The sequence below is a fragment of the Marmota monax genome, unplaced genomic scaffold, assembly GCF_021218885.2.
Source record: "Marmota monax isolate L192 unplaced genomic scaffold, Marmota_monax_Labrador192_F-V1.1 WCK01_AAM20220418_F8-fsc00006, whole genome shotgun sequence".
Taxonomy (NCBI): domain Eukaryota; kingdom Metazoa; phylum Chordata; class Mammalia; order Rodentia; family Sciuridae; genus Marmota; species Marmota monax.
In genome coordinates, this window is record NW_026693712.1 from 12,688,010 (window position 1) to 12,832,188 (window position 144,179).

Below are 144,179 nucleotides of genomic sequence, written 5' to 3' on the forward strand. Positions count from 1 at the left end.
AAAGCCCACCATCAGCCTTAGCCAAGGGCAAGCTCACCCTCCCAGATGGGTATCCCTTCCAGCTCACCAAGAGTGACCACCCACAGGATCTAGTTCTTAGAATTCTGGGATCACACAGCTTTTGTGTTGTATCAGCAAGGTACTGTGTTTACTCTCCTGCCCTCTGCTGGCCAAATCCATGCACTGCAGAAAAGTACCAAGTAGTTCTGGCCTGTTGATCAAATAGGTCAAAGCAAAGTTCTCAGAAACAAAATTCTCTTTATTCTCATATTCCTGATCTTCCCCCAGAACCAGATAATATACATTCAAGAAACAAATGGAATTTGATTTTAACATTTAAACAGTGAACAGGAATGCCAAATATTCGTTTCATTCATTATATTATACATGGGTTTATTTGTAAACAAAATACAAAATTGCTCGACTTACCTAAAGCTCTAATCTTCCCCAAAAATATTCAGTGCATTAAATAATTCCCTACCATATTAATATGATTAAAGCATATTAGTTTGATCCTTAAGTTTCCATGAGCTGCATTATAGTCAACCATCCCAAATATTGTGATGTTAAACTCCTGTCACAACATAGTGCTCACTATAGCCACTGCAGGAGCCAAAACAAAACAGGAGATTTGGGGCTGGGGTTGTGACCCAGTGGTAGAGTGCCTGCCTAGCATGTGAGATCCTCAGCACTACATAAAAATAAAAAAGACAAAGGTATTGTGTCCATCTACAACTCCTTTTTTAAAAAGAGGCTCTTTGCCATCAAGTTACTACAAAATACGCCCTCCCAGCATGGAGAAATCACAAATTCACAAGGCATTCCTAGCCCACTCCAACTTAATACACTTTGACAGCTGTATTTGGAGAGACATATATTCAATTAGAGAGACTTCTGCTCCATTTTGTCCCACCATTCTTCTCTCAAGTAGATAAAATATGACACAAAAGTCAAGCAATGCTTTGATCACATCCTGCAATTTAATCACCACATTCCCAAGTAGCAAGAGCAGCCAAAGAGTGCAAAATGCCAAATTCCCTGAAGCTAAACTGAAACTCTATTGACAATTGCCAAGTACACTTAATCAAAGACTCCTGTGGAAGTAAGGTAAAACCCACATGTAAGACCAGTCCCAATCAATAAAAAGTGAGAATTCTTACAGAAATCTTACTTCCTAATTTCAAATCAACTTGGAATCCTAGTTGAGTTCTGTCCCATTAAGCAATTAATTAATGTAGAAATGTAAATGCTTTGGGTTTAATTACATGCATTTGCTTACAATGAATGTACTTTAATTTTTTAAACTCTCGTTTTTCTGGAACTCCCTTAGACCCTTTCAGGGGCCCACAAGATCATAACCATTTCCTAATACTAAAATATTACTTGGCTTTTCGCTTCCACTCTCAGAGTGTATGGTGGAGTTTTCTAGAGGTTATGTGACTGTGACCTGCAACAGATGGAGTGCCCCAGGAGAATCCAGCCCCATCCTATTAAGCCAGACTTTAAAGAGGTTTACAAAAACATAAAATTCTTCAATGTTTTAGAAAGTATACTTACTTATTATGAAAATATTACTTATATTTGGCCATAGTGGCACATGCCTATAATCCCGGTGGTTCAGGAGGCTGAGGCAGGAACATTGCATGTTCAAAGCCAGCCTCAGCAACTTAGTGAGGCCCTGAGCAACTTACCAAGACTCTGTCTCAAAGTAAAAACAGGGTGGGGATGTGGCTTAGTGGTAAAGTGACTTTGGGCTCAGTCCCTAGTACCAAAAAGAAAAAAATATATATTATTTATTTATTTTTATATGTACACACACACACACACACACACACACACACCCCTATATTGGGTTGACTTATTTTTAAATGAATTAATACTCTCAGTATTCTAATAATACTGATATAATTTATGTGAACATAAGTTATTGAAGACGTCAAAGAACTTAAGAGTGTAAAGTAAAGGGGTCCTCAGATCAAACATTTTGAGAGCGCTTTTTTTGGGGGTGGGGGGTAACTAGGGATTGAACTCAGGGGCACTCAACCACTAGCCACATCCCCAGACCTATTTTTTTGTATGTATTTAGAGACAGGGTCTCACCGAGTTGCTTAGCACCTCACTTTTGGTGAGGCTTTGAACTCACGATCCTCCTGCCTCAGCCTTCTGAGCAGCTGGGATTACAAGCATGAGCCACCACACCCGGCTGAGAAGCCCTACTTTAAAGTTTCCTTGTTGCTTATTAGGTTGAGCAAACTCTCTAAAGATTGATTTCACTTGGAAGCATTCTTTCTGCATTAATAACGCCAAAAGTAAGTGAGGGGTTCAAAATTCAGCTCAGAGCAATTGCTCCCAGCAGGCCTCAAAATCCCGTCTGCACTTCTAAAGCTACAGTCTTCACTTCTTCGGGCAGGCATTCCTTTCTCTTCCCATCTACTTGCTCAAAGACCATGCTTTGGTTATGACTTTGATAATCATCATTTTTCAAAATTGGGTGAGCATTTACCAAGCATTGTCTCACTAATGAAATAAGAAGTGCTTTACCCATTGCCTAGAATGTGGTGGTGATGGTTGTCCTATAATAATCCCAGTTCCTCATGTAAATGAGGAAACTAAGCCAAGGCAACTGAGGTACTTATCCAAGATCACACAGCTAGTAAGTGGCAGTGCCCGATTCTAACTCAATTCTACATCTAGTCCATGCACCAAACACATCTGCCCTGCTGCACCCCTGAGCCTCTCCCACTTTCCCATGCAGATGATCATCTGAGGTTCTTATTAAATGCAGGTTCTGATTCAGGCGTGGAGCTATAGATTCTGCATTTCTGGTAAGCCCTCAAGCAGTGCTAATGGTCCTCAAACCACAATTTAGTAGAAGACTGTTCACCTCCCCTCTCACAGGGATCCATTTTTTAGTGTATGTGTTCATGTTCCTGCCTAAATATTCTTATCCTAATTAAATATTCTTCAGAAGCTCCATTGACATCTTATACCACAACAGTCCCTGAGCTTTGTTCCACCTCTATTTTTACACGTGACTCACCGACACCTCAAACTGCCTACAGTACACCACAGCCTCTTCTCCATAGCCGAACATCCAGTATTTTGAGTTATCACAAGGGGGCACTGCCCACTAATCAACAGTTCAGAGACTTCCACAGAGTCAACTGTCCTTGTAAAACTGGGCTACTATGTGAACTGTGGAATTGTGTGAATAGGAGCTTGAGAAAATAAACAGGATACAAACTGTATGAATTGTGTGAATTCTGACAAGGACCTCGAGCCCAATGGACCATTCCTTTTACTCATGACACACCATGCCCCACCCCACCCCCCATTTTCTTGCAAATGCAGGAAAAACAAAGGAGTCATGACTTAATTATACATTTGTCTGACACTTGACAGTTTGCAGACATTTTTAACTTTGCTCATGATTCATTATTGCCCTCTTGTTCCCTGTGGAGATTTGTGAGTGAAGGGCACACCTCAGATTTCCCTCACCTTCACTAAGCTAATAGGAAAACCAAAATCCTCGAGTTACCTTATTCAACATTTTTCCACCTCACCTTTGAGAGAGGGGACATCCTGAAATACAATGAAACAGGGTAAATTGTGCTCCCTCCCTCCATCCATAGTTGAAGTCCTAACCCCCAGTATCTCAGAATGTGACAATTTGGAGAGCCTTGAGAGACGTGATCAAGTTAAAATGAGAATACTGGTGGATCCTAAGCCAATGACTGGTATCCTTATAAAAAGGGGGAAATCTGGAGAGAGACATGTACATGGGGAGAACACCATGCAGAAGCTGCAGTAATGCACCTGCATGCCAAGGATGCCAAAGATTTTAGCCACCTCCAGAAGCCAGGAGAGGCCAGAGCAGATTCTCCCTCAGCCCTGAGAAGGAGCCAACCTAATTTGTGGTGCTTTACTACAGTAACTGAAGTAAAATACACATTAGTTACAGGTACAAACTGACATCAAGGCACATTAGACCAACACCATTCCCTTCATGGCCCACAAGATAATGGTTAACATCAGTGGTTCGTCAGTTAATTGAGGAAAGTGAACTAGAACATTTTGAAGAGACTATTTTTTACATCAAGAATCAAAAAAAGCATCTCAGAAAATTATCCACATTGCCTTCACTCTTCATGGTCTAATTAAATTACTATTTTTGACAGTGATAGTTATGCTATAAACAGTTGAAGAAGCAAATGTGAAATTTTAAAAACAATCTTGAAAAAACAAATGTTTGCACCGAATAGATTTAAAAGTTTTTTCAAGCCAAGCTCAGTGCACATCTCTAATCCTAGTGACTCCAGGAACTGAGGCAGGAGGATCACAAGTTCAAAATCAGCCTCAACAAATTAGCAAGGTCCTAAGCAACTAAGTGAGCCCCATCTCCAAAAATAAAAAGGGCTGGGGATGTGGCTCAGTGGTTAACAGCTCCTCTGGATTAAACAGATCCCCAGTACCCACCCCATACCACCAAAGAATGCTTATTCAAATACCCCCATGGTCTCTTTAATGGAAAGGGAGGGATGAACTTAACTAGAGACACAGGGCTGATTGTAAAAGCAAATTTACAGTGGAAATTTGCTACTCAACATTATATACCTATATATAATTTATTTACAAATATGCATGAAGAGATATATGGCAGCGTATCCAAATTATTAGGTTATTTTTACAGAAAGTAGGACTTCTGTTGAGAGGTCACTAGTTGAGATATCTGGGTTCTAGTCAACAATTCAAGTGAAATAAATACTCTAACAAGAAAGAGCCACCACATTTTGGTTACACATTTCTGCCATTCCCCAGTGGCTGATCTCACACCTCATTTTGGTAACTTGATCCCTAATGTTACAGTTTTCAGAAAGAAGGCTTTGTTTGGAGACAGGCCTTGTAGTTCAAATGCCAAAGCCAGACTGCCAGGTACAAAATTCCAGGCCCATCACTTACTCTCTCTGATTTGGAATCAATTACTTCTCTTCATATGGAAGATGGATACAATGAAAACACCTACATCTTAGGGTTTGTGTGAAAGATGGATTTAAGATCCCTAGTACTTAGTAACCCCCTTCATAAGTGTTGACTGTTATAATTTCTAGTTGAACCATAGACATTGTCTCATAATAATTTTCATAATGGCAACTGAATAATAATTTTTTAAAATATTTGTTTTCAACTTTCTGGAGTTGTAATTAACAAATGGTATATATTCAAAGTGTATAGATTTAGTCACATCACAATGTATACATTTTGAAACATGATTTATACAACTGTACAGTCTGTTAAAAATAATTTTAAGCCAGGAGCAGTGATACAGGCCTGTAATCCCAGAGGTTTGTGAGGCTGAGGCAGGAGGATCCAAGCCAGCTTCAGCTAAGTGAGGCATTAAGCAACTCAGTGAGACCCTGTCTCTAAATAAAATACAAAATAGGACTGGGGATGTGACTAGTGGTTGAGTGCACCTGGGTTCAATCTCCAGCACCCAAAATAATAATAATTTTTAAATTGTACAATATCATATTTATGAAATGATTACCACTGTCAACCTAATATGCTCATTGCCTCACAATATCACTTTTTAGTATTCCTACCACAAAGATTAAAAAAAAAAGTAGTAATTTCCAGAGACTGCTGAAGATCTGCTGACAGTGGCTAGCTCAACAGCAGAGACTGACATTATTCCTTTGCTTAAGATTGGGTAGAAAAAGATCTTAAAACAGATGTGAAAAATTCAGTATGAATCAGTTATCCATGTAATACCCACCTAACACAGAAAACGCTTAAGCCAAATCAATGTTGGCCTTTTCAACGATCATCTTATGCCAAATCCAGGGGAGACTTAGATTCATCAATCTCATTTTCTACCCCAAAGACTGGAGTAAAACTTAAACATTTTAAAAAATAAATTATATTAGAACTTATAAATCTTGTTGAAAGTTTCCTTTTAATCATAGTTTAGCAAAGAGTAAAGAAAAAATGTTACTTCACTATTGCCTTCTCTCTCTTTTAGAAATAGAATTATTAAAATTGTCAGTAATCAGCTGGGCATGGTGGCACATACCTATAATCCCAGAAGCTCAAGTTCAAATCTAGCCTCAGTAACCTAGAAAGACCCTGTTTCAAAATAAAAAAAAATAAAATAAAAAGGCTGGGGATGTGACTCAGTGGTTAAGTAGCCCTAGGTTCGATCCCCAGTAACAACAACAAAAAAAAAATGTTCGTGACCATTAAAGAAAGAAAAGCTATAGCAAGTTTTAAAGCCAATTCAGTGATATACAATTCCATTGGATGTCCATGGGCAAGGATGGCCCTTTTGAAAAAAAATTGCTGGTTCTGAGTAAAGAACACACTCCAGGTTGATGAGAATGACTTGGCTTAGATCAGTGACAGGAGATCCTAAAGGATACCCCTTTCTCCCTGTTCTACACGATCCCTCACAAACATGAAAAAGAATACTTAGCCATTTTAAAAATGTAGATCAATATTGATACCACAGAAAGTTACTTATGACATAATATGAAGAGAAAAAGCAAATTTGCAATGATAAGTAGGATTCTTTCAAAATTATGTATGGATATAAAATGTATTTGAAAATATGCAAATAGAGATATCTGGGTTCAATCCCAAGTAACAGAAACCTTTCCTATGCAGCCTTCCCTGACAAATCCAGGAACTCTCCTGGCCTCTAAGTTTTTAAAATATTTAGAGTCTATCTGTGATTTATATCCCCTATTAAAGTTTCAAAGAATTATCTGAAGGGCCACAACAGTAACTGGGTGTTGAAGGGGGCTTCAGAAAATAGTACCATGATTCCACCAACACTTGCTTAATTCATATAGCTCCCTTTTTTCTGTATATTTTCTATATATTTTATCTGAAAAAAAGTTTGCCATGGCCAAAGTAAGTTTGAACACCATTAGCCCACAATATGAACTTGGCCATTGTGCTACAATATTTCCAATGGTATGGTCTCATGGAAGATTACAGGCAGTAATTTCACTGAAGCACACCCTGTCTCCTTGGAGTGACTTCAAAGAATTGGCAAGACCTTCGTTCCACTTCCTTATTTTTTTCCACAACCTCAGAATGGCTTTTTTGTTGAATGACTACTCCCATTGACTACTCAGATGACACCAGAAATCATGCTTTACTATTACCTAACATCACAAAAAGCACATCCTTTCCAGAAGCATTTCAAGAGATTTCAACATTCATCAAATGACTTTTGCTACCAGTTGCCAAATACAGTACTATGCATGAAAGTAAAGTAGCTACTTAGGCTTAGGCTAGACTTGAACTTTAAAGGTGGAAGAACAGAGATATACCGTCCAATTAAAAGTATAAAAAATTTAAAATTCACTCCTTCAGTCATCCTGCTCATATTTGAAGAATTTGACAGGCACATATGGCTAATGAGTACCATATTGGATAGTGGCAATATAGAACATTTACATCACAAAAAAAAATCTCAAATAACAGTGACATAGAGGCCAGTGAGTATGTTTCATAATGTATGTTCTAAAAAAAGTTGTTTGACAAGACGCTGTGATCCCAGCTAAATTAATCTGAAAATTCAGGATCCTAAATCCTGTGCTTTACATATTAAAACATTAATGCTGTGAATCTCTACAGAGATTCTAGTATCCGACAGATCCAAATTTGTTATTAGAGACAGGGTCTCCCGGAGTTACCCAGGCTGGCTTGGAACTCACAATCCTTCTGCCTCAACCCTTCAAGTAGGTGGGATTACAGTTGTGTACTATCATGCCCAGCTGGATACATCCAGTCTGCATTCCAGCTGTTGGTTAATAGCAGTGTGATCTTGAGTTACTTTACTTTGAACCAGTTTTTTTTTTCATTTAATGGAAATAGAACTCTTTAGCAATGTCATTAAGAATGAAATGAGATAATGCATGAAAAATTTAAGTGCTTCGAAAATAGAAGTCTCAACAAAATCTCTGCTAATTTTTCTTTCTCAAAATTCAGAGAAATCCTACTTAATTTTGTTTAGTCCAGCATCTCCCAAATTCATTAACAATTTTGTTAGAATATGTGAAAGAATAAGATCTCCCCCAAAGAGGTCTACACCCTAAACACAGGAACCTGTGTTTGTTATGTTACTTGACCAAAATCTTAAAGATTTTGAGATGGGGAAATTATCCTGAGTTACCCAAGCAAGCGCAGTAAAAATCACAGGGATTGTTTATAAAGACGGAGGCAGGTGGGGTGGTTAGAGAAGGGAGAGGCGATGATAGAAGCAGAAACCAAAGGCAGAGAGATTTGAAGATGCTGTGCAGCTGGCTTTAGATGGAAAAAGAGGATATCAGCCAAGAAATATGACAGCCCCAAAAAACTAAGAGAGGTGGACAGATTCTCCCCAGAGCCTCCAGAAGGAGCACACCTCTGCTGATACACTGATTTTAGGACTTCTGACCTTTAGACCTATAAGATTGGTGTATTGATTTATGCTACTAAATTCGTAGTAAGCTATAGACAGCTGCAATAGGAAATGCCTGAACATATAACACAGAATGCCTGAAAATATCCCAAGAGATACTTATGTTTCACCGAGGCTGGCCTGATAGGAAGAACTGAAACCAGAATCACAATACAGGATCTATCTCAGTTTAGCAAATCAGCTTTGTGATGAAGAGCAAGTCACAACCTCTGGGACACCTCGGTTTCTTTTAACCACAATATCATCACCACTTCGACTTAATTTTTTAAAAACTTATGAAGGTAAAAATTAGATACTTTGACTTCTCAATTACAAGGGGATAGTTATGCATAAAGTAGAAAAGTTTTAGAAGAAAATTAGAACTTTCTGTAATTTTAACAAGAAAATGTATGAGAAAGGAAAAGTATTTTTTAAAAAGCTTTTTTAATGCATTTATCAGAAATTGACAAACATTTTGCACCCAGGTTGAAACATTTAGAATCAGATTCTGTAGCTTCCCTTCTCCATCAAAACAGTTTTTTTTGTTGTTGTTGTTGTTGGTTTGTTTATAAGATTTGAGTGCAATTTATTATTGTTCGTGTTAAAAATGTTACCAGGATGGGGATATGGCTTAGTGATAAGGACTCACTCCTGTGTGGCAAGCACTCCAAGGTCAACTCCCAGAACCATCACCCCGCCACACCAAAAGTTACCACACCAGGCTTATTTTGCTCACCGTGCAATATGCCAATCACTGAAAAGACAAGTTTTGCAAATTAGAAAGCATATTCAGGAAGCAGCTTGTGAGGAGACAGGAGAGCAATCTGCCTCCCCAGGATTGGGTTTGGGGATATCTATTTGCTGAAGCATGGAAAAGTGAATGAATCACATTCCTCTGTCCTTACCATGATAATGCACACATCAGGGGTGTTATCGACAGTCAACCAAAAGTGAGTAACCTAAAAGCAGGTTAAGCAGGTTAAGTCTAGAAAAGCAAGTAAGAGCAGATGAAGTCTAAAGGATTTATTTCAGTTTCCCCTGGTTTCAATAATAAATTTTTTTCTCTCCCAAACGTGAACAAAAAGGGCAAAATCTAGACGGCAAGAGATGCCTTGCTCATTTTTTAAAAAGTGAAGTCTGGGATTCAAGGAAAGCAACATTCTTTGCTTTTTTTTATGTGCCACCAAGAAATCAAATTCATGTTGGATCTCTGAACACTGCCTTCCTTGCCCAACTCATCTGGTCCTGGGATGTTGGACACCTGCGTGAAGATGTTTTACCCCCTGCCAAGTTTGGTAGTCATGGAAACAGATCTAGTCACGCTAAGGAGACCACCACAAGCATGTTGCTGATCGGGGTGGGAACAGGAAGAGAATAATATCCACCAAATGTTGAATTGTACACTTTAATGGATGAATTGTATGACATGAATGAAACTTTTTTTTTAATGAAAAAATTCTTGTACAAGGTGGTTGGTTGTGGCAACTAGATTTTTTCCCCTAATTAATGGAACATGTCTTTCAGTAGAAAACCACAGCAAATAATACTCTAAAAAATAAGACATCTATAGCCAGGGATGGGCTGGTTATATCTAAGCAGGACTATCCTGGGCCTGTTAAGGTATTTAAATGCTTTACTTGCTAAAAAAGACATGCTGGTACAATATAGTACCCCATATATTCTTCACTGTGGATAAATCAACCTCTGACACCTCTCTCTAGGGAATTTTTGGTTGACTGGAGCCCCTCATTACATTATAACAAAAATTGTGGCTGCAATTACAATTTGCATCATAATAATATAAAAGCAAACTCTTGGGAAGGAAAAAAGGAGTAAATATATGCCTCAGAATATCAGCCACAGTCATGTTTGGATAGGACTAAGTTCTATATAAGCTGGCACAATGCAGATACACCCTCATGTTTTTACCCTCCTTTTTCTTTCCCAAGGAGCCATCACATTTATGTCCAAATTTTATCCTCCCCAGAGTCAAAATGGGCAGTTATTAACAAAGAACCCTGCCAGAGAATAGGATAGGGTGAAAGAAAAACCACATCCGTCCACCTGGCATCCAAGACTCCAGCTTGTGTCAAGCCATCTTCCAAAGGACAAATAACTGTCTCCAAACTGGAAAATGAGGTTTTGACTCTAATCCAAAATGACCTTTTTTGACTTAATAGTCTCATTTTTCAAAGATATGGTTGAGGTCTTCTAACTTTTAGTCCCTGGCTCTCCCCAACAACAAAAGCAAGATGAGGTCTCAGACCCAGTCATACCCACTCACTTACCTCAGAGATGAACTGTTGCTCTGCTCACACCTCTAGCCTGGACTGACACTCTGGAATACCAGACATTAGATAATGGGAATGTCACTAAGGAAGGCCCCGCAGCAAAAGATACTCCACAAAAGCAACTGTGGTCCAAAAAGAGAAGCACAATCAGGAGATGACAAAACAGGAGACCCAACAAAGCACAATAGTCAGCAAAGGAAAAAACAGTAACCATACTCACGGGTTTTCATTAATATTGTGGGTGGTAGTGAAAAAACTGCGTGCCAAATTGTGAGTACCCACAGAGACGGAACTGAGCATGCTTTAAAAGCTCTCCAGCAGGCTAACAAACTGCAGCTGGTCCGTGAAGCCCAGCCTGATTCAATGTGTTCCACGAGGAGTTCAAAGCCTGAACACCTGTGGGTTGTTGGAGAGGTTCACCCTCAGAGATGGAAGAACACTGTGCAGCACTGAACAACCTCTCTGAGAAGCAGCAGCTGTTTTCTGGTGTGCTAAACAGAGTTACTGAATACATAGCAATGATAAGCTCCAAAAAGGTACTGGCAGAAGTGAGTGAGAAGGTGCATGGCTAAGTTCTCTGCTCCAATATCACTTCTTCCAAGAAGACTTTCCAGGCTCTCCCCCAACCTCCCAACCCCAACCCCTCCAACCCCTGGTGTGGGTCAGATGCTCTCCTCCAGGCATCCATAGCAGCCAGGACTCTTCAATGACAATTTTCATTGTCCCTGAGATTTGTCTCTGCCCCCTAGATTGTAGCTCCTTAAAAAAGAGGACTCTTCTTCCACTCTGGGTTCTCAGGGTTAGTATCACACCTAGCACAAGAATGGCCCGATACATATTCACTGAAAGAAAAGCGTGAGCTTTTCTCGCCCATGACAGAAGGCTCAATTTTTATTGGTTGAATTCTGCTAATTTGAGGATCATGTTACTTAAAGAACAATATCCCACAATTTCTTTGTTTGGGCGGGATAGCAAACAGCTTATAAACAGCTCTGAAACCCAACTCTGGACTCTTGGGGTTCCCACTCAACTCAGTCATCTACTAGCTGTGTAGTACTGACCCACAGGCAAGCTATTATATATCTCAGTGTCATCATCTGTGCAAATAGAGAATACAATCATACCCTCTTCGGGAGCTGTCATGAGGAGCTAAATGCCTGAAACACATGGCACAGAGACTGATTCTTAGGATGCACTCAAAAAAGATTGTCATGATTGTTAGCCCTTCTCTGGAACTAAGCTATAGGGCAAACTTTGCCCAGTGTTGGTAACACCACGTTCACATTTAGCTCTGCTTTTACCAGAAACCAGTTATAAGACTGACCACAAATTGCTCTATCTAGGTTCTTTTGAGATTAAGCTGACTGATGTCCCTTGCTACTTAAATATAAATTCTTTCAGTATAAAGTAGAATTTTAAAAAAATGTCTATGGCCCAAATTTTTAGTTGTTTTATTACTGCTTCACAATTTCCAAGGGTTGTCTCTTGGCAACATCATGGCAGGTAGTATCCCCTATTAGGAAAAGCAGCATGAGACCCAGCTTAGGCTTCGGTGGCATGGAGCTGCAGAGTTGCTAGGATCATATAGCACGAGTGTGGAAGCAGACCAGGCTTTCATGCAGTTTTTTGAAAAAAGCTTTATTGAGGTATAGTTTACATATCACAAATTAATATATTTGGGTATACAATTTAAGGTTTCAGTAAATTTAGAGTTATACATTTCCATCATCCCAAAAAAGATCCTTTATGCCTATTTGTAATGACTACCTCTCCACCACACCCCATCCCTCTAAGTCCACAAGAGCCAGAGCTATAGTTCTACCTCCCAGAGAAAAAGGGAAAGGAAACAAATCGAACAAACCCAGCACCACCGAAGCTTCTCCAGTAGGTAGCTTTATTGGTCAGACTTATCACTGAGATCAGGGTTTAGAGGATTTTAAAATGTCATTCCTTTCCTTTCCTTTCCTGAGAAGAACTGGTGAGAGCAAAATAACCAGAATTCAGAGTCTGACGACTAGTCCAGTACCATCTCCATTGGATCACACTAAAAGCACTTCTGATTCAGTCACGCTTAGGGTGGAAGGTGTCTTCATTTCAACTCTGCCCCTTCCTTTGAACCATGTTAGCTCATCTAGTCCTCCCCAGAGTGTCCACTGCCTTGCAACACTTTCCAATTTCAGACTGGTTCCAGAATTATTTAATCTGAAAAATTTTCTTTTCCCAACTTTAAATGTCATTTTCTTTTAAATCTCTTAAAAAGCCTTCAACATAGAAATTATTGATTTTTCTTTTATTTCTCGTCTTGGTTAATCTTTTAGGAATTCTCTCTGAAAAGCAGCTTAATTCATCATGTGGTTGTCTTTATCACCATCACTTTTTGAAAAGCCTCATTAGTAAGCAAACCTCTAATTCCAAGCTCCGCGATTATCTCTAAAAAACCCACAATAGACTAAACTTGAGTCAACCATAATTAGATTTAATAGGACTTTTTCCCATTTTTTTTTCACTACCCAGCTGTGCTTGATATCAGCAAGCTGTTGACAGGACCAAAGGGGTGTTGAGGGTAGGGTAACAAGGAAGCAGATCTCTGCAAAAAGGGAAGGAGCAGCAGCATTGGTTCTGTTTAAAACTGGCTCTCCAAGTGTGTCTCCCAACCAGAAGCAAGGAAGCATTTGAAATTGTTAGAAATGTCAATTTGGGGGTCCTAGTACAGACCTACTGGATCAGGCTATCCAGGGGATTCTGAGGCATGCTTGAATATAAAGGACTTGGTTCAGATGTAGTGTTTACTGAATTGTAGATCTCAAAATTTTAGAAACAAGCTCGTTGAAAATAAGTGCCTTGAATGCGGCTGGGGTTATGGCTCAGTGGTAGAGCGCCTGCCTGGCATGTGTGAGGCACTGGGTTTGATCCTCAGCATCACATAAAAATAAATAAAAATAAAGGTACTGTGTCCATCTACAACTAAAAAACAAAAAACAATTAAAAAATAATAATTGCCTTGACTGGCTTTAGTGATCTTTCCCCACTTCTCCCCCAACTCCCTGCCCCGAGGAACAAATCCCACTTACGTGTATGTTCTTCTCATTTATCTTTTATAAGCATTATATTTTTATTACTCTACAGGGCTGCTATTTGGTATTAGACTTGCTAATGAGCAGCAACTGTGTGTGCTGCTGCTGCTGCTGCTGCCTGTCATTTGGTGCAGGCACAGGTATAAGGCATGCAGCAGAGAAGAGCTTAGCAACCAGGCTTCTTCCACATTCTGTTCTTGGGAAACAAGCCAGGAGGAGGGTCCAAAGGTGTCATTTGACACTGACGACAGAATTTATTTCCTATGCAGAAGAGCGGAGACAGAAGACAAACCTAAATGAGCTAACTTCCTAAGGAGGAACTGGATGGAGAAGGTGATGTTGGCAGCTGCCTTTGCCAACTCCAACTCCAGCATCATGAATATGTCCTTTGCTTACCTCCATTTTGCTGGAGGGTACCTGCCCTCTGACTCCAAGGACTGGAGGACCATCATCCCAGCTCTCTTGGTGGCTGTCTGCCTGGTGGGCTTCGTAGGGAACCTGTGTGTGATTGGCATCCTCCTTCATAGTGCTTGGAAGGGAAAGCCATCCATGATTCATTCCCTGATTCTGAACCTCAGCCTGGCTGATCTTTCTCTCCTGCTGTTTTCAGCACCTGTTAGAGCTACAGCATACTCCAAAGGTGTTTGGGATCTAGGCTGGTTTGTCTGTAAGTCATCTGACTGGTTCATCCACATGTGCATGGCAGCCAAGAGCCTGACAATTGTTGCAGTGGCCAAAGTATGCTACATGTATGCAAGTGACCCAGCCAAACAAGTAAGTGTCCACAGCTGCACCATCTGCTCAGTGCTGGTAGCCATCTGGGCTGTGGCTAGCCTGCTACCCCTGCCAGAATGGTTCTTCAGCAATACCAGGCACCACGCAGGTGTGGAAATGTGCCTCATGGATATACCAGCTGTGGCCGAAGAGTTCATGTCAATGTTTGGTAAGCTCTACCCTCTCCTGGTATTTTGCCTTCCATTACTTCTGGCCAGCTTTTATTTCTGGAGAGCTTACAGTCAATGTAAAAACCGAGGAACTAAGACTCAAAATTTTAGAAACCAGATGCGTTCAAAGCAACTCACAGTGATGCTGTCCAGCATTGCTATCACCTCTGCTCTTCTGTGGCTCCCTGAATGGATAGCATGGCTATGGGTATGGCATCTGAAGGCTGGAGGCTCAAGCCCACCACAGGGTTTCATAGCCCTGTCTCAAGTCCTAATGTTTTCCATTTCTTCAGCAAATCCTCTCATTTTTCTAGTGATGTTGGAAGAATTCAGGGAAGGTTTGAAAGGCTTATGGAAATGGATGGTAACCCAAAATCCCCCAAGAGCCTCTGAGACTCAGGAAACACCAGTTGGTAACTTGGAGGTTCTTCCTGACAAGATTCCATCCCCAGAGACCTCAGCATCCATTCCAAAGAAAGAGAAACCTGCCTCTCCCAACTCTAGTAAAGAGAAAATGGAGAAGGCAGAGATTCCAGTCCTCCCTGATGTAGAGCAGTTTTGGATTGAGAGGGACACTGTCCCTTCTGTACAAGACAACGATCCTATCCCCTGGGAACATGAAGATCAAGAGACAGAGGGTTGTGATAAATAAAGTTCCAAAGAAAAATGAATTATGGTTATTGTATTTACTTGTACTGCTGCTTATTAATACTGCTGACTTTACCATACAAAATTATTAGCCATTAAGAATTACAAAAATGCTTCTGCATTTTCAAAATGTGCAATCTGGTAAGTAAAACACTATGTAATATTTATGCTTCAGAATTATAACCTGGAAGTCCAAAAAATTCATGTAAAGTGTTTAGTATAAAGAAGCTGCTGCCAAAGTGATGAGATAGTTAAGCTATTTAGTCACTTGTTCACAGTGAATGTTTCTATTATGTGCATCTTAGAACCAGCTCTGTACTGTGCTGGCTGAAATTGAGCTTCTGTCTGTTAAAGGTTGAGCCTGTATATATATTCATATTCAGTTTCTTCCTAAACCTGCTGGCCCTAATGTCATCAATTTTTATTTCACATAACCAAAGCTCAAGATCCACTTCCACTTAAGAGCTTTCTCTAACACAATGAGTAAATTTTACTTAATGAGCTACTTGTTTGATAAATGTTAGTTTACTTAATGAAAATCCATGTTAATTTTCCCAATCAAAGTTAACAAATAAGGAAACAACCTTATCCCAATTCTGGGTTAATTTCAAACCATAGCTATTTTTGGCAAAGTTTAAGTAAGTTTAAACTTTTCTGTATACTATAAAGTCTTCTTCAATGATTTTTTTAAAGCCACTTAAATGGGTCTTTAGCTATAAAGTCTGAGAATTTTAGGAGCCTAACATGACATCCTATATTGTGATATGGAAAAAATATATTTTTTAAAAAAACAACCTTCCTTCTCTTCCAAACTGCTTGAAAGTTATTTTTCTTAAAACAGAAATCTGTTCTTCCCAGTATCTCCCTATCCCATGATAAACAGTGACATAGCTATTAACCATTAATTAAAGGCAAGCCTCAAATATAAAGGATGGAGGTAGTAAACTTTCTTGTTAAAAGGTATTAATTTTACCCCTAAACACTTATCCAGAAACCTACTCAACTTTTAAAATATTGTAGGGCTTCTAAGTTATAAAAATAATCAAGTAATAAGTGTGAAAAAAGTATGAAAAGACAAATTGGCTGATAATAGAAAATAAAAATCACAAGTATAATAAATAATGAAAAGCAATAAAAATCAAATCTGTATTCCTAGACATAACAGCAAAATTTAAATAGGCAGTAACTGTTCATTTTATAGTAAAACATCATATTCAGTAAAACATAATAATTATGACACACTTCTTCCCCTTTTAAATACAAAAAGGACATTTATCTATCATTACTTTCATATGGAATTCTTTGGTATTTTTATTGAGGGGGGAAAATAAAGCGAGCAATGGAAAATCAGAAATATCAAGAATATGCTGTGCAATAAATAAAAACAAAGATACTGTGTCCATCTACAACAAAAAATACTTTAAAAAAGAATATGCTATGCAAAGAAATACTGTTGTTTTTTAATGTTCAATCTGTGGGTTTGGGGATTTTTTTTCCCCTAATAAATGATCATAGTTTGCTTTTTAACACAAAAGGTAGAACTGTTTTTATTTGCTTCAATCCAAATTTTACTTGAAAGTTTCATGTTAAAGAATAATTTAACCCAAGAACCCAAAATATTGTTTTGTGATACTAAGTTATACAAAAAAGTCACCATTAAAATTGTTTGTGATGAACCATTTGAATAAAGGTTTTTATGTTCACTATATATTTAGAAAATATAGGATGTAAACTTTCAGTGTTTGACATTTTAACTTGTAAAGAAATAAAAACAATTATGTTTGACTTCAGGTAGTTTTTGGAAACTTAAACTGTGTCTTGAATCATCTTTTCAAAATCACCACTTGGAATGATGGGGCTTTTTATAGTAAGGAAGTCCGACCTTAACAGTAGCTCAGGGTAAAATGATTTTTCAGAGTCTGTAGACAAGCACCATATCTGCGGGGCACAGCAACTCATACCTGCAATCCCAGCACCTGGGGAGGCTGAGGCAGGAGGATTGCAAGTTTAAGGTCAGCTTTAGCAACTTAGCAAGGCCTTGTTTTAAAATAAAAAGGGCTAGTGGTGAAGTTCAGTGGTAAAGCACCTCTGGATTCAATTCTCGGGGGGGGGGGGGGAAGCACCACCACCACCACCACCATATGAAGATACTGATACTGAAAACAAAGCATACTTTTAATGAACCTTTCATTAAGGATGTGACATGGTGAATCCTGATTTGATCCCTTAAAAAAATCTGTACAGAAAATTTTGATTTGTGCAATCAAACTCAAAATATTTTAAAAGTAGGATACATGAGATATCACCAAGCCATTGTCTTCACACTGCTGATTTACTGTGAGAAAACAGAAATGTGGTGAGTAGGCAAACAATTCTGTGTGGAATTTAGAATAACAAAAGAAGACGTGAAAACATCTGAAGAGTAATAATATTTCTATAATAGTTGTGCTCCTTTTGGCAAGCACTTTACTTTGTGAATTTATAAAAATAAAATTTCAAAACGAGAGAAAAAATACAAATCCCATTTTTTCAGATTAAGACCTTAGTTTGATCCACTGGTGCCAGGTTTCTACAGAGTTCACACAATTTCTACAGCACTTAATAGATCCAAGCTATTTAGCAAGTAATATGGATGTGCATGTGTCTCTAATTATATACATATAACTTACAAATACAGATCTGTTTGAATTCCCTCTTTCTAGCTTTTGTTGTAATCAGTAGGTATGAAATTAACAGGAAAGAAAAATCATGCGGCACTCAGAAACTGGCAAACTATGAAAGGATAACATAGTTCTACTTTGTTTTTGATTGGGGAGGTAAAGTTAGAAAAAGCAATTGAGAATCAAAGTTTCATGGTGTGATACGCATGACATTGATAGAACGTCAAAAAGGCACAAACCATCAATGTTTCTATAAATGGCAAAACAAACAAACAGAAAAGAAGCAAAGCAAAGAAAAACAAAACAAAAATCAGCATCTTCTTTCTAGTAAGCAATAAATATTACTAAGGGACTTCAGCATCCAAAAAAAATGGTTCTGTACAAATTTCTTCTCTTTATACTGGGAAATACTGCATTCATATTCAAGATTTTAAAAACTATGTAATAGTCAAGATTCAAAGATTACTTTCTTTGTGCCAAATTGCACCTGCTGTTTCTTTTAAAACAGGTATAAAATTAGTTCTTATAAATTATGTAACAATAATCATATATAATCCACATATATAAAAAGGATTGGTTTATTGTAGTTCAAATACATAAACTGAACATTCAAACATCTTAAACTTTAGAAACAAAAGTTTAACATTCAAACAGGAGTATAGTTTACAGGGAACACCCAGAAAGGTAATTTTGTTGTCTAATCCAGAATATTGATAAAGATCACTTAATGGAGAATAAAATATATTTAACCAGGAGTTCTATTCTGGTCAACATGTTAGTTATGAATGTGGTTCCATACCTGAGAAGAAATTACTAAATAAATCTTCTCTTAGGCTAAACAACAAGACTTGGCCTGTAATTCAGAGGGAATAATCAAAGCACATAAGTGAACAAATAAAACTAAACTGTTCTTTAGAAACAAAGGTAAAAGTATATCCATTATAATATTCTTAGCCTCTGGAAGAATTCAATTTTCAGTGTTTTCTCTTTTACCCGCATTAAAAAAAAAAAATCAAAACAAACCCCAACTTAAATTTTCTTGGGAGTCTGTGGTATTTGAATCTTGCAAGTTCAAACCACAAATGCTCTTTTGTCTTGCATGAATAACACTGCTAGAAAGAACGTCACCAAGTCACTGACTTCCACACCTCATAAAAAGATGATTTTTAGCTTCAGTATTTTAGATTTACTAGAGATAGCCTATATTTGAGTATGTATGTCAGTCATGCCACACAAAGAAAAGCATATTTCCAAAATATTCTGTTCAGAAACTGTTCGCAAATGCTTCTCCTGTTGTCAGATGATTTTCCAATAGGTTGACTAATGCACATATATGTAAAAACCTGAAAATTGGCTCATGCAAGCGTTTTGAATTAATAGATACCCCTGTGGAAGAGTATTTGGATTTATTTTGTTGATCGTCTAGTGGGTTCTGATGCTGTGGGAGGTGGTGGTGGACCCCGGCGATCCAGGTCATCAACATATGCCACAATCAGTTTACGCCTCTCCTCTGGCACACAGTCCAGTACTAGATACCGTTTGTCATTCTGCAAAATTTTTTCTACATCTTTCAGGTGCTGATCAGATTCTTGGATTAGCTTTTTGGATCTGAAATAAGAAAAAGAAGACCAAGAATTACTGACTGCTGTTCACTGGTCTTTCAAAAATGAGCTGGAAATGTCCATCTAGTTCCTAATTGTGTTTCCATTTTTTTTTTCATTTTTTTTTTTTAAGAAAAATTTCACTGCAGTAGTCACCTTTGTAAATCACCTCAGCAAAGACTCCAAGGAGTGAAAGGGCCTCAGAAGCTGAATTACCCTCCCACCCCTACTGGTGGTCCCTCCAGATCAGGGCTGAGGGTGGGTGGGTAAATCTTGCCCGTGCTGTACCTGTTCTGTGGATGAACAGAGGACTTCAGTCTGCGGGGCTGCCAATCCCAGCATCTTTCACAAGCTTTCACTTTCACATCTTTCACTAAATTAACTATAAAAATGTAGAAAGAAGTCTTACTTCACATCTAATTTAAAAGCCCAAGCTGATGCAAAACATTAAGGATCCTGACCAAAAAATCCAAATGACAAAATACCTAAAAACCACACCCTCAGCACTATCTATCCTCCCGTGCACATACCCTTCATTAAAATGTTTCAATTTTTCTTTTAAAGGACGAAATGCTGGAGCATGAAACAAAAAATGGTTTCCTGCATACTGATTGATAAGCAATGCAAAATTGTTTCCCTAATGGTAAATGACTGGAGTTGGGTAACTACTGGGTATGCTACACAGAAATCTTGTTTTAAAAACTCTTGATTTTATAACTTTTTAAAAATTACGTAAATGTATCCAGCAAACTGCTTTCCTCTGAGGGGAAAAAAATGTTTTTGCTAAGCTTAAGCAGAGGATTTCAGGTGTTAGAATGATCTAACGACATGGAATAGTTTTTAGAGGAGGCAAAGATAACTGATAGTGAAGTCTCTTCATGAAACACCATTCTTATAAAGTTGAGGATACTCTAAAAAAAAAGAAAAAGAAATAAAGAAAAAAAAAAAGCAGTGAAGTAAAAACAAAAGTATGTTTTAAAAACCGGATGGGTGGGTAACACAAAAAAAGAATTGACATCTGGGCCCTTTCTTCAAAAAAAAAAGGGGGGGGGGGAGGAAAAAAGTACAGTATATATGGACTCTATTTGGCTTTGGATAAAAGTTGGCATCTTCTTATTCCTAAAAATTAATAATGTCAACATGTGTGTGAATGCAAAGTATGCTTTGGCTGTTAGAGTAAAGACTAGTAAAGACAATGACTGTCGATATGAAACATTTCAATACACGCACCTATATGTTATAAATTTGGTCTCTTTCAAAAGTGTCCTAAAGTCAGCTTTAGCTGTGATGTACTTGTCTCTGATGTATTCTTCAAACTCTCTTTGTTTTTTCTGGAAAAAAAAAAAAAAAACACAAAGAAAATGAGATCATTTGGGGGTAGGGGGACTACTTCCAAAATGAACATTAATTATTCATTAAACCAGTTAATTACATGTTAACACATGTAATAAAATTAAAAAGTCAAAAAGACTATCAAATACATTCCAGGTCCTATAAAATTCACTGAAGTGTACAATTTGCAATGCATATTAAGGCAAAAAATTTTAAAAAGCAAGAATAAGAAACCATGAAGCACTACACTGCCAAGCATTTTACAAACATCTCCTTTAATATTCATAACAACCTCAAGAGTTTTGTAAAAATCTTTTTAAAAATAAAGACATGAAGGCTTAAGTGTTCATTTCCTACTGACATATCTTAAAGCACAAAGACACTAATAGGATATAATTTGATATAATTTATGTATACATCAAGTATAAGGAAACACTCAGAACTTACAAATGACTTACACTGAGCATTTAACTTTCTAGTAAAAAAGGGCCTTACTACCAATTCTAAACAGGTAAGTTAGAAACTGGGAGTGGGTTTCTAATTTAATCAGTCTACAACTCTTTCCCAGTCATGTATATTTTGTGGTCCAGCTAATGAAAATCCAACTTACTAGAGTATGAAGGGAAGAATATTAGATCTATGGGTTTTTAGATACCAGACCTAAAGAAACCAACCAGGCAAGGGAATGATGGGAAGAAAGAACACATAAAGGGTCAAGGGATAAAAATAGTGAGGAATACTTTTCTTAACATCATACACTATTTTAAACTTTAGGTGAATTTGTTTTCTATACTAGAGCCAGAGCGCATGACAAAAGGGCTCAGTTTTTATAAACTTCTGAGAGTTTTCTGTACTGCAAAGTCTCTGGAACATACAAGAACTCAGGATCTCATTGTAATGTTCTGTTAGCGTGGCTTAAAAAGTCAGGTGTTTTGATATCTTGATATCAACTGCCATGAATAGGTCTATCTAGTGGGACTTGACTGTAAAATAAAACCATAGCTTCATTAAATCTTTATGATTGCAAAACACAAGTTTACCTCTAAGAAATATAATTTAACTTTAGATAATGCCTTCTTAATATGAAAAAAAATGAATTTAAAATTCAGATTCATTTTTCATACAATTGAAACTGACTTAAAACCATCAACTTCATTTTGGTCAAGATATTAATATACTGGGGCAGATTGGAACTCCCCTCCCTGAAACTTGGCAATAAAATTATGAGTCTCTTAAAAAATAAAAAATAAACTAGTGCTGCTGATTAAGTACCCAATCAATATGTATAAACTGACAGTAAATCCCAGACAAAATCTTCTTACCCTGTCACTAGAAGAAAACTTAATACACCGAGGATCTTCTTTAATGATTTTTTTAACTTCTTTCCACGTGGATGTTAAGGTAATCTTTGAAAAGACAAGTGAATAAATAACATAAATACAATTCACTTTTATTTAGGGGGTCAAACTGCAGCACATATGGTACATAATATTACACACTGACCTGCGATCTCTTGTAATGCCCAAGCGTAACTGGACTAGTTAGGGACAGGGAAGCAGCTTTAATGCAATTTCTTTTTGTTGGCTTGCCACAAGAGTTATTTTCATGGCCATACTTTCAAGGTGGCCTAAGACAATCACCTGCAAACCCTGTATTTACATGGGCAAACATCATAACTTCTGAAGAAACCATCACCAAAAAGAGAGCAGATAAACAGGAACAAAACCTGGATAACAAAGGGTACAAACTGCCAAACAAGGGGCCATAGTACCAAATTGAAAATGGAGCAAAGAAGGAATTTACTAAATCTATAATCAGGAGGGATCACTGATCACACACAACTAAGGACAATTTGAATTAGTACAGGAGCAGTTATGAATTTGAAAACTGCAAAAAGAAGTAATTTCTAAATAGTAAGAATGCTATAACATATTCAAATGAGAAAAAAAATCAGAAGAGAGTGTCATAAAAACTATGGATTCCAGTAATAGGTCTAAAGACCATGACACTAAAGATCATATCAATGTTTTACTTTTGAAATATGGAAGATTCATCCAGATGAAAGATAGGAAAAATAGAGACTCTCACCGCAGAGGTTTCATCCAGAAGTTGCCTAAAGTGCTCCCTTTTCTTTTTGGTGAGTGCTTCAATGTGTTCATTAAAAAGCTTCTCTTTCTCCTCTCTTTCCAATAAGGATCCAGATTCCCAGCGGTGATCTTTTCGGAGGGTCCTCCGAGTATCAGACCATGACACATCTGAAGAACGTACCTAAAAACAGAGAATATATATATATATATATATATATATATATATATATATATATATATATATATATATATATATATATACACCAAATGGACTTTTCATATTTCAACAATAAGAGGCCAATTATTTAGTTGAGGAATGATAATCCATTTTAAAAAGGTAAAATCACATTCAGAAACTAAGAGGTAACAATTTCTGAAAAATATATTCCTTTAATAGATTAAAAGTGAATCTTGTGTTAAAAGGCCATTTAAATAGAACTTTTAGCAAGTTAATTAGTTCAAGACACTTGAGTACCACAAATTTAATTAACAAATAAGCAATGTGTATTGCCAATGATAAAGAAAAAAAAGCTTAGGATAACTCCTAGTTAATAAATCACTAAAAGCATACTTTAAGCCAGAATTCTTACCTCCCCACTGCTCACCTAAGCTATCAAATACATATTTAGGAATCGGGAAGGTGGGGAAAAATGATGAGACATTATCTCCCATCAAACATAATCTGTACGAACTTTAAACAGTAGTTAGGTACTAATACCTTACAAATATGTGGCATTAATTTGTATTCTTAGAATACCAAAGATCTCAAAAAAAAGCAACACAATAAATCTTGAGCTCAAATTTAGATTTATCAACTACCTACTAGAACTCTTCCAAGCATACGCAAGACATAATGGAGTCAAAAAGACAAGATAACAAAATCAATTAACTATAAAATACCATATTAACAAAATGATATGATCATCAATAGATAACAGAAAAAGCAGTGGACAAAATAACTGTCACAATAAAAACTCAACAAATTAGTTATAGAAGAAATATCTCTCAAAACAATGAAGACCTTATAAGACAAACCAAGAGCTAACATCATACCCAACCATATAAAGTTGAAAACTTTTCCTCTAAGATTAGGAACAAGACAATGTGCCCACTCTTCACCATTCCTTTTCAACTACTACATTCAGTAGAATGTCCTAGCCACAGCAATTAGGCAAGAGAAATAAAAGATATCCCAACAAGACAGGAAGAAGTAAAATTGTCTGTCTGTTGATAGTATGATCTAGATGAAGACTCCACCTAAAAACTATTAAACTGATAAAACAAATTTGGTAAAGTTGTAGGATACAAATCTACATTAAAAGTTAGTAGCATTTTCACAGACTAACAACAAACTAACAAAAAAGAAAATACTTAGGTATAAATTTAACTGAGGAAGAAGAACCTAAATACTGAAAACTATAAATGCTGATGAAAAAAATGAAGAAAACACAATAAGTTGAACAAAATCCTGTGTGCACAGATTGGAAGAATTAATATCGTCAAATGTACACACTACCCAAAGTGATCTACAGATTCAGGGCAATCCTCATCAAAATTCCAATGTTATTTTTTGCAAAAACAGTATTATTTTCAATACTTCAAATACATGAGACCACAAAAGACTCATAAGAGCTAACCAATCTTGAACAAAAAGAACAAAGCTGGAGTCATCATACTCCCTGATTTCAAGATATATTATAGAGCAACTATAACCCAAGCAACATGGTACTGGCATAATAACAGGCACATCAACCAAAGGAACAGGGCAAAAAGTCCCAGAAATAGACCCATGCATTTATAGTTAAAAGTATCAAGAACAGACAACAGGGAAAGGACAATTATTTCCAATAATTGGTACTAGTTAAAACTGAATATTCACACATGCAGAGAAATAAAAATGGATGCCAGTCTCACATCATTTATTAAAAAAAAAAACCTCAAAATTCAGAACACCTGAAACTGTTACAACTCAGAGAAGAAAACGTAGGGGAAAAGCTCTACAGCGCTGGTCCAAACAATTATTTTTTGGATATAACCCTGAAAGCACTAACAACAAAAACAAAAATAGACAAACCAATGGGATTGAATCAAACTAAAAACTTCACAGCAAAAGAAACAACAAATTAAAAAACAATGTGCAAAATGTGAAAAAATAAATGCAAACCACAGTTGGATAAATAATCCAAATATTAAGGTATTCAAGGAACTCAACAAGGAAAAAAAAAATAACCAGATTAAAAAATGGGCAAAGGACATGAACACACGTTTCTCAAAAGACATACAAATGGCCATTAGGGAACATGAAAAAATGCTCAGCATCACTAATCATTTTAAGAAATGAAAATTTAAACCACAGTGAGATATTACCTCATACCTAAGTATGACTTTTTGTGTGTGTCTACGTGTGCTAGTGATTGAACCCAGAGGTACTTTACAACTGAGCCATATACCCAGCCCTTTTTTATTTTTTATTTTGAGACAGGGTCTCCTCACTAAGTTGCTTAAGGCCTCACTTAGTTGCTTTGGCTGGCCTTGAACTTGTGATCCTCCTGCCTCAGCCTCCTAGGCTAGGATTACAGATGTGTATTACCACAAAGGCCTAAGTATGTCTTTTATCAAAAAGATGAAAGAAGTCTTTTAGTGAGAATGGGAACTTTCATACACTGTCGGTGACAATGTAAATTAGCATAGGCAGTTCCTCAGGTAACTAAAACCAAAACTACCATGAGATTCACTAATCCCCTTTCTGGGTATATATACAAAGTAACTAAAATCATCATGTTGAAGGGAGAACAACTCTCCCAAGTATTCACTGCAGCATTATAACTAAGTGTTCTTCAGTGAAGAATAAGAAATATAATATCTATGTAAATAAATATAACAGATACATGCAAATATATAAAACGCATAATGGTAATTCTGCCTTTAAAAGAAATGAAATCCTGTCATTTGTAAACCTAGAACACTGTTAAGTGAAATAAGCCAGGCAGAGAAAAGACAAAAACCATATGATCTTATTTAAACGTGGAATCTAAAAAAGTTGAACTCACAGGAGACAACAGAAAGGAGTGGTAAAGAGTGGGGAAGATAATGGGGACTTAGTGGGCAAAGGGTATAAAGTTTTAGACAGTGCAAGAATGAGTTTTGAAATCTGCACAGCAGGGTGACTTGTTAATAATACTGTATTACATATTGAAAACAACTATAAATTTGAAATGTCTCAACATAAGAAATGATTATGCAAAGTGATGGTTATGTTATTTAGCTTGATTTAACTATTCTACATTATATAAACACAGTAAGATTACAGTGTGCTCCATAAGTGTATACAAGTATGATCTGACAAATAAAAATAATATCCAATATGGGAGAGTGAAAAGATAAAAAGATAGGAAAGAAATATTTACAAATGCATATTCAGCCACTGTTTATCAAAAATCTAAATATGTGCCAGATAAATACTGTGTTTAGCACTGGAACTACAAAATGAGATGTTACTGAGTACACTTTTTTTTTTTCAAGGACAAGCACGTAAACAAATAATTACATGTAGTAAATGCTACAATGTGTATGCTAATCACAAGGATGATAAAAAGAACAATGAGATTAAATCTACCTGCCAGACAGAGAGTAGCCTCACAGAAGAGATTTGTGTGCACTCTTAAAGAATGAGAAAGTGTGTCACTGTAGGAGGAACAGTTTGAAAGCATTCTTGATGAAAGGATTGCTATAAAACAATGGTATGATGGTATGGGTCATTAGAGGACAGTTTAGCAATGTTGGAACTCAAGGAACAACTGAGGAAAGCAAAGATGATAAAGTGGGGAAAATCAAGGAAAGAACTGCATTTCATATTATGCTAAAGAGCTGCATTTGACTTGCTGTAAATACAGAGAACCTTCACCTCCTGCAAGTAATTAGGAGAAAATCAGATCTGCTTTTCGTGTGTGTGTGTGTGTGTGTGTGTGTTCTGGAGCGAAATCAGGGCCTTGTGCATGCTAGGCAAGTGTTCCATGCACAAAGATTTCTAGGATAGCAATAAAGTAGATAAACTTGAAGAAATGTTAAAGGAAGAGAGAGAAATTTCAAAACTACTGGAATTGTCCAGAACATGGAAAAAAGAAAAGTTAGAAGCAGCAAAAGAATAATAGAAAGAGTCCCATTTAAAGACAGAAAAGAAGTGCATGAATCAGGTGACAAGGAGAAGGCAAAATATAACAGAGTATATTTATACAGAACAGCAGTCTGGGGGGGACATCAATGTAGGGACAAAAAACCCTACATACCTCAACAACCCTAAGAGGTAAGGCAGAAGATTTCAAGAAAGTTTCAGGGTATCTCCTGGGGTCAGTACACCTTCAGTCCTACATCTCATACCATCTACATGTACAATAATTGATCATCACAATGATGACCCTAAATCATCAAGAAAAAAGGCCAATTATTACTATGGCAGGTAAGTGAGTAATTAAGATGGCTTTCATCAACAATTAAAAAATAGAGTTTTGAGACCAAACAATTATGAATTTTCATATATGCAAAACATCTAATTCCCAAATTTGTTAAATAACTAATTTCCCTATTCTACAGTGCTAATACCAAGTATTTGATTTTTAAAGCTTTGTAAACAACAAATTATCTCTTGTAGTCAAAGAATGTTAAATGTTCAAAATTAGGCAATATAACAGATTTCTCATATCCAGTACTTTAGAAGGGGGCGGGGGTTAACAAATACCATGTCAGACAGAAGAGCCTTGAAATTCTGGATAGCTTCTTCTCTTTTGTGTTGCTCTCGCTCTCGATCTATTTCTTTTGTTTGTTCCGAACGAGCTTTTTGAACCTCCCTTTCCCTTTCCCGAAGGCTTGCCTCAATGCGGGCTTGCCTTTCAAGTTCCTTTTCTTTTTCTGAGTCTAAATTCTGTAAAAGTAAAATTATATTATTTTTCTCACCAACTCCATCAAAATATGGTTTCATAGAATAATTAGCTTGCCAAAAAAAAAAAAAAAAACACTTGAATCTAGTTTTTAACCAGTATCATTCCCAAATCAACTACCAGATTTTTATGTTAAGAATACCAACATTTCCAACTTCCCCCACAAAACATACCGTTTAAATAGTTAAGAATTATTATTCAGTTATAATGGTACAAGTAACACAATGACACTCCACTGTCATGTATAACTTAAAAAAAAAAAAAAACAAGTAAACACAATGGTTACCTTGGCTATTTTTTCAATGTACTGTTTGAAAAGGTCTTCTCTCATTGATGAACTATCCACTGCTTTGTAGCGTGGATCGCTTTCTACTTTGTCTTTTACTTTGCTCCACCGAGACTGACTGTCCAAGTGATGATTTGATAATAGTTCAAAGAAATCTGATTTAATCTATATTTTAAAACAAGTAGTGGGATGGGAAAGAATAATACATCATGATAAAATTATCATAGCTAAATATTTACAAGTAGAAAAAATAACATTTACTTACCTTAAATATGAGAATAACAACTTTAAAAATGCATTTAGAATAGAATAAATCTTAGTAAAAGAGGATAACAGAATTGCTCCTTTATTTAAAAAATAAAAATCAATAAGCATACAGACTCTCACTTAAAAATCTGTCAAATTCAAAATAAGTTGTATTTTATAAAGAAAAAACAACGTAGAAATAAAACTTTTTTGGTTTGCTTAACTTTTGACCTCAGAATTGCCACTGTTTTCATGGAGAATATCAACAGGCTTATGAATTGACAGCAAAATAACATCAAGTTGGCAAGAACAACATCTTAAAAACTGATGAATAAATTTTTCAATTATTAAAATAGGAGAACTCACTAAGCACAAATATTAAGTCATTACAATAATGTTAAATGCCTAAAATCAAAATAGGGTAAAAATTTGTATTCTGGTAAAAAGAGCAATGTTTGTCCCTTGACATATAAGAAAATAATTTCTACATTGATCAGAATTAATCATTATCAAAAGAACTACTTTTAAATTTTCTGTACTTTTTAAGTGTTTGTCAAATACCATACTTAACTACTAAGTACCAAAGAATTAAATAATATTAATTCTTAAGACCCTACTCCAAAAATATATTTATTTTTTAAACAGGAAGAAAAAGTAAAAGCATTTATTTTTACAAACTTTTGAGGACCTAAATGTTTTAAAAATTCAATCTTATTTTAATTACTTCGTATTCCTACCACAGATATGTTCCCAGTGTAGCCAAAATCATTTCAACAAAGGATTCTGACTACGTCAAGACCCTCCCCACCATAGGGATTAAATATTTCTGCCTAAGGGAATAAGAAATTAGAAATGCAATCAGAATTTAAGATGTGTGTACAAAAAGAAATGAATCATTCCTTCTGCCTATTCCTACCCTATCAATCCCCCTTACAACCTCATTTCTCTTATTAAAGGAGGTTAAGATCCTTTCTGGAAAACATTTGTAAAGTTATAAGAAATACATCATCTACATCAGAAATATTTTTTAGAAGAGAAGAACTAATTAATTGTGGATCTCTCCACCGCTAAATTTGGCTCTTAATTCCATTTACATTAGTGAGTAATGTTCATAAACCCAATATTTCAAGACAGTTATTAAGAAAACACTCATTTGGGCTCTATCACAGTGCTTCACAAATTGTCTATGGTGAAGGACATTTTTTAAAGCAACAAATATTTTAAAGCAACAAATTTTCAGAATATACAAAAAAAAGTGTCATAAAAAAGAAAGTACTTGATAGTAGTGATATAATTTCTATTCATCTTGTCTACTTTGTATGATGAAAACAAATTCCTAGATTTGTTTAAAAACTAAGTGCAAAATTTACAACACCTATGTTAAAACACACAATTTCTAACAAACAGGAATTTTTCTAAACCAAAGAAATTCATATTAACTTAGATAACCCTATAAAGTAAGGGTTATCATATAGTTTTTAAAAATTTATCATATATGAACAAACCATAAGTAAAATTAAATTTTAACTTCCTTTCATTGGGAGAGATTATCATGGCAGGCTATAAGTGGCTTAACTGTGCAAGTTATTTGAGAGCTGTATCAATGTTATAAATTGTCATTTACCATTACTTCAAGTCAAGATCCAGATATTCTCCCTGTTTTCTTCCCTATTACAAAATTATTTAACTTATTTAGCAGGAAATTTAAAAAAGAGAAAAATACCAACTTCATTAAAAGAAGATTAATTCCATTACATGTAACATCAAACGTGATATTCTAAAATGTATTTGAACCACAACCTTACAAAACTTGCTTATAAGAAAAAAGTAAACAAATAAACTTATAATCCCAGCAGCTCAGGAGGCTGAAACAGGAGGACTGAGAGTTCAAAGCAGCCTCAGCAATTTAGCAAGGCTCTAAGCAACTCAGAGAGATAGTCTCTATTAAAAAAAAAAAAAAAACAAACAAACAAACAAAAAACACACAAAAACTTGCTACTTAAGAAAAAAGAAAAACAGATTTCACCAGAAGTCAGTTAATTTTAAGCCTTTATAGACAATATACTTCATAAGAATATAAATAATACAGTGGAAGTCATGAAAGAAAAGTCATAAAATTTCATGTATCAAATATTCTCAGAATGTGAATATAAATATACTACACTTAAACCCTTAACAATTTCTCCTTGATAGATTAGTTAGAATTGATTTTGCATTTGTTAAACTGGCTCAGATGTTTCCCTTTAGCAATTTCCTGATTTATTATTACTTTGCAATTAAAAAAAATAGATAATTTACTTATATATCATGTCTACTTAATTTCATTTTTTAAATTAACACATTCTGGGCAAAATTCTCACCATTTCACAAAGAAAAGTACTAAAAAAAAAAAAGTTAAGTACAGGAACTGAGAAGGGCTAATGTTATCATATAGAGATACCAATTCTTTCCTCACTAGGGAATCCCATAATAGTTTGCAGGTTAGATGACAACTGTCAGACTACACTGATTAGCAGGCCGCACAGCACAAAACTGTAAAGTCTACCCACTCATTATAAAACAGAATATACAAAATAGTTACAAAAAAGCATTCAGAGAAAGAAAATTAGGTTAAAAATGCAAAGAAACACATTCAACTTGCATAAAAACTATCATACACTATTAAACATTTAATTACTTGATTTTCTTTCAGGTTATTCTAGAAGTTAAATGAAACAAACTATTCATTAACATTTCTTAATATAAGCTGTAATGTTTTAACTTCCCAGAATAAGCAGTGATTTTAAATGTCAAGAATGATTAGGTTCCAGAGGTTATTTCCCCCGATTCATAAAGCACACCAGGACGCTAAGGAGAATGGCTGCATGTTTTGATGGTTCACACACCACTGGTGCTCTCTCCCCACCAATCTGCCTCCTCAGTGGTGAGTGCCTCTCTACTCCTGACATTGCTATCAAATGACATTTGGAATTTATTAATCTTTTATAACTGACCTTTACTTTTGATAAGCAATAATTTATATGTAAGATAGGTTCACTGAAAGATTAGAAAGTCACTAAAATGCTATTTTTTTAGGGGGTAAAAAAAAAAAACGATAAAGAAGTTCTTTGAAATTCAAATGTTAGAACCTATGAAGAGTTTTGAAATCTTAGCAGGCATTTAGCAGGTCCCACTGAGCAGGCAGTCCTAAAAGCCAATTCTGCACTTACCAGGCATTTTAGTGTTAATAAAATGTAAAGCAATCCTATATAGTTTAGTGCAACTACTAAAATAAGTATCATGGAAGTAAGCTGATAGCACATATACATATAAACAATTGTAAAAGATAACTTAAAAAAACAAAAAGCAAACATAGGTCCAATTATTTATGCCCATAGATGAGGTTAGAAACAGCACCAGATTAGTTCTTTCCCGTTCACATTCTCATGAACTGCACAGTGGAACTGAAACCATCTTACCTTCTCACCTCTGGTCTTCGAATCCTCTTTCTCTTTCTTCCTTGCAGCTGCCACAAATTCATTAAACAATGCTTCTCTATCTTTCATCTTTTCAATTGCTTTGAATCTTGAATCTTTAGCATGTTTGGCTGCAAATTCACTAAAAGTAACTCTGTAACAAAATGATAAGTGTGCTAACTTTGGTTGAGCTACTTCTGCGTGTAGAGAAGATATCATTTTCCCAGTAAAAATATATACCAGACACACAAAATCCCCAAATCTACCTAAACAATGAATAATAAGACACAAAAAGAACAAGTAAAATGGGCTAAAGAGTGAAAATGAGATTAGTAACCTTTATGCCATCAACATGGAATTACAAATAGATATATACATATGCATACACACACAAACTATTTTAAAAAGAAAAAAAAAAAGAGGCAGGAGATCAGAGATCAAAGAATATCTATACTTCAACAGATTTAGGAGTTCATCTACTTTTACCCTAAAATGAAACCTGTTTCTAATTGTATGAAATAACTCTTACTGCATTAGCTTTCTTTCCTTAAATAACTATAACCCTGTACAAAGTGTATGAGGCAACTAATTTCTAGAGATCATCAGAAAACAAGAGAAGAGAAATTCGCAAAACAAGTCCTAGTGCCATTGACCCTCAGGCAGTTTTCCTTCCATTTCCCAGAAAGCCAGACTGCAAGTGGAGCACAGTGGTCCCAAAGCTACAAGAGGAAAATATCTGAGCTTGGGTGCTAAACGAGTAGAGGAAGAAACTATAAAGATTCCCAATGAAGCTGGGCATGGTGGTGCATGCCTGTAATCCCAAGAGCTAGGGAGGCTGAGATAAGAGGATTGAAGTTTGAGGCCAGTATCGGCAACTTAGCGGGGCTCTAAATAACTCTGAAAGACCCTATCTGTAAATAAAACATTAAAAAGGGTTGGCAATGTGGTTCAGTACTTAACAGCCTTTGGGCTCAATCCCTGGGACCCCCTCCCCCAAATCCTAATGACTCCAGAGGCTAAAGCAGGAGGATCACAAGTTCAATGCCAGTATCAGAAACTTAGCAAGATCCTAGATCCTACATCAAGATTAAAAAATAAAAAGGGCTAGAGATGTTTCTAGCTCAATGATACAACATCTCTGAATTCAATTCCCAGTACAACTGGGGTTGTGGGGTGGGGAAGAAGAAGAAGAGAAGGAAAAGTTATAGAGAGAGTAACCCAGAAAAATCCCACTTAGGGTGACTTCTGAAGAGTCCACAGATAAAGCCAAACTGCCCAAGAGTTTGGACAACCAGAAAATGCTTTCCTACCATGGTGTCACAGGGTTAAGAGCAAAAAAGAGATAATAGAGATTCATCAGTGCTGGAGGAAAAACAGTTATCAAGCTAACAAAATACACAAAATATCCACAAGGGAGAGAGCTAGGAGGTTGAGAAAAACACATCTACCCTAACAAATTAAAGCCTAAAATTAAGGGGATACCTGATAATTAAAATGTCTGTTGAAACAAAAATTCCCACTCTTCACCTGAAGACAACAGACTGAGTCTCTACATATCATCCACAATGTCAATATTTTCAATAAATTAAAAAAAAATCACAACAGAAAGAGACTTGTAAGTGATACGAAAAAAAAAAAATTTATGTTAGTAAAAACTGAACACAAAATGTCCAGATGCTATTCTAAGAAGACAAGTACTTAAAACGGCTATTTTAATAGCATTGGAAGAATTAAAGATTTTAAAATAGGTTCCAACAATTGAAAATATGGTCTTAATAAATGAAGAGAGAGGAAGTTTCAACAGAGATATGAAAAATAGAAAACAAGAATTTAAGCTGCAAGGAAAACTGAACCTGATACGTCTCATGTGAGAATAGATACAGTAAAATAAAGAGTAATTTACTTTAGGTTTAGATCAATAACTATCATCTAATCAAAAGAGATCAAACAAACAAAAAAGATTAGAGGGTCCTGTAAGATAATATCAAACACTTTAACATATGTGTAAATAGAACCCCCCCAAAAGAGCAAACAGTGAATGAGGGCAGAAAAAATACTAGCCAAAATCTTCCTAAATTCGATGAAAACATCAATTTACAGACCCCCAAAGTTCAGCAAACTCTAAGCAGGTTAAGTTATAATGTTAGGTGTTTTTTTAAAAAAAATATGAATACTAGGCATTATAAACTTTCAAATATATTTGGTAGATATTTAAATATTTGAAGTATTCAACTTAAAATAGTAATAATTTTCTAATAAAATACCCCATATGTTTAGCATATTTTAGAAGGAAAAAGCTTATCTTCCCCTCAAAAAACTATTCCAATGCAAAAAGAAAAATACACCCTTATATGTGTTAAAACAAAAATTGTTACAACTTATTTTTTAAAAATTATTTAAAAAATTAACTGATTAGAATTTCAAAGTTAAGACATTAACTAAAAATTTAAAAATAGCACTCATAGGTAACTTATTTTTATACTCTGGGTAAACAAAGCCAGATTATAATTATCTTTTGTATGAAATCAAATTAGTCACAATGTCAAATTGCATTAACTCAATATTTTGAACAATAGATTATACTGCAAACCTGGTTTAAAAAATAAATATGCAGCCCTAATAAAATTTTAAAGTAAAACAAAAATCTGTATCCCAGAAAAAGGATAATAAAGTCCATTACATCTGTGTTCATATAAATTAAACACCTTGTTTTATAATTTTAAGATTAAAATAACATATTACTATGCTTAAAGAATGAATCTTTTAAAACGCAAAACCAAAGTGTAGAAGTGAAATTGAATCATTTTATACATTACTTATAAAATAAAATATTATCTTTTATTATAATGGGCTAAAATGAAATCATATCATTAGATTTGTGTGCATATTTTTTTTAACACGACTAATACTTAATCCTGAAAAACACTACTTTAAAACACATGTTAAAACGAAACACTTTTGGGGGAAATGAGTGAGTTGGTGGTAGGGGTCCAGGCAAGATGGAAGTATAGTTGACCATAGCATACCTGAAATTTCCATTTAAAGAAAAAGACAGAGAAGGAATAGGCACAGTTAAGTAATGCTCAGTCATTTTTTCCCTTGGAACAATCCCCAGCATTCTATATTTACTAGACGCTACTAAGACTTTTGTGAGAGTGGTTTTCCAAATCAAAGCAAAAAATTAATTCCATGGACAGTATTCTCACTTTTAAGTTCCTCCTTGTTTGCTTCTACTAACTAGAAATGGGCCTAATCCATATGTTAGAATTAAATGTACCAAAGTAGAAATATACCACACTGTGTTTTTTTTTTTAATTTTCTGAAGTAACCTGCATTGTAGAGTTACTTTAATAATTCTATCTGCCCAAAAATAACACCAGCAGGATACTGTGATTTAATAAGACTTAGATCTACAAAAGGAAAACCTCTTTGGAGTTTTGATTATTCCCAGACCCATAAAGAGTTTTAATAACTAGATCTTATTAAATCACTTGGAAATAAGCTACAGACGTCATATACCTTCATCTATAACTATTTCAGCATGCAACTCCTGAGAGTAAAGCTGTTTTCTACCATAACCACAATAACTCAGGAAAATTAAGAATTTTCAAATATAATTTACTATCAAACATATATTCCAATTTCCTCAACTGCCCCAAAAATGTCTTTTATAGCACAGTCAACTATGACCCATTAATTTATCCTTCTAACTAAGAAAAAAATCAAGACCACTTGAAGAGTCTGAAACTCTACAACCCCCTGAAGAATATTACATTCTTCATGGTCACAAATACTCTATTCCTTTTATTTTCTGAAATTTGTTTTAATACCATAGGTTTCATTTCACATTTCAAAAATAAAACTATACCAAATATATTATCTACAACACCATCACTCTTCCCTACCTCCACTAACAAGATGAACTTTTATACACAGAGACTCCAGGATTCTACTCTATAGTTTTAGAAATTTTCCATGAGGATAGGGACGTAAAGCTCACTAGTACAGTACTTGCCTAGTGAAGTACTGGATTTGATCCCCAGCATTGCCAAAACAAATACATAGTTTCATAGCTAGGTGTGATGTCACACACCAGTAGTCCTAGCATTTGGGAGGCTGAGATAGGAAGATTGCTTGAACCCAGAGTTCAAGGCCAGCCTGGGCAACATAACGAAACCTTGCTCCAAAAACAAAAGAAAGGAAAAGAAAAATTTCTCCATGTACCAAGGTATTCACAGCAACCTAATACATTGTTGTTCCAACTAATCCATAAATTAAGAATAATTCTCCCTACTGGTACTCTTCTGCACAATACTGGGTTCAAGTTAAAATCCCAACTTCACTACTTAATTTGATTTTCTTACCTTATCTGTAAAACAGATATGCCATAAGTATCTAAATATTGACTATTCTGAATATTCAATAAGATAAAAGATGTATATATGAAAATGTATTCTTTTAAGTTCACCTAAGCACATAGAATATTCAATAATTGCTTTAATTACTGTTATAATGCTAGACATGAGTTTAAAATGTCTCATTTTCTTGATCCTTTTCATATATAACACACATTAACAAGCAATTTAAAATGTTACACAAGATAACGTAGAAAAAAAAACTTAAAGATGAAAAGTCCTTTACCATTTTAACTGAATCAAAATAATTTTTCTTCTCTGCAATTTATTATACTTAAAACTTTATGAAGATAAGAACAAATTTTATATCATTTACCAGTCCCTGGAGAACAATTTATTCCCAAAGGGAAACATTTAAATCAAAGGTAACCTCCTTAGGGCGGGGTCCTCTAAAGGATACATTTTTTTCTTTCTTTCTAGCCACATCCCAGCCTTTTTATTTTTGAGACATGGCCTCGCTAAGTTCTCAAAACTGGCTTTGAACTTGCAATCCTCCACCCTCAGCCTCTTGAGCCACTAGGCTTACACACAAGTGCCACCATACCTGGTTAAAGGAACACTTTAAGAATAAAGATTAAAATGGTAGAAACCAAAGTCAAACACAGCTTTTCATATCCAAATATCCAAAAGGTAGAGATATATTTTTAACTGATTTTAAGAGGAAATACATCGTTTGTTATTTGTCAGTAATGAATCACATACCTTGGATTAAACTTTGCTTCTTCCATCATTTTTTTGAAATCTTCCTTGGCTTGCATTATTTTGTTTTTCTTTTCCCTGCGTTCCTCCTCTGCCCTGGTCTTTACATACTGATCAAACACCTATCATAAAAATATACCAGTTTGACATGTCAGTCTTTCATACAGGTAATTTAACTATCAAAAATGTCTTTGTCCAAGCTGTAATAGGAAAAAAACCTTTAAATATAGGTAACTAAAATCAGATTATCTATGTAGCAAATTGTGATCGTTTTAAAGATTCAATGAAATACTTAGCATACCACACTCTGCTTAGGTATCCAGAAAGGGGAAAAAATGCTATTTAATTTTGGAATATTCCCCAGTTACTTATTGTAATTTCAAATAATTTTAGAAGTATTAAGAGAAATCATAGTCCTTCTAATGTCTTCTAGAAAAACAAAAACCAATAACATGGAACCTATAGTTTAATTTTATTTCAATGCTTCTCTTTAAGACTATTTTCACCAAAATGAGTAATTAATATACTCTCCACTACTTAATAACATATCTTTGGTTACTTGTGAGGCTAGGGTGTGAGGATGATGAATCAATACAAGGAGAGCCTGGGCAATACAGGCAGACCCCACACCAAAATAAATAAAGTGCAATCAAGATAATAACTATACGTCTAATTTCCACCTTCTTCAAATCCTAATAAAATTATTTATTTATAAGTCATAAACCATAAAAGGCAGGGAAATGAGAAAGAGAAAGCCACTTGAGAAGTTGCAAAGCAAATGAGCAAGTGGTAAAGGATATAAGACCTGAGAGAGAGAAATTATCCAGCAGTCAGCGGGGGGAAAGCCATTTATTTATTTATTTGTTTAGTTATTTATTACAGAGAATCCTCAAACAGCTCAGAAACTGATAGCACCAGACACTTACATAAGTGTGGGTGTGGTACAGCTACAATAAGGAGTATCTGATGAAAGCCTGTTTAAGAAGCTATTCAATTGCTAGATCTCTTAACCAGCTTTAAGTTTCTAGACACTGCAGTTCTTAAACTCCAGTAAAAGACAAATACTATTCTACAGAACAAAGGAGTAGAGAATCCTAGATAGCAGATTGTTTTTGTACAGTTCAAAAATAGTTTTTACATTTCACAAGGGTTAAAAAAAAGAATTTCATGACACATGAGGAGTAAATCCATATTTCAGAGTCCATAAATAAAGCCTTTATTGCAAAAGTCATGCTCATTCCTTTACATGTATTTATGGGTGCTCTCACACTAAAATAGCAGATACAGAGTTGTGACAGAAGCGGTATGGTTCACAAAGCCTAAAATATTGATTATCTGATTCTTTTCATTAAAAATTTGCTGGGGTCTGGGGATGTAGCTCAGTTGGTAGAGTGCTTGCCTCGCATGCACAAGGCCCTGGATTCAATCCCCGGCACAGCAAAAATAATAAAATAAAAACTTGCTGAGCCAGTTCTACAAGTAAACAAAATCTCTCTGAATTGGGGAATCTTGTATTTGTAATGAGGATACCAGACCCAGAATGTGGGGATTCTCTAAATACATACCAAATATTAATAAAGTTCTCTCAGAACCAAAGCAACAAGACTTGTACCCTTTTACTGGGATACTACTTACCAAGAAATGAACTAGATAAAGCTGCTCCAGGGGACTCTCAACAAACCATCCTAAATCACCCCACAGTAGACTTTTCAACCTTGGCACTATTAACATTTTGGGGTGAATATTCAGCAGTATTTCTGGCCTCTAACCACTGGATGCCAGCAATACTCCTTCAGTTATGACAATCAAAAATGGCTACTAGAGACAAAACTGCCCTGAAGTCAAAATCCCTAATCATGAGGGCTCATTCAGATGCTAAGAGCACCCAAAGATTCCGTGGTCCTAATCTTGAGGTAAAGGCTATAGATATAAGGAAACATTAAAAACAGAGCTTTATTATCAAAAACAACACCATAAAATGATTTAAGTTAAAAGGAAAAAAAAATCCTAAAAACCTCATACAATTAAGACAATTGCAGCCATAAAACAAGATAATAAACACACAAACCCAAAACAAAACAAAAAAAACTCTAAGAAACTAAAAGGGATGAAATGAAAATCTAACTGAGAGTTGGGTGACAAATATAAGTTAAAAAAAAAAAAAAAAGACAAGGAAAAAAGATTTAGGAACTTTGTGGCACAATTTGGGAACAACAAAACAGAAAACCAGAAGGGGAAAAAAAGGAATGCAGGAGAACTTCCCAGAAATAGAAGATGTTTCCATACTGAAAGAGCCCAGCACAATGGACTCTTAAATCAGGGCATATAACATAAAGAGATGTTAGAAAAGTAAGGAATAAGGAAGAACCTACTTGCTTACAGAGAGTAGGAAAAATGAGCAAAGGAACTGATAACGGGATGGCTTTAAAAACAACACTGAAAACTAAAAGCAGAGCAATATCTTCAAAATCCTGAAAGAAAAAAAAGATTACCAACTCCAAATTCATATAAACAAAGGCTTTATTAAATATGTAAGAATTGAAAAATTTTATTTCCTTTGAATGCTCTCTTTCAGATAAATTAAAATGAATAAAACAAAAAAGAAAAGGCTTATAATGTAGAGAACAAGTGACCAAAAAAACAAAGAGAGATGAAGGCAATCCTCAGGATATCTATATGGAGTCGTCATGCTGAAAGACAGCAGCTACACAGCAAGTGTACAGGTAACCAGTTTATAACAAAGCTAGTCAGAAAGACAAGAGAAATGCTTCAGGTAGATAAAAGCCCTCTAATGTTTTTCCTAACACAAAGTATAGAACTATCTGGCACTTTAAATATGGAGACAAACATCTTTGCATGAAGTTTAAAAAAAAAAAAAAAGTTTCCTTTAATATACCATAGGCACCTTTCCAGGTTAGTCTCAAAATAGTGTATAATCACCAATCTTTAAAAGCTGTACAGAAATACCTACAATTACCTAACCACCCCCTATTAGACATATCGGTAACTTTCAATACCCTCTAAATAAACCACTGCTATAAATCATGTGAACGTATTTGTATGCTGAAGGGAGGGAGAAAGTTATTTCAAACTCCTTTCTCACCTATTCTTACTTATAAAGTTTATAAGAGAATGTTTATTAACTTTCTTTTGAGGTGCTAGAAAGAATTCATATTGCCTCCTCTGGAATATCCCAGGCCAATGTTAGGAATCACTCTCTCTGAGATACATCTTAAAGAAAATCAGAAGTTTTTCTTGTTTGTTTTTCAATTTAAAAAGTTTTTTTGTTGTTGTTTTTTTGGGTTTTTTAGGTGTAGATGGATACAACACCTTTATATTTTTATGAGGTGCTGAGGATTGAACTCAGTGGCTCATACATGCTAGGCAAAAGCTTACCACTGAGCTATAGCCCCAGCCTCAGAAGTTCTTTTAAGCTTCCAAGTTTCTCCAAATTATTTTTTACATACTTTCCAATATACTTGGCTGTATGTTCTCTATTTTAAGCAATTATTTTCTTAGAACTGTAACTCATGAGCAAAATGTTATAACACAGGGCATGATAGTGCATATCTAAAATCCCAGTGACTAGGGAAGATGGGACAGGAAGATTTCAAATTCAAGGCCAGCCTCATCAACTTAGTGAGGCCCTAAGCAACTTAGTGAGACTATGTATCAAAATAAAAAACAAAAAGGGCTGCATATGTATAGCTCAGTGGTAAAGCACCCCTGGGTTAAATCAGAACCCCCCCCACCACCACAAAAACTATAATACACACTGGGAGAGTCAATAGATTTATGGGCCTCAACAAAAATACATTAAATTCTATAGCACCTAGCCCTTAAAGGTACATTCTGGGGTGCTGGTAAAACTCTTTATTACTTGATCTAGGTGATTACATGGCAGATCTAGGTGATTATATGACAAGCTCATTTAGTGAAATTTCATTTAAGATCTTTAGACTTTTCTGTGTGTAGTTTTCTTAAGTATTTGTCTCCATTATTTCTCATATCCATTTCATTTATACTTTCACATTGATTTAGTGAACAATCCTAGATGGACCATCCTGAGTAATCACACAGGTAATGTTACCATACCATAATACTATCAACATTAAAAAGCTTGACTAGTACAGTATATTTAACTGTTTATTTTGATATAAGAAACTACTCATTTTAAAGTGTTAGCATAACTATTATCCACATCAGAACCTAAAATTCTGAACGGAAACAATCTCATTCTTTTAAAAATGTTATTCATTTAAAAGTTAAACCTAACAGACAAAAATATTTCTACCCTCTCTTAAGTGACCTTTTATCCAAAACAAGACTAAAGAAGTGAAACTGTATGTTAAAATAATTTTAATATAAAATATCTTTTATACTAATGCAAACTACATGTAAATCTACAAATAACTAGGAAAAGACAAATCAAAGACATGCCATTTTAGATTATGAAGCTTTCCAATGAAATTATTTGTTTTTCAAATCAATGCACAAATTACAGATATGAAATTACAAAGTACAAATGGTTAACTTAGCACCTTTGTTTTTTCCTTGATTTTATATTTCTATGCAAATATATATATATATATATATATACACACACACACACACACACACACATTTATATACACATACACATTAATGCCAGATATTAACTTCTCCTCTCCTTCCTTCCTTTCTTAAAAATAATACTGTTTTTTAAGAAAAAAAATGCTACCAGGCAAAAAAACTTTAGGTAGGGTTTTTGTTTAAAATAGAATTACAGGGCTGGGTTGTAGCTCACTGGGAGAGCACTTGCCTAGCATGTGTATGGCACTGGGTTTGATCCTCAGCAGCACACAAAAATAAATAAAGGCATTGTGTGCATTTATAACAAAAAATATTTTTAAAAAAAACAGAATATACTTCTCAAGTATAATTCTATTATGGAGATAATCACCATCAGCTTGAAGAATGCCTTCAAATGGGTCAAGAATTTTAGTTCTCATGTTACTTATGATTTCATTCAAATAGAAATAATATGCAGTACCATGAAGAATTAAGTCACAAAACATTTAAAATAAGACTTGGGATATTTAGATTAGGCAGTGATTCAGGCACTATACACTGAACAATGGACAAAGCAACATTCCAGCCTTTATAGAATTTATATTCTATAGTAGGAGATATACATTAAACAATGTAATTTTAGACAATTAGAAATGTGCCATGCAGAAAATAAAGAAGGCAGAGATAATACACAGACTGATCAAAAGGAACCTGGACAAGTACCTGAATGAAATGCTGGAGCTGACTATGCTAATACCTGGAGGAAGAACATTCCAGGCAGATTAAATAGCAAATACCAGAAAATGCTGAACTTATTCAAGGACTATCAAGGCTAATGTGACTACAATGAATGAACAGCACTGAGTACATATAAAATGTTTTACCCTACCTGAAATGGAAAACATTAAGACAGTTTTAAGCAAGGGAACATTGACTACATTTGATATCACTTAAACTTTAAAACTAGTCTGGCTGGTGTGTCGAAAAAGAACTTCACTAAGAGGAGCAAGAATGAAAGTAGGAAAACTGATTATGGGCTACACAAATGATTAAGAGCTGGTTATAGTGGCTTGGATTAGGATGTTGGTAAGGAAAATGGTGAATAAGAGGTTAGATTTAGAAAATGTTTTGAAGGTAGATTTGATGATATAAAGGAAATGGGAAAAATGAAAAATCAAGGCTGATTTATAGGTTCTGCTAGGGCCATCAATTGGGATGAAAATGAGATGATCATATACAAACAGTATTAAAAACAAAAATGGGGGAAGAGGATAGCTCAGTTGGAAGAGTGCTTGCCTTGCCTGCACAAGACCCTGAGTTCAATCCCCAGCACCAAAAAAAAAAAAAAAAAAAAGGCTATCAAGCTTGAAACACAGATGCAAATTTATAAATCTTCTCTATTCATTGAAGTTTATGATTAGGCTTACATGCAAAAAAACATACCATCTGTGTGAATTTTCTAATCATTATATTATACTAAAGATGAACACTGGGGCTATAGCTCAGTGGCAGAGCGCTTGTGTGAGGCACTAGGTTCGATCCTTAACACCACATAAAAATAAATAAAATAAAGGTATTTTGGCCATCTACAATTAAAAAAAAATTTTAAAAAGATGAATTCTACTGTTACCAAAAGAAATTTCATAGCTCAACAGCACTATAGTTAAGTGGCTCAAATATCAGCAATTCAGAGATCTGTGTCAGAACGATTCTGACAATTCAATAATTAAATAAATTCGAAGTGTACAATACTTTAAAGAAAAAAGCAATCACCATGAGATAATAAATGGAAGCTCAATAATAAGGTAACTCTAGTTCAGCAGAGAGCCTGAAGTGTCCATCATCTAAGATTAGGATGAAAACAGTTTAATAGATGCTACTTAGATCTGAACTTGTATGTGTGGTGTATTTAAGACACAAGTATATGCCTTTGAGTACTATCTATATACATACACATGTACATACTGGTAAAGAACAATATGAATAAAAATGTTCATCGGTGGTCTAACTCTTGGCTAGGGCTATATATGAGTTTTCCCCCACTTTTTACTCATCTTTATTTTGCCATTTTCCTCCAAATTTGCATTTTTTGCCCAATAAAAAGCAAATGAATAAAGCATTTGTAATAAATTTTAAAATCTCCTTACACATGTCCTCACTGTGTATGTATCATAAGAACAAAATGTTAAAAAAAAAAAAAGAATTCATCCTGTCCATAAACGAAAACTTATCCGAGTATTTCTGAGGCAGAAAAGTCTACACAAAGGCCCATAAATGACTGTGTACTCAGATGAAAGACTATTTTTGAAGTACTGTGTTAGGGGAAAAAAAAATTATGCTGTCAAATGACATTTACTTTTCTTACAATGTTATTTTCCTTTTACCTGTTTTCTTTCTTTAGGATTGAGAAGTAAATATCGAGGATCAAAAACTATCTTGTGCAACTCTTTCTCCCATGTTGAAAAAGCAGACACCTTTAAAATAAAAAATGTATTGCCTCATGATTAAGTTTGCTCTAAAAACATAAAGGTCATAATTTTTCTTGAAATCTACAGGACATCTGTTTATAAAGCAGACATAAAAACCAAACTGAAAGTTTCCATCACTAATAAATGACAAGCAGCGGGAGGCTAGCAATAGCAAATTTCCACACTAATTGGCTCTGAACATTTCTGTATTATATAGAAATAACACACACTTAATTACTCATTAAAACAACCACTACTGTGTGACATTTAAAAAAAACAGTACATCAGAAAAAGCCTTGAGGATTTGCATTTTGATTTCCCACACTATCTCCAATCATGTGAACAATGTTATGATTTAAAATTGAACAGTCATACTCATTCAAATAAATCTGTGAATATAACCCAAATGTTGAATTTCTTTCTCAATTAAGTTTCTAAAAATATCAAAAAACAGCAGTTCTCCTTACACCAAAAGCCACTCTGAAGATATTTAAGGAAGAATCATGTATACCTTACCTATCCGAAGTAGTCCGCCATTCTGTAATGTTAATACTCGTATATATTACTCACCAAAATTAAATGACCCAATAAATGTTAAATGTTATTTGTACTTAAAAGGACAGTAAAATGGGACTTAGTGAAACATGATATAATTAGCCAAGGAAAAGGCTGTTTCAAAGAAAAGGTACAAATTAAGTTGATAGGGTTCCCTTAATCCCCCCCTACAACATGAGCACTAACCTTAGATTTGACCTTTTAGCAAGACATATTTATATTACTTATACAAAACAGAAATATCTCCCCCAAAGATTGTTTTCTGACCCCTCTCTCTAGCAGCATGTCCTTGAACTGCTTCATTCGGGCCTCCAGAGGGACAATGGCCCTTTCTCGGGCAGCTTTAATTTCAGCTTCCATGGCAGCTTCTTTCTCTGAATCAATGTCTTTATTATCATCTCGCCTATGAAAAATAAAACATAAGGCATCAACTGACAAAATATTAATAACAAATTATATTAAAATCTTAAAATCAATGGAATTTTCAAGACTCACTACTGAGCAGCATATTTTTGGCAAAAACAAGTTATATTGAGGGTTTAAAATGACTTCTAAGGGATAAACAACTTTTAATCTAATAATAAAATTACAAGTTTCTAATGATGTTATAATGGATGCATTGTTAGGAAAAATATATATATATATATGTACCTTTAATGTGCTGTCTCTCCCTGATACTAGTTGATACAGAAAGTAAACTATCTTACAAAGTGGGTAAAAAAAAGTGCATAGCATTGATTATAAACTATGTGTTAGACTCAACCAGCATAGGATGTAACTGTTTTAGTTCTTGAAATGATATAGAAAAATGGTATTCTCCAAAATTTTTATATAATAAATTCATAAAATACTTTTAAAATCTAATAAAAACTGGTATTAAGTCTTAGTAATCTCAAACATTTATTTTGAAAATAAAATATCTGCAAACTTGGCCAAGTGGATATGTGAGATATATACCTTACCTACCTGACATTTTTATTACTCACTTTCTGGGTGATAAGTTGAGATTTAAGTTGAAGGACAGGTCCCAGAGAGCAACATAGGCCCAGGAGTAGTTAGGTAGTAGTAGTAGGAATTAGAACTGTTCATCAATGACTTTTTAAACTACTTCTTGTTCCTCCAAAAATGTATCTCAGGACTAAGGGCAGGCCTGTTGCTCATGTGGTACTCAAGTAAAATTTTAAACATGAAATCAAGTCACCTCTCAACACATATTACTATGAAAAAAGGCCTATTCATGTAAATAATCCAAAAAGGAATTCAATAACTCAGGTGTATTTGAAGAAATCTTTTTTAAAAAATATGATCTGCTAAGTATATAGCATTAACAAAGTTGATTATTTTTCCTATAGAAATCTACTGGTAATTCAAAAGCATGCTATATAGGAAACAATAGGTAGCCCAGGAGATTTAAATGGTACTAAGGCTAACCCATAAATTTGAGAGGTAAATAACAACTTAGGGAATGAATCAAAAGAATAGAAGACAGAGTCCATGACCTGCAGGAACTTAGCGAGATAGTCTGTGACCTAAGATATGCACAAAACAAACAGGTAAAAGCAATTTGCCAAACAATATACCCTCTTAAAATAATTTATTTAAGAAGTATTTAAATAGTTAAAGAGTTAAGACATCCAAGAAATATAATAACTAATGAAAGTAAATAACCTTTATAGAATTATATTAAATGAAAATGTCACAATACAAACTATCACTATCTATCTCAATAAAAGAAATAAAAGAAAAACTAAGCCAGGAAAAATAGGCTTTTAGCTTTGTACCTAAATAGAGAAGCTCGGGCAATCCACATAAAGGACTTCTTTGACATTCTCCTGATAAAAGCAGTTAAAAACCTTACAGAGTTGTCTATAAGAACAAACAATTAAAAACAACCTAAAAGTTTAACATCATAGAAACATCCAAAATTATGGTATAAACAGAATGAATACAGTCATTTATAATAATTAAGAATACAAATGTCTTATTCTAGAATTTTTTTTTTTAAAAAAAGAACTGATAACACATTTGGTCAAGAAATAAAAAGTCAACTGTAAAAATGAGAATAGCTGTGTCAAGGTGACAGATTAAAAGTGATTCTCCTTAATATCTTAATTTCTTTAATACTATTGCCAATAACATTTTTTTTTTTTTAAAAAAAAAAGAACCACCCTTGACAGGGATTATTATACTCATTCCTTGCCATAATTTGGCTGCATTCAATCTGTCCTTTTCCAATTAGGACTATAATTATACAGTCCCTAATAATGTATCCAAGCTTTCCTTTTTGCTGCTAAATAATGGTCCCATTCCCACAATACACACACACCCCTCTATCCAACCTTCCACCACCCTCCCACCTCCCATAATAGGTAACATTCATATTTCACCCAATTCCAGAGTACTGGCCAAGCTAATTCTTCTGTTTCTAGCAATATTTTTTCTCTCAGAGTACTTTCTAAGCTCACAGGCCTACTTCATACCAAGTAGTAATGACCAGACCCAAGGACTAGGTTAAGTCATAAGATAAGCATATAAAGAGAGAGAAGTATGTCTATTTTTATGAAATTTCCAAAATGTTATTTGCTGGGATTTGTATGGGAAAACTGATTTTAATAAAATTTAGACATAGTGAATTTTTATAAAGAATAATCAATTAATTCCTAAAATGCCACTGAGTTTCATAATACATATTGGAATAACCAATCTTCTCCAAATCTGGCAACAAAAAGGATACCATTTCTGTATTATAAAACAAAGATATTTAATATCAAGTCTAAGAGAGCAACGTGACTTCTGCATCCTAGTAACACAAATAGTACCTTGTGCCTTGCAATCACAAACTGATAATCTAATCAAAGTTAAAAGGTAAATCTATCTGGAATCACACAAACTATATATATTACTTACTTCCGCTTTTTTGCTTTGACAGGCTCATCTTCATTAATTTCTTCCATTAGTTCTTGTTCTTCTTTAACTATGAGACAAAATTTAATTAAAACTTTGAACAAAATAAGCAGGCAATCACTGAATTATATAGGCATAGATTCTGCTAATCACTACCAGAACACTTCCTTTAAGCAGTTAAAAAAAAAAAAAAAAAACTAATTTACAGGTATTTCACTCACTTGCACTCATAGAGAATTGCCACTTTTGGATGGACAGCATTGTTGGGGTTGGGTGCCCTGGCAAAAACATTTCAAATAGTGTTATAAACAGTTAAATACATACATTTTACGACCATTTCTTTAAAAACATCATTATTTGCATAAAACATCCACTTAATACTCATTTTTATAAAAAAATCATTAAAGTATAATAATGGTTCTCTTTATCCTCCCTTTACATTCATATTGAAGATTTTCTTGTACAAAGCTTAGTTTTACAAATACATAAAAATTTCCCTGATTTTGGACTTATAGTACATTTTTTGATGCATTTTAATGCATTATCAACTAAATGAATCAAATATTTTGAAAACAGACTCATAAAAGAACAAAAGTAAGTCACATACTTTCTTGGCATTATTTAATACTATGGTCATAAAATATTACTATCATGCCTATAAAACAAACATTGCTAAAGGAAACAAAATAGGTGCCTAATACCTTCAGTACTAAATAGGCAAATTGCACTTAGTGGGAAATTACTAGTAAGCAGAAAATGTCCAAACCACATATCTAATAATACATGAAAATCTCTCAATCACTAGAAAGACATATATTAAGAGTTGTTTTACTCATAGAATTAAATGATTTTTGTGCTTCTATACTACATGAGGTAGGGGGAGTCTATAAAAACACATTCATATCAATACAGGCAAATTGCCAATAAGAAATGTACAAAAAATACACAATGAAAATTTTATAATTTTTTGTACTCAATGTATTGAAATGCTATTTAAATGTTTAAAACAAGAAAATTTTAGTCAACAAAATATTAAAAAATACTTTGTGCACTTTTTGATTACTGCCAAAAATATATATATACCACTGGTCCCAAAAAGTGCCCAAAGGCTCACTCACTAAGGAGTGCTTTAGTAGTAGTAATAAGCATAAAGCAAATAACATCATCTCCAGCATATCTACCTTGAACTAACTGAAAATAATGATAAAGGACAATAAGCTAAAAAAATTTTTTACAAAACACAATATTATCCAAATTCTTTGTATTTTTACCTTCATCACACCAAACCAGCATAGCAATCTACTTTTAAAAATTAAATATTCCTAAAATATCTTCACTTTCTATAAAAACATTAAAAAAATATTAAAATTAGAGGAGAAATTCCTAATTTAAAACTCACTTAATTTCTTCATGTCTTCCAATCCTTTTTTATGAGGGGGTTCCTGAATAATTTTATCAACATCTGCCCTTCCAATCAAATCATCAGGTCGGTCCCACATAGAAAGACGAGTGGTAGGATTGTAAAAAAAGACCCGTTCATCTCCAGTCCAAACCACACACCTAAGAATTGATTAAAAATATCATTTTATTATATTAAAGAAAATATTTTATAGCTAGGTTTTTTTCATTTCAGCCCGTCAAAAGGAAGAGGGCAAGAACATGTTCCTCTTACTAACAGTTATTTACAGACAACCAAACAAGGCCATTAGAACAGAAAAGAGCTGCCTGGCTAAGGTAAACAGAGCAGTGAAATATACTGGGGGTAAAAAACAAAACAGGAAGAGCAAAGCAATTTGAGATCAGAGTTTAGAATGCTTAGGAACTTGATTTAGCACTCAATTTAAGAGTACTAAATTTTAAACCATCACAAAAAGTGAATTCATAGCAACAAATAATGCTATTAACCAGTTCTACAACTTAAAGAACAGAACATGGCACCCCACTTATCACATCATAGTTCCTAATATTTCTTATTATTGTTACTTATTATTATTTAATAATAAACCAAAATTACATATGCAACCTTCTCTGAAGAAGTAACTACCACACACTGATCCTGTGTTTTATAACTAGGGAACTTCATAACCAGGAATTAAACTCAGGGGCACTCCACCACTAAGCCACATCCCCAGTCCTATTTTGATTTTATTTTTTTAAATACTTTTTTAGTTGTTGTTGGACACATGCCTTTATTTTATTTATTTTTATGCGGTACCAAGGATGGAACCCAGCACCTCGCACATGCTAGGTGAACACTCTACCGCTGAGCCACAACCCCAGCCCCTTGTATTTTAATTAGAGACAGAGTCTGGGTTGCTTAATGCCTCACTTTTGCTAAGGCTGGCTTTGAACTTGCGATCCTCCTGCCTTTAAATTGTAGAACCGCTTAATAGCATTATTTGTTGTCAATAAACTCATTTTTTGTGATGGTTTAAAATTTAGTATTCTCAAAATGAGTGCCAAATCAAGTTCCTAACACTTCCCATTTCTCCCCTTCACAAGTTCCCCATATGACAGTGGTCCTCAGGCAAAGCAGGCAGCTAGATATCCAACAGAAATGAAGTCCTTTGACCAGACAATCAAAATTTAATCAATAGCTGTCAAGCCTAAAGTGACTAGATGTTCAAACAATAAAAGAGTCTAAAGCAATAACAACAACTAGAATTATTAACAAGAAAAAAGACATTACGCTTGAAATGAATGACAAAATAAGAGTTCTAAATGGAAAAACAGAAGTTGTAAAAAAGAATCAAATGAAAATTTTAGAAATAAAAAATAACGGAAATTAAATTTTGATGGACTGGTTCGAGGGCAGAATGGAGACAACAGAGTAAACCATGAATTAGAAGATGGATCAATAATTATCCCACCAGAAGAACAGAGAGGGGCAGGAAAGAATAAACAGAATTTCAGTAAACTATGTGATTGTAACAAACTGTTTAACAAATGTCACTGGATCCCACAAAAACAGGAGAAAAAGGGGACAAATGCAAAATCTTCTGAAGACACAATAGCTAGAAATACCTCTAAAATTTGGTAAAAGACATAAATATACACATTAAAGAAGCTCAGCAAATCCCATTTAGGATAAACCTCAAGAAAACCAGTCCTGAATTATTTCCTGTGTTCATATATGAACACACAAACCAGTTTAACTCCACACTATGTACAACCCACAAGAATGGGAAGCTGCACATGTATGTATAACATGTCAAAATACACCTTATTGATATGTATAACTAAAAAGAACAAAAAATTAAAAATAAATAAAATTAGTCCTAGACACAAGATAATCAAACTGATGAAAATAAGGGAGGAAAAACTTTGATAGCAATAAGGGGGGAAAAGAGCACAAATAATACAAACTAGGAAATTATTCCAATGATCATGGATTTCTTATTAAAAAATAGGGGCCAGAAAACACTAAAACATCTTTAAAAGTTCTGGAATGAAGAATTACCAACCAGAACTCAACATCTAGCAAAAACATCCTTTAGAGATAAGGGCAAACAAGATACTTTAGATGAAGAGATCAAGAGATTTCATCTGTAGAAGACCTGTTTGACAAAAGTTTTTCGTGTTGAAAGGAAATGACATTAAAGGAAAACCTGGATCTTTAACAAAAAAAGGAAAAACAACAAAAATGGTAAATATAAATGATTTTTTCCTACATTCTTTAAAATATTTTGTGGCTGGGTTTTCATCCATTTAACCGTCATATATATGACACCTACACCTAAGATCAGTGAGTATAGGTTAAAAAAAAGAACCTGAAACCAAGGTTTCCATTATTTTATGGGACATGGTACAATATTAACTCTAAATAGACTGTGGAGGTTAGGTATGTATAATTCCTAAAGCAACAACTAACACAAAAATGCAAAGAGGAATCACCAAAAATCCAAAACATTAATTACATGAAATGCTATACAAATTCAAATAATTCACTTGAAAATAATAAGAGGAACATAAAAACAGGTAGATAGAAAAGACAAACAGAAAATAACAGTATTCTCAAATCCAACCATATCAAAAATTATGTTAAACATTAATAGTCTCAACACTCCAATTAAAAAGCAAGAACTGGGGGCTGGGATTGTGGCTCAGCGGTAGAGCACTTGCCTAGCACGTGTGAGGCCCTGGGTTCGACCCTTAGCACCACATAAAAATAAATAAAATAAAGATTTTTTTAAAAAAAGACATTAAGTAGGTGGCACATTAAAAAAAAAAAAAAGCAAGAACTGACAATAGATAAAAACATAAGACACTACTAATAGCTGTAAGAAACACACTTTAAGTACAAAACCAGAGAAAGGCTAAAAGATACATCATGTAAACAAAGAATAAAAGGCAACAACTGCCGTTTTCCAAAAAAAGAGAAATGTTGAGACAAACTGTATAATGAAGAATAAAGAGGTTCATTTCATAATAATAAAAAGGACAATTATTCACCAGGAGGACGTAACAGTAATAAAATGTTTATGTCTATAATAGTTCAGAATAGATAAAAATGAACCAAATTCAAGGGAGAACTAAACAATTTTATAATTATAGTAGATCAACACCATTCTCTCAGCAAATGAGAGACCAAACTGACCCAAAACAAACAGCATTCAAATAGAAGATGTACTGAACAAGAATCAGAATTATACAAAGTACACTATCTGCCTGCAGAACAATTAAATCAATAATTTAAGTAAGATATCTAGAACCCAAAATATCTGGAAATGAAATAAAAGTCTTCTAAATCATGAATCAAAGACAAAATCAAAAAGCAGAATTTAAGGTATGGACTGAATGACGGCAAAATACACCATATCACAATTTGCAGGATGCAACTAAAGTAGTGCTTCAAGGAAACTTAGGGCTTTAAATACTTACATCACAAAAGAAAAGACCTTTACCAATGACTTGAGAAAACAGAAAAAGCATAAAGTAACCCTTTTAATACATTAAAAGGAAAAGCTACTGCCGGGCGCAGTGGTGCACACTTATAATCCCAGCAGCTAGGGAAACTGAGGCAGAAGGATGTGAGTTCAAAGCCAGCTCAACAAAAGCAATGTACTAAGCAACTCAGTGAGATTCTGTCTCAAAATATAAAACAGAGCTGGGGATGTGGCTCAGTGGTCGAGTGCCCCTGAGTTCAATCTCCAGTACCCATCCCCAAAAAAGGAAAAGGTACCATGACAAATAACATTTATCCCAGTAATGTAAAAAACAGTTTAACATTCAAAAGTCAATAAAATTCCCTAGATTAAAAGAATGAAGAAAAAACTTGATTAACAGACTTGGATAGCTGATTAAAAAAACACTAGCAAATGAGGAATAACAGGAAACGTCTTCAATATGTTAAAGACAACTGAAAAGTTTATAGCTACTATTTTAACTGATGATAAAAGATTAAACTGTATGTCACTGACATCAGAAACAAGTATGCTCACCTTTTCTATTTAGCATTGTACTAAAGGTTGTGGCAATAAGAAGTGGGAAAAAATAAGACATAAAAGGTCAGAAAAGAAGAAAACATTTCTATTTGTAAATGATGAATCTAAAAAACTACTATAAGGAATGAATTAGCATGGTTCTGGAATACAAAGTTGATACATAAAAATTTATTCTATTCTTACATACAATCCGTAGAAAATAAATGCTCTTTTAAAAAATTTAATTTGCAACAAATAACATGTAGGACTAAATCTAGCCAATTATTTCCATTCTACACTAAATAATGTTCAAGTATGTTAGTCAGCATTTTGTCACTAACATCAAAATATCTGAGAACAACTTAGAAGAGTAAAAGTTTGGTTTGGGTTCAGAAGTCTCAGTCTACAGTGAGCTGACTCCATTCTTCTGGGCCCTGGGGTAAAGCAGAACATCATGGTAGGAAGGTGCAGCAGAGGAAAGCTGTTCAGCTCATAGCACTGGGAAGCAGAAAGCAAGATTGAGGCACCAGGAACAAAATAAAACTCTTTCCTTCCTTCAGCCACACCTACATGTCTATAGTAGTCCTTTCAAATTATTAATCCATGAAATGGATGAATAAACTGATTAGGTTATAGCTCTCTTAATCTAGCCATTTCTCCTCTGAACATTGTGACTCTGGCTATCACACAAGCCTACTGGGGGACACATCATATCTAAATCATAATAAAAAGAGATATTAAAGACCTAAATAAATGGAAAGATAAATTATGTTCACGAATTGGAAGAGACAATATTGTTACAATGTCAATTCTAACTTTTCTAAAGATTCAGTGCAATCTCAATCAAAATTCAAGCAGGGGTTCTATATATGTGTGTGTGTGGACAGAGATGTCTTCGGGGCTGGGCTTGTGGGTCAGTGGTAGAGCACTTGCCTAGCATGTGTGAGACATTGGGTTCAATTCTCAGCACCACATATAAATAAATGAATAAAATAAAGATCCATCAACATCTGAATAAATAAATAATATTCTTATGTCAAAAAACTGCCCAAACCTAGTAATGTGCAATCTAAAGTACATAGGAATGAAATGTATGATGTCTACAATTTTCAATACATCTGTAAAACAAGATTGAGAGATGCACTAAGGGATGGATATATAAGTAATTACACAAATATGGCAAAATATTAACCTACAGAATCTAGATGGTTCATCCATGTGCACTTAGAATTATTTAAATGTCAGTATCAAATTTTTCATAATAAAATACTGTGAGAACACTATAGAAACAAACAAAAACTATAGAAGTACACAGGAAAGAAAAAATTATATGCCACTCTTGTAAACACAAAATCGACTTAAATTCAGAGATAAAATTGTTAACTTAAGCTGGGCATGGTGGTACATGCCTGTAATCCCAGCAATTTGGGAGGCTGAGGCAGTTGGATTGGAAGTTCAAGACCAGCCTCAGCAATTTACCAAGAGCCTAACCAGGGGCTGGGGATGTGGCTCAAGCGGTAGCACGCTCGCCTGGCATGCGTGTGGCCCGGGTTCGATCCTCAGCACCACATACAAACAAAGATGTGTGTCCGCCGAGAACTAAAAAATAAATATTAAAAAATTCTCTCTCTCTCTCTCTCAAAAAAAAAAAAAAAAAAAAAAAGAGCCTAACCAACTTAACAAGACCCTGTCTCAAAATAAAAATAAGAAATGGTGGGGATGTGGCTCAGTGGCAAAGCACCCATATTCAATCCACAGTATAAACAGTATTAAAAAAAAAAAAGAATTTTTTTTAAGTTAAAACCCAGATAAAGCATGGCAAATACAGGTAGTCATTATTATATGCACAGAACTACTAAAAGCTGAAACTTGCACAATCTTAATAATCAATGTAAAAAAAATTATAATTTGTGTCCTTTAAAAACATTTATCAAGAGCAAGAAACAGGAGCTTATGTCTTGAGAGAAAAGGTAATACCTTCCTTTGTCTACATGGTGCCCATAGCTATGAAAACAAGAAAACATTGATTTCATGTTCTGATTCTCCTAGTCACTGTGCTGGCTGCTTCCTCAAACAGACTTCGGCCTCCAGATTTCCCTGATTTACAGGATGGGAAATCAATGGACAAGGCCACATGGAATACAGGGATTCAGTCCTGATGCCTCCTGGTCTGGAATTTCTTAGCAATTCAGGAAGTACTTTAGCATGCAAATTACTAGTTTAGGGCAGTTTTTATTTTTTAGCAATTCAGGAAACTGGAGGATTGGCATTTCAAGGCCAGCTTCTATCCTATTGAGATAGGATAGCAAGATCCTATCTCAAAATTTAAAATAGAGATGGAGCTGGTAGGTCAGTGGTAGAGTACATGCCTAGCACACGTGAGTTCCAGGGTTCAATTCTTAATACTGAAAAAAAATTTTTTTGCTGTTGTTCAACAAATAGCTGAATACTTAGCACTGTGCCAGCACTGTGCTTCAAACTAAATTCAAAACATTTTAGTCAACAGGCAGCAGTCCTAGATTCCACGGACCTTGTGTATTAGCAAAGGAAACAACTGTTAAAAGAAAAAAGTCACAAATATATCAATATAAATTGGAATAACAGGAGCTAAAGATGTAGCTCAGTGGTAGAGTACTTGCCTAGTATGCACAAAACCCCAGATTTGATCCTGAATATTGCAAAGAGATAAGCAAAGAAATAAAAACATTTCTCAAAAAACATTAAAAATTCTAAGAACCAGAAACTGTAAAGTTTAACCAATCCCAGAAAATACAAAATTATTAATTTTCAAAAACCTGTTAAGCAAAGATCATAAAATATCAGGAAAGAAATTCCAGTAAAGGTAAGGGAACCATGAAAATTCAAGTTTTACCTTTAGTTCCTTAACTTATCTCCAAGAAACAATAATCTGAAAAGCAACATTTGAAGGTATCAAGAGACAAAAAGTTTTATTTAGCTTAAAGTTAGCACTTCATCTATTTTATGAGAAAAAGAACATTATGAAAATAAGGAATTCAAATTATACTTCCTTCATTAATAACTTGGAGAGTAATTCATTTGAACAATTATCTTTCATACATTCAGATGGACTGAAAAAGCACCAGTGACATATGCTTGTATCTTTACAGTGGTAAAGATAATTCCCTAACACAGACACCAAACCTAAAAGCTATAAATAAAGAGACCAATTTGACCTTATAAAAAGTGTGTGTGGTTCTGGGGACTGAACTTAGGGCCTTGTATATGCCAGGCAAGCACTCTACCACTGAGCTATCTCCTAGTCCCAAAATATAAAATTTATACAGGACAAGATACCAAAACAAAAAGACAACACAACGAGAGAAACTACAACACGTGTAAAAGTCAGCTTTATTCAGGTACCTCAGCAGCCAAGTAGGATGTTTTTATAGCCCTATAACAGAATCATGCCCCAGTGAGCCAAAACAGAAAAGTATCAGCCTACCTAAGGCTAAAGGGACCCAGAAGCCAGAGAGACAGAGAGAGATATCAGGTAGAATTACAAAGCACCAAATGTTAAGAGCAGTAGAAACACTCTAAGACAGACTTGTAAAGCTTCAGAAGATTTTCCAAATTATAACAATTTGGGGTTGAACTGGAGTAGATAGATGGTCACTACAAGACCTCACTCAATTGTCAGAAAAACAATGAGAAACTAACTCAAAGAAGAGTGCAAAAACCAGACTAGATCAAGAGACCTCATACATAAATTACAGCTGTTCCAGAACAGTAAAAAGAAACAGATGAAGAAAAGCAAGAATCATACATACAACCTCTAAAAAAATTTAGCTACCTGAGGATAGACCCATATCTGAAAATAAACTGAGGAAGGTTAGCGTTGATTATTGGCCTTTCATGTACATATTGGAATACAGAAATCACAATTCTGGAATATGTGCTTTGAATACAGACTATTTTCAGAACTCTGATTTGGAATCAGATACATACTTTCCATAATTATTTTTTAAACAAGCTTAATTTTGAAGTCAGTGGAGTAACTATATAGAAGACAACTAAGCCAAGTGTCTTAAAGACACAACAATTTGGCTGCATATCCCTCTAGAAATGGCCTACACATAAAAATAACTAGGAAAAAAGTTTAACCTATCTTCAGCAATTGTATTAAACAATAGTATTGGTACTGAAACTCTGTATATCATATGAGAAATGCAAATGAATAATTATGTTATTAGCGCCACTGAGAAATAGATTCCATGCTGACTTCTCACAAAAAGAAAACAGGATTCCTTGGAGAAATGGCCGACTCTAGGTCTAAGACAGGAAATAATACAATAAGCCTAGAACAGCTTATCTAAGAAAGAAAGGAAAATATAAATATAAGACAGAATTTTAACAAAAATGCTCAGGAGCCAGCTTTAAGAAAACCAAAAACAACTGATCATCAATAAGGATAACAACTTCAATGAACAGGAATGGATAGGAATGTATAATATATATTTAAACCTATGAATACTCAAATTAACTCATTACTTTGTAAACTGGCAAATCCTTTCTTTCCTGTACAGTCTTTACCTCCAAGTAATCAATATTGATGAGAAGAAATACTTTCTAAGTATTTCAGTTAATAAATGAAAAGAGAATAACAGAAATACATTGCAACTTTCAGCCCTTAATGATTTATAGGAACTAAGTCAGGATTCTTCATCCTTGCACTATTGACATTTTGGGCCAAATAATTATTTCTCATGGGGAACTTTCCTGGGCATGGTAGGATGTTTAGAAGCATCTCAGCCTCTACTTACTAGATGTTTATTAATAATCTCAAAGTTGTGACAAACAAAAATGTCCCCAGACATTCCCAAATGTCTTGGTTGAAAACCACTAATTCCCTCAAAGTGCATCTAGTTGTCATCATCAATGGTTGCTAACATCACACAAACACCCCCCCCACCCACACACACACACACGCGCCCCCCCCCCCCAAAACCTACTAGATACATTTTGAGGGAATTAATCTTGCCTAAAAGAGTGAACCTCAACCTGATCACACAGCTCTAAATCTGCTAGCTAGTTCAAATGAAATTCAGGAATGGAAGACCTTCTTGAATAATAATAGTAGAACCCAGGACATCGCAGGACATTAATTTTTAAAAATCCATACTTTGGGACACTATAGGAAAAATAAAACTAAAAAGACATAACTAACCATAAAAACTATAAGGACATAACTAAACTATAAAAATTATAAAAAGATATAACTTTACTTAGTTCTTTAAATGTAATTATAAAAGGGCTGGTGATATAGCTCAAAGTATTCAGGATTTCTCAACAGTGGCTCAAGTATATAAATTATAAACATTAATGAAGAGTACCATGAAATGAGAAAAACACTTATAGCAACTAAATTTGGGGTTTAAACACCCCAAGTGTAACAAACAAGGACCAAAATATTCACTCAATGAAAACATATTTGACATATGCTTTTTTAAAAAGTATCTTTTCTTCCTAAAGAAAAAAATTAAACAAGCACAATTTTTAAAAAACAGAATAAAACAACTCATTAATTAAGCTAAATACACACCATGGAGTACCAGGAATAGGAGTAGTAGCTACTGGTTTTGCCTTCTGGGCAGCCTTTTCTTCTTCAGTCATCTCCTCTTCTTTGGGCTCCTAAGGGAAATTATATTATTCATATTTAATTAATAACATGAAAAAATACAAAAGTCAGTTATTACTGCAAATATCACTAACTGTAAAGTCTATTGCTGGAACTGAGAGGGAAATCCTGAATACGAATTCCTAAAATAATTGTAAATCTTTGCTCCACCAAAAGAGCTGAATATTATAATAGTAAAACTTAATAGCCATGTGCTTAGGAGCAGAAATGGAAAACTACAGTATACAAATCAAAGAAGACCTATTCATTTGAGGTTGTTTCTTATTTCTGCTACCTTTCCTATTACTGAAACATGACTACTATTGGCCCCCTCACCAAATAAAGGAAGCTTACACAAAACAGACCTCTTAGTGTTAGAAAGGGATCATTTCACACTTAGACACAAGAGTAGGGAGGACAGAAAATATAATCCCTCAACATTCCCTAAATATGAGGTCGTGCTTTTTAAAAAATTTGTTGGTGTAATTCATACACATATAAAAACCTAATTTATCGTTTTCATTCCCCAGTACTTCCCCAACCCTTCCCTCCTCCTCACTCCTCTTATCCCTTTCTGCCCTAATGGTCTCCCTTCTTTCATGGTATTCACTCCCCCCACTTTTATTTTGTCTGTTTTTTCCCCTTGAACTTCCAAATGAGAAATAAAATGATAATTTTCTTTCTCAGACTTATTTCACTCAAAATTACGACCTTCAGTTCCACCCATTTTTCTGCAAATGATTTAAATTTTATTCTTCTTTATGGGTGAATAAAATACTATATTTTTGATACGTATGTACATACACCACATTTTTTAATCCAATGAAGTTGTACTACTAACTTGAACATGTATCAGTCTGCAAGTCAGGAGACAAGAGCTCAAGTCCAAGCTCTGGCCTAAGACCTACTCTTTTCTCTTGGCCTCAGTTCAGTATAAAAAAATAATGTAATGACACTTTTAAAGGAAAAAAAAATGAGTTAAAAATTTCAAAGAACTCTAAAATTTCAGAGCTCAAACTTATATTTTTTTTTAATATTTATTTTTAGATGTAGATGGACAACACAATGGCTTTATTTTTATGTGGTGCTGAGGATCGAACCCGGGTCCCGCCCGTGATAGGCGAGAGCTCTACTGCTGAGCCACAGTCCCAGCCCTAGAGCTCAAACTTATAGTAATTATTTAAGTATATACCAAACAGATATTCAGTTACATGTAAATTGTACCAATCAATGAAGGATGGCTACCAGATTAGCAGGTACCAGATACCTCCTTTATCTCCTTCAGGGGCTCTTCTTTAGGATCCTCCTCCTCTGTCTCCATTGGCAGAGGTTCTTCAGAGGGCTCTTTGATTGGCTCTTTAATCTTCTCTTCTAATTTTTCTGTTAAACAATTAATGGCAAAGGTTTTTATGTAACTTTTAAAGAATCTGCAGAAAATAAACAGTTGTGATATTCTTCTTCTAGTTGTTAACCATTAAGATAAAATATTCCTCTTCATAATATCATTGATTTGAACACAATGCAATCAAGAAACACCTTAAAGATCTACTGACTTCAAAGGAATACATAGTCTTTCAGGTCATTTATATATCATTGGTAGTCATCATATCATCATATATTTTGCTGAAAGGGATAAGATACTAAGGTATTGAGAACAGAAATAGGGTCTTATGATACAGTAAATTGCATCTTCTACACCTAAGATTCCAAAAGCCCGAGTTCTGCTTTTTATAATACACACATTCCTTCCTGATCAATTTTATCAATCTCAATAAGGACAATACAACTATACAATTCCTGACAAAAGAAAAATATGCACGTGGGTATGTGTATAATGTATATATCATTATATACATTAATTTCTCCAGATAGAAAAACTGATGGCAAACACGTAAGTAGAAGAAATGGCTTTTTAAATAGAATATATTAATCAATTCCGAAGAAATAAAAATCCCATAATTATGTATCCGGTGTGTTAAAAATGATTCATTTCAGAATTTCAAACAGTATACTCATTTATACTCATTATAGCTCATACTATGTCATAAATCATTAAAACAATTATACCTTTTTCCTTTAGTTCTTGGGGTTTTTCCCAGGTTGATTCTAATGTTCTGTTGTTATAATAATATGTTTTCCCATCTGCTGTTTTATATTCAGTCCATTCAGAAACTGCTGTTGCTCCAGCTAAGGTAGCAGGTGAAGCTGCAATAGCAACCTGGGGGTGTATCATGGGTACAATAGGAGGGGCCATTCCTGGCAATACACCTAAAAAAAGAATAATAAAAAATTAGATCCAAAGTATTAAATTGGAATACAAAATAACACTCTAAAATAGGAGCTAAATCTTTCTATTAAATATTAATAAGTGAATGGATCAGTTAGAGCAAATATATATATAAAAAGGTGACTCAAATATCACTCAATTCCCTGGGTTTTTAGTTCCAATACCAAAATTCAACATGGAAATTCAACCTAAGTACCTTAAGAACAGTCAGAAATTTGGGACTCCTCTATGATAGAAATCTTAACATAAATCATAAAAATCATGGTACATGTGAATAGAAATATATTTTTGTAAAGATAATTTCTCAAATGCTAATTAAATTATAACATTTACTGTACATGTTTCCTGAGGCAAAATATTGCCTACTTTTAAAATACTTAATAGTATAATAATTTTGTTTTAAAGTAAATGATTGAATTTTATCAAATCCAAATGATTAAGTCAGTTATCTCTGTACAACATCAGTTTGTTCTTTTCCTAGAAGCAGCTATTTTTTAAAAGACAAACAAGATTTATGTTTTTACCAGATAGTTAAATAAACTAATACTATATGAAATAAAATACTATTAAAATAAGGACACATGAAAACAAAATTGGGGGGAAATTCTTAAATCTAAGTTTCAGATAATTATGTTACTTCAATAAATTTTATACTATACACACAAATATCCACACACATATACTCACTAGCATGCAAGCATAATCACATCACTTTACACATGGAAATGATTTTTTTATATTTAACTTAAAAACATACATCAAAAATAAAGTTAAATGTTATGAATATGAGAATGAAGTTGTTTACACTTATTACATAAATTAAGATATAAAGTGATCTGACCTTATTTGCTTTTGTGAACCAAAGATGCTAATACTACAGGCAATCGGGAAAATTAAGTGTTGGCCAAATATGACAACTGCATTTATACTACTCATTAAAAAGAAAAATATAAAAAAATCCACTCACTTGGGCAAAAATAAATAAAAGGATAAACAACAACATTCACTACCATGCCAACTTACAGACAAAACAAACTAAGATGGTTTTAAAAATTACCGGTCTTGGTGGTAGCGACTGTCTTTACATACGGGCAGCTGACTATTTGCATCATTGCTACACCTGTAAAATGGATAAGCAAGCACAGGTTGGAAAGCTGCCATGGTATGTCAGCTACCACTGGGAATCAGGGAAATAATTTACCACTATAATTTAGAATGCTCTTTCCAATGAAAAAGACCAAGGATGGGGTAAAATTTCTTTTGTTTGACATTTTGTGGGAAGTGGTGTCATATTTAATGATTCTAACTATAAATTACAACATCAATTACCTACCAGCCCTGATAATATCTGAAGAAGTCTCAGAGGTTAAGTTCAACAACAATAAAAAGCCCCTTCATTACATATACGTAACAAATTCTCATGTGGGACATTTTGCCACAGGACATCAAGTCCATGCTACTCTTGCTTAGATGCCAAAGAAAGGCAAATGCAGCATGACACTAACAAGAAAGACACTTTCTCTGTGCTGCTAAGTTGAAACTATATGCAGAAGCTGAAGGATTTATAGCATAACTATGCAGAAGTAGAAAAGAAGTAAGAAAAAACTAAGGACAAAAAGGAGTGGGTGGCATAGGAAGAAAATAAGGTTTGAAATGGATCCAAATATTCCACTGCAAATAATAGTTCAAATAAAAGGCAAAGATGAAGGATAGCAGCATTCAACTAATGACAAAATATCCATGTTTAGTGCCTGCTCCATGGAATTACAACAGCTTGGAACACTGAGGAGGCAGGATGAAACTAAGAAACATCCAGCACCTTTACTATTACTAATAACCATATGGGCTGATGGCTGCAGAAACCTGTAACATTTAGGCTGGCTAAAGAAATACTACTTGCATTAAAGAATGGAAATCATGTACATTTCTGATAAGACTACGGACTCATTATGATGCATTACAATGATAAGGTAATTAAAGCAAAAGCTGGAAAACTAAAACCGATTAAGGAAAATTCAAAATAAAATGAGAGATTTAAGAAAAAGACTGAAGGCTTAAGATTATAGGGGAAAGAACCTTTAATATTTTTTTAACTGAAAAAAAACTAAACTTAGTTTGGTACCCATGAAAATTAAAAATAACAAACAACTACTTTCCCCAGGACAGGAAAAGAAATCTTTTCTAGTTCAGAGTTAAACCCGTTTGTAAACAATGTAACTATGTTCACACACACACACACACAAAAATACTGCCAGCATTTGAAAACTGCCTTTAATTTTAATTATTATTTTAGATAAAGAATATTAGAGCTAAACTCTCATTACCTCTTATACTAAAATAAAAACACTGGATAATAAAAGCAAACTGAGTAAAGTTATAACTTTATTTTCCCTAGTGTTAAAAGAAAGCAATTGAAAAATTCATTTGCTTAAGGAAGTTATAACCTGTGTTAAGTTTAAATTAGTATAAACACTGCCATCTACAGGACCACAAAACCCATTAAACAGGCACTAGAAACTCAATTCTTTGAATATATTCTTATTCTCATCAAAGGATGTTCTCTGAAACTATCCTCCAAAAAATAATTTTAACTTTGTAACAGATGAAAACCAAATAAATTCATATTTAGATTTACATGCCATTGCTAAATATCAACAGGCCAACAAAGAACTCCTCCATTTAACTATCAACATAAAGATCATGCTGAAAAATCATACATATTTCTCCTCATGGCTAACATGATAAACTTATAGCTTTCTCTCAATGTATTACATACATAGCATGAATACTCACAAAATAACCACACATTTAAATATCTAACTTTTTTAAAGAGAGCACTTATCCAATTTTCCTACAACTTTGTCCTCAAATTATGCTCTAATCTGCAAATTAGAAAATTTTCATTTAACACTTTAGATAATTATGTCAAAGATAGCAAGTTTCTTAAAATTCCAAATATGATTTTAGTTTGAAAAGTAGAAATCCTGTAATCCCAATTCAATTTACTATTCCCAAATTCTACCTTCTATTCCTATACTTCACCTAACTCTTCTACTCCTTCTTTTCATCATGTTTGATTTTCCCAAAATCATCCTCATTAGAGCCAGATAATAGCAACAGAATAGAATTCAAATAGAATTTAGGGCTCCAAAATAAATTTCATACAAGTCTCTCCTGTTCTTCTTAATATTTAAAAGAAATAAAGAGGGGAAAATAGAAAAGAAGTGTACAAAAAACCCAAAAATCTGGCAAGGAAAAAAGTTAAGTCCTCTTTTTCACTAAAGTACCTTTACTTGTAGTACTGAATTAAAAAGGAAAATGCAACCAGGCATGGTGGCGCATGCCTGTAATCCCAGAAGCTCAGGAGGCTGAGACAGGAGGATCGAGTTCAAATCCAGTCTCAGCAAAAGTCAGGCACTAAGCAACTCAGGGAGACTATGTCTCTAAATAAAATACAAATTACAGCTGGGGATACTGCTTAGTGGTTGAGTGCCCCTGAGTTCAATCTCCAGTACCAAAAAAAAAAAAAAGGGAAAATGAGAAAAATAAACTAATATCAGTGTCATTTTCTAAAAGATACTGACTAGCAAACTCTCCAAAGAGTCTTGGTATCTTTGATAAAATCTTTAAAAACTATCCAATTCAAGCTTTCTTACAATTGACCTACAAAATTTCATTAACAACTGCCAGTTATGCCTTTTGGTGCCAAATATCACACATATCACCAAATTTGGGTCAGCCAAATGGTCACTACTATGTTTCCTAAATTTTTAAATGATGGGCAAGGCTCCTGGGAAAAACACGTTACATCAAACTGCAGCTATAGCTGGAAGGGTATTATTATGACAGTTTCACTTTCTGCAGAAATTAATTTTGCTATTCTGTACCTTTCACCCTCTGGTCCTCTAGAGCAACACAAAATTTTCTTTTTCAGGTGATCACCTTTCAAAATACTTCAGCAGCATTATGATGCTACCTTTCAGTCTTCTCTCTACAGATTTAACAACCCAGCTCCTTCAGATCTGATCTTGACATAGTCCTTAACCCTAAAGCAGGTCAAGATTTCAAAAAGAGGTTATGACAAATGCCAAGCTATTCTTCATTATATCACTTAGTTTCCTACAAAAATTATATCCAGAGGAAAGTAATAGCTGCTTGTCTTAAATTTAACTTAGAAAACAAATAATCCTAGTATTAGAGAAAACATTTTTTACTTTCATCTAATTTTAATGAGCTGAGTTTCTTAACTATCACATACAGCACATTTAATTATCTAAAATTACATTAATAATGTGTAAAAAATTTTTCTATCAAATAAAAAAAGACATTAATTGTTAAAATTTTAGTTCCTTTCTTGCCAAGGTATATTATCTGGAAGTATCATTTTCAGAGTGATCACAAGGAAAAAGACAACTGAACAACAGTGAAGATTGTGTGCAATTCTAACAAATAGCTATATATCACAGCTATTTTTACATAGAAACTAGTGCAACGAAGTGGAAAAATAAACTGACAGACTGGGAACCAGGTTCTATTCATCTTTGCTACAAACTAACCCCATAAACTTTACCTCTTTAAGGTATATTTTCAATTAAAATACAAGAAGAATGAATCATGGCTCAAGGATCAAATAAACCCATTTGACAACAGCTAATGCACTCAAATAAAATTCCCAATACTATCTATTTCCAACACTAAAACTACCCACTACCTATAGGAAGAATTCTACTCCACAATCTTTGAATTCATTCTCTAGTTTAAATAATTCCTCATAAGACAATAAAACATGCAAATTCGCCATAACATTCTAAATGATGCATGTTGTACTTTACTTCACAAATGTTACTAGGAACTTTCTGGTTTGTTCTATGAATTTAAGTTTAGTGACTCATATTTTCTTCCCAGCATAACATAACTATTAAGATCTTGGTATCTAGAACTGCAGGGCACAGGGTCAAATTCCAATACCATCACTTATTAGCTATGTGACCTTGGACAAATAATTTAAACTGTCCGTGTACCTACCTCTTAGATGGTTGTGAAATGAAAGAAATTTAATGCATAAAAAGTGCTTAGAACAGTGTACTGTATATAAAGCATTCAACTTGTGTTGGCTATTATGACTGGTGACTTCTCAATTTCACATACTCAATTCCTTAAAAATATTGCATTTAGTACATATTTACATGAGAAGATGATCATTTTAAATTCACTGCAGCTATTATACAAAGTGTAGCTTTAAATGTGACTCTAATTTTAAGACATGTAAACAACAACAACAACAACAAAAAATGACATTTACCAAAACTTAAAAAGAGAAATATTGCAGTTAGCCATGAATCTTTCAAAAACATTTCACACAGGTGAGATTCAAGGCAAATTTCAAATGCAACAGACACATGAGAACAAACTAACTGACAATATGAAAACAGAGCTGGAAAGACTATTGTAATCTGTTGGTTTACCTGGAAGTGGAATTGGCATGCCAGGAAGGGGAACACGAAACGGAGGTACCATTACTGGTGGAAAAGCAGGTATTGCTGCTGCTGGCTGAGGTACTGAATGAGGAACAGCAGGAGGTAACGTCTGGGGATGCGGCTGGGGAACAGTTTGCACAGGTGTGGCTGTAGGAGCAGGAGTTGAAACACTAACTGTAGGCGTGGCAACAGAAACAGCAGAACTTGGGGTCTGATCTTGTGTTGTGGGTGCTGATAAAAGACAAAACAAAAAAATGTATCACTCCTTCATAAACCATTTTACTATATTCATTCATCATTCATTCATTCACTAAGTATTTAAGGAACCATTCCATGCACTGTAAGAAATTTGTCAAAAAGTCTCGGTCTTCCAAGAAGCTTGAAAATAGTAAAATGAAATATTAAAAAAAAAAAAGTGAATGGGATAAACATATAGGGCTATAAATCAAGACCCAAAGATCACACCTCTAACTGTGGAGAGGGTACAGAAAATTTTATAGTGGGATGATGAGCCTTGAAAGATTCAAGATTTCAATAAGGAAAAGGAATGGAAGGGAAAAAATAAGCAAGTAACAGGATTTTGAGTAGAAGCAAAGAGTAGAGAGCAATAGGAAATGTTCCAAAAATTGAAGGTAAACAGTCAACTAAGTAAAATATTTGGCATATCAACACAACTAGTGAGTTATGGCTGGAAAGGTAAGCCAGAGGCAGATAGTATAAAGCCTTGAACAGAAGGCTAGGAATAGTCTGCATTTTGCTTGGGGAGAACTCATATACAGAAATTATCTAGAAAAACACACATTGATATACATTAATAGTAATTACCTCTGTGCATGCCTTTCTCTTTTTTTTTTTTTTTTGGTGGTACTGAGTACTGAACCCAGGACCTCGCACATGCTAAGCAAGCACTCTACCAAAGAGCTACATCCCTAGCCCTTTTTATTTCATTTTGAGGCAGGGTCTCACTAAGTTGCCCAGGCTGGCCTCAAACTTACCATCCTCCTTCCTCAGCCTCCCAAGTAGCTGGGATTACAGGCATGTACAACCATGCCCAGCTAACGTTTAACTATGTATACCTTCTTAGAGTTTGAAATTTTTATTAAGAATGCATTCTCATGTTGTATGACTTCCCAAAATATTTATGAGGAAGAAAGACTAAAGGATTCTGTGTGGAACACTAATAATCAATGTTCATTTGATGAATAAACCTAGCAGATGCACAGGGAGAAAAGGCAGAACAGCAGTGGGAAAAACAATTACATTATTAGACTTCTCCAAGCAAGGAAGAACAGGGAAAAAAAGATATTCAAATAACTAATGACTGACTGGATATGAACATCCCAAATAACTAATGACTGACTAGATAAAAAACAACTCAGGCTTCTCCTCTATCATTTCAAAATTCTTCTAAAAAACATTTTTTTCTTAAGTTCAGGTTTGGGCTATGGTTCTATAGCTCTATGGTAGAACACTTGCCTAGCATATATGAGGTCCTGGGTTCAATCCCCAGCACAACCAAAAAAATAAAAGTTCAGGTTTCCAACACCAGGAGAATGTGAAATTCAGGATAATTTGAGTTTTGCTAATACATTGTTTTTAATTATCAAAAATAAAACACCACATTCCTAGTAGTCACATAAAATTAAACTGACCAAAAAAATAAAATCCAAATTTCATTCTTTTTTTTAAAAAACAAGTTTCAGGGCTGAGTCTGTGGCTCAGTGGCAGAGCGCTTGCCTTGCACAGGTGAAGCACTGGGTTCGATCCTCAGCCCCACATAAAAATAAAAGATAGTGTCCATGTACAACTAAAAAACTATTTAAAATTAAGTTTCAGTTCTCACATATTACAAAATATTTTTGTTATTTATTCATAGCTGTCTCATTTCAAAATAAAACTCACTTGGTAATTCACTAGTAGCAAACAGCTTATCTTTTTCTTGATGTAAAGAAAAGAAAGTGTCAAACTATCTGTGTTAGTCTGAGGATGAACTTATCAAATTAAATGGTGGGGGGGGGGATAGTGCTTTGCCAATCTTTATATGTCTTTAATTATAGGCGAAAGCACACTGCTCAATAAAAACCACCCAATAATCCAACTGACAACAAAATCTGTCAGTATCTTTTTCTAGTTTCTAAAAATTAAAAACTCACTTAGGCTGGGAAGATGTGAGCAATTTCATACTTGTTAATAAGGGACTCACCTTGGCTAAATAGACAGCAGGGCCAAACAAGTATCTTCAGGGGCCCAGGAATGAATTGTTGGTCTAGCATAGACCTAGCCTTAGGGTACAGTATCATATTAATATAATTTTATAACAGTGTGAAAATACAAATTACATGCAACATTTGCCCAGTCCCATACATACAACACTTAGCATTTGTAATATACTATAATGGCTAATAATATATTTAGATATTCTTCTCAAATTCCCTGAGAAGTAGATCATGATGAGTTTTCATAAATTTACACAAAATGAACTTATGCCCAATAGGGATTAAAACTTATTCTTAATTTTTAGTCCCACCTACACATACATATCTACACTGTAGTAAGTCTTAAGATATCATAACAACATTCAGATCATTACTAAAAGTATGATCCAAAGTACTACCACCAGAAAAATAAAGTTAGTTCATACAGGAATCAATTTCAAGTACAAAGGATCACCAATAAGGATGGCAAAAAGTATTTACTCAGGGCATTCCTCTTATTTTCCAGTACAGGATATTCTTATTTTATTAGTGGTAATGAGTCATAAAAGGAAAAGGGTAAAAGCAATTAAAGAATTAAATGGGAAACTGGGAGAATGATACCTAAGACTAGGGAATAAATTCCTACTGACTCCACTTGTTAAGATAATTAAATAAAGTTCTACAACTCCAAAAATACTATTAACTCAATCTCAGATTTTTAACAAAAAAAGACAAGTGACTGACTATATATAACAGATGAAAAAATACTAAGACTAGTATGATAACACTTTAAGATACTGAACCAAGTGAAACAAAATTAAAAGATAACCAGGAATACTCAGAGAGACAACAACAAAACTGATGTTTAAAAATAGTAAAAAGAACATTTCAATGTTTTGTTCTCAGTGACTGGCCTCTTAGTCACTGAAGGGCAGTGTGAAAAAATAGCAAGTGGCATTTTTAATAGAATAGTTGATTATCCCAAAGATAGCTATGAGCTTATCGATATAGTACTGATAAAGAAATGGAATACACAGAGGATGATTAAAATATCTGTAAAACCACCTCCCTTAAAAACAGAATAAAGTACTAATATTTCTCCTTCCAAAGAAGGCAGGGAAGAAAATTTAAGCAACAAAGAACCTCCATATCGAACTACATTGCTTTTATCAATACCCTTTCTCCCATTACCACCACAGGTACTCCATAAACACTGGCAGTTTTCTGCCTTGCCACATTGGTTTTAGAGGCATGAAGCCTATAAAAAAGTAAGAACCCTCAACCAGTTAGTTAGTACAACTGTTATACTTCCATATTCATCTTAACTACAAAAGAAAACAAACTTATATGCATTATTTACATTATTTAGGCTATCTAAAAATTATTAAAGTAGGGTCTGTAAAAACTGTCTCTATATTACATGTATCTTACTTTTTCAGCTATTTCTTATACCCATAAAATAAATTCAAAGTTGAACCCACTATCATTAAATTTCTCTCATGTACATTATTTGACACACTAAAATAATTCCAAAGTCCCTGAAACTATCAGGCGGAAAAGCTTTTAAAATTCTTATTCATTATCCAGATAGTAAATTAAAACAAATTACAATCACCCCATTAGGAAAGCTATGTATCTTCAGTGTAATATCAAAACAATAATCAAATCAATAAAATCATTAAATATTTTGGGCTCAATTTCAGCCTGCCGAGTGAAGAGCAACATCAATACACAAAAATAAACAAATAAATTCATCCCTCTCTCCTTGAAATCTTCTTCTATTTATAGACCCTTACCTTTTCACCTGTTTTTGGAAAAAGATCTAATTGTGGGGCCTCGATGACTTTGTACTTTATACTTGAAAATTCTATTGCTTTTCTCTCTACATCCCATTCTAGGATCTACCACTGCCCTAAGAGATTTTTAAAAAGTTCCTAAGAAGTTTCTCCTAGCACAGAAAAATCTTTCAAAGCACTGCATTTATACAGGCTTCCTAATGCTTGTCTTATCCATTTGCCTGGTTTTTAGGACCCCTTTGTGATTAGTCTACTAATTATTATACACTATCTCACCTCAGAAGTTGTCAAACAATCCCATACATCGCGATATCCTCATTTCTTGACCTTTGTTCATACTGTTCCTACTGAAAATTCTTTCCTTACTTGTGAATCCTACCCCACATTCTCCTTAATAAACTTCAATACCCATCTAGGACACACACGCTTCTCTCCATTTCTCTCCAAGTCTTACATCTTTTACTTTCACCATATAATTCTGCACATCACTGTTTCACATGTATTATTCCTGACCCCACAATTAGAAGAGGTGGATACTCTATAAGGTCATAAATCAAGGCTTAGATTTATTTTGCAAACCCTACAGTACCTGCCATTAGTGTTAACCAAGTTGAACAGTTAACTGCACTTCTGCAGTTTAACTTCATAAACTGAACAAAGCAAATAATTTCTCCTACTAATGAAAATTCCGTTTTTCTCTAACCCAGAAGTTTTACTGTCAAAAATGTGTTTTAAATAACATCAAGAATAATACTACAAACACTAGGATCACTGCAGAATACAATTCCTACTTGTTTATTTTTCTAGCCCCTAAATATAAACACATGCTAGGCAGGTACTCACTTGATACTGTCTGCACAACTGAAGTGGCAGTTGTTGTGGTTGAAGTGGTAGAGGATGGGGTGGATGATGATGTTGAAGTGGATACTGCAGGTGCAGGGCTACTGGTTGTAGGGGTAGAAGCTCCTACTGCTTGTGCTTGCACTTGTGCTTGCACTTGTGCCTGGGCCTGCGCCTGAGCCTGGGCCTGCGCCTGAGCCTGGGCCTGGGCTTGAGCCTGCGCCTGTGCCTGAGCCTGAGCCTGGGCCTGGGCCTGCGCCTGAGCCTGGGCCTGGGCTTGTGCTTGCGCCTGGGCCTGGGCCTGAGCCTGAACCTGTGCTTGGGCTGCAAGCATAGGCGTCAGTTCTGATTGCTGAATAACCTTAACTCCATCTGGTTTGGTCCATGCAGATTCACGTGTCCGAGCATTATAATAATAAACCTGCAGAAGAAGCAAAAATCACCTGTAACACAGAATCAACCAACTACTATTAAAAATGATAATGCATATGTTGTCTTAAAAAGTACTTAAAAATAACTTATAAAAGAGAAACTACATCAAAATAGATTATCCATATTTTATTGGACTATAGTAATCCCCAATTTGCTCTAACAAGTATATTGTATTCTTAACACATATGCACACACAAAAAGAAAACAACATTATATTTTGGACAGAATGTTAACAAGGCTGGCCTGAGACTACGATCCTTTCGAAGTTAGCCACTGGCTAGGATCTGGAAATTTGGATTTTTAAGAGGATCACCACCATTTCCTTACTAATAGTAATGTCTCAATGCACCTAAACTGTTTATGCAAATGATGCAGTTTTTGCTGAACATCTGCTCTCTTTCTGGTAGTCTGGAATTTGGATATGTGCTAGGCAAATGGCATATACGTAACCAGACCCCAGTGGAAACCCCCAGTGAGGATTGCTAGGCTCAAGTAAGCTCAGGAAACACGTAACACATGCTGTCATCATTACATGCTACAGAAAATTAAGCACATCCTATTATTGATTCCTCTGGGAGAAGACTCTTAGAAGTTTGTACCCGATTCCCTTCATACTTTGCCTCATACATTTTTTTCCTTTTGCTAGTTCTGCTTTGTATCCTTTCACTGTAATCAGTCTTAGCTATAAGTACAATTTTATGATGAACCCTGCTAGCCATAACTAAAACTGGGAATGGTCTTCAGAACCTGTGATCATTTAGAATACAAGTTTCCAGAATCACAGGTCAATGTATGTGAGTACTCCATGCAATCTTTTAACTGCACAGAAGTCCAATCCAGTTACTTTTCCAGGAGTTCTACCAAAAACCTGCTTAACTAAGGCTCATTCTTGTTTTTAGTACCAGGATTGAACCCAAAGGTGCTTAGCCATTTAAGCCACAACCAACCCCAGCACCCCTGCCCCACCTTTTTTTTTTTTTGAGACAGGGTCTCACTAAGCTGTTTAGGACCTGCTAAGATACTGAGGCTGGCTTTGAACTTGCTATCCTCCTGCCTCAGCCTTCTGAACTGGTGGGATTACAGATATGTGTCATGGCACCTGGCTCAGGCTCATTCTTGATTGACAAAGATACCATAATTGATCTCAATCTGCCAGAACTCAAAGTTTTATTCTCTCATCACCATGGATATAATGAGTTACATGTATTTTATAATTTACCTTCCCATCTGGAGTTTTATTTTCAACCCATATCTCCTCAGTAGGAGGCAATGCTGGAGTACCAGGAGCAGTCACAGGAGGCATTCCTGGTGGAAACATCATACCCGGAGGAGGAGGCATGGTTCCCATGGGTGGAGGCATGAAAGGTGGTCTCTGTTAATTCACAAGAATGGTTACATTCACTTGTAATTACCCTATTTCTTTCAAATTATTACTGACTTGTATCCCAAAGGTAAAACACTATAAGAGAAAATAGTTTTACAGTCCATTCAAGTACATTCATCTACTATGTAAGTAAAGTTTCTGTAATAAAAATAATTACTAAACAGGAAGAAAGAAATACATCAAAATACTAACATTAGTCAACTCTGGGTTACAGCACTATGGATGAACTTTGTGTCATTTATACCTTCTGTTTTTCAAACATTGGGCACTAGAATACTTTTAGAAGAAAAAAATTCATTTTTATATTGTCTTAATATCTCACAATAGATATTAACCATAAGAGAATCATTACTTCACAAAATAACATAGAAATAACCAAAAAAGAAAAATCATATATATCTAACCCTTTATTCTCTTTTCCTACAAGAAAAAAAAATTAGCTAAGAAAATATTCACTATATCTTATTTTTCATATAATAATAATAAAAACTCATCAAGATGTGAATCATATCAGTTAAGTTTTAAAAATATAGTAAAAAGTTTTACCAATCTTTCAAGTTTTTTTTTTTTTTTTTTTCTTTTTTGAGGGTGCGAGTATTGAACCTAAGGCTTCAAGTGCACTACACCACTAAATTACACTCCCAGCTTCCTACTGTCCTTTCTAGGGAAAAATCAGAATTCAATTCAAGATATAGCACATAATCTTTAATTTAACAGAGCTACTATTGATTCAACAATACCTCAGAAAATTCTTTATCATTTTTCAATAACTATTGACATAATGCAAGATCCCAAACCAAACAATTTAACTGTAACTGCTGTATCTTACTAACACTGAAAAGTTGCCTTTTTTTTTTTTTTTAACATATATACCTAATTTCTTTGATACAAGAACCCTTCAAAGAGAAGTTTTCATTGTGCAAACTTAAAAATATAATGAATACTGGGCTTGACATTTTAAAGACAGATTCTAAACAAGGATTAAAAAAACTTTGGTGATTTATAAGTAATAATGAAATTCAATTGTCCAAAGCACTTTAAGCTGGAAAATGGAATTGAAACTACTCTAGTGTTAATTTATATTCATTCTCCTAAAAACATTTTCTTTCTTATGCTCATTTTTGTTGGATTCCGTTTCATGTCCATCAAGCATCAGCACACAGACCCATGTTACATAAAATATCTACCCCAAATATGCCTCTTGCACCCTTACCTATAATTCACTTGGATTTAATGTAAAATTATCCATTAAGACCAAGAAAACCATCACTACGTCAAAGAAAATTCCATCACAACATTTGATATATTTCCATTAGGGGGTTATACTAGCCCATTACATTTTACAATATTCCACAAGTTTAACACTTAAATGAACAAATAAAAGAAGTTCACATGTAATAAGTTTTTACAGTCACTAGCTCAAAAAGCTTTGTTTGTTTACTTTTTGGTGGGGGGAACGTACGGGGAATTAAATTCAGGGGCACTTGACTACTGAGCAATATCCCCAGCCCTATTTTGTATTTTATTTAGAGACAGAGTCCCACTGAGTTGCTTAGAACCTCACTTTTGCTGAAGCTGGCTTTAAACTCAAGATCCTCCCGGGTCAGCCTCCTGAGGTGCTGGGATTACAGGCATGTGCCACCACACCCAGCAAAAAGCTTTATCTTTTGCTAATTTTGAAGCAAATACAAAACCACATCACTTAAAAGGAACATCATTCTTTTTTCCAATTTTTAGTATAGTTCATTCTTGATTATCTAAGCTAATGGAAAGCAGATAACAACCTAAATTTACTTGGTTTCAGAAACATGTAGCTAAACTAATAAAACATAAACACATACTCAAAAAAGAATATAGTCCCCAAAACAGACATTTGAGAGTTAATACTTTCATGACCTCAACTCAGACAACAAATAAGCGTAGATACACTAAAGAAGGATATAAACCTCAGGTTAAAATACCACAAAAGTTTTCATCTAAACAAATTCCATAATAAATCTTTTTCTAAAATACCTATAAAAAATTTTTCTTTTTAAGGGGAAAGAAAAAAATATTCAAATATTGTGCTTACAAAATGTTTGTTGTCACTTTCTAGATTCTATCCTAGGCATCATTTCTAAGCAGAATAATTACTTAGGAATATTCATATACACACACGCACTTTTATATTTACTGGCAATATAAATCATTGAAAATAAGTTTTCTCTACTCAGTATCTCAAGATTTCAACCTTCATGTCCCATAAAGAAGACAGACTATTAAAAACAATGCACAAAGCTATTAAAGATAGATAAGAACTATCCTACTCAATCCTAGAGTTGTATGTATACTTTTCTATCACCACCTAAATTCCGGTTCTAAATGTCTACACTATTTACTGCTACCACAATTTTAAGAGCAACATGTTAATATATGGATGGCTCTTGTAGGTTCCCTTTTCCTATAAACTGAAACTAGTTAAAAATGCAAGTTTTTAAGGCAAAAATCTGCACATAAATATTGATACCAATGCCAACAAAAAATGACAACTTCTATATTCCTTACCTGAAGGTGTGGAGGGCCCATAGGTGGAGGTATCCCTCCTGGAGGAGGCATTGGTGGCATATTAGGATCAAAAGGAGGACGTCCAAAAGGGGGCCGAGGTGGTGGAGGAGGGCCTCGCATCATACCAAAAGGAGGAGGAGGTCGCATGAGAGGTGGTGGGCCTCGCATCACTGCATTTGGTGGGGGAGCAGGGCCTCGGAACCTCAAGGCCTGCTGTTGAGCCATCCTGGGTAAGAGAGCAATAAATAAAATTTTAAACCTCAAAATCACTAAGAGTAGCCACTGACTTCTAATTAAATCAAATTTACAAGGTAAGTGAAGTTGGAAAACCATCATTTTGCAACCTTCACGTTAAAAACCAGATCAGTAAGAATAACCCTCAGGGTGCAAAATTTAGGAGAAAATTTGAATGAGGGAGGCATTTAAATGGTCTTAAAACTGTCTCCCCACATAAGGTATAGTCACAAGGTAGGATGAAAAAGCACTATATAATAGAAAAATTGGGCAATACCTTGATAGGATGATCAATATATCATCTAAGAAGGAAAGATGAATAATGTGTAACTGAGGACACATCACTTATTCCAGCTAAGAATACATAATCTTAATCTAATAATGAACAAATAGTAAACAAACACAAAATGAGGAATGGTCTATTAAAGGGGAGGAATGTTCTTCAGAATGTCAATGTTATACAGAAAAGACAAAGGAAGGCTTTGGAAATGTTCCAGATTAAAGAAGGCTAAAGAGACATGATAACACAACACTAACCACAGACTGGATTCTATACTAAAGGGAAGAAATACTATAAAGGACGTTATTACATCAATTGACAATAAAATATCATTGTTAATTTATAAGTTCATAACTGGGCTATATTTATGTAAAAGAATATCTCTATTTTTTTACATTTTTAGTTGTAGATGGCATAATACCTTTATTTTATGTATATTTCTGTGATGCTGAAGATCAAACCCTGTGCCTCATACATGCTAGGCAAGTGTTTTACCACTGAGCTACAACCCCAGCCCAGAATATCTCTATTCTTATAAAATACATGCTGAAGTAGTTGGAGATAAAAAGCCAGAAAATATTATTACAAAGTTTTTAAAGGAGGGATAGAAGAGTTAGCTTAAGAAATCACTGGTCTTCTCTATTTAAAGGGAAAGCCTTTCCCTGCACTGCATCCTGACCTATGCTCCACTCTACCTAAATACCCTAGTATTTTCTCCATGGCATTCAAGCAAATAGATAATATCATAAATGACAGCATTATCTATCCCCACCACCACCAGTGCTTTAAAACAAATAAACATCATTAACACTTCAAAGTGCTAAATATGTGCCAGGGACAGTGCTCTAAACTCTTTTCAAATATTAAGTCATTTAATCATAACAATCCTATGAGACGGATAATATTACTAAATTCATCTTACAGATGAGGAACTAGGGTATAGAGAAGTGAAATAACGTGCCTAAGGTAACAAAGGTGGGTCAGTGGCAAAACCAATATTCACACAAAGACAAGCAGCTCTTAAACACCATGGTGTCATGTAAGCCTTTCCAGAGTGGGAATTCTGTTCACTCTTATATCCCCAGCAGTTAGGTTTGGACAAAATGCAATGAATGTTTGTTGCACAAACCAAAAAATACATAGGTGATATTGTACCCAAGCTTCATTATAAGTAGGGTATGCTGAATCTCATAATAAATTATTTTTACTACAGTCAGGCATGGGCACATGCCCAGAATCCCACATATTCAGAAGGTTGAGGCAGGAGGATTTCAAATCTGATGACAGCCTGGCAACACTATGAGAACCTGTCTCAATCTGCCATAGTCAATTCAGTGAGCTTCCCAGTAGCTACTGTAAATCTCTACATTATACATGCAGTCTACACTTAAGTTCCCAAAAGAAGATTAACATTACATTCTTCATGTATACTTGAAAATAATCATTTTATATTCTCTCCTCATCAGGCTGAGTTTTGTACAACTTTCCTACATTTTTCAACCCTTTGCTTATGGTTTTCGTTTGACCTTTCTCTAAATTTTCCATACCACAGTTCAGTTCTGACATACAGAAAAACTGCTAATGAAGAACCAATTTATCTTCTAGAAGAATAGGATTGTAAACAAACCCAGAACTACTATACCAAACATATTTAAACAAATTTGCAAATGATCCTAATGCTCCAAATGTTGGAAAGCTTGAGTCAAAAATAGTGACTGTAAAATATGGATTGTATCAGAATAACCAGGTCATTTTCAAAATATATGCACCTCCAAAAGATAGCCACTGTTACTTAAGGAATGTCTTAACCTTTAGGACAGAAAAAAGTTCATCACCAAGGAAAGATATTGTTTCAGACTTGAGTTAATAATATACCTTAATCTTGGATTTCCTTTCAGTCTGCCTCTCGTCTCTAAAAAAACCAAAAAACAACAACAACAAAAAAAAAACCCAAAAACTACAATATTTATTTCTTTAGAATTTCATACTTCCTGCTAATAGCTTAAAGCTTTTAGGTTCTAAAATTAAGAAAAAGTCATAGCCTTTTGTTATCAGGCTAATTACATAATTTGAGTCAAATTTCCTCAGATGTAAATGAATAAGGAATAGAAGTAAAACCTACCTCATATTCCTGCTCACTGAAATAATCTGTTAAACATTTAGGATAGTATTCAATAAAACTACTTCAACTACCATTACTTTCATTTCCCCACAAAAACCTAATAGTGTTTTACCCATAAAGAGTACTTACTTCTTTGACTAGATGGCTTTCAAAAGTCTGCCACTAAAATGGTGACAAAATTCTCATAATTTCCTCCTTCAACAGCCTAAAGTTGCCATTTTCTGATGTCAGTTATGTGTAGAAAATGTGTTGAGTTCTTTATATACTCTGCTTTATCACAACCACCTCACCAGAACCTGCTGTGAGGATTAAACATACTAATAAAAGTACTTGAAACAGCAACTAAAACTAAGTGCTACATAATACTAGGTACTATTACTGCTGCAATAATATCAGTACAGTAATAGTACTGGTTAAGTGTCAAATAGCATGAATTTTAGTAACTTAACTATAAATTATCAGGCCCTGTATTAACCTGGCCCTTGTCAACCTTTCCACAAATTCCAGTCTTCCTGATCATCAAATACTTTCAATTTGTTAGGGTCTGTAAATGGGGGCCAACAGAGGTGAGGCAAAGAACCTCACCCCACCTCCCTCATTGGTGCATAGGCCTATCCACAAGTATGGCTGTATGCTGGACCGGTAGTCAGTGACAGGTATGATCCAATTGCAGTGGTACCAACCTAAGACAGGAGGCTGACGCCTTGAGGTCAGCTCATCTGATGACGGGTAAGGGCCACATGTAGTATTGCACAGCCTAACAGGCATGGTCCCTAAGCCACATGCTTGGTGCTTAATTAAATAGAAGGGGGGAGATGCTGAGAGCCATAGCCAAGTAGGAATGACACATGGCATTTTTGGTTGAAAGGTGATGCCAGCAAGCCATTGAGATGATAATGATTATGTTAAGATGTGCATTCAATTGGAGATTAGACCCCTGCTACTTTGGAGCTCTCACAGGACTCAGGAGAGTTCCCATTGGTTGGGAAAGTGCAGTAGGAGGGAATTCCGGAGGAGGGATTTCCAGTTGGGATAGTGTGTCCTGGGAGAAGGCCACGTGCCTGGCATTCGCGGGAGTTTTGGAAATAAAGTTTGTTCCTGCTTGAGTGGCTCGTGATTTTGTGCCCAGCCAGACTGCAGCATTTGGTGGCCCGTACGGGAAGCCCCGGGACACTCGGGGGTAAGTTGACGAGATAGGACGGGAACAAATCTGCTCGTCCCTAGGCAGATAAAGAGAGAGGAAAAATGGCCATTTTGAGAAAACGGAGAAGACTGATACAGTATGTTTGTGTCTTGTTTTGTCTTGAAATGTTGTATTGTCTTTGTGATGAAAATATGGAAGGGGTGTTAAGTAAATTACTAAGGGAAGAAGGCACCCCAGTGGAACCAAGAACAGTTAGGGCATGTGTTGATAAGAGCCCAGGAACTCTAGTCAGAAAGAAAAAGAAAGTTCAGAAGAAGAAGGATTATCAGGAAAAAAGTTGCAGCAAAAGGCTATTACTGAATACTTTTCGTTACAGCGCGGTGGCTGCCATGTGCGCAAGCCGGTCATGGCGCAGCAAGGACTTTCCAAGTGGCAGCAGCCGGCTCTTCCCCGCCCCCCACCCGGGGAGCAGGACGCCACTGCGAGAGCCCATATCCAAACCTGACCCGGAGGCACAGTCTCGCAGGCTCTTGCTCCCTGTGCCCAGTGGCAGTTTCCCGGACTCTCCCCAGGGCCATCTGGGGCTGCCAGGGACGCTGCAGGTGGAAGATGGCCTGCGTCCCTGAAGTTTGATCATTTCCGAGGCCAGTAACTACAATGGTTCTCCCACACCTGGAAGCTAATGAATAATGAGTACTATTAAGGCTTATATGTACTAAATTGTTCACAAGGTTGTTTTCTTAGCACCTGCTGGAATACTACAGAATTTTCTTTAGCATCATTGCCGGAGTTCCTGCCTTCATCCCAGTGCCGGTGAGGACGAGGGTTGAAGAATTTCCAGTGTTGCTGAGAACCGGACGAGACTTCGGATCAAGCTAGCTGCCTGCAAAACTTACCTGGACTGTGATTTAAGCTAGCTGCCTACAGAACTTACCTGGACTGTGAGTTAATCTATTGAGACACTGCTTTACCTGGACTGAGACAACAAACTGTAATCTACAACAAATTGTAACTCGGTATCTTTGCTAACGGTGTCATTGCTGGTATAATTTTTCCAAGGGCTTCTTGCATGGAGCCATCAATTGGCTTGGTATTGTGGCATTTTGTATCCTCCCCTTCTGCTTGTAGCAGATTATTTATGGTGTTTGTGTAAAAACCACTATGGTCGTTATCTAAATTAAACAAAAGGGGGAAATGTTAGAGTCTGTAAACAAGTCGAGGGAGTGGTTAGTGAAGTAACGCCAGCGAGCCATTAAGTGTGGAGATTCCTTATTGGTTGACTGCTATATCTAGTTTATGTTAATTAAGATAAGCTGTGTGGAATGTATATATACCCCTCTTGTCCTACAATAAATGGCTCCCACTCCTGCTGTATCAATGTACACAAGTTGCTCGTCACCCCCCACCCCAGTTATTTTGCTGCAGCCGGACTGCGGCATCAATTCTTTATTTTTTTAATTTTTAAATATTTTTAGCTGTAGATGAACATGATATATTTCTTTTTTTTTTTTAATGTGGTGCTGAGAATCAAACCCAGTTCCTCACACATGCTAGGCAAGCGCTCTACCACTGAGCCACAACCCCAGCCCTAGTTCTTTATTTTGAAGCCTCTGTGCTTATGGTTCCCTATGCCTGACATGTTCTTCCCAGATTTTTTACATGACTGACTAGTTGCTTCTCATTATTCAGGCTCAGTTCAAGTGTTACCCCAAACTCTTTCCCTACCTCTGGCCTCTTGCAGCCCCTCTCTGGCTCATTACCCAACTTCAGTTTTCAATTATGATAAAAGCGATGAAGAAACTTCCACTTGTTTACTTTTGCATTACAACTACCCACTAGTATATAGTTTCCTTTAGTATACTGTGGTACTACATTGTTCAATAATGATAGTACGCAACACACACTGGATAATTCCAATTTAGCAGCACAGTTATATGAACGTTATCTGTACTAACTTCCTTAATCCTCACAATAACACATTTGACAGAAGAAACAATAATTTGTTAAAGTAGCAGTAACACCAGGATATTTCTTATTCCCATTTTTATAAGAGGAAATTTAAATCTGAAGTACCTTGTCATTAAGTATTAATAAGTAAACAAAGGCCCTGGGTGAAAATCTATACATGACTCTTAAAAGTTATTTTAGTGGCCCTCAACCATAAAGGAATAGGTGAAGTTTAGGTCTCTCAATTTTCCATCTATTGTAGAAAATGTGCATTTCCACCACTTAAAGCATGAGAACCAAAAGCCTACTTGTGTGAATAGAAGCACACACAAAAAATTTTCACCAGAACACCATGCAAATACAAGTGTTTTTTTTTTTTTCTTTCTAGAAGTATGCCATCCAGATACACCACCACCTCAATGGTGAAGACAAGACTGAAAATACTTTAAAAGGGCAAGAACATAAAAAATGCTACCTATATATAGGAGATAAATTGTTGAAAATATGAGTGAAGACACCTAGATTTTAATCTAGTCCCTACCACTATCCAGGGACCTTGCATAAGCCACTTCACACTTGTAGGCTAATTTCCTCTCAGATGTAGTTGGTTCAGTTTAAAATTTAGATCAACCTTAATTAAAATGGAAACTTCTTGAAGACAAAGACCATTTTGGGTCTGGTTCAGGACTTTACTTCCTGCAAGTTTCATAGCACATGATAAATGAAATCCAATAAGTGAATCATCTCTAAATCTCCTATCTTCATTTATTTGCCAAACCATGAAATTCATTCAGGTTTCAAAACAAAGCCCCAGTTTCTGCCATCAAAACAGCTAAATAAACAGTTAATTTATAAATCATGTGAAACACTAAAACAAATGTGTTCTGCAAGCAACTTCTAACCTAAGAGGTAAAGAACTACCTAATCTAAAGCCCTATTAAAATCAGTTTGCAACAATGTCTAGACTATTAATAAGTCTACAAGGCTATTCATTTTTGTAAAGCTAAGATCTCTAAAATGCAAAGTGTTCCCTGATAAATCTATCTCAGACCTTTTGGGATCAAAATCAAAGAATAACTTTGCATCACTAAAAAGACCCCAATAATGCACTTTGATCATTTGTTAGTGTACATTTGAGAAGGATCGTCAGAAGAATTTGAGACTCATCTCTGAAATAAGACAAAATTGTATTCCTGCCAAAGTAGGGATTTTTGTGTGTGCCAATTCATAATCTAAAAGACATTATTTCCTCTAAAGAATAACAATATCCACTTCCTTTGACAATTTCACTTTAAGTCCTAAACAATGACAGAATCCTCATAATCTACACAGCTCTTTTTTATTTACACAACAGCTCAATTCAGAATGGGAATTGAATATCTGAACTGTCAATGTTCCCATACAAGGAAAAAAAATAGCTAATACACATAAAGCATAGTGCCTCTTCTTTTCTGCAAAAATCACCTACGAAGAAAAGATTCTCCCAGGTCATTCTTATTTTATCGAATTTTAATTACAAATTCCATAGGCACTGAGGTTCCAAAGGAAGAAAGGTCACTGCACTCTTTAGGGCAATGGCGTAAGATCAAGACAGCAGGCTCTGGAGCCTAACTGCCAGGGTTCAAGCCACTTCCTGGAGCCACAATTCCACCCATGCGCGCCGGTTCTACAGACTCAACTTCGATGAGGCTGTTTGCTCGGGATGGGCTAGTAATTTAAGTGATGATGCCTCTGGCCTGTGGCCTGCAAAATGAAAATAGCAACTACTCCAAAGAATGGTTGTGAGAAGTAAATGAGAAAACCTTAAGTAAGGACTTACTGGCACATCGTAAGCGCCTAACGAACGGCTGCTGCAGCGACTATTCACAACTACAGAATATTATGCAAAAAAAATAGATTCGAGAAAGGAAGAAAAGCCACACGAACTTAAGGCTGCAAGTCATGTGGGAGACAGGCTTACAAGACAAACGCGGAGGCCCCAAAGGGCCGCGGAGGGCGTAGAAAAGGCTCAGCCAAAAAGGGCGAAAGGTCCCGGGAGTTAGCCGCCGAGTAAAGGGGCGCCGGTGAGGAAACCGGGCCAACGGAGCAGCCGGGAATAAGACTGATGTAGGCTGAAGTCGGCCGAGGCGGAGGCGGCACGCGGCTTAGGCGGGGCCCCACAGCGAGAGCGCCAGATCCTGCCCGCGGGTCGCGAGGGGAGGCGAGGTCCCATGAAACCCGCTGGGAGCTGCGGAGAACACACAAGAGGCCGCGGCCCGTCTCTCTCATTCAAGCCACCTTCTCCTTCCCCCTTCGCCAACCCCATGCGGTCCTCGCCCAGAGCCGCCGAGACTCCTGCCCACCGTCCATCCCGGATCTCCGCAAGCGGATGTAATCCCTGGGACTCTAGCGCGCCGAGATGTGAGAAAAGGGAGCGTTGCTTACCTGAGCTCCCCCGGGTTGAACCGCTCACCGTCCCCCCCGTCCCCGCCACGCTCCGCCATTACAGAGGGCCGCGTTCATCCACCCGCCGACTTGGCGCTCCTTATTGGTCAGAAGAATCATCAATCCCATGCGAGAGAGGCGGAGATATTCGAGCTCTATGAGATAATTGGTGAAACTGTCCATCAATCTTGAGGTTAGGGGTGGTGTCTGCCTTACTATTGGGCGAAGGGCCCGCCGACTTTGAAAGCGGTATTGAGACAGCCAGTTGATTGGTTGTCGGAGGCTTTCTGGGAAATGAGACTGTGGCAACAAGGAGCAGCCGGCGCCCCCTTGCGGTAAGGAAAAGGAGGTCCTCCCACCTTCGCCCCAGCCTCTAGTAGCCACGTGTCTGCTGGTTTCCAGGAGCTAGTTGTGGAGCCATGTTGGCCATTAGTAGCTCAGACTGAGACCACGTTCTTCGGGTGAACCAATCAAAATCGACATAGGTCGCGCGTAGGCCAATCACAGCGTTACCATGGAACCAAGTACTTCCCAGCTCTACAGTAACTCTATGTATGCATATTATTAAATAATATACGATGAATGACAAACATACTTCCCAATTATGCTAAATAATTAGTTACCGTCTTTGGTCATTATATAAGTTGCTGCATTAAGAAAAGTAAATTGGAAAAGTGGAGAGTGCAATTTACAGATTTACCGTTTCTCATTCAGTCTCAAAATGCACTTGTCAAAAAGTGAAAGCACTGATACACGCTGCAAAATGGATGCAACGTGACAACGTACTGAGAGGCCAGATACGAAAGGGCACATAGTATATAGTCCTATTTATATGAAATGTCCAGAATAAGTAAATCCATACAGACAGAAAGGAAAATAGCGATTTCCAGGAGCAGGGTGGGGTTGAGGAATTGGAAATGACTGCTAACAGGTATGGAGTTTCTTTGGGGTTGATGAAAATGACCTGGAATTAGATGGTTGCACAACTTTGTAAATAAGCTAAAAACCATTGAATTGTAATGCTTAAGCAGTGAATTTTATTGTATGTGAATTATATTTCAATTTTTAAAAATCATGCTATGCTGAATGCCAGTTAAATATTCAAAGTCAATCATGTATGATAAAAATGTTACAAAGGGCCGGGCGGGGTGTCACACACCTGTAATCCTCAGCCACTTCAGAGGCTGAGGCAGGAGGATCGCAAATTCAGCAATTTAAGGAAACCCTGTCTCAAAAATATAAAAAATAAAAAGGGCTGGAGATGTGGCTCAGTGGTTAAGCGCCCCTGGATTAAATCCTCAGTACCAAAGAAAAAAAAGTTCAAAGGCTGAAGGTGTAGTTTTAATCGGAGAAGGAAAGGATAATGAAAATTTGATTAAAGATGTGATGTCTAAACAAACTGTTGTCTGCCTAAAAGTGGAGGTTGGAGGGGTAAGAGCCCTTTTTCAACATCAGCTTATCCCAAGTCCTGGCCAATTATTCTGAAATAATTGGTACAGATGGCTCACCTCAAATCAGTTCCTTCTTGGTGGGGAAAAGGGACAACAACATCATCTCAAGACAGATCTTTCTAGAAGCTGAGTGATGGGAATATATAAAAGATGAAAATCAACCATCACTTGAAGAAACTCCTTACAGAGGTACTGAAAGTTTTACTATCTGGCAGTTTTTTGTTTTGTTTTGTTTTGTTTTTAGAGAGAGAGAGAAAATTTTTAATACCCATTTTTCTTTAGTTTTCGGCAGACACAACATCCCCGTTTGTATGCGGTGCTGAGGATCGAACCTGGGCCCAACGCATGCCAGGAGAGCCCGCTACCACTTGAAACACATCCCCAGCCCCAAGTTTTTATTGTTATTCGTATCTAAATTTAAGATATTTATATCTTATTATATACTCTTATTTTAAAATAGATTAAGAATATATACATGTATATCACATTCATTTCATTGTTTCGTTGTTACAGTTTATTCACATAAGCATTTCCTTAAAATTCAGGCAGTCTGCACTCAATAGTTGTATAAAGCATACTGTGAATATCTGACCTGAGCTGTGTCTACACCACTATTCTTTTTTTTTTTTAATAACTTTATTTATTTATTTTTATGTGGTGCTGAGGATCAAACCTAGGGCCTTGCATGTGCAAGGCGAGCATTCTACCTCTGAGCCATAACCCCAGCCCCAACACCACTATTCTTAAGTGAACCGTTTTACTGAATCAATGTGGGGGGAAAAAAAAAACTAAAGAGACTCAGTTCATTTTTTTAGAGACCAAATGAACTTTCTATAGTCAAAGCTTGATGACTCTTCCCTTACTAATAATACATACTAATACATACTAATAATACATAGCTGTTCAGAATAGAATAATACCATCCTTGCCCCATTGATAACAATTGAATTGTAGATCTCCAAAATTAATATATCAAAGTGAGATGGAGAAACAGTCACAAATTACTGCATCAGAGTTTAAGTGCTACTATGAAGATATTTCCCAGAAGGGACCCTGGAGAAGTCATTTCCATGCAGAATCAGGCATTTTTTTTAACTATTATTTTTTGCACACCTATTTCAAACCCATGGTAGGTACATTATATATATTATTACTAATCCCCTCAACAGCTCAACAATGCAGGTGTATTCTCATTTTACAAATGGGGAAACTGAGGCTCAGATATTATATGACTAGTGCAAGGTGACATTCACATAGTTGATAAGAGTGGAAGTCAGGCTTCAGGTCCAGGTATGCTTCTTACACCAAAGCCAGTTGGGGGCCACCAAATTGCAAATCTCACCCAAATTAGAAAGATATCCTGTGTAACGTGTCACTTGCTTCTCTTTCCTCTAGTTGCAAAGGACTTGATTTTCAGTGCTGAATCCCCAGATCCTAACAACACTCACCTAGAAGGCCAGTGTTGTCTACAGCAAAGGTGCAGCTGTTATTCTTGAAACACTGGTCTTTGAAATATCTAAAAAGAGTTCCCAGAAACAGTGCCATTTGTTTGTTGTTTGTTTGTCTTTAAGTACTTTTTAGTTGTCAATGGATCTCTAATTTTATTTATTTATTTATATGTGGTTCTGAGGATTGAACTCAGAACCCAGTACCTCCTCACACAAGCCAGGCAAGCACTCTACCTCTGAGCCACAACTCCAGCCCCAGAAACAGTGTCGTTTGGATACACATCCAGCTACCTCACAGGCATCATGGATAGCAGTTGTTGATAGGCTTTGAGTAAATGAGATCAGGATTCTAGTTCTGGCTCTAGTGGGCTGAATTGTAACTCAATGGTAAGAGCACTTGCCTGCCATGTGTGAGGAGGTACTGGGTTGGAGCCTAAGCACTGCATTAAAAAATAATAATAATTAAAATAAAAAGGTGTTGTGTCTAGTCCTGGCTCTGCCCACTATTGGCTTTATAATCTTGGACAAGTTGCTTGGCTTCTCATAGCTTCAGCTTTTTGATTTGAAAATGAATTGTTATGAGGTATAATATAAATAAGCTATTTACCATGGAATACACAGCAACTAAAAACCATCACTAAGTAATATTTGTTTACAGAATTGGTTTAGGACTGCTATGATTGGAGTGTTTATGTCCCCCCAGAATTCATATGTTGAAATTCTTACCCCCAATGTGAGGAGCTGAGGTATTTGGGAGTAATTAGGTCATAGGGGCAGAGATTTCAAAAATGAGATTTATGCCCTCATAAAAATGAACAAAGAAACCAAGTGTGTTGGTACATGCCTGTAATCCCAGTGACTCTGGAAAATGAGGCAGGAGGATTGCAAATTTGAGGCCAGCCTCAGCAACTTAATGAGACCCTGTCTCAAAATAAAATATAAACAGGGGCTGGGGATGTGGCTTAGTGGTAAAGTGCCTTTGGATTCAATCCCCAGTACCAAAAAAAAAAAAAAAAAAAAAAAAAAAGAATGAAAAAGAAAACAACTAAACAAAGAACCCTCACTCTTTCTGCCACATGAGGTTAGACAGAAAAGGTTTATGTGAGAAAGAGGACCGTTACCAGACACCAAATTTCTAGCACCTTGATCTTGGGTTACTAAACTCCATTGGTTAAAATCACCCAGTGTATGGTATGTTGTTATAACAGTCTGAAGGACTAAGACAGATAAAAAAATTTTAAGACAGATAAAGCATTTTGTCAGATAGTGCTTTACAAAGAAGGTCAAAATCAAGATACTTTTTAGCTTTTTGCACACAGACAATGAGATAACTAAGAGATAACATCTGGATAAGTATTACTACAAATAGGAAACATGAAATCAACATGCAGAATTACAGCAAAAAATAACAATAGTAGTTTACATTTCCTGAGTCCTCAGTATGCTGAGCATATTATATAAGCATCTCATTTAACAGGTAACATATCAACCGTTTTCTATGCAAGGCACTGCTTTAGCACTTTATTTTTAATTTCAGTACTAGGGATTGAACCCAAGGAAACTCTAACACTGAGCTACAACCCCAGCCTTTTTTTATTTGCTTTTTTACTTTTTGGCACTAAGTTTCCAAGACTACCCTTGAACTTGTGATCCTCCTGCCTTAGCCTCCAGATTCTCTGGAATTACAGGCTTGCACCATTGTGCCCAGCAGTTTATTATTTATTTATTTTTGCAGGGGGGCGGGGTACTAGGGATTGAACTCAGGGCACTCAATCACTGAACCATATCCCCAGCCCTATTTTGTATTTTATTTAGAGACAGAGTCTTTCTGAGTTGCTTAGCATCTTGCTTTTTCTGAGGCTGGCTTTGAACTCGCAATCCTCCTGCCTTATCCTCCCGAGCTTCTGGGATTACAGGCGTGCACTGCCTCACCCAGCCGTGCCCAGCAGTTTTAAGCCCTTTGAATGTGTTAACATGTTTCAACCTTTATAAAAAAAACCTCATGATATAAGCATTGTTACTATTTCGCTTTATAGATAACACAGACACAGAGAGATTAAATAATGTACTCCCTATCATGCAATTAGCAGTGATTGAGAAAACTGGAGTTCAGACCGAGGCCATCAGGCCCCAGAACCCACGTTCATCACCAATACGCTCTACCTCCAATCAGCAGGATACAAAGTCTTCCCATGCTATTCCCATTCTGTACCAGTGTCTGAAGACAGCCAGCAATACTTCTTTAGCTGGCATCTCAGTTGTGTCTCCCTTCTATTACTTCATTGGTCTGTGACCCAATTATGAAATTTAGAACAAAAGTTTCTCACCTCCCATATTCTCCACAGGACCTAAGAATGTGAGAGAACTCAGAAATCATTATGGTAGTGTTGACCATTCTGAAGAATCAGCAATGGACTGCCTGAATGCAGCTGAGAATTCCTGAACTGAAGCAAATGCATCTTCAGAACTCCAAAGATATGCCTTCAGTAATACAGAAGGGTTAACAGCATAAAACAGAGCATTTGCCTCATAACTCCCACAAATAGAAATCAAATTATCTATTCAATCATGATGTGGAAATCTATTCTATGAAAAAAAAACTTTTTATTTTTATTTTTTGGTTGCAAGGGAAAGAATCGAAAGTCAATGCCAGTGAAATGGGTATTGGTTGAAGAAAGAGAATTCATGAAATCTATGGACAGGAAGACGAGTTGGCCTGACCTTTACCAGGAGCTGCAAGGCTGCAAGGACCTGAAGAGCCTCCCTTCTCTGCCTTTCCTTCCTGGGCCACAGGACTTCTCCTTCCTCTTTGCCTGCTCTTTCTGCAAGCCCATGTCCTACCCTCACTCATCCTATTTAGTGTGGATAGAAAAGCAACATCTAGCTTGCCTCACTGTCTAGTGACTGCACATCACTGCCAAATCTCTTATTATCTACAAGTACAAATTCTTCAGAGAGAAAAAAAACGGACTGGTCATTGGGTAGCCAGCATATTAGCTGGTGTTGATTTGTATGTCATTCCCTGCGCCAATTTTGTGTAACCAGAGTAAGGTCATAGAGCACTGCTGACCTTTTCAAAGTCTGAGTTGAGAAAGGCAGTTGCACATATTTTCCACAACCACCCCTGGATGACTCAGCTCTTCCTCCAGATTGGCTCCTTTCCTTGCCTCCTTGATTCCATTCTCTGTGATCAGCCAGTTAAGCCTCTTTAACACGGGTTTCTTAAATCCTTTTAAGGACTTCTCATTGCCCCAAGGGTAAAGAACAGACTTTTGACATTGTCTTCATAAGCCTCAAAATCCACAGCATGCTCATCTCTGCAGCTTTATCTTTCCTCATTGTTTTATAAGTTCTAATCATATTTGATTTCTTTTAGTTCCTCAAAGACTCCCATCATCTTGGATGCTTATCCCACATGTTTTCTCTCTGCCCATAATGCTCTTCTTGCCCTCTTCACCCAAATAAATTTTTCCTATCTGAATTATTTATCTACTTGTATATAACAAATCATCCCTAAACTTACTAGTTTAAAATAACAAAATATACTATTCCCCAGCTTCTGTACATCAGGAATCCAGGCACCACCTAAGTATCTTTGGTTAAAGTTTTCTCCTGAGGTTGCAGTTGGGCTGTCGGCCATGATTGCAGAGACCACATGATGCTGAAGGATCTGCTTCCAGGTGTACTCACCTGGTTATGGACAGGTATCATTTCATTACAGGTCATAGGCTAAGGACATGCCACACAGACCTCTCTATGAAGCTGATCACAATATGGCAGTGTTCTTCTGTCACCACAAGTAATCTAAAAGAGGGAAAAAGAATGCCCAAGACGGAAGGCCCAGACTTTTGGTAACAATATTAGAATATTATAACCACTTGTTACTACATATTGTGGCACTGAACATGCTGTGCATAATGTTTTACATATTTTATATTTTTTGCCTGCCAACTTATTCTTTTTGATGCTGAAGTATCTTGAAGCAAATTATAGATATAACATTCTACCCCTAAACAATTCAGTATGTATCTCTTCATAAAATCCTACAATTTTCTTTTTTTTTTTTTTTAAAAGAATTTTTTAATGTTTATTTATTTATTTTAGTTTTCGGCGGACACAACATCTTTGGTTGTATGTGGTGCTGAGGATCGAACCCGGGCCGCACGCATGCCAGGCGAGCGCGCTACCGCTTGAGCCACATCCCCAGCCCCAAAATCCTACAATTTTCTACACAGCAAAAATATTTTCAAGTCAGGCACAGTGGTACGTGCCTGTAACTCAGAGGCTAAGGCAGGACGATAGCCAGCCTCAGCAATTTAACAATACCATTTCAAATTTAAAAAATAAATAAGTAAAGGGCAGTGAATATAGCTCAATGATAGAGAATCCCTGAATAAGATCTTCAGTACAAAAAAAAAAAGTGTGTACACACATTTTTTCAGATGTAACAAAATCAACAGTAAAATCAAATTCATATTTAAATTTATCCAGCTGTCCCCAAGATGTCCCTTTCAGTGGTTTAGCCAAATTAAGGTCCAATTCAGAACCAAGCCAAGATACTCTGAAATTAGAACAGCCCCTTTTATCAATACTGACTTGCTGAAGGCCAAGCTAGTTTTTCCTTCTGGGTCTGTCTGATTGCTTCCTCTAACTCTTGTGTTTTCTGTAATTTCAGAAAGATCTGAAGAGTTGATAATGTTTAAGTTGAAGATTTATTTTTTAAATTTTTTTTAATATTTATTTTTTTAGTTGTAGTTGGACACATATTTTTTATTTTATTTATTTATTTTTATGTGGTGCTGAGGATTGAACCCAGGGCCTCACATGTGCTAGGCAAGCACTCTACTGCTGAGCCACAACCCCAGCCCAAAGTTGAAGATTTCTAACAAGAGAACTTCATAAATGTGCTGTGTATTTCTATTGTATTACATTGGGAGACATGTATATCTGCTTGTCCTACCCTTAGTGATACCAAGATTGATATGGGGGAATAGTGATAACAGTTCAAGCTTCCATGGTAATCAGAATATTTTCTTCATGATATTATTTTGGCTTCATTCATAAATTCAGTTAACTATCCATAAGGTTAACCTGTAATTTATTATCCAAACCATCACGCTGAGACTGAAAAGAGCACTATTAATAATTATACTTGGACAACAGTCATAAACTAGGACCATCTCAGGCCAAATGGAATGAATGGTCAACCTTCTTGTCAACCATTAACCTAATGATTTAAAACTTTTATCCTTTCCTGAATCAATACTTTCCTTGAGGGTAGCAAACTAATGATTTTCTAATTTTATGTTACCTTCTACATTTACTAGCTGACAGCCTTCTGCAAATTAGGGATTTCCTTCAATAACAGGAGCTAGTTACCCAATACTATTCTATTTTTAAAGCAGGTAAATGCTTAATTCTTTTCCTTCATCGATTTTCAAAACAAAAGATGATTTGATAAACATCTCATCCGGAAACAAATTTATTTTTCTGATTTCCTCTTTAAGTATTATTCTGATTCATGGATTTTTAATAGAGCAAATTGTTTTCAATCAACTATAATCAACCATTTTGATGCTCAGATTTCCATGTATTATCCATTTACTTTTGTTGTAAAGTTGTATATCATGGTTGTTGTTTGGATATGAGCTGTCCCCTGCAAAAGCTCATGTGTTAATGCAGGAATGGTCAGAGGTAAAGTGATTAGATTATGAAATCTGTAACCTTATCAGTGGATTAATCCTGTTAATGGATTAATAATTTGAATGAATTACTGGGTGGTAACAGTAGATGGGTAGGTGTGGCCAGAGAAAGTAAGTCACTGAGAGATTGCCCTTGAAGATTGTATTCTGTCCCTGGCTCCTCACTGAGTCTCTTTCTGTTTCCCTACTGGGCAGCTTTCCTCAGCCTTGCCCTTCCACCGTGATGTTCTACCTGAACAGGCCCAGAGCAATGAAGCTGGCTGACAGTGGACTGAACTTTCAAAACCGTGATCCCAAAATAAATAAGTCAGTGAGCAAATTGATTAATTGATGATCATTTCTAATTGACATAAAACCATTCTAACACTTACTGAAGACTTTCCCATGAAATAACATATCTGGATTAGCTTCAAAATAAATAAGAGTGGGATATGGGTAGAGGGAGATATCAATGAAAAAAAATACAATTGACTATTACTTGATAATTCTTGAAGCTGGATGATGAGTAGATGAAAGTTTATGGTACTAACCTCTCTACTATTTAATGTTTGAAAAAGTTCCATTAATAGAGAAAATATTCTAGGCCCTTGAAACATTAAAATACAAAGAACTGCATAAAAGTATTTAAACTGATATACAGCAAAATGTATCTGTATCATTGGTCTGTGGTCTGACAGCAGATAAGAAAAGTAAAGATGAATCATGATACAAGATAATCTAACATAAGCTAAATTAGATGGATAAATAATAAGTGCATTCTAACAGAGGAGATAACACAGCACAAATCTTATGTTTAACTTTTTGTTGGAAAGTTGACAACAATGGTAGATGTGATTGTTTTTTTCTTTTATTCTTTTCTCTTTTTAGCTGTGCTGGGAGTTGAACCCAGAGCCTCATGCCTGTGTGATTTTTTTTGTTTTTTAATGCCCAAACTTGTAGGAAATGTGATGACCACAAAATAGAGGGGGGAAAATTTTGTGCATAAATCTTTTAGAAGAAGATACCTACCAAGGAAGGAATTGTTCAAGCTGACAAAGGTGAGGAGCCAGATAAAAAGATGCTAGATGCCAGAACATGCTGGGGTACAAAGAAATATCTCTTAAAAATATTATTTCTAATAGATGTAAAAGAAATAAGGAAAACAGAAAATCACCACTAGAACCACAACAGTGATACCTGCTGCAGGCAAAATTCACTGCTGAGCACCAAAAGTTGGTGACATTTTCAGAAAAAAAGGGAGTTGTTTTAGAGCCTCAAAATATCTCCACCCCAAATTTACAAAATATTGGAGTTATTTTAACCTATATTCACAAATTATTGATACTTCTCCCTCCAGAAGATGGGAGTTTAACCCTTTCTCTTTGAGTGTGGGTTGGGCTTAGTGACTGGATTCTAACCAATACAGTGTACAGTGAGAGGGGAGAAACCTGGCAGACATCATATGAAACAGGTGACAGAGGCCAGTATCCCTGACAACAACTGTGAGGATGGCCTTAGGCCTGAGCCTAAGCAACTCCATTTTAAAAATTCCAGTTTGAAACCTGCCTTCTCACCAGGCACACCTAGTATGGCCCTCAGGCACAAACAAGTCACTTCTCCCCACCCTGACAAGCTCAGAGTGAAGCCTCTGGCAGGCGGTCCTCGCCCAGTAAGAGGGAAAGGCTCTAGATAATAGGGATAGGCTCTTGATAAGAGAGAAGGCAAAAAGATCAGGATAGGGACCCCCTAGAGCAGATGTTTTAACCCCAGGGTAAATGATATCACTGGGAGATCTGGAGGCAGCTGATAAGGCTTGAAAGAGAGGTCAAAAGTCCCAAAGTTTGGTATAAATAATAGAGCAAATGAACAGACATTCAGCCAGCTGACAATAATGCCCTCACACTGAGAGCCTGATGAGAGCCTGGACTGATATCCTAACACTTTTCAAGTTAAACACAAGATTTGTGCTATGTTATCTCCTCATAAGGATGCACTTATTATTTATCCATCTAACTTAGCTTCTGTTAGATTATCTTGTATCATGATTCATCTTTACTTTCCTTATCTGCTGACAGACAAGATAAAGCCATACTATGAAGTATTGCTGATCCTCTGCATTTTCCTCATAGCTCTCAAACTCTTCAGCTATGCCTTGACCCTGGTGAGAGCCGCAACTTCTCCCTATGACCCTCCACCAGGAGAAGCCTGCCTTGGTTCCTGATCTGGTTACCATGGTCTGAGTGAGTGTGCATCTGCTGGATTTGGAGCCTAAAGTTTGAGACTTTTGATCTGACACTTGAACTCGGCACACAAAGGGAATGTCTGTCATGAGCTTGTCAGGATTAAGTGTGTTTGCAGTGCTTAGAATTACTCTAGAATTGTTTGCTGTGAATTGATTATGTCTGTTGCAATGCCTAGCATTAAGGATTGTCTTGATTAAGGACCTGTAGAGTAATATTGTGTTGAGTGATTTGAGTGAATAAAGCATTGAAAAGGGCGGAATTGCATGGACAGTCTTTATTTCTCCCCTTTGACTGCATAAGTTGCACCCTTTGGCCATCATGACAAGTACTCAAAAAAAAAAATTTTTTTTTTTTTTTTTTGGTACCAGAGACTGAACCGAGGGATATTTAACCAGTGAGCTACACTTCCAGCCCTATGTTTTATTACTTTTATTACTTTTTTTTTTTTTTTAAAGACAGGGTCTTGCTAAGGTGCTTAGGGACTTGCTAAGTTGCTGAGGCTGACTTTGAACTTGTGATCCTCCTGCCTAGCTAGGGCCTTCTGAGTCACTGGGATTACAGGCATGCAGCACTGTGCCCAGCCCTCAAGGAACTTAAATATTATGGGTGGAAACCACATCCATACTATAATGTATGCCTTAGCCTGTCCACCTACAAAATTAGAGGATTGGATAAGATGCCCATCCAATGGTATAGGCAAGAAGTACACAATGATGCACAGTGGTGCCCCCAGAAAAAGCTCATTTGCATGAGTCCCAAGAAAGTTCCCAAGTTACCCTTGACCATAAAAAGTACATATGTACTCCTAGCTTTACACTTTCCCCCAAATAGATTTTGTTGGCAAAATGGGAGTAGCACCAAAGTCAAGAACTCTTATATTAAACTGAACACAGAAAGATTCATCATAAACCAGAGTGCCAATTTGTTAATTTAGAAGGAAAATTACAACTGTCAGATGGACAAGATATTCCTGTCCTCCCTGTAGGCAAACTTACATAACCATCAAAATCATCAGAACGCAGCTCAATGAGATTGGAAGAAGAACAAGGATAGTTAAGTTTTTCTATTTAAATTTTTAATGGCTTAAGTCCATGATAGCCCAATAAATCAGTATTCCAAACAGAAACATATCTTCCACTCAGACCAAATAAAGATGTATCTTCCATTTGTGCCTGCCCATGCATTGGTGGAACTCTGCCCAACTGAAGACTTACATAAATAGCTAAGCCTACTTCTCCAGCTAGAAAGAAAAATAAAGAGGTATGTTCTTTACCGTTGAGTTCTGTAGAAAACAAAGAAAAGACAGTAATTATTATTATTAAAGTCATAATAATAATTGTCAGTCAACAGACAGTGAATAGTTGGTGAACTCATGAATTTTCCAGACCCTTAAGAAAATTTTATGGATACCTGGGATCTGTGAGCCATGGATTAGAATTCTGCTTTAGAATGACCATCTATGTTTGAGTACACAATTTTCTTCCCAATAAGCTATCCTATGACCATTTAAGTATCCACTTATTAAATGATGATCACATTCTCTAAAATTACCCTGATTTGTGTTTTTCTTGAAATAATCAACAAATCACTCACAATCTCTTGGTCTATTTACACAGATGGCAGCTGAGAATGAAGGCCCACATTTGTAATCCCAGCTCCTCGGGAGGCTGAGACAGGAGGATCTCAAGTTCAAAGCAAACCTCAGCAACTCAGTGAGATTCTGTCTCAAAATAAAATAAAAAGGGCTTGGAATATATATTAGTGGTAGAGAACTTCCAATATACACAAGGCTATAGGCTTCAATCCCCAGTACTCATCCCACACACGTGAAACAGATGACTATGCTTAAATCCATCGAGTGTGCATTTTACTAGTTTAAATCTCAGAAATTTTAGTTTGTCCCAGAATAATAATGAAACACTTACAGTCTCTTGGTTTATTAACATAAATAGTCAATGAAATCCATCATGTAAAGTTGGTGCTATTTCTTTCACTGAATTTTGTGGGGAGAGGGGTTGATTGAGACTCTGTCTCATTTTTTTATCAACAACAGTGACCTCTTTTGTAGTTCATTACAGCTCTACTATTTAAATTTTTCTATTTCTCAAAATTAAAATAACAATAATAACAATACAATCTCAGGGATCTTACATAAAGATACCATTTAAGACTGTATCATAATAACAATTGTTTCATATAAATTTTTCATATACAATTTCCCCATATTACCATCTTGAGAAGTTATGGAAACAAAATGGAGACTGGGAGAGTTTAATGTTCTCAGGGTCACATACCCGGTTAATGGCAGAGACAGGGTTACAACATTGTACCTCCTCAATGAAATTGACTGAAAGCTCCATTACAATTGTCTTTTACATTTACAAAATTCAACACCTGTATTATGTCATTAAGCACCACACCAGTCTTCAGGAGGTGGGGAGTGTTGATAATTCTTTTTATTTTTATAGCAACAACTCATCATTGTAGAAGTTATTTGAACTCTTCTCCACGTGTCAAACATGTCAGATTAAGTATTCCATCTTTGGGTTCAGAAGACTATCCTCCATTCATTTATTTGTCCATTTGGCCAACATTTGTGTACACTGATTATGTGTCACTATTGCTAATGACACAAGTGCGTGGAACACACGATACAACAGAAGTAGACAAACAAACAAAAGTTCGCCAAAATGAGTGGCCTGTAATAACTAAGCAATTAGCATATGCAGGCATTTTAATGGAATTTCTCATTTAATTCCTCATGATAATCATACTAACTATCCTCATTTTACAAGTGAGGTGACTGAGGCTTAGAAAGGCTAAGCAAGTTGTTTAAACTCACACAATTTACATGATGTAGTTAGGCAACCCCACACTACCAATATTGTCTCTGAATCTTTATGTCCTACTGCTTAGAATTCAAATAGAAACACAGACACAGGAACTGTGTTTGGAGAAAGGTTCTATTATGGAGGTGGAAACTGAGGAGGCAAAAGGATCAGAAAAGGAAGCTCTAGAGCAGCTTTTGGGGAAGTAATTTTAGAAGCAATAAGAATGTCACCAAGGCTAGTTCACTGGTGTACAGGGTAGTGGCCAGAGATGGGCCTAAAAAGGTGGATGGGTATTTTATTCTGCAAGTGATAGGATGTCCGTAGGTAAGAGTTTCAAGTGCAGGAGTGACAGATCAGCTCTACTTCTTAGTATGCCCACAGTGAAAATTAGGAATTAGAACAAAGCAAACTTGCAGTTGGGGAGACAGGAGAAAGCTGCTGAGATTGATCATGATAACATCATGAACCAAGACAATGAAAGTGCAGACTGAAAAAAAGAGACAGACTTAGGAGCTATTTGAAAGTCAGAAGCCAGCATGGTGGGACATACTTGTAATCCCAGCAATTCAGGAGGGTTGATTGAAAGTTTGAGACCAGCCTCAGCAACCCAGCAAGACCCTCAGAAACTTAGCAAGACCCTGTCTCAAAATAAAAATGATAATTATAATAAAATGGCTGGGGATGTAACTCAGTGGTAAAGTAACCCTGCGTTCAATCCCCAGTACAAAAATAAATTTAAAAAATTAAAAGTTAGAATTAACGAAACTAGGTGATTGACTAGATTTAAATGTGGGCAGGAGGAGAGCTTTGGACAACATTAAGATTTGTGAATTAGGTAGCATAGAAATAACTTATCCACTTCATAGACCAGGCATAAATCCTAATACAGACTTGTTCTGGTTGTAGACTTGGGTTTATGCTAAATCATAATCAAATCCCCTTGTTAGTGAACTCTCATCACCAGACACTCAGGATTTTTAGAACAAAATAGAAAGTGAAAGAATGTAGAAATTAAATGAATTACCCACACCCCAGTCACTTGCATCAGTACATCAAAACGTCATGACTGGAACTGACATGAACAATCACAAGTCCCTTTCTGCAGAAGAGCTTGTCAGACTAAAATAATAGTAAAATATAAAAAACAAGGCTAAATACCATTGGTAGAATTCACTGTTAGTGAACTGATTTCCTCCCCAATTTTCATTACCTTTCTAATTTGTACAATTCTAGAGTAAGAAATGGAAACAATGGTAATGAGGTGTAACTCCTGTTCATAAGGAGGTTATGGTGTAATGAGGAAGACTAAGAAGCAAAAGTGTTCAGAGATGAAAAGAGCTTCAAAGGGGATGAGCTCAGATTCTGGAAATCCTACCAGAGGGGCAGGAGACCATCCTTGTGGGCAGTGTGCCCTCCTCTTCAAAGTCAGACTGCTTCCCTGGAGGAAGTATGGAAGAGCATTGCAGAAGGCAGAACGGCCTGGGATGAAGAAGGACATTAGATCCACTTGACCATTTTTCCAGAGGATGTTTTGATGCAGCAGTACTGAGAAGTAAGCAATCAATATGCAAGGACAGCTGCAGTTTCTCTGTCATAGTCTGTCTGGTTTTGGTCCTAGATCTGCCTCTTACTAGCTATGTAATTTGGGGCAATTTATTTCCAGTGTTTGTGCCACAGTTCCCCCCTCTTAAAATGAAAATAATTTTATCTCCACAGAGTTGTTATCAAGGTTAAATAAATGTAAGCCCATTTGAGTTGTTGGGAACAGGGCTCATAGTGCTCAAGAAACTTAGTTATTGACATTACTATATATATATATATATATATATATATATATATATATATATATATAATTTCATTCTTACTTTGTTACCTTTTGCTGTCTTTATCTCTGAGTCTTTGTCTCTGCTTTACCTAGCTCTGTCTGTTGCATAAAATGCTCTTGAAGAAATAAATACTAACTATTACTCTGCGGTTCAGTTCGCAAGGGATGTTTCTGGCAAAAATAACCAAACTGGAAATGGCTATGACTATGTGGTGAAATGTATCAACTAAACATCCACTGAAGATTGAAATGCGTGTCTGCAACTTTTGTCCCAGGAAAGTTGCATCTGGTAGACATTGTCTGGTAGATACTCTGAAGGAACCTCATGAGAATAACTAAAATTGGTAAAATCTGATGCTGACCAAAGTGTTCAATGATCATAGTTTCATTCTAAAATTTAAATGAACAACAATTTAAAGTTGTTTCTGTCAGAAATAACTTTAGTAAACAACAACAACAAAAATCAACAGTAAAACATAGAAAATATATAATATAAAAATTGATCCAGAAATTTATTGTTATTTACTAGGGTTTATTACTTAGTAGTATTTATTATTTATTAGCATTTGCTTCTGAAATGGGCTTTATTTTTTTTCTTTTTATTTTTTTTCCCTGACAGTGCTGGGGATCAAACCCATGGCTTCATTATGCTAGGCAAATGCTCTTTCACTGAGCTACATCTCTAGCGCCTAAAATGTTCTTTCATGAATATGCAGCAGTGTTGATTAAATGTCATTAGGTTCTAGAGGATCAGGGTCAGGATGGGGATATGGATCAAGGTGTGTGTATATGGCGGGGTGGTTTAAGTTAGAGAAAAACAAAGAGCTGGAGCAACATACAGAACATGTTCATGCTATTAGGAATCCTATGTTATCCTGGCTGATGCACCAGAGTAGAACAGGGTATAGACTTCAAGGTAAATCCAACTCAAGTTGAAGAAGAGCTCCATATGCACTAGCTAGGTCACTCTGCAAAAGTCACCACCTACCAGGTGTGATGGCACATGCCTCAAATCCAGTGGATCAGGAGGCTGAGACAGGAGGATCACAGCTTCAGCAATTTAGTGAGGCCCTGTGATTTAGTGGGTGAGGCCCTAAGCAACTTAGTAAGACCCTGTCTCAAATAAAATATAAAATATAAAAAGGGCTAGTGATGTAGCTCAGTGGTAAAGTGCCCCTGGGTTCAATACCTAGTACCCCGCAAAAGTCACCACCTCCCCAAGCCTCAGCTTCCTGATCTGAACAAAGGAATTACACTAGTACTCACCTCATGAGATTATGATGAAGACCAGGGATACGCCCTTAGCAGGTGTCTAGTATGCAGTGAGCCATCACCATAGATATTGATCATGATTATTTGCTATTGATCTGCTTTTTAAGTGTGTATGTATATGTGCTCTCAGAAGAAGTTACTCATCTAGCTGGCTGCTATCTAGTTAAGGACTTCTTTTAAATCAGGTCTTCTTATCATATTCTTTGCCCCCAGCCCCAATTCCAGGACCCCAGCACAATGCCATGGTGATCATTGAATCCCAGTGATTTTTAACTGTATGTTGAGTGCATATTAAAGAGAGAGAGAAAGCAAAGGGGAGAAAGAAAGGGTTTGGGGGGGGGGGTCAGGGCTGCTAGACATATGGGGTGCTTCCAAGAATTGCCAGACAGATGGTGAGCAGGGGAGCAGCTCAAGGCAGGTGAATACCTGAGCTACACACTAATCAGCTGTCAGGTGGGTCACGGATTGGAAAAGGTGGGAAACAGTATGCTGTGTATTCCACAGAACCAGAGGCTGCCTGAGGCCAGGTTTGCAGCTGCCTCTTCTCCTCCTGGCTGTGTTAGTACACATTCACAACATGTTCCATTTCACCTGGAAACAGCCCTAAGTCAGGTGAAGGGAAGCTTTGCTGACAGCTTTGATAACTGGGCCTTTCATGAAAGGCTCTGAGCCACTTTGGCCTTAGCCAGCACTCCACCTCCTCCAGTCTTGTCTTCCCTGAAACTAAAATACAGCTTGGAAAGACAGCTCGGTGCCCTCACAGTCGCTGTGGCTCCCTCAAGCCACGACATGCTCCGTTTTTTATGAGCCTGCAGGGCTGTAATTCTCACCACTTGACGTTTATGGGAGGCTTCGTATTAGCAAAAGGCTTTACAGCCATTTTTATGAGGGATGCATCCCCAAGCCCTGTCAGGTGTAATCACACAGACTGAGCAGGAGGCAAAAAGAACAATGTCCGCAGGCCAATAGTTCTTGCCCGCTGGCCAGGAGCGGAGTCTAGATGCCACCGCTCTTCAAACACATGCCAAGATGATTTTCTTGCCCTGGTCACCTTGGCAGCTCTCTCTCCATCCCTATGATCCATATCCAATCGACCAGTGTGTCCTGAAAGCCAGACTCCAAAGGCACCTCAACTCCATCCATTTCTCTTTTTTCTCATATTTTTAATTGGTGCATTATAATTGTACATAATTAAATAGGGTATTTTTAGGAAAAAAATATATCTGTTAAATAAAATGGATAGGAGTCCATAAATTTGAACTAGTCCTCAATAGTCCAAACCAAAATGGAGTCACTTGCGATAATGTTCCACATCACTAAATCAAAACCAGGTTGTTAATTTGACCTTTTGAGAAACCAGGTGAGAACAGCCAATCACTAAACAGGCCAATATTAGCCAACACATTAAGAGAATGTTCTGTGTGTCAACCCTTACTAGGAAAGTAAGGTGATGTTAACCAGTTCACTTTGTCTTATGCCCTTCCCTAGCTTCTGCTCAAACTACCTTATAAAAACCAACTGTTATTCCTTACCTGGCATAGTGCCTCTCTATTTCTGTTTTTTATTTTCTTTTTCTTATTTTTTGTTCTTATTAGTTATACATGACAGTATAACATATTTTGACGTATTATACATATATGGAGTATTATGTATAATACTCCCATTTTTCTGGTTGTACATGATGTGTAATTACATTGGCTGTGTATTCATATATGCACATACGAAAGTAATATCCAAAGCATTCTACTATCTTTCCTACTCCCATTCCCTCTCCCTTCCCTTCATTTCCATTTGTCTAATCCTAAGTACTTCTGTTCTTCCCTGCCCCTCCCCCCTTATTGTGAGTTAGCATCTGCACAGCAGAGAGAACATTCAGCCTTTGGGTTTGGGGGATTGGCTTATTTCACTTAGCATGATAGTCTCCAGTTCCATCCATTTACTGGCAAATGCCATAATTTCATTCTTCCTTATATCTAAATACAGTTATCTCATACTAGACAAAGGCACCAAAAACACATTAAAGAAAAGGTATCCTCTTCAACAAATGGTGCTGGGAAAACTGGAAATCCATATGTAGCAAAAATGAAATTAAACCTTCTCTCTCTCCTTGCACAAAACTGATTCACAAAAGTGAATCAAGGACTAAGGCATTAGACCAGAGACCCTGCGCTTAATAGAAGAAAGAGTAGAACCAAATCCACATCATGTTGGCTTAAGAAAACTTCCTTAACAAGACTCCTAAAGCGCAAGAAGTAAAATCAAGAACCAACAAATGGATGTATGAAGACACTAATTGGTGTGAAAATACTTTGTATACAACCAGAGATATGAAAAAATTGTGCTCTATATGTGTAATAAGAATTGTAATGCATTCTGCTGTCATATATAAATAAAAATATTAATTAATAAATAAAATCATAAGTTCTTATTAAAAAAAGAACCAACAAATGGGATGGAATCAAACTAAAAAGCTTCTTCACAGCAAAGGAAACAATCAAAAAGTGAAGAGAGACTACAGAATAGGAGAAAATCTTTGCTACCTGCCCTTCAGACAATTAATCTCCAGGATATATAAAGAATTCAAAAAACTGAACACACACACACACACACATACAAAAAAACCTCAATAACCCAATTAATAAGTGGGCCAAGGAACTAACAGTCACATCACAGAAGATGAAATATGATCAGTCAACAAATATTTTAAATAATGTTCAACATCTCTAGCAGTTAGAGAAATGCAAATCAAAACTACACTGAGATTTCATCTCACTCCAGTCAGAATGGCAATTATCAAGAATACAAGCAACAATAAATGTTGGCGAAGATGTGGGGGAAAAGATATACTCATACATTGCTAGTGGGAATGCAAATTGGTGCTACCACTCTGGAAAGCAGGGTGGAAATTCCTCAGAAAACTTGGACTGGAACCACCATTAGACCCAGCTATCCCACTCACTCCTCAGTTTATACCCAAAGGATTTAACATCAGCATATTACAGGGACGCAGCCACATCAATGTTTATAGCAGCTCAGTCCACATTGGCTTAGCTATGGAACCAACCTAGATGCCCTTCAATAGATGAATGGATAAAGAAACTGTCATATATATATATATATATATATATATATATATATACACACACACACACACACACACACACACACACACACACACACCAGAATGCAACTCAGCCATAAAGAGAAATCCATCTACTTCTGCCCATCTCCCCAGCCTGATTCCCCAACAACAACACCTGCTCCATGCCTCTTCTACTGTCCATCATCCATACAGGAGGCAGAGTAACTCTCTTGACGTTTCCTTATTTAATGCATGCACTTTTTAAACTTTCTGGCATTTCTGGGGGGAAAAATCTTTATTGAATCTTATGGCAAATATATTCTATGAAGGCAATGCTCTTAAAAACAAACATCTTCTTCTGAATAAAATTTATTGGTATAACTAAAAAGAACAAATAAAAAATTTAAAAAAATAAAGTTACAAAAATCTTTTAAAAAATAAAAAATTTTGGGAATAAAATACAATTTCCTTCAAGAGCTTCTGAGTCCTTCTACTATCCGTGTAGCTCCCACCTTCCCCTGTAGCCTTTCCTCCTCATTGCCCTCTGTGCCTATTGTGAGCTCAGGAACTCACTGAGCCCTTTTCTATTTCCAGAGTTCACACCACTTCTCCACCAGCCTGGAAATTTCTGGCCCCAGTCTCAGCACAGAGGGCTTTCTCTCACCCTCCAGTCTCAGTTCACAGATCAATCTCAAATTGCCATCTCTCTACATGACCCTGTTAATCACTCTCTTGAGCACTGTGAACAACCTTAAAATGCTTCCTACTGTCCGAATAGCTTATTTAAAGTCTGTCTCCTTTACTAGAATTTAAGTTCCATGAGAACAGAGACCTCAAGTGTACTTCACCTCTGTGCCTCACCCAGCAGGAAGTAGAAGCTGTGTAAATATGTATTGAAAAATCATACTGTAAAACCTGTCCTCAAACCACTTGCTTGTCTTTATTTTCATCAGCAGAGGGCAGCAAAGACCCTAAGTTATCTGATTTCTGGCGTTCATTCGCGAAACTTCAGAAAACTTATTATTCTTTGCCAAATAGCAGGCTCAGACTTATCAGGAATTTCAGGGAACTATTTAGCCTTACAAACTCTTTCTTCTCTATATTCCCAAAGCCCCCTTCACTCTGATCCACTTACTGGATTTTTCTTAAGGTTCCAGGCTGACAATGCCCCTTAGGAAACAAAAGCAGATGTTATAGGGACTGAGCCAAAAAGAACCTGATGGCTTGGAGCCTGCACCTGCCTGACTGACAAGTGCGTGGGGGTGAGCGGCGAAGATGCTGGTGTCATAGCCCACAGCTGTTTGGGGCTTAAGGATTACAGCTCTCCCTTATGGTGTGTGGGAGGAGCGGGCAGCAGCTAGGCAGCTGCTGTTTGTGTTGTGAGCACTTGCAAGAGCAAGCTCTGTGTGTTTATGGTTCTTTCTCCTGTTTGCATCTGTTTCTGCTTATTCCATCTTCTCTTTTTTAGCGCCCCAGGGCAAGATCTTTGATGTCTCCTGCCTTTGTGGGCTCCCATAGCACCTTCTCCAAGACTGCTCCATGGAACCTAGATCATCAGCAGAACAACCAGTGTCCTCCCTAGCTTCCAGTGGTGTCTTCATTCACTCTTCAACCAACAAATATTTACAGAACTATGTGTGCCAGGCATGAGACTGTGCTCTGAGGGTACAAATGCCCCTGTTTGATTGAAACAACAGTAAATAGAATCAAAAGGGGCACTGCGTTTCTCAACCTCAGCACTACTGACATTTTGAATTAGATAATTCTTTCCCCCATGAGAATGTGGGAGCATTCTTGTAGAATGTTCAGCAACATCCTTTGCCTGTACCCACTAGATGCAAGTAGCATCCACCTCTCGTGTTGGAATAACCAAAAATATCTTCAGACATTGTCAAACTTCCCTGGGGCGGCCAGGATTCCTACCCCTATCTTTAAGAAATATCCCTTTTGGGAGATTATGGTAAAGGTATTTTTTTTTTAATTTTTTATTGTGGGTTGTTCAAAACATTACAAATTTCTTGACGTATCATATTCCACACTTTGATTCAAGTGAGTTATGAACTCCCACCTTCACCCCATACACAGACTGCAGAATCACATCAGTTACACATCCATTGATTTACAAATTGCCATACTAGTGTCTGTTGTGCTCCGCTGCCTTTCCCATCCTCCCCCCTCCCCCCTCCCCACCTCTCCCCTCCCCTCCCCTCCTCTCTCTCTACCTCCTCCACTGTATAACCCTGAGGGTCTCCTTCCATTACCATGCAATTTCCCTTCTCTCTCCCTTTCCCTCCCACCTCTCATCCCTGTTAAATGTTAATCTTCTTCTCCTGCTCTTCGTCCCTACTCTGTTCTTAGTTACTCTCCTTATATCAAAGAAGACATAAGGTATCTTTCCAGCCATGAATCGGTAGCCCTCCTGCCTGGGATGGCTCCTCCCTATTCTGAGCTTATCTGCTCTGACCTGAAGCCTCTGAACTGGGTGGATTGCACATCTGACCTGATCCAGGCCTCTCATCTTCTTTCCTCTGGGAATTTGAAACTAAGGTTGAGGAACTGACTACCACATGGTTCTTAGCAGGGTCAAAACTCTAATGCAAATTGAGGAGATGTGGGTAGCTGTATGATAACACAGGGAAAAGGAAATATACACCCTACTGCAGAGTTAAGAATGAAATGCACAGTGGTGGCGCATGCCTGGAATCCCAGTGACTGGGGAGGCTGAGGGAGGAGGATCACCAGTTCAAAGCCAGCATCAGCAACTGAGCAAGGCCCTAAGCAACTCAGCAAGACCCTGTCTCTAAATAAAATATAAAATGGGCTGGGGATGTGGCTCAGTGGTTAAGGGCCTCTGGGTTCAATCCCTGGTACAAAGAAGGAGAAGGAGAAGGAGAAGGAGAAGGAGAAGGAGATTGAAATGCACTATAGAGAAACAGAGGCAAGTGACAGAGAGGAGCCTCCTGGTGCCGTCTGGTTCTAGCACTTCCTAAGGCCTAGAGACCCTTCTTGCCCCTGGTGGTTTCAGACATTTCTAAACATTTATAACTAATACCTCTTGTGCTAGGGAAGTTTTTGGTTTTGTGTTGTTATTTACCTGTTCTGTTACTGGCAAATAAAGAATTCTGACTGGCACAACGTAGGATGTGGCTGGAACTAAATCATAAGCAGAAAACAACAAGGATCCAGACAGCTGAGTGACCAGGTTCTAACCCTCCAGCTAGCTTCAGTGGCCCCGTCCGTGTGCCTTATTCTCTTTAATCTATCAGCTTTACTCATCCTCTCTGTCATGTTTTTTGTTTGTTTTTACCTTGATCTTCACTTGCACATGGCCTGGCCTTGTCATGGTCTTAACTTTTTTTTATTTCAAAGTTTCAGTAATTTTCTTTAATGTTTCATAAGTATTTTTGATTCCCCCCCATAACTTTATTGGGGTAAAATGGAAGTACAATAAAATGCACATACTTGAGTTATTGACTCAATTTCTTATCATCCATTCACCATCAGTTTAACTGCTAACAGCAATCTTGGGTTGGGTTTCTTGGCTTGGATTTCTAAGTAAGTGAGTCTGATTGGCTCATGTGACAAACCTTGCTGGCTGTCCATCCAACAACCATCCTGCATTAGCTGTGTTTGCACAAATAGCCCCAGTGAATCATAATTGGTTTGTAAGGAAAATGAGACATAAAGGAAGTCTTACAGGGGGCAGGGGTTATGAGAGTAGTGTTTTCCTTGAGTTGACAAGGAAAAACTTGAGAGGGGTCTAGCTCATCCCCTTTCTGCCTGCTTTGGATATGTCATATGTGGACATGATTCATGAAGTTGTGATAGCCATTTGCAATCATGAGGTCAATCCGAGAAAACTAGAGAGAAACCACCAGAAGAAGACATAACATCCTTGAGCTTATGAATTAAGCATTCCTAGAGCTATTTACCTTTATACTTCTTATTATGTGAGGTGTCCTTACAGTTTAAGCTGCCTTGACTCGAGTATCCTGTTACTTGAAGCCAAAGGATCTCAACTGATAAAGTACAGCTCATCTTTTCAGGCCAGGTAGCTTGGGTCCTAGGTGACTAGCTGGTGAGTCTATAAAATAAATTAGAGACTTTATGAAGCTTTACTCCAAAGTAATTCCGCATATATCTCCTAAGAGACAGGGACATTCTTCTATAAAACCAAATTATTATAATACATTTAACACAGATTATATTACCTAATATTAAAAATAAAAAAGAACTTTCCAGGTGCAGTGGTGCATGTCCATAATCCCAGTAACTCTGGAGGCTAAGGCAGGAGATCCTAAGTTCAAGGCTAGTCTCAGCAACTTAGCTAGACCCTGTCTCAATATATAAAGGGCTGAGGATGTAGCTCAGTAGTAAAATACCCCGACTCAATCTCCAGTACAAAAAAAAAAGACATTAAATTTCCCAGTAATGTCCTTTGCAGCTTTTATTTTGTTTTGTCTTTGTTGTTTTATCTCATCATCAAAAATTACATACTATCTTAATGATCACATCTCTACAATATTCCTTATTTTAAAACATTTCTCCTTATCCTTTTTTGGTGTGGGGGGGAGTCTTTCAAGCCATTACTTGCCTAGAATATTCCACAGTTTGGATTGTCTGGTTATTTCCTCAGATCCTAAAGATTTTAACAAAACTACTACAGAGGTGATATTGGGTCTTTTTCAGTGCTCACATGACAAACATATGATGACACTGGCTTTGTTATAAGTGATGCTAAGTTAATCAGCTGATTAAGGTGCTGTCTGCTAGAATTCTTCATCCCTCCTTACAATTAATAAGTAATCAGTGGGATGGCACATTGAGAATATGAAAACATGTTGTTTCCCAACAACTTCCACCTCATGTTTTACAATACATTAACAAACCTTGATTGAATCAACTACTACAATGGTGATTACAAAAGCTGCAATTTTCTCTAGTCCTGTCATTTCTTCTACATTACTAGCTGCCATTTTACTGTTTAAGAAAAAGAGTTTTCTCTTCCCTTGTACTTACCCTTTCATTTTCTTAAGTATCATTATGAACTGAGATTATTCACCATCATCAATTTTCCTCAGGATTCTCAATTTGTCCCAAATGGTCAGTAAGAGCCTCTTCAAGCTGATCTCCGCGTCCTGACATTTCCACATCAGTTTTGAGTATGTCTTTGCTCCCTAGCAGAGAAGTCCCAGATGCATCTTATACTTTCCCTGATCCACACCTGGAATCCAAAGAGACTCAGTTCCTTTTAGTAACTAGTTCCTAAAACCAGTGACGGCTGGATGGGAGCACTCACTGCTGTGGGGTGTCATTACTCCAAGGCCCTTTCACTGAACAATGCCAGGAAGTATATTTAAAATCATGAATCCATCTTGATCTTTCCTCTCCAATCCAACATCACAGAGTTCATCCTTTTTAGCATCTGTCAATAAGCCTTTCATGAATCGATCATTGCATTGGTAATTACAGGGGGAAATCACAATCTTAATCCCATCATTGTTTTCTAATCTTATCATTTATCTAATCCTCTCTCCCTGGTCCACATTTCTCTCTCTCCTTCCTCAGTGAGAACACTGGTTTTCAGCAGCATCGATACACTTGTTCATTTGTTCTTTATCTAAATACACCCAGTAGTGTCAGAATCACTACATCAATACCACTCCTGACAGTTACTCTACTGATCAAGCTCAAGATTGTTTCCAGCTTCTTTCTTTTTTTTAAATCCTTAGAATAGAATCCACCAAAGATACAGGTTTGTTTCAAAACCTTAAAACCTTGAAATAGGTTTCATTTGTTCCTCTTGATAGTCAACATTAGAGTTTCTTATCCTTGTTGGTTTTAATTGAATTTTTTAAAATTTATTTAAGGTATAATGGAAGCATAGTTAAAAAGTTAAAGCTATATGAAAAGCTAATTGGGAGAAATTTTTTCAACTGTGTAATTAATTTTATCGGTTTCAGGCTTACCCTTTCTTATTTGCAAAAATGTATACACCTATTCTACATTACAGTTCTTCAGAGAAACAGAACCAGCATGAGAGAGAGCAAGAGGGGAAGAGGGGGGAAAGAAGGAAAAGGAGAGAAAGAGAGTGTTGTTATGAGGAATGGGCTCACGTGAGTGTGCAAACTGAGAAACCCCATTATCTGTAGTCAGCAAACTAAAGAGCAAGACCAGGAAAGCCACTGGCTAAAGTCCATGTATAAAGGGCTAAGAACTAGGGGGGCAAATGATGCAGATCCAAGCCAAAGGACAGGAGAAGGAATGACTCACCTAAGACAGGTGGGCAGGAAACAAAGAGGAGCAAATTCCCTCTTCTGCTTTTTTGTTCCGTTCAGGCCCTCAACAGATTGGATAGTGCTCACTCACACTGTCAAGGGCAATCTGCTTTACTGAGATCGCTGCTCTAATATTAATCTTATCTGGAAACTTCCTCACAGACACACCCAGAAATAACGTTTAGTCTAGGAACTCTGCAGTGCAATCAAGTTGACATAAAATTAACCATCACGTGTGTACATGTCTGCACATCTGCACCCCCCCCCCACACACACACATTTGGCTTCTTTTTTAATCACGTGCTAGTATACTGGGTGCACTCCTTTGCACATTAGGGTTTGTTTGTTTTTGTTTTTTTGCTTCGTATTGTTTTATATTATACATTTGCAAATGTTTTATAGCACTAATTTTTCACTAGATGGTCTATTTTACTTGTTCTTTCAAATATATTTGGCATTTAGGAAGGTTTTATTTTCATTTTAAAGGTTAATTTTTATATTAAAGGTAAAATATTCTTAATTTTTCCATCCTCTCTTTTGTTACTTTCAATTGATACCCTAATGATATTGGAATCAGATAATAATTTGTTTCCTCCCATCCCGATCCACCAGCATCTCATTTTAATCAATATCCTTTTGCCCCACTAGTAAATATAAAACAATCTACAAGCATATCCTGTGTTTCATCTCTCTTACCATCTCTCCTTTTAATTATTATGCAGTGTCTACTTTGCCTTGGTGTGTATTCTTATAACCATGATAGTTTTTTTGAGTAAAATAATAGTTAGTGTTCAACATCAGTTATTATACCAATATTTTAACATTTTTGTTGCCTAATTTTTTTTCTTTAATAAATTCCTCAGGAAGGGTGCAAGGGGGCAACACTCTCCAGTCCTTTCATGTTCTTAGCAGCTTGTGGCATTTGGCTGCATAAAAAACCTTTGCCTTCTGTTTTCTTTCCTTGAGCATCTTTATTACTTCATTCCATTTTTTTTTTTTTCTGGAATAAAGTTTGATGACAGGCTGAAGGCCTGATTCTGGGAATCCCAATGAATGAGTTTCAGCCACTTTCCCCAAAAATCAAATGGAAAAAGTAGTGGTGAAAGGCAATAAAGGAATTTATTAAATGTAGCTATATTGGGAAGACATAGGGACCCAGCATCCTCACCTCTGTCTTCAGGAGTGCTGATTTTTGGTTGAAATAGGGAAGGAACAGAAGCTGGGGGCAAGAAGTACACAGAGTCAATTCTGACCCTTGTTTTCCAGTCACCATTAATTTAATTTGGCCCATATAGTTTTCCCACCTAGTGAATATCATACAAGTAGAATCCTAAATCATGCAACCTTTGGTGTCACATTCCTTTCACTTAGCATCACGCTCTTGTGACTCAGCTGTGTTGTTGTGCATATTAGCAGTCTGTTACTTTTTTACTGCCAAGTTATAGTTCATCATATGAATGTAGTACAACTTATTTATTCAGTCACTTATTGATGGACATATGGATTGCTCCCAGCTTTTACTGATTGTGAATAAAGCTGTTTTGAACTTTGAACAGATCTTTTTACAGGCATATGGTTTCACTTTTTTTTGGGTAAACAATCAAGAATGCAACTTCTGGGGGTCAAAAAGTATGCTTGACTTTATAAACAATTTCCAAAGTGTTTTCAAAAGTGGCTGTATCATTTGACAGTCCCACCAGCATGTACAAGATTATTTTACATTTGTAAAATTTGACAAGTACAACATGAATCCATTCCCATTATTTAAAGAAGTTAAGAAGTACAGAAATGCAAAAAAACCACTATTCTTCTCCTCAATGCCTCTCTATTCCTTTAATGTGACCACTATACTTAGTTAGCTGTATTTAAAAATCCTTTCCAAGGGCTGAAGATGTATGTAGCTTAGTGATAAAGTGCTTGCCCAGCATGTGTGAGGTCCTGGGTTTTGTCCCTGGCATGCGCATGCACCTGGGCACACATACACACACACACACACACACACAAACACACACACCACCACCACCCAAATAAGATAAAAAAATTTTTCTTATATTAAAAAAAATATATGTGCTTTAGAGACTCCACTTTCATCAAGTTTTAATACCTACTAGAATGCATGATATGGGGACAAGACTACCAGCACTTGAGCCAGCCAAACCTAGATCTTGATCGTGGATCTACCTTCTGGCTCAAAATAAAGAATGGAAGTAGCAGTATACATATGTTGATGTCCATCTTGATTATGTGTGTGTGTGTGTGTGTGTATATGTATGTATATATATATATATATACATACATATATATATAAATAAAGACATTTGTATCTCATATATAACATAAATATATGATTAATATAAAAATATTTATACATATACATGCATGTACGTACACACACACACATATTTGAATTTCCCTGTGCAAACATTTCTCTCTCTCTCTCTCTTTTAATATATATTTTTTTAAGTTTTAGGTGGACACAATATCTTTATTTTACATTTATGTGGTGCTGAGGATTGAACTCAGTGCCTCGTGCATGCTAGGCGAGCACTCTACAACTGAGCCACAACCCCAGCCCCTCACTCTTTTTTAAATATTATTTTTAGTTGTAGATGGACACAATATCTTTATTTATTTGTTTATTTATGTTTATGTGATGCTGAGGATAGAACCCAGTGTCTCGTACGTGCGAGGTAAGCACTCAACCACTGAGCTACAACCCCAGCCCCTTCCCTGGGCCATTTCTAATTAATCTGAATTTATAGTTTTTCTGCTATTTCTGGATTGTGAAATGAACATATCAATATATCAAACTACTTGGATCCCAGACTGTACATTAGTATAAAGTTTTTATCTAAAACTTAGTTCTTCATGGGCTGGGGATGTGGCTCAAGCGGTAGCGCGCTCGCCTGGCATGCGTGTGGCCCAGGTTCGATGCTCAGCACCACATACAAACAAAGATGTTGTGTCCGCCGAAAAAACTAAAAAATAAATATTAAAATTCTCAAAAAGAAAAAAAAACTTAGTTCTTCAGAAAAATCTTGAGGAAAACCTACAGAAGATAAAAACCAGGAGCAGACCTTAAGTAATTTTATAAAAGATATATATAGCTCAGTTCTAATAGTTAAAAATTAGCATAATTAACCAAAAGCAGTGATGAACTTAAATAGTAAAAACCAAGTCACCTCACAAAAGTATTTGTTGTATGGTTTTTATAACAATGAAGGGGAAAAATGTTAATCATAAAGGAATTGACTAAAAAATTAGTGTAATATTATACAGTTATTAATAAGATAAAATTATCAAATTTTATGTAACAACATGGAAAGTGTTGCACAATATATTAAGTAGAAAAGCTTACTAAAATATTTATATTATGATCTCCTTTGTCTATTTTTAAAATTATACATTAAAATGTGTGTGTGTTAATATAAAAATTTCTAGAAAAATAAACACCAAAATGTTTACAAGTTAATTTATTCAGGTACTTGTTGAGGGAGAACCTATTTTTTTACACAGTTGTATATATGAATAGAGTTGGATTTTGTACTGTGCTTAGGACAGCCTCTACCTTGGATCTCCTGTTTAGAATTTAGCATTACAAACACACAATGACAGGTAAATTTACTAAAAAGCCTATGAGATTAGGTACCCATTGCTTCCACAGAGAAGCCACAACCCTAAACATCGACTTTGGTGGTTTTATATTTCTGGCCTTGTGATCTAGAAACAAAAGGTGACTTTTTTCCTGAATATCATAGAGAATTGAGGGTCATGCTGCTGTTGACATCTTGGAAGGAAGCTACTTAAAGTAGGCCTGTGAGTGTGAGGAGAATTTGAGCTGTGGTAGCATTTAGGTAAGAGAAAAGACAAATTAATTAACTTGTCAAATCATTCCTCTCAGATGCCATGAATGCTATAGATTCTTGCATAATAAAGTATCATTTCCCAGGAGTGCTGAATATCCATTTTCTTGCTTTCCTCAAGTTCTAATTTGTGGACCTATAAATACTTACAAATCATTGCTGTATTTGCAACATCTATATGTGGCATCCAAAGAACAATTTACAATATAAAACAATATTTTTCTTGGGGCTGGGGATATAGCTTAGTGGTTGAGTACTTGCCTAACATGTGCAAGGTCCTGGGTTCAACTCCTAGTACCACAAAAAAAAAAAAATTATTCTTGTTCTTAATACACTAGATATAGCAATCTTGAAGCATGGAACATACCAATTCTTTTCATTTACTTTGAATATAACAATTGTAAATAATCTTATGTTTACAAAATTATTTAATAAGAGTTAAGTTTAAAGCTAAAAAAAATAAGCTTTATTTCAACACTTTAAATATTAAGATTTTTTAATTAGCCAGGTGAGGTGGAGCATGCCTGTAATCCCAGTGACTCTGGGAAAGCTGAGACAGGAAGATCAAGAGTTCAAAGCCAGCCTTAGCAAGGTAGCAAGACCCTAAGTAACTTAGTGAGACCCTCTCTCAAAAAAAAGGTGGGGATTCGGAGGCTGGAGATGTGGCTCCGTGGTTAAATGCCCCTAGGTTCAGTCTCTAGTACCAAAAAAAAAAAAATTTATTAATTACTAGATGTATTTTGCCCTTAAATTCTAATTTATAATTTTGGTTATCTTGGAAGAAAAATAAAATTTTGAGACTGTGTAGGAAAAATAATATTCATTTTAAATATTTTAATTTTTACTCCAATTAAATATTCTAATCTGGAAGCCTTTAAATATGATTAGATTTTTATTACCTTTTAATTCTTTAGTTCATTGAAAATGAGAACAAGTTATATTGGAATAGAAATACAAAACATAAAAGTGGAGCTCAGAAAAATAAAAGAAAAAGAACATATTCAAAGAAATTGTGTGCTTCTATTTTTTAGATTGTAGACAATGAAAGTAAGAAGATTTCTGCTAAACATGGCATGCATACAATTTACGAACAAGCATTACAGATTTTATTTAATGACAATTTAGTTACTGATCAAAACAATGAAAATAACCAAGAAAGGCATTCTTAGCAAATCCACGTCTTCAACTGGTCAGATGAAACATCTGTAACTCTATGTTCTTTACTTAATGACGTATTTTTCCTGAACAAAACAAGACAATGAGAAAGCAATTTTTCATATCTAATTCACCAATGAGAAGAAACAGATTCAAGTCTGGCCTGCCTACTAGGAAATAAAGAAATTGCCATATAAGTGGTAAATTTGAAAGGAAAGAGAACATTAGATCTTTGCTATTTATTGGAAAGTGATCCTGGAAAAAGACTGTCATATCCTTCTGAAATCATAAGAATATTTCCAGAAAAACTAAGTTGATTCAAATTATTGGTTATGAATTTTCTATTGCATAAACACTTCAAAAAACTTAATATTTTATATTATGGTAATTTTTTTCAAATAAGGAAAAATACCCCAGAAACTTCTCTGTATTCTAAATGGAAAGAAAAAGTATTTTGTTACTATTACTACATAATGCTCAGTCTGACTTCACAGTTAGCTTTATCCACTGAAAGAATTGATGACAGGAAATATTGAAAATTTCCATTAAAAGAACATAAAAATGTGCAACTACTAGAACTGAAAAAAAAAGCTTGAAATAACTAACAATATTGTTTCAGACAGTCACAAGTAAATACTGACATACATTATCATTGTAATACTGCAATATCTTAAGAGAAAACTATTAGGTATTCCATAATTTAGCCAAGGTTTGTGTGATAACAACAGCACAATATTTATAGAAAACAATGAAATTTTTCCAGTGTAGTAGAGGAAAAAAAATCAAACTTAATGCCCAAATTGCAAAGCATATGGGGAAAAAACTATTTTTAAAATCATATTTTTAAATGGAGAATTAAAAATCTATTTAAAGTGAGGAAAAACTGATATGAGGTTGCTCACTCATAATGGCGATGCGGGGGGAGCAGGGGAGGAATGGAGGAACTTTAGATAGGGAAAAGGGGAGGGAGGAGAAGGAAGGGGACATCAGGGTAGGAAAGATGGTGGAATTAGTTAGACATAATTACCCTAAGTACATGTATGAAGAAACAAATGGTGTGAAAATACTTTGTGTACAACCAGTGACTTGAAAATTTGAGTTCTACATATGTAATATGAAATGAGTTGCATTCTGCTGTCATATATAACAAATTAGAATAAATAAATAATTTAATTTTAAAAATTTGAGAAAAAACATGGAGATGCAATTTTTTATTATGATTCATTTAAGTAAGTGATGTAGGCTGAAATCACAATAAACAACTAATATTTATTGTACATATTACCAAACTACTAATAGGTAAAAATTAAGGAAACCAAAATTGAACATTTTACTGAATTTATTTCACTTTTAAAAAGTAGAATTGAAAAATAACTTTGAATTTTAGACTTTGATAACATTGAATATTTCCTGTATTTGTCCAAAGATGAAACATCATGATGAAAAATGTCATTTGTCACTATAATCACTTTTGGACACACAAAGGGAATGATGATTAAATGTTATTAAAATAGTAACATTTAATTACATAAAATAAGATGCCCAAGAAAAATGATAAATAAAAGGTGATCCCAATATCCTTGATGAAAATAGATGCAAAAATCCTCAACACATTACTAGCAAACCAAATCCAACAGCACATTAAAAAGATTAATCACCATGATCAAGTGGGATTCATCCCAGTAATGCAAAGATGGGTCAATATCTGCAAATCAATAAACATGATCAACACGATCAACAGAATGAAGTACTAAAACCATATGGTCATCTCAACTGATGCAAAAAGGGTATTCAATAAAATTCAACATTCCTTCATGAAAAAAATGCTGAACAAATCAGGCATACACAGAATGCATCTCAACATAATAAAGTTCAAATATATTAATCCAACAGCTAACATTATACTGAATGGGGTAAAGCTAAAAGCTTTTTCTCTTAAGATCTAGAACAAGACTTTTACCACTTTTACTCATAATGCTGGAAGTCCTACTCGGAATAATTAGGTAAGAGAAAGAGAGAGGGGGCGGAGGAGAGAGGCCGGAAGGAAGGAAGAGAATCTAAATTGAAAAGAGGTCAAATTGTCACTGTTTGCAGGTAACATGATATACATACAGAAAACTTCCTAAAACATTATTAGAAATGGGGCTGGAGTTGTGGCTCAGCGGTTAGAGTACTTGCCTAGCATGTTTGAGGCCCTGGGTTCGATCCTCAGCATCACATAAAAATAAATAAAAATTTTTAAAAAATTATTAGAATTAATAAGCAAATTCAACAAGATTAACATACAAAAATCAGTAGCAGTGCTGCATGTCAATAGCAAATTATCTGAAATTGAAAGCCAGAAAGTAATCTTATTTACAATATCTACAAAAAAAATTAAGATACCTAATTTAAATGTAACCAAAGAGATGAAAAATCTCTACAATATAAATTATAAAACATTAATGAGAGAAATTGAAGGAGACAAAAATAGTGAGAAGACATCCTATGTTAACAGACTAGAATAATCAATATTGCTAAAATGTCTATACCACCTAAAACAATTTACAAATTCAGTGTAAGCCCTATCAAAATATCAAGACAGATGGGCATGGTGGCACATGCCTGTAATCCCAGAAGCTTGGGAGGCTGAGGCAGGAGTTTGAGAGTTCAAAGCCAGCCTCAGCAAAAGTGAGGCACTAAGCAACTCAGTGAGACTTTGTCTCCAAATAAAATACAAAATAGGTTTTGGGGATGTGGCTCAGTGGTCAAGTGCCCCTGAATTCAATCCCTGAAAAAAAAAAAAAAGTAAAAATAGACAAATTGGATTGCATCAAACTAAAAAAAAAAAAAAAAAAAAAAAAAAAAACGAAAGAAATATTTTTAAAAAACAGGAAAAAAATCAACAGAGTGAAGAGACAATCTACAGAATAAGAGAAAATATTTGGGATGTGTATATGTGACAAGGGGTTCATATGCATAATATATAAAGAACTCCCAAAACCCAACAAGAAAAAAAAAAACATGATTTAAAAGTGGGCAATAAATCTAAACAGATATTTTTCTAAAGATGCCATATAGATGGCCAACAGGTACCAGGGAAAAAATGTTCAACATCACTAATCGTGAGGGAAATGCAAATCAAAACCACAAAGAGATATCACCTTGCCTCAGTCAGAATGTCTATTACCAAAAAGATTAAAGATAACAAGTTCTGGTGAGGATATGGAAAAGAGGGATCCCTTGCACACCAGTGGTAGGCACGTAAAGTAATAGAGCCATTATGGAAAACAGTATGGATGGTCCTCAAAAAGTTAAAAATAGAACTTCCATAGCATCTATTTTACTGAAATTATCAGTAAAGTTGTTGCGGCAATATTTATATTCAGAAACAATGAACTACTACTGAGGAGATATCCAAAGTAAATAAATCCAGGATGTCAAAGAGACCTCTGCACTTCCTGTTCACTGTAGCACTATTCACAATAGCCAAAAAATGAAAATAACCTATGTGTCCATCAGCAGATGAAAGGATAAAGAAAATATGGTACATATACACAATGGAATACTATTTGGCCATAAAAAGAATGAAATTCTGTTGTTTGTGGCATCATAGATAGAACCGAAGATCATTATGTTAAATAAAATAAGTCAGGTGCAGAAAGATAGGTATCACATGATCTCACTCACATGGAATCTAAAAAAGTTGATCTCGCAGAAGTTGACAAAAAAAAAAAAATAGTGGTTACAAGAAGCCAGAGAGTAGGTGGAGGGAGGAATGAGGCAAGGTGGATCAATGGGTACTGGGTTGCAGTTAAAGAAGAGTAAGAAGTTCTGGTGTGCTATTGCACAGTAAGATGATTATAGATAGCAATTTTGAACTGAACATCTCAAAAAGCTATAAGAGAGGATTTTGAACATTTTCACCACTAAGTAGCGATAAATGTTTCAGGAAATATGTTTAACCTGATTATACAATGTATACATACATCAAATACTATATGGAACCATATTAATATGTATAACTTGTATATTTTTATGTATCAGTTAAATAGCAGTTTTTTAAAAGGTGAACCTTAAATAAGAGAATTGGGATCTTTGGCAGAAAATTATTTTTGAATTTGTACTATCCACAGCTATTTGTTTGGTATAAATAGTTGCTTACTGTTAATAATGTTAGCAAAAGCTTGCGGAAACTCTAAAAACTCAAATCAATAATGAGTTTAATATTTTGCCTTTTGAAGATTGTTTTAATTTACAGAAAATAGCTGCCCTAAATTGAATTGAATAAACTGAATGTGAAGTATGTAACAAATATAGAATATCAGAATAAGTAAACAAAAAATATTTGCTCACTATAAAGGAGAATATCCACATACAAATAATCCCCAAATTTATTTCTATTGAGATTATTCTGGGGTTATTAAAGATACAAAAAAAAGGTGTATTCTCAATTAAAGAGAGATTAAAGTCTGGGGATGCAAGTGGTAGAACACTTGCCTAGCAGGTGTGAGGCCCTGAGTTGGATCCCCAGTGTTAAAAAAAAAATAGGGGGGAGGATTAATCAAATCATTTTTTTTTGTTTTCTTTGTAATATTCCAGCCTTGAAGATTTTGATAAAAATGTCTTATAGAGCCAGGCTCAGTGGTGCACACCTGTAATCCTAGCTGCTTGGGAAGCTGAGGCAGGAGGATCACAAGTTCAAAGCCAGCCTCAGCAATTTAGCAAGGCCCTAAGCAACTGAGAGAGACCCTGTCTCTAAAAAAAAGACATAACAAAAGGGTTGGGGATGTAGCTCAGTAGTTAAGCACCCCTGGATTTAATCCCTAGTACCTCCTCCCCCATCTCCCCCAGAAGTTTTATGGAACAAAGCTGGTATAGTGTTGTATGCTTATAATGCCAGTGATTGGTAATTGGGAGGCTGAAGCTGAGGCAGAAAGATCTTAAGTTTGAGGCCAGACTTGGCAATTTTGGAAGACTCTGTCTCAAAATAAAAATTTAAAAAGAGCGAGGGGTAGCTCAGTGTTACAGCACCCCTGGGTTCAATCTCCAGTACACTCATGCAAAAAAAGTTATGGATCTATATTCTGCTCTTATAAAAGTGAAAATTGCAATGTGATAGGTTTATATGATGAAATTAAAACATTTTGTAATATTTCTACGATAACAATAATTTACCATAAGACTTCGTCATACTATTTGAACTTGATACAAAAAGTCCATTGTTTCTGAATATAAATATTGCCACAAAAACTTTACTGATAATTTCAGTTGCTATTGTTTAGCATGTTTTCTCTGTATTGAAATTAATTTAAAAAATAAGAATACAATGATCTAAGAAAGGTTGTCTAACTTGGCATTATTATCTTTAAAATGTAAATTAGATAAAAGTTCTAATCATAATATAATTAGTAATTTTGCAAAAAATGAAGAAAAATAATTTTAATGTGATAAATAAAATATGAATTTTACATGTTTTTGTAATTACTCATCTAAATATCAGCCTAACTACAGAACTTCCAGATATGTGCAAAAAAAAAAAAATTTAAAGTTTGCTGCTGTTCAGTCATCTAAAAACCTGTTCTCAATTTTGTTTCAGAGGTAGAAGGATAGAACATATTCTATGATATTTAACAGTTTGCTGCTTGTTTATAACCCTTAAATATTCAAACATATGATTCTTCATTTATATTTTTGCACCATGTCCACAAATTTAGAGTAGGTCAGATTTAGCATATGCTAGTTTTATAATTAATACTAGTAAGAACTACTATTTATTAAGCACAAATTACATGCTAGGCACTGAACTTGGTACTTTTAGAAGTAGCTCACAACATATCTAATAGTAGTTCAAAACACATCTATAAGGTAAATATTCAATTTTATTTAGCAAGTAGGGAAACTGAAGCTTAGAAGGGTTAAATTACTTGCCTAAACACATTCAAAAGTGGGTCAAATGGACAATTAAGGTGCTCATCCTGAACTGGGCCTACCTGTGAAGGGCTAACTGGATACTAGGAAATGGGCTTTGTAAATGCAATGCTTCCCTGCTGGGTAACACCTGTATCTCTGCCCCAATTCATGATGCTGAAAATTCTACAATCCGGTATTAATTCCTTTTGACTTTAATGTCTTTTAAGTATCCAAAAGAAATCAATGGAAATGTAAATACTCATAAAGGGTGTGTATAAGATAGTAGTCTAAAAAGGCAGGAGTGCTTCTCATAATTTTACCACCAAAGTGACCCATCAGACCAAGAACAAATTCTCAGCCCCAAGGAGTCTGAGGGCTAAGCCCAAAAGATCCTGATCAGTTTCCTTTAAGTCTTGGGTTGTCTTCTGAAAATTTTACATGTTTTTTTTCTTCACACTACATATATATATGTACATTCATGCTTTCAAATATATGTATCTCCTTGCAGTTTTCTCAAAAAAATATATATGTATTGGGGATTGAACCCAGGGGCACTTAATCACTGAGCCAAATCTCCAGCCCTTTTTTATATTTAGAGACAGAGTCTCGCTAAGTTGCTGAGGCTGGCTTTGAACTTGTGATCCTCCATCTCAGTCTCCTGAGCCACTGCACCCAGCCAAACTACATATATATTTTTTAATTTTTTTTTATAGTTGTAGATGGACAGAATGTCTTTATTTTATTTGTTTATTTTTATGTGGTGCTGAGGATCGAACCCAGTGCCTCACACATGCTAGGCAAGTACTCTGCCATTGAGTTACAGCCTCAGCCCCCAACTATATATTTTTTAATATAAAAATGTTAGGTCGTGAAATAAAAATGACTCTTCAGTAGAGACTCCATGTTTATCTTGGAGCTCAAGGGCTCCTTGGCATATGGTCTTGTCTCCTGTTGAAAAACAGAGCCTTAAACTGCTATCAGCGGCCACCACCCTGGGGTTTACTTGACCCTCAGCTGAGAGCAAGAACCTGCTCAAAAGATGAAGCCCTCAAGAAGCAGGAAATAAGACAAACTAGGAGAGACAAGACACTCAGAATAACTACTTCCCAGTTGTTAAGGACCTGCCTTGTTGGTCTTTTATTACACTGAGTTTCCTCAGTCATTTAAAGGCCTACTTTTTGAAGAGAGGTGAACTCCATCATCAGGTAACTAGACAACTGCTTGCTTGGAGAGCTATGAGGGGTTTCCTATAGAGGAAACTTTCATGTCTGAGGACCTTTAATTCTGCAATTTTCTAAGTCCTCTGCAGCAGGCATTTCAAGGAATATAGACTCGGTTCAATAAATATTTATTCAGCACTTTTCTGAATGCCAGATACTATGTGAGGCTATAGTGAACAGACAAACCTCTTGAATCTCAGTTTGTGGGAAATATAAGTAAGCAAGGTAATTCTAATACAGTCTAGGGGCCCTCAGAGGAGGAGCACAGGAGGCATGGAAGTGCAGTGGAGGGGCGCCAAGCCTGAAACAGGAGAGGGATCCTCGTTGGCTTCCAGGAAGAGGTGACATCTAAATCAAGGCTTAAAGAATAAGTAGAAGGCCAGCCATGATGGTGCAAACCTGTAATCCCAGTGGCTCTGGAGGCTGAGGCAGGAGGATCATGAGTTCAAAGCTAGCCTCAGCAGAAACAAGGTGCTAAGCAACCCAGTGAGATCCTGTCTCTAAATAAAATACAAAATGGGGCTGGGGTTGTGGCTCAGTGAGGTCAAGTGCCCTTGAGTTCAATCTCTGGTACAAAAAAAAAAAAAAAAGGTGGAAAGTAGGAGAGTGGTCAGGTCCTTCTGAAAAATCCCTGTAGTTAGGACTAATTTCAGCTAGTTTTAGGTTTCTTCTATGCGTGCTACATTTTGTTCAACCATTCTGCCAATTAACTCAAGACATTTAGGGGAAAAAGTGCTGATGTTTTAATTATCACTTGTAAGCACAAAGATAGAGACAGACTATCCCTTTGCACAAAACTACATCAGATATGGGGACCAAGCAAGGCTCTGTGGAGCACCCCAGTAATCCCAGTGGCTCATGAGACTGAGGCAGGAAGATCTCGAGTTCAAAGCCAGCCTCAGCAAAAGCAAAACACTACGCAACTCAGTGAGACCTTGTCTCTAAATAAAATACAAAACAGGGTTGGGGATGTGGCTCAGTGGTGGAGTGCCCTGAGTTCAATCCCCTGTATCCAAAAAAAAAGATATGGGGACCAGATTCCAGGTTTTCGCATCCAGTTTAGATATTCACAGCTGTTTAACCAAGGGCAAAGAGGGGGTGGGGGAGGACTCTCGCTCCTGGGCTATGAACACAAAGAACAGAAAATGTTGTTAATGGGAAAAGCAAGCTCCTCCTTGCGGTCGTATGTTTTTTGGTCCTCACAACAGTAGACAGCAGGGCCAATAATCCAGTCTGCAAAATTGCCAGCTAAAAAAAACCAAACCCTTTGAAGTAGCTAATGAATACACTCTTTTTAACTTACTCCGATCTCATTGCTGAGAGCTGTGCAGTTGCTCCTGGGCAGAAGTTTCACTAATGTAGGGATGTTGACTGGCCACTGCATCAAATATTTATTAAGTCACAGATGGGAATCTACAAAGAGTTTGCAGAGAGGTTTCGTGTCTCCCTTTGGTTCTAGGGGAAGCACATCAGCACTGCAAAATGCAAGTCCACAAATACACACTTTTAAGCTTACGCATAGGGTTACTGACCCATTTTAAACAGGTTAAATGGGGCCAATTTAAAGAAATCACTTTTTTTTCTTAAAGTAAAAGTAGCACATTTTTATCAAAAAACATTTTAGAAATCACTCTTACACTAGAATAAAAAAATAGAACTCATCTATATTTCACCACTCAGATGTGGATTATGTGGTTTTTAATAAAAATTAAGTCATACTGTATCCAATATTCTGTACATGGCTCACTCTTTTGCTTTTCTGTGATTTTCTCTTTTAACAATACATTTTTAATATGTTTGCATGATATTGAGTATTTTCTACAGCATAATTTTATACATTTAGAAAGTAGTCTAGTGTATGAATACACCAGGATTTACCCAGACAATTTTTTGGTGTTGGATATTGAAGTTGTATCTAGCTTTTCTATATAAAATGCATTCTACTGTCACATATAACTAATTAGAACAAATTTAAATTTTTTTATATAAAAATAAAAATACCTAAGACCAGGTTTTAAAAAAAGGGGGAGATGTTTTTGATGAACAGCCTTATAACTAATTATTTGTGCCCAGTTATGACATTTTCTCAGACACATTAGACAAAAAAGAATTACTGCGTCAAGAAACTGATAAACCACTTTTTATTTCTATCATCAGAGTAAGAGAAGGGACTGTCACTTTTAATGGGCTGTCAAGTAAGATGGCCTACAAGGTCACTGAGAGCTACATATTGGTCTGGGAGTTTGGGGGTTGATTGGTTTGAATGTTTGTTTTGTAACATCTTCCTTGAAACTTGAACTTTTTTCCTCTTTAATTTAACAGCTATCTTATTTCACTAATCTCCAATCTATTTAGTTACACTGGAGAGAAAGAAGGATCTCTAATGGTAAACAGCAGTGCCTGAGCTCATAAGGATTTATGGCTTGCTGTTTTGCATTGCTAGTAACCACAATTATAATGCTAGATCTATCAATATTTTTTCCCACTAGCAATATAATGCAAGCTGTTTCCTGCAACTGAAGACTCCTAGAACAGAGGTTCTATGATATATAGAATAAAGTAGGAAGGGGACACTGTTAAGATAAGCTCACTAGCTTTTTGGTTGGCCAAGGAAAGATACTGGAACAATCACAATAAACGATGACCATCTACTACCATTATCAAATCACCCTAGAATGAGCATTTTAACATACATACACTCATAGGAAAATGAATAAATGAATCAATAAAAATAAAATTCCATAATTACATTCTTACCTAAGAAAGAACAATTGGCACTCTTGCATACTGTCTTTTTTCTTCTTCTTCTTCTTCTTCTTCTTCTTCTTCTTCTTCTTCTTCTTCTTCTTCTTCTTCTTCTTCTTCTCAAAAAGAATTTGGGGGCTGGGGATATAGCTCAGTTGGTAGAGTGCTTACTGCACATGCACAAGGCCCTGGGTTCAATCTCCAGCACCACAAAAAAAAAAAAAAATGGAAACATCATTTTGGATTATCCTCTGAAACTTGGCTTGAAAACCAGCATCAGATAGGAACATGATCATGTCTTTATTTACATGGAGTGGGATCTGACCAAGTCTTCTTCCTCCTTGGACAAGAAAGAAGTGAGAGAACCCCTATACTTTCCCTTCCTGGGGTATCTTCCTATTTGTCTGTCCATGAGATGCTCCCAGATTGCTGTAATGTGTACGCCATTTCATGACTTGCACATGCCCACACACCACCTATATTATTAATTATTAGTTGTTTTAAATCAATACTTCATAACTTTAAAAATTATTTTAAAAATGTACTATCTCAAAATAAATAAAAAACCAATATCACTTGTCATAAATAAAAGCAAAACAATAATATTAAATTCTAGCTCTTAAGTTGTACCTGCTAAAGGTTCTGAGCCTGAGAACTGTACTTTCTTGGATTTTGAAACTTGGCCCTGGACAGAAATAAAAGGATGAAAAAATATTGAAATGAAAATAAATTTCTCACTATGAGAGATCACATATTTTGATACTCCAAGAGCCACTGGTAGAGGTCTCACAGTTTGGAAAATACAAATGGAAAAAGAACTGGGTTTGGTTTGGAACTGTCCTTGGTCACTTGCTGACTGTAAATCCTTAGGTAAATCGCTTCACCTCCTCTAAAGCTTCAGCTTTCCCAGCTGTAAAATGAATTATGATGACAATCTCTAACAGGGATCTTGTGGGGGGGGGAGGGGAATGAGATTATTTAAGCATTTTGAAAACTCTAAAATAACCATACAAGCCATGAAGAATTATCTTCACTTGTAAGAGTTTTGTTTTGTTTGTTTTGTTTTGAGTACCAGGATGGAACTTAACCACTGAGCAACATCCCCAGCCCTATTTTGTATTTTATTTAGAGACAGTATCTTACAGATACTGTTGCTTGGTGCCTCACTATTGCTGAGGCTGGTTTCAAACTTGTCATCCTCCTGCTTCAGCCTCCCAAGCTGCTGGGATTACAGGCATAGGCCACCGTGCCCAGCTTGTGGGAGTATTTTTATTTACAGTTATCAGATCTTTTCTCCAATGGCCCAGAATATACTAATGGGCCATACATTCACTGTAGCCTAAAATAAATAGGTGGCTTAAAGCCTTTAAAAATGAATTGGTGAATCAAATATCATGTGAGATAATCCTAGTAGGACTAAACTAAGCATTTTTAAGCATTATAATGATTTGAGTAAAACATTTTAGTAACAGTTCTAATTATCAGGAAGGCAAGAACCATGTCTGTCTTGTTCACTGTTTATGTTCCTTGTACTTAATTCAGTCTATACACATTGGAGATTCATAATAAATGCTGAATGATGTACTTATTTTAAAAAGTTGAATGAATAAAATGAGTGAGTGAACAAACTGATTAATGGCTCAATAAATGAGATGACATCCCTATATTAGATCTTGGACTTGGTAAGTAGGTATGTGGTTTTTTACCATCTGGTATAGCATTAATCATGTTTTTTTTTTTTTTATTTTTGGTATTTTATGATGCTTTGGCATCTTGGGGCTTTCCTCAGCCAGGGACTGCCCTTTCTAGGTTTAGCTAATTCCTAGAGACTGCAAACAGTTTGCCTATGAGAACACCATTGATATACAAACAAATTCCTAGTCCCATCACCTCCATTTATTAGGCTCTTGCAGTCCAAGATAGTATCCCCCTGCCTTAGATCACCCTAGAATGAGCTACCAGAAAACCAGAGACCATCTCCATAGACCAGATTGCATCAAAATAATTCAAGCTATGGAATTCTAGCCCTGATCAACTGCTTAAACCTACTTTGGCATTCCTTCCTGTGGGAACCACAGGCTTTCCCATCACTTCTTCTGCCTTCCAACCAACTCTGGTGCTTCCTCTTGAGGTTTTGCAAGGCATGGCATGGCCCATGCTCTTGGAAACTGTGAATAGCAAACTATCTATGCAATGGCAGTTGTCTCCTGACCTATTGGCACATGCCTCATTGGATACAAAAAAATTCCAGTCACATTTAAAACAAGTATACTAAACTTAATGTCAATCTCAATTCATAATTGAAGAGGAATTGCTCTTACCTCCACCTCAGAGAGGCATATACAACTCAAGTGCAAGCCAATCAACATGTCCATTGTGATTGTCTCAGAAATGGGCACATGAGCACATTAAATTTGCAATGAGTCTTTTTCTGGGATGAAAACTTATGATATTTTTCCTGCTAGAATGAAACCTGGGAAGGCATTAGGTCTGGAGCTATGCAATAATTTTGCTAGCTAGAGGCAAAGAGCCTGTTTGAAATGGAGCCAACTAGATAAAGCAGTGCTAAGAGAGGGAGAGAAATCAGGTCCCTGTGGCATCATTTGAGCCAACTCTACTCCTGGACTTTTCAATTACCTGTGTTTAAGCTCGTGTAGTTTGGGTTTGCAATACCTCAAGTAAAAGAATCCTAACTTACAGGATCTCCTTTTCCTTTTTCTTGATGTCCCAAACCATATCTGGAGATATTTAAAACTGCAATTTGAATTAATTCAGTCTCACACTGAATTAATTCAGTGTGGGCCAGGTGCTGTGCTGGCCTCAAGTGATACAGCACCCCATAAGAGTCTTAAAGAGCATCCATTTGCATGGGAAGACAGGCTTGAAAACAACCAATGCAGAGGGGAATAAGCATTCATAGAGGTTCACGCAAAGGCGGTGGAGCTGGGAAGTAGTCCAAACTGCCTGAAGGTTCGCCCTCCTCTTCAATCCCATATCAGCCATGATTCTGTAGGTTCCTTAGAATATGTCTCCCACTTCAAGGAGCACCAACCCTATGTAGTGAGGACTTCCTGCATCACTGGGCCTAGGCTTATTTCATTCTCTCAGCTTTTTTGTAAGGCAAATGTTATTGTACCCATTTTGGAGATGAAGCATCTCAAAATTCAGAGAATTGGCAAAAGTAAACAAGCCTACCCACTCAGAGGTAGAATGAAATGTATGATGCATGACTTCTAAGGTCATGTATGTCATTGCTAAGCCACTCCCTGGAATTTGCTTGCTCTGTGCTGGCTCCATACTAGATGCTACCCCATAATTATAGAAGAGATAGTAGCATTCCAAAAACGTTGCTTAGTTTTCAATAGGATTTGTTATAGGATTCTTTTCATGTGATATTCCCTGTACATGAAAAACAGTAGTCAACTTACAAAAATCTTTTTAACACACAGTTATTTTGAAGACCACTGCTAATGAATACAATGAAGTACACCTATGTGCAGGCACACCCTTCCTCAGGACCCCCAAACTTACATCTGAGATGTCTCTGCCTGGTGGTCCTTGGAGAGGTGGAGCAGCCAGACATAGCATTAAGTGGAGGGAAATCTCCTGGGCCCCGAGATCAGGATTGCCTGCGGTTGAAAGGGGCTAGGCGAAATCTCTGACTGACATCGGTCAGCGAATTGTGCCTTTGCTTCCAGCAGAGCACATGGGGCTTCTGAGAATTTCATCATGCCTGATGGAGGCACCCGAGGCAGCCTGAGCCCCAGGCATACCGGCCACCTTGGCAGATTTCCTTTTTAAGCTTCATGTTGGCTTGTCAACCTCATCATCCCAAACAAGTTCAACCAACCATTTATTAGACTGGCAGCCCCTCTGGATGCTGCAACTTTTATTTAAAGGATTGCTGGCTTTTCCATTTTCAACAACACTCTAATTATTTTTTTTTTCCAGAGGAAAAGGGGTACATCTTTCAGCTTGGGTAAGAAGAGTATTATACAGAGGCAGACATGTAGTTCATACGCCAGCTATGAATATTCATAGGCTCTCTTAGATATAGCACATCAAATCTGTGTGAGAGGATTAGTATCTCACTTTATAAATCAAAGCTGAAGAGAATGCTTTTAAATCATCACTAGGCTTTTATTGTAAAGGAATATGTTTATATTAAATTGGGATTCAAATAAGTTATAATTCACAAATACATAATTAGATAACTTACTTTCTTCCCTTAATTATATTTTTAGAAGATCTTATGATCACTTAATTTTAAGTCTGTTGAAATAGATGTGAGTAGACACTCCAGATTCTGAAACACATTACTGCCTTCTTTATTTCAAAATTACTATTTAGGTTTCTTGGTAACTAAGAATGGCCTTATTTTTTTTTCTGGTACTTTTTTGGATCATTGGTCAGGAAAACAGGGATTTCACCGCCCTATTTTATTGTATTTATTCACAGATCTTCCTGGAATTCAGTTTTTACTCCTGTAAAATTATGTTTTGATTGTTCATTTGTCACAAGAAGTAGGCTTAATGATACTAGTAAATGCCATTTATAGGGCTTACACTATGCTTTTCACAAACCTCACATCTAACCTAGCAGGCAAGTACCATTGTTTTCTAACTTTACAGATGAGGAAACAAATTCAGAAAGTTCAAGAAATTTTGCCCCCCAAAACTTACTAGTGCAAAAAGGAACAGGGTCATCAATTGAATCCAAAGTCAGCACACTTAACCTTGATCATATGTTCTTTCAATCCACAAACATCCATTGCGCCCCCTCTAGAGCCCAGGCACTGTTCTCAACACTGGGGAGACCGTGGGGAACAAGGCGGACAGAGCTCCCAGTTCTCTGGGAGCTCACAATCTATCCCACTCCCCTATCAGACCTTGCAAATCTTGGCTTTCCCCAATAGATGTGCTGGAAGATCCGCATCTAGCTAGTTTGAAACCATTGCTGAGCATTTCTCAGTTTGGAGCTGGGCTTTATCTCATTGTCTACTACAGTAATTGAATCCTTTTAATTCCCTAGTAAGAACATCTAATTGTTGTTTGAGATTCAGGTGTCTGAAAAGAAGGGGAAAATTTTGCTTCAGATGAAAGCATTTCATTAACATATCTCTTTTAAAAGTGTTCTAGCATTGACTTTACTCTTGACCTGAATTTGTTCTCCTTCTTCCTTCACTTGCAAGTGCCTGACAAAACCCCAGAAGGTGGTTCAGAAGGGATTGCCGTCTCACACAAGCATTTCCATCCTGTCCTACCCAGCCCAAGGACCAGGGCTAGGCTCCCCAGCCCCTCCCCTTTCGGGGCTTGCCATCTTCTTATCATTGCCAGACTCAATTCCCTGTCTTAAAAAAAAAAAAAAATATATATATATATATATATATATATATATATATATGGCGGTGGAGATTTAAAAAGAGAGTTAACTACCATCTCAGCCCTTGCTGCCAGATTCACAGTGCCTGCCACTTGATCAGCAAAAGGAGCGGAGATAAAACAGAACATCAGTCCCACCAACCCTTTCCTGTCTTTTGTCAGAGCGGCTTCTTTAACCTCCAAAGCATTTGGAGCTTTCTCACAGCAGGAAAGTGAAATGCTTTTTTTTTTTTTTTTCCCAGACATGATAGCTTAGGTCCTCCCTGAGCAGTAGGACCTGTCTGTCTTCCACTGAAATCTTTCATCTTCGTTTACATTCCCTTCTTTTCAGAGCATCTTCAATAATTGATGGCATTCTGAGTGGCACATTCATGGCATCTGTACAGTTGAATCAGGGTGGGAAGGATGGAGCAGAGGAAGGTGACACTGCAGTGCTCCCTGCCCAGCTTTAGCCCATGTCCTCTTCTCCATCTGCCCTTCTCCAGTTCCTGTGCCCAGCATGAAACAGCCTTGTCTTAGGTTCTCTAGTCTCAGATACGGAGATGGGGATTCTTGTGCTAGGGAAAGCCCCCAGAAGAAGGCTGTAGTGGGGTTTGGGAGTGGTGAGGAAAGAAACAGGACAAGGCAGGGGAAGAAGCCAGGCAAAGAAAGGGGTTTAAGGAAAGTCCAGTCTAGATCTGCAGCATCAATTTCATCTCAGAAATTTTCCTTCCCAGACCAAGGGGCTGGATTGTTCCGCTGCTCTCATCAGTCAGCAAAATACCACACTTGGCCCTTGGGGTACAGTATAACCCCCCAAACGTCTCCCACCAAGAGGCTCTCTGCAGTCGAGGACGGTCCTTTCAAGAAAAGAGCAAGATGTGAGACAGTAGCAGCCGGCATCTGTAGCAATGAGAGAATGGGTGCTCAAGAAGTCCTTGGTGATTGTGTCACCCAGTAACTCAGGAGGCTCAGGCAAGGCAGCAAGTTTGAGGACAGCCTCAGCAACTTATGGAATCACTGTCTCAAAATAAAAAGGGTTTGGATGTGACTCAGTAGCAAAGCACCGCTGGATTTAATCCCCAGTACCAAAAATAAAGAAAAAAAGAAAGAAAGGAAGGAAGATGAAAGAAAGAAAGAAAGGAAGGAAGGAAGGAAGGAAGGAAGGAAGAAAGACATTGTGATGGAATGACTAAACGGTTCCAAGTATGCCAGAAAGCCAGAGACACCCCTTAATGAGCCTCTCCCCTAGGCCTTCCTCACTCTATTTTTTTCCTTCAACAGATATTTATTATTAAACCAGTCCTTATGGATTTTAGAGGCTACATTAAGAAACAGGCAGTGAACACAAAATAATTCCAAGTTGTGGTCATTGCTCTGAAGGAAACAGAGTCATGGGAGAGGATAACAGACAAGAGGAGAGGGACCTATCTTGGTTAGGTAGTCAGGAAGGCTCCTCTGAGTAGATCCCTTTCCAGGTAAGACCTAAAGTGAAAAGCTAGGAGGATCCAATGGTGGGAATTCAGGATCCAGAGGATCCCAGGAGAGGATGCAAATGCAAGTCCCTAGGAAAGAAGTTCATGATGTTCTAAGAACTGGCACAAGATCAGGGGTGAGTTGGGAGAGTTTGGCAAGGCCCAAATGATGCTCAACTAGGCTGATTTCAGACTTTGTGAGACAGACATGCAGGGGTTTCGAGTGTGCCACTGTGGCTGGGAAGAGCACTAGACATCAAAGAAGGCATGATTCAGAAAGAGGGGACATAGCAGAGCTTAAAGTAAAGCTTTGGAGCCAGTAAAACCTGAGTTGAATTCTAGTTCAACTGCTTTTTAGCTGTGTGTCTATGGGCCAGTTTACTGTACCTCTCTGTTCCTTCTGAAAAAAGGGAGAAAATACCGCCCTCACAGGGTAAGGGAGAGTATTAATAGTTTATATACATGAGTGTTTTGTTAGCGCCCTAACACAGAGTCACTGCTTGAAAATAGTAGCCAAAATATTATGATACTGGATAAAAGTGGGTATAAATGGTGGTGAATGATACAGATTTAGAGTACTTCAGTGTTTCCTGGCATAATCCTTGGCCCCCTGGAAGCTTATCTAACCATCCTGTTGAACAAGGACATCTCAGGGAATGTACAGTTTAATTTTTGCCTTCTCTCTCCATTTAAATCTGCCCCACGGGGAGAGCCTTCTCTCACTGGATGAAAACGTAGGCAGACCCTGTGACTCTTTTAGGTAAATTTCATTAACTTTTTTTCTTTTCACATTTTTATTGGTGAATAATAGTTGCACATGATGATGAGATTTGTTGTTACATATTTGTACACGCACATAATATAACAATATCATTTGGCCAATATTACTCCCCGGGACGTCTCCCTCCCTCCCTCCCTCCTTCACCTTGGTTCCTTTCCTTTACTGTCTCCCTTTAATTTTCATGAAATTACCATCACCACCTTTCTTTTCCTTTTTCCTCTCTAGCTTCCACAAATGAGAGAAAACATCTAACCCTTGACCTCCCAGATTATTTCACTTAACATCATGGTCTCTAGTTTTCCATTTTCCAGCAAATGACATAATCTCATCTTTCTTTATGGCCAAATAAAATTTAATTGTTTATATATACTATATTTTCTTTTACTTTCTTTCTTTCTATTTTTTTTTTTTTTTTTTTTTGGTACCAGGAGTTGAACCCAGGGGTGCTTAACCACTGAGCCACAAACCCAGCCCTTTCTTATATTTTATTTAGAGCCAGGGACTCACTGAGTTGCTTAGGTCCTCGCTAAGGTGCTGAGGCTGGCTTTAAACTCATCATCTTCCTGCCTCAGCCTCCCAAACTCCTGGAATTATAGGCATACACCACTACACCCGACTTGTATACCACATTTTCTTTATCCATTCACCCATGAATGGACACTTAGACTGGTTCCATATTTTGGCTATTGTGAATTCTGCTGCTATAAAAGTGGGTATGCATGTATCACTACAGTATGCTGACTTTATTATTTGAGGATAAATACTGAGGAGTGGTAAGCTGGGTCATATGGTGGTTCCATGTCTAATCTTTTAAGAAGATTCCATACTGATTTCCATAATTGTCATAATAATTTGCAATCCCACCAACAGTGTAAAAGTATTCCTTTTCTCTACATCCTCTCCAGCATTTATCATTATTTGTTTTCTTGATGACTGCCATTCTAACTGGTATGAGATGAAATCTCAGTGTAGTTTTGATTTGCATATCCCTAATTGCTAATGATGTCGAACATTTCTTCATATATTTGTTGGTCATTAGTGTTTCTCTTTTGAGAAGTATGCATTTAATTCATTTACCCATTTATTAATTGGGTTATTTGGGGTTTGGGGTATTAAGTTTTTTGAGTTCTTTATATATTCTAGATGTTAATCCTCTGAAGAGGAGTAGCTAGGAAAGATTGTCTCACATTCTATAGGTGCTCTCTTCTCATTCTTAATTGTTTCCTTTGCCGTGCAGAAGCTTTTTAATTTGATGTCATCCCATTTTTTAACTCTTGGCATTATTTCCTGTTCTTTAGGTTCTATTGAGAAAGGTGTTACCTGTGTCTATATGCTGAAGTGTTGACCCTACATTTTCTTCTATGAGTTGCATAGCTTCTGATCTAATTCTAATTCTAGTTCTTTGATCCATCTGGAGTTGATTTTTTTAAATGTTTTTTTAGATGTTGATGGACCTTTATTTTATCCATTTATTTATATGCAGTGCTGAGAATTGATCCCAGAGCCTCACACATGCTAGAAAAGTGCTCTACCACTGAGCCACAACCCCAGCCCTGGAGTTGATTTTTGTACAGGGTGAGAGGTTAAGAGTGTAGTTTCATTCTTCTACATAGGAAAAACCGGTTTTCTCAGCTGGTTAAACCATTTGTTTCAAAAGCCTGTCTTTTCTCCAATGTACATTTTTTTGGCACCATCGTCACAGATCAGATGACTGTAAATGTGTGGGTTTTTCCCTGTGACTTCTATTCTGTACCATTGGTCAATGTGTCTGTTTTTATGCCAGTACCATGCAGTTTTTGTTACTATAGCTCTGTAGTATAATTTGAAGTTAGGTATTAAGATGAATTTTATTAACTTTAATTCATAAAATATTATCTCAGTTTGAGAATCAAGATCCCCAATCCCATGTAATTATAAACATATCTAATATAACTTAAAGTGAAGATGTTCACCCCATCCCTCTCCCTCTTTTGACCTGAAGCTAGGGGTGGGATGTGCTAGACTAGTTCTAATTCTCTACTCCCAACCCCAACTTCTCAGGGTAGAGCAGGGCTGAGGAAGAACAGGTAACAGGAACAATACAGTTCTCACTCCCAATGGTAGTGATCAGCCCTTTCTAGACTGGGTAGAAGCGCAAGGCTGACTCTTTCTCTTGAGAGTCTTTTATTGGTTCTTTGGAGAACCCCAATAATGTAGTAGATTGTTTGCCTCAATTTCCCTGATATGAGTGAATGCCTTCCTGTTCTGGCTGATTGTTCACGGCTCCACCCAGAGTCCCATAGTCATCTTGGATTCCACTTCCACATTCTTTATACCAAGGTCCCCTTGCTTCTTAGAATGGACTTCTCAGGCAAAATCTAAGATGGCCCTATGTTGTCTTTCTCTTGCATAGGGTCCCCATCTGGAACATGAATGCAGTCTTTGCCCCATTAAACTCTGAGAGCAATTATTTTCCAAGTCTCAGCCCTGAATTCAGAAACCAAAGGCTGTTGCAGACAACCTCATGCTCCTTTGATTTCTCAGACACAGCTCACACCTGTCCACTGTATACCACAAATAGCAAAGGATTCAAGTTAAGCTTGTTGAGGGATCTCCTTGGAGTCATTTTCCTTAGGCTTGAGATGAAGTGCAGCCCCTACCCTATTCTTGGGGTGAAGAAGTCCTTTTCAGAAGTACTTTAATTTCCAACCCCTGGCTCTTTCATAACCTTGAGGTGAGTGGGTTTCTCGGCCACCTACTTTGAGAATGTTTGTATTTTGTACAAATGTTTTTTACCTCCCTTTAGAATTTGTCTCTGCCAAAATTTCCCTTTTAATGTCCAACTACACTCAGAACTCAGTGAATGAGCTAATGACTCACTCTCCCTGGTGGTGAGTAGGAAGGCGCCCTTAAACAGCCATTATGAACCCTTGGTTCTTGTCCTAACCTCAGCCCAGTTTCTCCAGGTGACCTTGGAGTAGCCCTTTCATTGCTCTGGGTCTCAGTCGCTCCTCTCAGTGAAATGGAAATCAACTCTCTGTTCTCCCCCTCTCTCCAGGGAGGTATTGTGAGGAATAATAAGGCAATGCCTATAAAGTGCTTTAAGTACTTCGGGGAAAGACGTTGGCTAAATACCAAATGATAATAATAACACCGTCATCATCATCCACATTATTATTCATGGGTTGAGAGGAGAAAGCGGTTGCTGATGGTGTCTTTGCTCTGTGGGAAGGAGGACTTCAGGCCCCAGGATGTTCTATCAATAAGTCAAAGCCAATAAATACTGAGCACTGGAAGTGGAAGTTATCTAGCCATAAAGGCTGAATGTACATGCCCATTTATATTTGAAATGACAACAACCGACTCTGTTTCTCATTTTTTATTTTTATAGCTAGTGCTCGGAGCAGCTAGAATTGAGGGGAAATTACATTCCTTTTCTGGGGGCTGGGGAGCCAAAGGATTATTATCATCTACATCTTAGCTTTTACTATCCACCACTCTCTTCTCAGCATACTTTTTTCTATACACCCCACTCATTTCTGAGTCAGAGTTCTAATCCGCAGACAGGCGGTTTCTGGTGGGGAATGAGGAGCAAAGGGGAATCAGAGGTGAGCTGTGGGAAAAACCAGACCTGGAGCTTGGGGAAGGAATTCTCCCTCCCCTCAAGCGCTCACCCAAACTCATTCATTCGTCGGAAAAAGAGAGGCACATCGCATCAAGTATTGTGCTAGGTGCCAGAGCTCAGGTAGTGAACAAGAGACAGACCCTGCCAAATTCTCAGTCCCTTAAAATCTTACAAAATCTTCATTGGAGGCCAGATAAGACAGCACAATCCTGTGTGTAACAAGACCTTTATCCAACAATGTATCTATCAGGGGTGATTTCCAAGTTGGCATTTCTGGTTCTAGAGAAAAGTTTTTCATTATCATCAACTAATATGAGCAGTGCATGGTCAGGCATTCACAGACTGCTCCCTAATGTGTGAGGGCATACAGATGCACACACCTTAAAGCATGTGGTAATGAATGTTGTAGACTTCGAGTGTGAACAGAGGTTTCCATCCAACCCTACTATTTATCTCTTAAATTCTCTGAGCCCCAGTTTCTTTATATGAAAAAAAAATGAGAATAAAAATGGTGGTCTTAGTAGGGATCAGTGGCACACCCTACTCCAGCAATTCAGGAGGCTGAAGCAGGAGGATTGAAGTTCAACCTGGGCCATTTAGTGAGACCTTGTCTCAAAATAAAATAAAAAGGTCTGGGCGTGCAGTCCAGTGACAGAGTGTTTGCCTAGCATACATGAGACCCTGGGTTCAATCCCCCATATGGAAAAAAAAATGGTGGCTCCATGCACTTTCCAGAGGTGCTGTGGAGTCAAAGGAGATGATAAAAACAATGGTAAACTCAGGGGGTCTACTCATCTGGAAGTTAGGTGCTTTTGTTGAATTGATGACCACACCATGCACAGCTTTTCACTAGGTGAAGTAGCCCCTTGACTTACGACTAAAATTTGCACTAAGCCAAGCTACCTGTGCAGATGAGAACTTGCTATTTTCTCTTCTTGGAGCCATCTGTGGAGGTACTGAAGAAACAGGAATCCAGCTTTATTACTTTTTGGTATTTATTTATGTATTTTTGTGGCACTGGGGATTGAACTCAGGGATGCTCTAACATTGAGCTACATGCCCAGTCCTTTTTGGTTTCTTGTTTGTTTTTCATTTTTCGTTTTTTGAGATTGGATCTCACTAAGTTGTCCAGGCTAGCCTTGAACTTCAATCCTGTGTGGTCTTTATTTAAAAAATCTAGACAATGAAGAAAGATATAATTTTTTTTTAAATACTATATGATCTTAAACCAGGCTCAGTGGCATACTTCTACAATCCCAGCAGCTCAGGAGGCAGAGACAGGAGAATCGTGAGTTCAAAGCCAGTTTCAGCAATGGTGAGGCACTGAGTAACTCAGTGAGACCCTATCTCTAAATAAAATATAAAATAGGTGTGGGGATGTGGTTGAGTGCTCCTGAGTTCAATCCTTGGTACCCCCCCCCAAAGAAAATTAAACAATAGGATCAGGATCTTAGAAATACAAATTTTAGGACTGTAACCTTCCAAACTAGTTGCTGTGCATTCACACACACACACACACACACACGCACACACGCACACACGCACACACATATTTTCCTCCTCTAAAATTAGGTCTTTAGATATATTATTTTGCCACTTGCCTTTTTAACTTAAAAATGTAGCCTGGCCAGCTTTCCACCTGCCTTCGCTTACTTAAAAGGCTCTCCAATAGACCTGGAGGTCTCCTATTGAGACGTAGCATCCCCTTGGAGCTCTTGCAGCATCCTTTCAGGGTCTTTTTGATGACTTTCAGTCCACTCCCAATGGCCACAAAGGACAAGAAACTTCCCCAGCTCAAAGAAACCCAGATTGGGTACATTTACAAGCCCTGCTTGCTAGGTTCCAAGACAGTGACATCTTGTCATTTTCCCCCTCTTTTTAAAATTTCAACTTGAAGTTTGATGTTGAATTAAAAATGTTGCCAGGGGCTGCCTGCAGGGCCCTCAGGCTAAAACAGTGGCAGCATCTGCCAGGGGAGACCCACAGGTCCTTCTTCGGACCATGGCAACGTGCAGCTGGCATCTGAGCCCAGCAAAGGAGGGCAGAAACATGCATGTGAAGGGAAATTCAAGGATCACTATTAAAAAAAAAAAAAAAAAAGGAAAGGAAAGAAAGCCCACTCAGCAAGTGCTTACCCATTTTATTTGGATTTTATGTCTAAATGCCTGTGGGACACTTTGGGTTCAGTCTTTTCCAAGAGGGTAGAAAGGGAGCAGCAACCTGTAGGAGAAAGGCCAGACCTCACTAAACATCTTGGGACCCTGGATACACTATGCAAAGGGGGTTGGTATGGAATTGAGCAACTAATTTCTTTCATGAAGTTGGGGTGTCTGCTGAAAGGGCCAGGTAAGAATAGGCACGTGCATGTGCTCTGCAAACAGGAAAGCCAAAAAAAGCCAAAAAAAAAAAAAAAAGAACCAAACAGGAAAGCCTCGTGTAGCTGAAGCCCTGAGTTCACCTGTATGCTCATTTTAGCATAGAACTGAAAAGATTCAACAGCACTAGTGGCAGTAGTTGCCTCTAGGAACAGAAGCCAGGTGGCTGGGAGATAGAAGAGACTTGCTTTTCACTCCAAATCCTTTAGTTTCTTTTGCATTGTGTACTATGAATAGCACTGAAAGCCTCATCCTTTCCTACAAAGCATTTTTCTTTTTTTAAAAAAAAAAATTGTAGTTGTAGATGGACAGCATTCCTTTATTTTATTTATTTATTTTTATGCAAGTGCTAAGGATCAAACCCAGTACCTCACACAAGCCTCTATCTTTATTCTGATGCCTAATTTTATTTTACTACCCGTAACTTCATGCTTTTCTCCACGAGTGTCGTCTTTCACAAAAGCAATCATAGAGACAGTCACTGCGTCCTGTGACGCCTAAGATTTCTGGGTTGAAAGCTCTTCCTGGTGGTAAATTATGAATGGTGGGTGAATACATGAGGAATAAGTCTGTTGTAGTCAGCTTTTTCAACACTGTGACTTAAAGACCTGACCAGAACCACTGTAGAGGAGGAAAGATTCATTTGAGGGCTCACAGTTTCAGAAGTCTTAAGTCCACAGAAGGCCGGCTCCATTCCTTAGGGCTCGAGGTGGGGCAGAACATCATGGCAGAAGAGTATGGCAAAGGAAAGCAGCTCACGTGGTGATCAAAAGCACAGAGAGGGGGGAAAACTCCACTCCCCAGATATAAAATATATGTACCATAGCCACACCGCAATTAACCACTTCCTCCAGCCACATCCCACCTGCCTCCAGTTACCACTCAGTTAATCCCATCAGAGATTAATTCACTGACCAGGTGAAAGCTATAACTGAATCATTTCTCCTCAGAACCTTCTTGCATTGTCTCACATGTGAGTTTTTAGGGGATACCTCACATCCAAACCATGACAAAACTAGGGAGTGCCACTGCCAATTAGTGTTTTGAGGACATGGAAACCAGTCAATATCCTACAAAGCACAGAACAGTCCCCACCACAAAGAACTATGCAGCCCAAAGGTCAACGATGCCAAGGATGAGAAATCCTACTCTAGAAGGTCAAGGAGGTTACATCTCCAAACAGAGATCCCTGCTCTGGTAGAAAATAACTTTACAAGGAATCAGAAAATAGACAGTAAAAAAAAATGATATGTACACTAGAAAGTGATCAATACTATTTTAAAGAATGACAAAGTTGAGCCGGGTAAGGAAAATTTAGAATGCTGGGCAGGGAGAATATTATAGAGGATTGACCTGAGCAGACTTGAGGGAGGTGAAGGAAATGGACAGAGAGATGCCTATGGAAAAGCATTTCAGGCAGGGGGACAACCACAACCACAACTCTCCAGCAGCGTAGCCTGGCAGGGCCATGGAACAGCTAGGAGGCCAGTGTGGGATGCAGCAAGCCAGGGAGAAAAAAGATGAGGGCAGAGAAGGAGCAGGAATCTGGATCACTTAGGACCTGTGGGCTGCAGGAAAGACTTTGAAATTCACCCAGAATGAATGGTTCTCAGCACAGACGAGACCTGATCTAATTTATACAGCATTAGCTGCTTTGTTGAGAGGAGACCAAAGAGGGGTGAAGCAGGGGAACCTATTTCCTTTTTAGGGTGCCATTGTAATAGATGATGGCATCCTGGATTAGAGTGACGGTCATGGAGGTGGCAAGAGGTGGGCAGATATATTTTGAAGGAAGAGTTAATAGGATTTGTGATGAATTGGAGTTAAAAAAAAATGACTCTATAGTTTTTGGTCTGAGCAACTGGAAGGATGAAATTACAATACACTGAAATGGGAAAAAATGACTAGGTCTAGAGCAGGTTTAGTCAGGAAGACCAAGAGATCAACCTTGGATATTTTAAGACCCAGGTATCCATTAGAAATCTGAGTGGAGATGTTGAGTCAGCCGTTGGATCTACAGGTCTCCAGGAGAGAGTTGAAGATCGGAAATGAAAGGGTGTGCATCACCGGAACTGAGGGGAAGCATGATGAGATAAACGTCAGAATGTGAAAAGACAGAGAAGAGGGACAAGGACTGAGCCAGGGACATTGCAATTAAGAGCTTGGAAAAAAAAAAAAAGAGGAGAAACCAGCAAAAGAGACCATGAAGGATTAGTCAGTGAGTTAGGAGGAAAACAAGAAAATGTCATCCTACAAGCAAAGCATTATCAAAGAAAAAGCATATCAAAGAAAAGGGAGTCAACCACGGGTCCAATACTGCTTATGGGTTTAGGATGATGAGGACTGATTATTAACCACTGGCTTTGCCAAGTGGGGTTATGCAGAAACATGACGAGGGCTGTCTGGGTGGAACTTGATTGGATTGGATTTGAGAGAGATTGAGAAAAGAGGAGCTGAAGACAGAAAGCAAAAACAATTCTTGAGAAGTGTTAATGAAAGAGGAGCAAATAGTGGGGCCATAAGGAAAATGGGATGAAGAGGATTTTGTAAGATGGAAACCATCTGTTAGAGAAAGCACAATAATCAATTTTGTGAGGAGAGAGGACTGAATTGCTGGAAATGGTTCCTGAAGTCAGTGAGAGGAGAAAGGATCTAGTACAGAAGAAGAAGAAGAACTGGCTTTAGACGGAATGTGGAAATTTCATCTACGGTAACGAGAAGGAAGGCAGAGGAGGTGGGTGAAAATGGGAAGTTTAGATTCGGCTGCGGATTGCTTCTGTTTTCTCAATGAAGTAGAAAACTGACTTACCGCTTGAAAATGAGGAATGGGAAGGAGCCATTGGAAACTTGGAGAGGAAAATGTGTGAAATAGTTGTCTGAGATATAGGAAAGTGAATGAATCAAAGACAAATTGTAAGACTGCCTGGCAGCACAAGGGGCCACTTGAGTTTCTGTCGTCCTTTTAAAGTGAGCCCTGCCAAGGTGGCTATGGGATTTTTCTCCAGCACATTCTGCTGCATGGATACCAGCTCAGAGTAGGGAGGTGGTAGAATGTGAAGAACAAGGGACTTGAAGACATAGGCATAGGAATGATTATCACAATTCATCTCGGAATTTAAGCCATTCATCTTTTAATAATGTGTATTTTTATGATGTAGATGTAATCTTATAACACAGAAGTGGGTAAAAAGCACTTTGAGTCAGTCCTATCCCAAATTTGGCAAGCTTTTCATGAATTTATAGCACCAGCATAGGTCTGCAGATGTCACTTAGTCCCTTCTGTCTGCTTTCCTAGCAGGTGAGACTCTCTTTTAACAAGGAAATGACTCGATTCTACAGAGAGAGCAAGATTGATGTTGATTAAACCAAACACAGAAATGCTTCCCAAATAGCTTAATCAAACTTCCCACTGCTTCTAATTAAATGTGCCCTCTCCTTGGATACTTGATGGTGATAAGGGATAATGGGGCAAGCTTTCTTATATTCTTTTATGTCATTAATTAGTTCATTCAAGAAATATATAATGAGTATTGACTGTCAGCTAGGTACAGGACATTCAAGAGGAGGAAACCATGTTCTTTGTTCTCCTCAACTTTATTAGCATCTGGCTAAATACAGGTGATCTCAGGATACTATGAAAAAAAGTGATTGGGAAGAAAAGAGTCACATGAACACTCACTAACCCAAGTGAGGGTGGGGGGAGGGAGCTCATGGAAGGATTCCAGAAAGAAAAGATGTAGAAGTTGAGCAGGAGCTTGGTGAAAAGGAGGGACAAAAGTGTTCCAGGCAGTGAGAACCCATGTGAAAGCTGCAGGAGAGAGAAAGCAGAGGTCGAGAGGTCGTGCTGCCAGAGGCTCAGGGGAGGCAGGGGAAAGAGAGGTGGCACTAGGAGGGGGTGGGCACACGTGCAGAATTATCTGCAAATGTAGGGCAATTGAATCCAGGGAAATGGATAAAACAATCCATCAGTTGTGCGGCAGATAAAGAAAGGAAAGACTAAGCCAAAACTGTGAGGAATACCATTTAAGGGATGGGCAGAGGAAGGAGCCCTCAAAAGCTGGGAAGAAGCAGGAGGGGAAAATCAGGAGAATGTAAGTCATAGAAGCCAAAGAAAACATATTTTGTGAAGGAAGGAGGGGTCAACAGTGCCAACTATTGCCAAGAGGCCTCATAAGTTGAGGCCTAGAAGGAGCGCTCTAGATCTGAGTGTGGGAGCTATGAAGGCAGAAACGAGACCACAGTGAATTAGGGAGTGATTAGGAGTTGAAAAGTTATAGACAGCTGGGCATGGTGGCACACGCCTGTAATCCCAGTGGCTCAGGAGGCTGTGACAAGATGATCACGAGTTCAAAGCCAGCCTCAGCAACTCAGCAAGGTCCTAAGCAACTCAGTGAGACCCTGTCTCTAAATGAAATACAAAAAAGGCTGAATTCAATCCCCAGTACAAACAAAAAAAAAGAAGAAAGGAAGGAAGGAAGGAAGAAAAGTTATAGCCAACAAATGTAAGCAATTCTTTTAGGAAGTTCTTCTTTTCTTTTTGGTATTGGGAATTGAACCCTGGGGGGCTTAACCACTGAGCCACACCCACAGCCCCAAGTTGCTTAGAGCCTCGATAAATTGCCAGAGGCTGGTTTTGAATTTACAATCCTTCTGCCTCAGCTGGGATTCCAGGTGGGTACCACTGCGCCCAGCAGCAAGTTCTTTATGTCTACACGTGAAGGGGAAAAAAAGAATTGGAGGCAAACCTTCACACAAATTATGTTGGTCCCATGTGTCAAAATATCTCAAAGAAAACATTTTCACATATATTTTCAAGATAGTGACTTCAACCCTCCATCTTATCCAAGAGCACAGGCTCAGACAGACAGTCATTCTAATTCATCTCAAATTTCCTTTCTTGAAATGAATTATGTTTCTTTACTTCGGCTCCTGAAATCAATCATCTTTAATCATTTTTGTGAGCCATCTGGAATGGTTTCCAAATTCTTCAAGTTTTCCTTTAATCACTGAGCCATCATGAAAAGGAAACCTAGCATCATGAAATAGAGTAGGGACTCATCAGCTAGATGACAAAAATCCTCCACAAAGGATGCACCCAAAGGCTTCAGGGAGCATGCTCTCTCTCTCTCTCTCTCTCTCTCTCTCTCTCTCTCTCTCTCTCTCTCTCTCTCTCTCTCTTACACACACACACACACACACACACACAGTCAAAAGGCAGAAACCAAAGCAGTTTTTGGCATCACGTGGCAGGAACTAGTAAGAACCATATTTTGAAGTTGGCACACCCAGAGTACAGCTCAGCTTCAGCTGCAAACTAACCTTTGGCCAGGAGAAGAAAGAGCATGTCAACTGACAATCCCATCAGATTGGAGTGGATTTCCCTCAAGGAAAACTGAGGAGCCAGAAGGAGAAATAGCGTTTGGATGCTCACCATAGCCCTTTGGAGATTCAAGTACTGGAGCCAAGAGCTAGTATTCAAGGTCTAGCTGCACAAAGAGCTCATGTAGTTGAGACTTGAATAATAAAAACTCAAACCAAGATTCCCTACAGTGTCCTCTCCTTGCCAGCAGCCTTTATCTTTGGCTGGTTTCTGCCCTGCCTCTTCACCCTCTCTCTCCTTCCCGGGATGAAACAGACACATCTTCATACAGTACACTAGAGCATGCTGCTGCCATCTCTCTAGCCAATCTTCCTCCTTCCTCTGAATTAAAGTTTCAAATCCCCAAATTCAGCCTGGGACGTTGATGGATGAAGCCTCTGAGTTGTGTACCTCCCTTACCTGGCTCATTTGATTAGTGAAGACAGCTGAAATAGAAAAGTCAGACCCCAAAGTATGTT

At 36.6% G+C, this 144,179-nt stretch overlaps 2 protein-coding genes across 7 annotated transcripts; one reads left to right on the forward strand and one right to left on the reverse strand.

Annotated features, from left to right (window-relative positions):
* The first annotated feature begins 14,135 nt into the window (after positions 1-14,135).
* On the forward strand, positions 14,136-15,407 carry Gpr151 (G protein-coupled receptor 151). The gene has a single exon (XM_046460419.1). It carries the CDS (start codon positions 14,136-14,138, stop codon positions 15,405-15,407), a length of 1,272 nt encoding a protein of 423 aa, XP_046316375.1.
* Positions 15,408-18,623: 3,216 nt separating this feature from the next.
* Positions 18,624-83,865, reverse strand: Tcerg1 (transcription elongation regulator 1). Of its 6 annotated transcripts, XR_006855196.2 has the most exons (24): positions 83,761-83,865; positions 75,610-75,835; positions 72,901-73,053; positions 71,253-71,670; positions 66,407-66,649; positions 61,999-62,061; positions 60,722-60,922; positions 59,922-60,034; positions 58,580-58,668; positions 48,996-49,156; positions 47,818-47,874; positions 47,600-47,666; positions 46,474-46,524; positions 44,960-45,095; positions 44,054-44,143; positions 37,122-37,240; positions 32,008-32,158; positions 28,304-28,468; positions 27,819-28,001; positions 23,085-23,264; positions 22,319-22,402; positions 20,895-20,995; positions 19,953-20,046; positions 19,453-19,671 (listed from the first exon to the last, which is right to left on the reverse strand). XR_006855196.2 is itself a non-coding variant. In XM_046460099.2 (23 exons), the coding sequence occupies exons 1-23, from the start codon at positions 83,817-83,819 to the stop codon at positions 19,470-19,472; spliced, it is 3,312 nt and encodes a 1,103-aa protein (XP_046316055.1). In that variant the 5' UTR covers positions 83,820-83,865; the 3' UTR covers positions 18,624-19,469. The 6 variants fall into 6 exon arrangements, 5 of the variants coding, with proteins under 5 accessions (XP_046316055.1, XP_046316057.1, XP_046316056.1 ...); XM_046460099.2 differs by lacking the exon at positions 19,953-20,046 and having other exon boundaries at positions 18,624-19,671; XM_046460101.2 differs by lacking the exons at positions 19,953-20,046; positions 61,999-62,061 and having other exon boundaries at positions 18,624-19,671.
* Between the last annotated feature and the right edge of the window lie 60,314 nt (positions 83,866-144,179).

Bases quoted from the DNA above. Each gene is read 5' to 3' on its own strand.
- Gpr151 (XM_046460419.1), top strand. From the start codon at position 14,136: ATGGAGAAGGTGATGTTGGCAGCTGCCTTTGCCAACTCCAACTCCAGC.
- Tcerg1 (XM_046460099.2), bottom strand. From the start codon at position 83,819: ATGGCGGAGCGTGGCGGGGACGGGGGGGACGGTGAGCGGTTCAACCCG. The intron at 60,923-61,998 runs GTAATTTTTAAA...TTCTTTTTTTAG, and splicing joins AGTCGCTACCACCAAGACCG to GTGTATTGCCAGGAATGGCC. The intron at 47,667-47,817 runs GTGAGTGAAATA...TTTGTCTCATAG, and splicing joins GCAATTCTCTATGAGTGCAA to TTAAAGAAGAACAAGAACTA.